At 41.0% G+C, this 144,179-nt stretch overlaps 1 protein-coding gene across 1 annotated transcript; it reads right to left on the bottom strand.

The window, feature by feature from the left end:
- Positions 1–62,273: 62,273 nt before the first annotated feature.
- Positions 62,274–117,859, bottom strand: SP3 (Sp3 transcription factor). Its single transcript, XM_087861519.1, has 7 exons — positions 117,214–117,859; positions 116,437–116,588; positions 115,805–115,927; positions 107,002–108,361; positions 72,555–72,747; positions 67,024–67,220; positions 62,274–64,023 (listed from the first exon to the last, which is right to left on the bottom strand). The coding sequence occupies exons 1-7, from the start codon at positions 117,218–117,220 to the stop codon at positions 63,707–63,709; spliced, it is 2,349 nt and encodes a 782-aa protein (XP_087717645.1). The 5' UTR covers positions 117,221–117,859; the 3' UTR covers positions 62,274–63,706.
- Positions 117,860–144,179: the final 26,320 nt, after the last annotated feature.

The following is a 144,179-nucleotide window of genomic DNA, read 5'->3' on the forward strand; positions in this document are numbered from 1 at the left end:
CTCATAGTGTCGAGACGCGACTGGCAATCCCAGAAGTGACCCCTGCCTAAATACACCTCAACTCTAAGGCGCCAAAGAAGGCTGGACACAACAATCACCACAGGCAAAATCCAGGGGAATTGTCACAATACCTCCTAGGAGGGGTTAGAGAAGGGAGGGCTGGAAAAAGCCCAGGCCAGGGTCAAACTCAGAACAGTGTTCAACTGCTATTTCTTGAGTCTGCATTCCTATCCCAATATTTGTTACTTGTGTCATCTCCATGGAGATACTAACTGTAAGGGATTCTTAAAAATGAAAAATGTTGTGCACTTATTTCAGTGAAAGCAAGGAAGTAGGATTGATGGAAAAGATGCAGCTGGCTCAGAAGACAGCTCCAGGAAAGGGAGAATTTGGAAATGAGATACAAGTGGGCCGAATCCCAAGGGTTTATAAGATGAAGAAAGGAAATATGTGGAAGTCGGTTAAAGGCTGCAGAGACGGACCCCGGGGTAGCTAGAAGGAAGGCTGTGTTCTCAGACTCTATGTAACCCAGCAGTGACCCCGCAAGGCCTGGAAGGGCCTGCAGCTAAAGCTTCACACCCCAAAGGGAAGAGCAGCCAAGAGCCACCGGCCAACCACAAGCACACCAGAGCCCAGGGCAGGGTCTGCACCCACGCTTTGTCTTTCCCAGCAAGTCACCTTGTAGTCTACACAGCAACAACCTCTGACGGGTCTCCATCCTTCCTCTGTCTCTATCCTTCTGAGGGAGTCGTGAAGGAAAGGGGAAGCATCTCCGGATCTCTTCAAGACCAAGACAGGTTGGAACTGGGAGCTGACCCCGGGAAAGCTACCCACAGAGGGAGCCCACAGAGGAAGGGTCCCCTGACCACCCTGCAGACAAGGCAAACACCACCCCCTCCGCACCCGAGCCCAAACCAGTTAATTCTCCTTCGGCATCCAGCGGGCATGCACTTGGTGAGCACGCAACCCACCACCTTCGTTGGGAGAGACTCAGAGTCCAAGACTCCATGCAAACCCATCAGCCTTCTCCACATAGACAACTTCCCCCAGTGCACCCCAGAGTACCTGTAGGCTAAAGAAGAGGTGGGTGACAAGATATCCCCACTGGGGGTAGATGGGACAAATCAGTTGAAGTCCTTTGAGGTGACAGTTAGAGGCCCCCCACCGATGCTGTCCGCACTCGGGACAAGCAGGCCTAGGACTGTCCTGATCTTCAGAGTAGAACAAGACAGCCTTCCTGTTGGTTCACATCAATCTCCTCTCACAGCTTGGCTGCACCTCCGATTATTAAAAGACTCTGCTCCCACCAGATGAGAAGGATCCCAAACAATAGAGAGAGAAAGAGAAAAGAAAAATGTGTCCTGCTACCTCTAGACCACGTGTGGAAGTCTAGACCACGTGTGGAAGTCTAGACCACGTGTGGAAGTCTAGACCACGTGTGGAAGTCAGCCTGTGTGCCTTCCGTTTACTTAGCAAAGGTCAAGAACAGTGTTTTACAAAGGCTGACAACTATACCAAAGGTATATATTTCAATTTCTAGAATGAGGTATAAAGAAAAAGACTAAATGAAATAAAATATAAATTATGTTTGTCTTGTTTAGCATCGAAAATGATCTTTTTTTGTAAAGTGGTCATTTAAAACTGTTTTATAGGTGGCCTTCTTTCAGTGCCTCAAACATTCAGAACTCATTGCTGCCTCTGAGCCCTCACACATGCTGTTCCCTCTACAAGAACTCCACACTTTGCGTGACTTCTCTCTTTCATCCTTCAGGCCTCAGTCCAAATACTCTCTCTTCAGTAAGGCCTTGGCAAACTAGCCCGTCTAAATTAGGAACTCTCCCCTTGTTGCCTTTCCTAGCACACTGTTTGCTTCAAGGGCTTATCAGACTTGTAATCATCTACCAGTCTTCTTTGATCTCTCCTACTGGAATAGAAGGATTAAGGCCCAGCACCCAGCACAGTGCAAAGCACCTCAGAGTGCTTCATGAAAACACAGTCAAATGAATGGAGGGAAGAGCAGAAGATAGGATTTGGGTTGGCAAAAATGTACAAGGGCATTCTAGGAAGGGTGGGCCTACAAGTGTGTGGGGGGTGGTGTCTGGAGCGGGGGAAGGCCGGGAACCTGGCCTCACCTCTGAGGCTGTTCCTAACACCCCCTCTCCCAGCCCAGCCCTGCCCCAGCCAATCAGCACCAAGGCCTACACCACCCTCCTCCACACACGGCCGGCACCCTCACCTGCTAGAGTCTCAGGCATGAAGAAGGTACCAGGTTCAGTTTCCTGCACCCGCTGGCTTCCCAGGGGGCAGCCCCCTCCACCAAACCTTTCCAAAGGCCAAAAGGGCACCCAGACGGCCGTTGGTGTGAGCTGAGGGTTAAGTACCGTTGCAATAGCAACGTGACAGAGGGCAACACTCTGTCCACAGGAGGCATTTTAAATTCATGCTCAAAATATCTTGCAATAGAATTGAACCTGTTCTTTGCATAGACTTTACCTTAGACCAGTTTCAGATTAACAGAAAATTGACACAAGTCTGGAGAGTATATACTCCCTAGAGAGGAAAACTAGATAGTTTTCCCGAATGTTAATAGCACACATTGATATGTACATTTGTCACAATGAATGAATCAGTGTGGACACATTATTTTTAACTGAAGTCCACATTTCACTAGATTTCCTTAGTTTTAACCTAATGTCTTTTTTCTGTCCCAGGATCCCATCCAGGACACCACATCACATTTCATCATTACGTCTCCTTAGGCTCCTCTGGGTTCTTGTTCTTGATGACTTGCACAGCTTTGAGAGGTTTGGGGAGTCGTTTGGTAGAAGGCCCTTCTACCGGGGTTACGGGGCTTTGGCGTGAAGACGTGCCCCTTCCGTCATGAGATCGAGAGTGCATATGACCAACATGACTTCTCACTGTTGATGCTGGCCTTGATTACCCGGCTGAGGCAGGCAGCATTTGTCAGTCTCCACTGTAAAGCTACTCTTTTCCCTCCATCCACGTTGTACTCTTGGGAAAGAAGCCACCGCCCACATTGAAGAGATGGGGAGTTAAGCACACCTCCTTGAGAGGGAGGCACCCACACAAATTATTTGGAATTCTTCTGCACAGGACACCTGTGTCTTCTCCTTCATTTATTTATTTACTCAATCATTTAAATCAGTATGGACTCTTGGATATTTATTCTATACTTTGGGGCTATAATCCAATACTACTTTATTTTGTCACGCAAATCCTTCCAACTGTGGCCATTGGGGGTTCTTTCAGTTGGTTCCCTTCTCCCTCTGACACGCCTCTAATCAAGTGGCATTTAGGTTTTTTTGTTCATTTGTTTTAAGCACTCTCCTACTTTTCAGAACTACAAGATGCAACTTGTTTCTTAAATCATGCCTGCAGCAGCCCCTGATTTAAGACAGCCCCAGAAGCAGGTCATTAAAAGGATGTCCCTGCTTTTTATCCATGGAAAAGGATATTTCTAGAGTGCATGGTTCCCTAATGTTCACTTTCACGGATCTTTTGTTTTGCCTCTCAGCCAGAGGTCATTTGTCAAGTGCCAGGGGGCACAGAAAGCCACAGGACAGGGAGGCGCTCAACCCCAGTAGGACGCCAATAGCAGAGTCTGAAAGACTGGATTAGCTGTGGCCTCCACACTAGCTGAGTCACCTTGGAGCAGGTCCCTCTGCATCTCTGAGCCCTGGTTTCCCCGTATGTTCCTTGCAGGACTTTGTGAAGTTGAAAGCTGATGCATGGGAACGCCTAGCACAGTGCTGGGCCCAAAGTTGTTGCTTAAAAAATGGTTAGACTCATAGAAGAAGGAATGAGCGAGCCAGTCCATTCTATAAGGATCTCAGGGCTGGAAGGAAGAACAACCCGCTAGCTCCGGCTTCTCCAGCCAGCTGGGGCTCCATCAGTTCAAAACCAAACAAATGACTCATGAATTCTAATCCATTCTTCCAGTCTCAGCTTCCCTCCTTCATGCTGGGAAGCCAAATTACAGTATTTTATTATTTTGCCTCTTTACTGTGTATTTTATTTATCTCTGTTGTGCTGCCTAGTTTTTTGGCGTTTTTTCAAAAGCTCTACTGTTCCTACTGCTATTTGTACTCTTGGTAAAACCACCGATCGCTATAACGTACCTCTCCCAACGGTCGGGAAGATTTCTATGCCGTATTCTTGCCACACCGCCAGCTTCATTAATCTGGAACTGAATGCTGGGATTCCATGAGATGTTTTGATTCATATGTTCTCTCGGTACGTTTGTCATTTTCCCGAATCAGACATTCTGCTCCTGGGGAAGTGACTACTCATGGTGTCCCCCACCAACTAACCACCAACGGAATAATAGAACAGGTGTCGACAGAATAGAGGTAGGACATACCAGACTTCTAAATCGACCTGAAATCAGAAAGGTCAACAGCACTGTAGTCAGATGTCCTGTGAGTACAGAGCTCCCAGTCACAGTGTGAGCTGGTGTCTGCCTTTCCTTCTCTGAGCTCCAAGAGGTCAGGACCACCTCTGTCTTGTTTATTGCTGTGTCCCCACAGTTTAGCACGATGCCCGACCCATAGCAGGTGCTCAGTGAATATTTCCTGAATGAATGAATGCGTTTTCCTGAGAAGTGCCCACTCCGGCTTTTCTTTCATTTCCAGGTAGATGCAGATGTGCTCTTCTCCTTAGTCCAAAGATTGGCTCCATTCGGTGCGGCCTGCCCTGTCGATGGTCTCCTAAATTGGAATCTGACTTAGAAACTGGGAGGCCCCTGGAAGGGAAAGGAGAGAACCCAGATGAATTTGAATGGGAATGTTGCTTTAGGGGCGCCTGGGTGGCTCAGTCAGTTAAGGGTCTGCTTTCGGCTCGGGGCATGATCCCGGGGTCCCTCTCCCTCTGCCTGCCGATCCCCCTGCTTGTGCTCTCTCTCTGACAAACAAATAAAATCTTTCTTTCTTTCTTTCTTTCTTTCTTTCTTTCTTTCTTTCTTTTCTTTCTTTTCTTTCTTTCTTTCTTAAGAATGTTGCTTTAGGGGTGCCTGGGTGGCACAGCGGTTAAGCGTCTGCCTTCGGCTCAGGGCGTGATCCCAGCGTTCTGGGATCGAGCCCCACATCAGGCTCCTCCGCTATGAGCCTGCTTCTTCCTCTCCCACTCCCCCTGCTTGTGTTCCCTCCCTTGCTGGCGGTCTCTATCTCTGTCAAATAAATAAATAAAATCTTTAAAAATAAATAAATAAAATAAAAATAAATTAAAAAAATAAAGAATGTTGCTTTAGACAAAAGGTTTGTGTCTTTTCAAAATTCATATGTCGAAACCCAGTCCCCAGTGTGAGGCTCTTTGGAGGTGAGACTGCGGGAGGTGATTAGGTCATAAGCATGGGGCGCCCATGGATGGGAACAGTGGCCTTAGAAAGAGGGCCCAGAGAGCTCTCGGCCCTTCCACCGTGGGCGGACACGGTGAGAAGACTGCGGTCTAATCGCGGAAGCACAGCCTCACGCGACGGCCGACCTGCGGCTTCTGCACCCGGACTGCCGCCCGCGCAGCCTGAGAAACCCGCTCGGTGACTCGTGAGCGCCGCCCCCGCGGGCTCTGTTACGGCGGCCCCCGCGGACCACGACAAAGGCCCTCTCACCTCCTTCCCGGCCGAACCTGTCCCCGGCCGCACCCCACTCACCTTCCAGGCCGGCCGCCCAGGAGCGAGGGGCCCCCCTCCACGACGCCTTCCCGAGCCCGCTGCCTCGGCGTAAGGACCCACGAGCCTCCGCCACGTGACAGACGTGACTTCCGTCTTCGCCTGTTCCCGAGCTTCCCAGCTCCGCTCTAACTCCTTGAGAGCAGAGACGGCCCCAGCTTTGTTACAGCTCTTTCGTCTCGCACCACCTCTGGTCCATGGAAAGTTCTTTCTGAAGCCACCCACCTCCAAGGCACGACCTTCCTCACTTCATCAAAAAGGAGGAGAAGCGAGGATGAAGAGAGAAGGGCGGAGGAAGGAGAGAGCGAGAGGGTGGGGCAAGGTCAAGAACAGGAGATAATCAGCATAAAAACAATGGCACCGAGACAGGCCTTGACAGGGGGTCAAGTTAAATTTCACCAAGTCTCCGAGCGGCTTCAAAAAACCGGGTACGGTGAGCCCACTGCTCAGTGCGCTCGCCGCCTTTCTCATGTGCGCGCCCCGCGAACAGCGGAGGCCCCTCCGCGCGCACTGCGTGTTGAATTAACACCGTTTGCCAGCGGCAGCCCCGGAACCAGCTGCAAGTCGCAGAACCATAGGTTTTCCCAGCCGGGAGAGACCCGTCCAGGTGGCCACTCTAAACCTAAGTGTTCCAGCGTCTCCTTCCAAGTAGCGATGACCCTCTGGAAACGCTATGAAAAATCTAGTGTAAGCCCTTGTAAGCGCTTCCCAAAGGAAGATTAATATAATTCGTCGGAGTCCTCAAGGGGTCAGGCTGCCAGAAAGTTACAGATCACTCCTCTGGGCCAAGTCCTTGATGTTCCAGACCCGAGAGCTCTGACCCGGAAAGGTCAGCAAACACACCCAAGGACATGGAGCCGGGTGGTAAAGGAGCCTGAATTCTGACCCAATTCTCCTGACTTCTAGCGGCCACTTTTCCTCCCGAATTTACTGTCCTCCTTTTTTTGTTATAAAGAGATTTCCTTTGCGACACCATTTGCTCTAACAGGATTTGACCTGTGGTGTTCTGGACGCTTTGCTCTGTTACATTTTAAGCACCTTCCCTTTGCCTGCTTTCCTTCACCCTAACGATGCCCGCAGAGATGTAATTTCCTCACTTCTCTGTTTCTATCATCACCTTAGCTGGCCTTTGCCTACTCTCTTTTCTGCTACACATGGCATGCCTCTGGGTGCCCTTTTGTCCTCCCATCCTGATTTTATGAGCAGTATTTATTTCCATGTTTTCTGTATTTGCCTGGATGTATTCTTACGGAGCTGATAGTAAGACTCTTCTGTCTCAGCAGGAAACGATTGCTCATGGCAATTACGCCCGCTGTCTTCCTTTTCATTTTCCTCCAGCTCTTGATGAAATTGTGTTTCCAGAAGCCCTATGAATTCTTTTTCAGACTCTTACATAACTCAGTATATTCAGCCATTTCTTTTTCATCTGTATTTTTGTTTGGTTGGTTGGTTGGGGAGTTTGGCTCATTTTCTCTCCAAATAATGTGGTGGCGGCTATTTTACCTTCGGTTTCTCTCACACCGTAGCTGGTCTGCTGCATCCAAGGGGACGGCTCAAGACCCAGGCACATTTGGGCGATGTTCGTATCACGAACTGCAGAAGTCTGTGACCCTGCCAGTTGCTGTGTTGTTTGAGTCCTTTGGACTGATTTGTTGCTGGGGGGAGGGGAAGTTGGTTGGTTGGTTTGTTTACTCTTTTGGGGGAAAGGGATGTTCATTTTGGATCCAGTCTTAGGGCTACAGTTTACAATGTGTTCTTTTGTTCCAAGTTTATATCCTTTGTATCTTTAAAGAGTTTGCCCTGTAGGTGAAACAGTGTGTGTGTGTTTGGGGCGGGGGGGGGGGGTAGTGGGGGCTGTCCTCTGGGAATGATTCTAGAGAATATTTCACTAGAGTTGAGATATGGGTTCCAACATCTCCAGAAATAGATCGACACTTGAAGATAATTTCTCAATTCCACTGCCCCCCTCCCACCCCTACCCAGCCCCAGTCCCTTGCCCTGCCCCACTCTCAAGGTGGGGGTTTCCGTTCTGGGAAGAACACCAGCAAAATTAAGGCAGAAATCCCTTACAGTCCCTTACACACCACTCTGGGGTTCAGAAGAAGCCAGTAGCTTTCTGGAAATGGGCTGGGATTGAGGCAGGAGGTAGTGCAAGAGGAGAGAATCCCAAAGCAACTCAGATACCTGGGGGTCCTTTCTTTAGCCCATGGGGTTGTTCCTAATGTATCTTAGGAACAAATAAGACTGACTGATTGTATCTGTTGAGACAAGGGAGGAGAAGATTCATCCCAAACCCCACCGAATAAGTAAGGGAGTGGAGGAGGGGTGACACTGAACCTGGGCTGTATCTCCTGGCTGGTTCAGGAGATAGAGCAGGACAGATTCCACAAGGAGTTCATGATGAGCCCTTGGAAAGGATTTGGGGGAGCAGAGGCAGTGAGGCAGGGCCTAACATCCCCAGGGCTTCCATTATGGCCACTGTTTGCATCCACGTCATTCCCCTCTGTGCATGGTACCCTGGTGAACTTCGAGCCCTGCCTGGGGTGCCAGCAAAGTTTAATTGATGTGTAAACGGTAGTTTTGCTGTAATAGAGAGAACATACTGGCAGTGTCTGCCAGATAAAATCTTGAGCTGAATGGGTCGCAGTATGCAGCCTGGGGTCTGGTACAAGTTCCCGCCAATGGAAGGAAACAGATATAGGACAATGTCAAGCCAGCCTGAAAAAGAGACCCCATATTCAGTGCAGCTCACTAGACCTTTCCGCTTATGAATTTACAAGGGTGTAGCCCAGCCAGTTAGCAAGTCTAGCACTTGGTGCTGAAAGAGTCAGCAAATAAATAATGTGAAGAGTATTGAAAACTTTTTTCAATGTTCTCATTTTTTTCCTTTGAAGAGGTGTTGACCTTCAAAGGTGCTGCCAGAAACTCCAAGTGTTCAGAAGGTTGCCATGAATTCAGAAAGAATTGGCAGAAAGGAAGATACAATTTTAGAAACCTAGAAATTAAAAAATAAAAATAAGTCATATGCACTCTCTTCCTTCCTCTGAAGATACCCAAAATGTCACCAACAGAAATTTAAGAGACAGCATAATGGAGCAAACATTGGCATCAGAAAAGGAAGGCTTTGACCCAAGTCTGCCTTTCCCGTGGCCCATATCCCTGGGCAAGTCGCTGAACTTCTCTGGTTCTTAGCTAGTTTTTCCATACAATGAAAAGGTTGAACTTCATGCTTAGTGAGGGCTAATTCAAGAAAAATAAATATGTGAATGGGCCAAATGTATCTCTTTGTTCACTCACCATACAAATTCCTTTATTGATCCCCAGGGCAAAAAAATAATATTATATCAATTACTCTATGAATAGAAGAATATGAATGATAATATAATCATGACTTTATTGAAAAGGTTGATATCTGGACATTTTTAAAGAAGAGACAATAAAGACATGATTTGCTAAACTTTTAATGCTTGCAGCTGTCTAAATTACATCTGAACATTCACACAATACATTCACAGCCATTATTTCATCTCTCCCTCCAAGACAATATGAGAGAAAAGTGTAATTATCACCCCCATTTTATACACGGGAAAACTGAGGCTAGAAATAACTTCCTGAGGACAGTGAATTAGAAGCAGAGTTGAAGCTAGAGTTAGTTCATTACATAAAATGCACAGCACAAATGTGATTTTTAAGACTGTGCAGTGAAATGTGTCAACGTGTAGGAGATCTACATAGCTCAGTGAACCATTATGTTCCAGATGAACACTGAATAACAGAAAATCACGCATGGGTAAGTGATCCATTCAAATACAAGCTAGGTCAATGGGTTATAACATAACAGAATATGAGAAGTTCATTGATCTGTTTTCAAATTTCATATTGTAATTAACCATCTAGGAACCACACTTGTTGAGTTCGAGAGTAGTAGCAACAATGAATTTCCATGACTATCTGAAAAAGCTAGTACAGTGCTGATTCCTTGTCCAACTACCTATCTGTGCGAAGCCAGATTAGTATATTTTTTTTGTATACTTGAACTTTAACCAAAACAACATATCCCAACAGATTAGATGCAGAATCAGATAGGAGAATCCAGTTGTCTTCTAATAAACCAGACATTAAGGAAGTTTACAAAAATATAAAGCAATGACACTCTTCTATTTTTTAGTTTCAGAAAACAGAACTTTAAAAGATTCTTAGAATGTTACTTGTATTAACACGTAATGAGCCTATTACTATTATTCTTTCCACAAATTATTAAATAAATACTTTAATCTTTTCTCAGTTTTTATTTCTAACATGGTGAATATGAACAGATATAACCCATACAAACCAAATCTCTCTGGGTTCTCAATAATTTTTAGGAAAATAAAGGGATCCTGAGACCAAAACTACCAAGGAGGCTACTATGTGATGATTAAAAATTCACTTCACCAGGAAGATACAGCAATCCTAAACTTGCATCCACTTAAAAAAAATATATGAACACTTTTCCAATGAAGACATACAAATGGCTAACAGACACATGAAAAAATGTTCAAAATCATTAGCCATCAGGGAAATTCAAATCAAAACCACACTGAGATACCACCTTACGCCAGTTAGAATGGCAAAAATTGACAAGGCAAGAAACAACAAATGTTGGAGAGGATGTGGAGAAAGGGGATCCCTCTTATACCGTTGGTGGGAATGCAAGTTGGTACAGCACTTTGGAAAACTGTGGAGTTCCCTCAAAAAGTTAAAAATTGAGCTACCCTATGATCCAGCAATTGCACTACTGGGTATTTACCCCAAAGATACAGACGTAGTGAAGAGAAGGGCCATATGCACCCCAATGTTCATAGCAGCATTGTCCACAATAGCTAAATTGTGGAAGGAGCCAAATGCCCTTCAACAGATGACTGGATTAAGATGTGGTCCATATATACAGTGGAATATTACTCAGCCCTCAGAAAGAATGATTACCCAATATTTGCAGCAACATGGATGGGACTGGAGGAGATTATGCTAAGTGAAATAAGTCAAGCAGAGAAAGACAATTATCATATGGTTTCACTCATTTATGGAACATAAGAAATAGGAAGATTGGTAGAAGGATGGGAAGAATGAAGGGGGGTAAACAGAAGGGGGAATGAACCATGAGAGACTGTGGACTCTGGGAAACAAACTGAGGGCTTCAGAGGGGAGGGGAGTGGGGGATTGGGATAGGCCAGTGACGGGTATTAAGGAGGGCACATATTGCATGGTGCACTGGGTGTTATACGCAAATAATGAATCATGGAACACTACATCAGAAACTAAGGCTATACTGTATGGTGACTAACATAACATAATAAAAATTATTATTAAAAAATAGCCTCAGATTATATAAGGCATAGAAATTGGCAAATCCACTATCATAAAGGAAGATCTAATCCCATCTCTCTCAATTTTGTTGGGTCAAGCAGGCAAAAATGAGTCCAGAGATTACATCAGTTGGGTCCCAGCGGCAAGATGATGCCACACTGATAAGAAGTGAAGAGAGTTTAAAGAGATATTCACAAGGTACGGGCCAGGTTAAGTTACCCCAATGGAAGATGGATGAAACAGCATGTGCAGGGCTAGCGACGGGGCAATGGGGGCTCAAGGGCCCAGAAGAGGACTTGGTCACCCACACCAGTGAGAGCTGTAGCTGAAGGTGATGGGGTCTGACAAGCTTGCCACTGCTGACAGAAGATTGTCGTCTTTGCCAAGATGGCCCCAGAGGAGGGAGCTGCTCCAGCTAGTGCTCTGACCTTTCTCTCAACCTCTTTCCACCCTCCTCCCCATAGCTCCACTGGCTGAGCCCAAAGAGGCCAGAGCTAGGAGCTCTCGATAGAGTTCACACGGGTCAGCCTCCTACAGCACACACCAGGGTAAGGAAATCTAGAACATAAACCTGAGGGGCCAAAGGAAAAGATTCAACACAGACATTGCTGATCTGAACGTCATTTACAGGCTAACATGCCAGACGAAAGTAAACTCTGGCCACAACCATTGGAGAATATCCGTTTTTCTGAAGAACACAACATGGGACATTGACAGAAACTGACCACAATTCTAGGCCGACAAGCAAGTCTCAGCAAATTTCAAAAAATCCAGGTCAACTGGATTAGAACCTATCCTATACCCATAAAACAATTCAGTTGTGAGGGATGAGACGTCAGTAACAAAAAGAAGAGGGGAAAATCATGTATTTGGACATTGTAAGAAGAAACTTTGAATCACTCAAAAAAATCATGGACATTTAGATATACTCGGAAACTCATGCTAGTGAAAATACCACACATCAAACCTTGTGGATGCAGCAAGATAGTACATAGAACTGTAAGTCCTTAAATGCATAGGTTAGACAATTTAGAAACTAAGAATTAATGAGCTAAGCAACTCAGGATATTAAAAGAAAAACCAAAAAAAAAGATGATGAAAATATAAATGCAGATATGAGTGAAATAGAAAACAAAAAAATACAGACAATCCACAAAACCCAGTATTGATTCTAGGATAAGATTAGAAAAAACAAAACAAAAAAACAAAAACAAAAACAAAACCTCTGAAAACCTTTGTAAAAAGATGGGCCAGCAAGAATACACAAAATTTCATCTCAGCTTCCCCCTCCCTGGCCTCGGAGCCCCCACCACTGACCTGCCTGCAGCCCTCAGGTCTGGTGCTCCCCGGGGGCTGGAAGGGTGTATTTGAAATTCGAGCCTCTAGGAGCCGAGAACACAAGTGGGTGGGCAGCCAGGAGAGCCCGTGGAGGTGGCACCTGTTCTGCCAGCTCGCGCTGGCTGGGCAGCCGCAGCCCTGGGCCCCGGGCTTCTGGTCCGGAGAGCACACCCCCCACCCCCCGCCAGCTATATGGGGATTTAAAAAAAAAGCAAATGGGATGCTGGCATCTGAAGGCGAGAAGAGGGGAAGTGAAGCTCCTGGGAGGAAAACAAAACAAAAAAATGGTGCAGACCCGGGAGGCAGAACAATCAAAGCCAAGCCAGAAGCACCTCAGTCTTTTATCCTCAGCCAGCTCTGCACCTGCTACGCGTTCGGTGCGGCGAATGAACCCCACCATGCAGGGGGACCTGGGGTGCTGAAGGGCTCTCGATGGCTACCGGAAATCTTCCGTCACACTGCTGGGGGGGAATTGCTTCTCAGTGTTTGTATTTTCCATTTTTCTTCTGCTGTCTCCTCGTGCCTTTCCTGCAGGCACCGCAGACCCCTCGCAGACTTCGGTCATCTGTATAATGCAGGCCCCTGTATGTGTGCCATCTCGAGATGTGTAGGCCAGAAATAAACCACTCCCCCAAATCATCCGAACCCCAAAGTTTTATATGCGCGGAAGGCCGTGAAAGGTAAAAAAGAATTGTGAGTGAGGTACACAGGGTCCTCTCCAGCTTCCCAGTCACTGAGGGGGAGCGGCATTTCTAAACCATAGGTGTGGAACGGAGCGGGGCTAGGTCGGGTGCGATCCCGCGGGTTGAATCATTGCCGGCTACACCATCCACTGGAAGTGAGCAATAGCAGCCCTCTGCCTTTGAAACCTATTGTTGTTACTGTATCTCAAACCACAGCCAAATAACTTAAAATGGTAAGACAGTAGTTCATTTCTCACATCAAAAGCCAGGTCCAGTCCTTTTGACTCTTGAAATGATCAGTCATTAATCTGTAAAAATACTCCGTGCAGTTGGAAAGAAAGCCCTGAAGTCCAATTTCTCGAAAATTCAATTCAGAGTTCAATTAAAAATATCAATATTCTTCATTCTGAGAAACATCCTCCAAATAACTCTTTTGTTTCCAATTTTAATTAACAGAACAGCCCTAAAAAATTGTGCGTTCTGTTGCTTTACACGCCCATTAAGACACAGAAATCGACTGCAAGCGATGGGTACCATCCTTTTGGTGATGACTTTAAAATTCTCATCCTGGTCCCTTATCAGCACCTGAAGGAAGTGAAATCTGCGTCTTTATCTAACCTCTAAGGAAAGAGACCTTGTTTATTACCCACTCATTTCTGCAACATAACAGAACTCAGACTTGAAAAAGAATTTTCTTCTGTTTCAATATCTGGGTATGATAAAATGTCCATGGACCATTGTAGTCTTTTCTCTAGTTTTTTATCTTTAATCTGGATTATTTCTGTACGTGCACAAAGTCACTTTCTATGTCTTTTAATTCTATGACATAGAAATCAGAAACAATCTTTACAATCTCCGGAAGTGCTCAGTGAATACACTCCATGATGATTTGACGGACTCCCCCAAGATCTGCATCACACCGGCAGATACTCCTACTATCTATCAAAGATAAGGTGATAAACCTCTAGCTAAAGCTTATTACACAAGACTGTAGCTCTTCTGAATTCTTCTTAAGAATTACCATATGCAAAATAGGAATGTTTTCTTAGTGCAGCTTATTTTTCCTCCTTTGAAACCTGAGCTTTGTTTTCATTAAAAATTGTCATGTAATCCATGATGTGTCTGATTGCAAATAGTTTAGAAATACACGCGCAGGCCTGCACTCCGGGTACAAGGGGCTCATCTTATTTAAATGAAAACATGGCTCCTGTGCGAGAGCAATACCGAATTTTCACCCCAAATTGCATAAGCCTAGCATGTAAATGATGTGTAAATGAAGTGCTCCCTGAACAGGCATTAAATGAGCGTTAAGAGGAAAGACCGTAACAGTCCATCATTTCGATGGTCCCAGCCCGAAGGTGCTTGAGTCGCTTTGACACAACAGAGTGTGACAGCTTCATAGGCATTGTTTCAGGCTGCTGAATCCAAACTCAGTGGAAAGGAGGGAATAAAAATAGGCCCGAAGAGTCACTGACTGCTGGACCCCGGCCCTCCTCCGCCCCAGCCAACACAGTCCATCAGTTTTCCCGATTGGGCTCCCCAACTTGATCCACCGGAGGGCGGATTTTATGTAGTTTTGCTTTCAGTAAATAATGAGCAGTTGATATGGAAATAAGCCAAACAGTTCACTTTTTGTTTGAATCCAAACCCCGCAGTGTTTGTGAGGTGCTCCCCAAAAGATTAAGAAGTGTTGCCTGGAAGAGCTCAGAGGGAACAGTCTCTCCAGAGTGGCTGCTCCACACTTTGCCTCAGAGGCCGAAGGTGTGCAGGCTGAAAGCCTCATGATCGTCTTTGGCTGTGAGTGTTCAGAATGAAAATGTGTTGCCTTTTGATGGCCAAGGATTAATATCTATACCCATTTCCCCTTTAAAAGATAGGGAAATCCCCGTACAACAGTCCAACTCCGGTAATAACCCATCATTCATACAGGAAAATAGATCCAACGCTCTCTTGGGATCACCACACATCCCATGTGAGCACGGCAGGTACTCAAAATTGTGTTCCTCGAGTCAACCTTGGGTTATTTCTTAATTATCAAGGATGAATATTTAGTCTTCATCCACAAACTTTTATCCAATCCCCTGGCCTGCATTTGTACCCTGTCTAGCTGGAGGTGGGAGTGAAATCTGTGTCACAGAACACAGTATCGTCACTCAGTTCGTAAGAAAATTACTTGTCATTTGTCCTCATTAATATCATTCTCCACTCCCATCAACAGCCCACTGAATATTCTATTTCTCAGCTACATTGTTGAAGGAGTATGTTTTCGGTCTAAGAAGGAAATGAAATATCTAAGTGTTGGCATCAAAGAATATAGTTCCAGAAAATAAATAAATATACATATGTATACACATATACAACATTCACATATATATTTTTTTCTACACTCAGCATAGTGACCTGACCCCATATATTATTTTCCAAATAATCTTTTCTTTTCAAGAGTAAATCTGAATTTTTGTCATTTTTATGACATTTCTTTTTAATATGTGACTACAATAATGTAATTTAACCTTTTCTTAATATTTAGCGTTGACTTTAGAAATGCAAGTTAACGTTCTCTCTTGTAACACAGTGGTGCTCTCGGGGCCTATTAATGTACATAGAACGCCCTTTTTTTGTTACACGAAAGACTTTGATTTGGGGGGAGGAGTGTCTGTTTGGGGTTACCTCTTCACCTGCAGGATTTCTGTCTCCTCAACCCAGAGAATGAGAGATGATCACTTCTCCCTGCTGTCAGGTGTCTGCCTCTAACACTCTTCTTCCCTCCTCACCCCAAACCCTTCCACTTTCTGCTTCTGAAATGCTTGTTAGAATGGCTCAAACACTCATTTTGTCATTCTACAAGCATTTAATGAGGCTCTACTATGTGCCAGGCACTCCTAGAGACAGCATAGAACCTGATTCTTGTAGGCCCCATAGCTGGTGGGTGCACAAAGACATCAGTCAAGGGATCACAGAAATAAATGCAACATCACCTCTTAGGAATGAGGGGGCTATGGTGCAAGAGACCCTAGAAGTATCAGGGAGGCCAGAGAAGCCTTCCCTGTGTAAGCGATGGTTGAGCTGATCTAATGCCCTTCCATGAGGAAGGGCAGGAAGAGCATTCCCAGCAGAGGGAAACACATGCAAAAGCCCTGTGGTCAAAGAGAATGAAGGGACTCCATGACATGGGATCCTCATGGCCGAGACCCAGGCCTTTTGGTATCCACTCCTAGAGCAAAGGAGGTATAAGTGGATGGGGGACAGGTGACAACAAATTTTGCATTTTGAAAGCACTACCTTGGCTGCCGAGTGGAGGACGGTTGGATGTGGGCAAGTGTGTGCGGTACAATAGCAGAACGTGGCACCATCCAGTGATTGTGGCTTGGACTGAGGCAGGAGTTCTCAGTGTGGGCTCTGCAGACATCTGTGAACTTGGGTGGGGAAACAAGCGCTTCTTTATTTCCACCAACTTCGGAATGAAATTTAGTATTTCCTTCCATGATAGATATAGGCAACACACCATAGCAGTATCAGCAGCACCTGGGACCGCAACCGAGAGGACTCTCAGGTCTTTGCAGATCACATCACAGTTGCTGCAGACATATCAAGATATCACTTATGCCCATCACTACTGGAAAATTACTGTAGTTGTCAGGCCTGCCACGAGATCGTGTTACGTCAGGTATTAATAAAGGAGCACATATATTATTATAACTCAATTTTTAAAATATTCTGATAACTGTATTTTTATATAATCAGTTTCCTTTGTAATCATATATATTTTATTTAATGAATTTAAGTCTTATTCTAAAAAGGGACCCATAGCTTTACCAGACTGCTAAAGGTTTCCATTGCACAAAATAAGTGAAGGACTCCTGTGGGTGAAGTGGGGTAGACAGTTTGAGAGCTATTTGGGAGGTCAGCGTGGCACGACCTGGAAGGGATGAGCTGGGATGATGGAAGACGCCTGATAGTTCCTAGGGGTCTGGTTCATGCAAGAGGGTGGACGGGGAAGCTCTAGTGTCTCACTCAAGACAGAAAATACTAGACGATCACAGGAACAACTATGGAAAAGGGCAAGGGATTTTGTTAATGGACTTGGGGGCATCACATTTAGCCACTTTTTTCTTACTTTTTGGGTCTCCACAAAGTTGTAGCTGAGAAATATTGGTAAATTAGGTGTCACCATAAACAGACATACACAAAAATATAAACAGAAATGCTTATCAAGAAAATTACAAGTTTCAGGGGCGCCTGGGTGGCACAGCGGTTAAGCGTCTGCCTTCGGCTCAGGGCGTGATCCCGGCGTTATGGGATCGAGCCCCACATCAGGCTCCTCTGCTATGAGCCTGTTTCTTCCTCTCCCACTCCCCCTGTTTGTGTTCCCTCTCTCTCTGGCTGTCTCTATCTCTGTCAAATAAATAAATAAAATCTTTAAAAAAAAAATTACAAGTTTCAGGGCTCCTGGGTGGTTCAGTCGGTTGGGTGGCTGCCTTCAGCTCAGGTCATGATCCTGGGGTCCCGGGATCAAGCCCTGCATTGGGCTCCCTGCTTAGTGGGGAGTCTGCTTCTCCTTCTCCCTCCCCTCTTGTGCTCTATTTCTCTCTCTCAAATAAATCAATAAAATCTTTTTAAAAATCACAAGTTTCTATTCACAAAACAGTTTCCAGCTACAAAGTATTTTTAATATTAACAGATGAAACAGTTATCCAAAAAACATCTGCCATTTCCTCTATATTCTAAGACTGTTTTTCAGAGGATCGAATTTCTTTTCCTGAAGGACAGTTTTTATTAAAACCTGTGGTTAAGCAATGGATGTCTTCCTTCTCTGGGTCCAGATCTCCATTCTATTAAGATCAAAAATTCTATTGCAGCTCCTTCAAAAAATCAGAAACAGCATCAACCCAAATACCGTCATTATTTCTATTTCTACACATGAACAACATATTGACTTTGCCAAAACAATTAAACAAACTTAAATCATGAGTCACTAGCCAGACAGTTCCCTGATGACTTCATCCAAGCCTCCTGCCAGCTATCCCATCAGGCATCTGTTGAATTCTGGGCAAGGGGAGGGTTGCAAACAGAGGAGTTTAGATTCGGCGTATGTCTCCATTCCTGTTTACCTTCAAAGTTGTATAAACCTTCTAAACATGAATGCATTCAGAATGAAGCTTTAAATGTGAAAGTCAGATGATCCAAGCATGGTTTGCCCTTGGCTCTGCAGAACTTGATAGAAATTTTCTCATTTTCTACCGTTTCCCTTTCGCCTGTGGAAAGAACACGTCAGACGAGAATCAATTCAAAAGGCAGTAGACAGTGGTGGAGAACAGTGGTTTTCCTTGCACCTGTCATTCTCAGGTGCACATGCACATTGTGCCAGCATTAGGACTCTTGTCATGATGTTTTTCTTTTCATTTTCTTTTTTTAGCCATGCACCAGGCTCCAGCCCTTTCCTGCAGAAAAATCTCAAAGAAATCAAAACCTTCCTTGTCAAGCAAACTATGATTTACCATACGCTGAATGAAATCCATTTCAGTTGTCCTGCCTTCAAATTTCCAGAACTTAATACAAAAGGTAAATGTTTTATTTGCCTAATGAACCTGTTCAATATTCTATTATTACAGCTGATCACGGGCTCAAGACAAAACAAAAATTTTTTCAAGAGTATTACCTGCTATCCTAGGCTGCTTCTTGGGAGAGTCAGTTCTCTGCAGGAGAAAGCATTTCAACAAAAAACTTTTGCATCAAACTGGTTAGTTTTCAAAGAAAATTCCAAATTAAAGTCTGCTTGGAAGACTGGGCTTCCTGGCAGTGGGATGAGCTTAGCCAGGTGGCTAGCCACCTTTCTCAAACATTCTTTTCTAATTTCCTATTATACAAGTGATACAGAGTAAAATGTTGAAGTAAGAAGTCAGAAAAAAATAATGTGGTCTGCTTGTAAATATCTGCCTCAGGCAGAGAATGTGATCTACATTCTAGGGTAGAGAAGGCATATTTGCTTAGCTTGTTTATCTAAGAAAGCCAAACAAAATGTGCATGTGTTAGAACTCTTTGAATGGTTGACTGCAAAGCCTCAAAACACAAACCAGCAAAAAAGAGAAAGTGTTTCTCGTTGTCTGATACCAGAGCCCAAGAAGAGAGGTGTCTCACAAATAACTGGACCAGGCCCCCCAACGCTGTCGAAGATCTCTTTCTCCTCCCTCTCTCCCCCCCCTTCTCTCTGCTTCTCTCTGATGGCTGACTTCATTCTCGCAAGTCACCCTTACCTACCTGGCTGGAACCAGAGCTACCTACAGTTTGTACATTTGCAAATTCCCAGCATCAAGGCAAGAGAGTAAAGAACATCTTCTTCCCTCCGACGGCTTCTGTTTTCATAAATACCATGGAAACACAAGATCAGTCTAGTTCAGGACACGTGCCCCCTTCTTAGACCAACCACCGTTTCCAGGGAATAGTGTCCTGTGATTGGCCCAGCTCCTGCCAGCTTGCTGTCCCGTGACAAGCACAATGCCAGGGAGGTGAGGCCAAATTTAAGAAGTGCAACCTCCTTTAAAATCATATATTAGGGGCACCTGGGTGGCTCGGCCATTAAGCATCTGCCTTTGGCTCAGTCATGATCCCCAGGTCCTGGGATCGAGCCCCGCATCAGGCTCCCTGCTCAATGGGAAGCCTGCTTCTCCCTCTCCCACTCCCCCTGCTTGTGTTCCCTCTCTTGCTGTCTCTCTCTCTGTTAAATAAATAAATAAAATCTTTAAAAAAAATAAAATAAAATAAAATCATATGTTAGACCAGGAACTTCCCGAAATACAGCCTCAGAAGGAAAGGAAAGTGCTACATAAACAAAATAATAAATGCTCGCTCCATTGCTGCAGCGATCGTGACTCTCCAGTCTTTACCAGGGGAGGTTTTGCCCCGGTGTGACACTTCAGATGCCAGAGATCAACAGAAGTTATTTTATATCAAAGGCCTTATTTCTGCAAAATAAAATTATAATCGTGTGAATCATTAATAATGATGCCACATGGAAAAGAATAATTCTAGAGGGTAGGGAAATGGGGAGATGTTGGTCAGAGAGTACAAAGTTTCGATTATGCATTTCCAACTATGAATAAGTCCTGGAAAACTCCTGTACAGCATAGTGACTAGTTAATAATACTGTACCATGTACTTGAAATTTACTAAGAGAGTAGATCTTAAATGTTCTAACCACACACACACAAAAGGCAATTACGTGAGGGGATGGATATGTTAATTAGCTTGATTGTGATGGTCGTTTTACAATATATGCATATATCAAAACATCGTGTTGTACACCTTGAATATATTCAGTTTTTATTTATCAATCATACCTCAAGAAATCTAGAAAAAATAAATTAATATAGTTCATTGTTAGGTTTTTACACACACACACACACACAAAGGAATAATTTTATAGTGACATTAAGTGAAGTTTTTTTTTAAATTTCTAGCATTCTCTGAAATTCAAGTAGGTCTTTCAAAAGGTAAAACAAAACATTTAAGGGTTCTTTTTCTCATCATTTATAATAGGCTACATTAATAATTTTAGAGAGCCATTAATAATCTTGCCACATAAAAATAAATGTTCCAAAATTGTTCTAATTCAGCAGTGTCAGCAGTGCCCAGGACACTAAATGAAAGTACCATAAACACATGTTATTAGTGGAAATGGCTATTTCCTTCATCACACAGACATAACAGGGCAATAGTAGCAGCCAGTATGAAGATGATTTTTCCGCTCAGTGTTGGGCACCGCAACCAGCCGACACACAGGACTCTGACCCGTTACCACAGGCCAGTGACTTCACCGCTCTGGCCCATCCTCTCCCTGGCCACAAAATGGATAGGACTGGAGGAGATACACTTGAAGATGCTTTCCAGGTCTAAATATTATAATTCTAACAAAATAAGTTAACATAAGTGGGATGTAAAAGAGCCATTTGTTTAATCACTTGGAAGAAAGCCCGTTGTCAGCCTCTCCTTTATGGAATGTTTCCCCGCCCCTTGCCACCCTCTGGGTTGGGTGCTACCCTCTGGGCTGTGCGTCACCCTCTGGGCCGTGCGCCACCCTCTGGGCTGGGCGTCAGGGGCGCTGGAAGAGTACATTGCAGTCCTTGCCCTCAAGGAGGACACGGGCTTGGGGTGCAGAGGGGAGCCCGGCGTGCAAACAGATCATTAGAACGCAATGTCCCAGGGCTCTGGGAGAGGAGCCGGGAGGAGCGGGGAGGAAGTGACTAACCACCCGGGAGACGCCTGACAGAGGAGGTGCTGTTCAGGATGAGCTTGGAAAGGTGAGTTCAATAGATCATCTGTGCAGATGGCCACGTCTGAGGGAAGAAAAGCTGGGCAGGGGAGAAAGCAAGTGCCAAAGGAGCCCAGAGTGTTCCGAGAAAGGAAGTCTGGAGAGTGGACGGTATGGGGACTTCCCTTGGTGGGAAGAGCCACTGAAGGGCTTCACACAAGAGTTAGGCAGGCTCAGATCCGCCCTGCAGAAATTCCCTGGGAGCAGTGTGGAGGGTAGGGTAAGGGAAAAGAGCCTGAGGGCGGGGACCCTGAGCCATCGGGAAGCTCCCCGCAGGAATAGCCGAGCCAGCGGAGAAGGTCTGGGTTAAGGTGGGGCCAAGGGAGAGACAGGGCAGGTGCTCCTGAACCATGAACTACATTATTTTTATCGTGTTGGGGACCTTCTTAATTTTAGTACCTAGGGGCCCCTGAATTGAACTGACAAAGGACAGATGAACAGGAAAAAAGTCACATGACTTTTGTTAATATTTACATGCACAGGAGAAAAGAACTGAAACTCAAAAGAGCAGTTAGACCCAGAGGCTCGTGTGCCATTTTATGAAGACAAAGGGCTTTGAGCTTCACAGGGGAATAAATCATGGGGAAGTAACCGGGAAATATATAGGGGGACTAATGGAAGACAAGATTTTCCTAAGGTCTGTTTACGCAGGCTTAATCCGGTGTCAGCTCCCTCTCCTACTCTTCCCTTCCTGGTGGGACGAGAGGGCGCCTCCAAAAAGGGAAATTCATGCCCCACTTTTAGGCAGATAAAGGGAGGGCAGAGAACTCCCCCTGCATCTGTGGATTCTCACGGCCTTCGGCTCAAAAGGCTCCTTACGCCAAATCTGCACACATTCGGGCAACATATGGGGTGGCTTGGAGTTTAACCTCACCGAGCCTCACCTTCCTCACCTCCAAAATGAGGATAAAATTTCACAGATTTGCAGCTAAAATAAAATGAACAATCCACTTAAGCCACTCAAGACAATGTTAAGTGCTCAGCACACGCAGCTCCCCGTCACTTTTGTCACCGCACACCGCTCTCCAGCTCTCCCCGAGGGCACAGGGCCGGGCTGGCTGGTGCACCCAGCCTTGCCGTGAGGCCGGTGCAGGCTGGAGCTCAGTGGGCAAGGGAACCCGGAGGAGTCAAAAGTAGAAAAAGCCAGAAAGTGAGGGCGTAAGTACCCTTTGGGTACCAAGGGTCAAAGCTACACAAGCTAGAATCTGTCACCTGCGTTAAGGCCCTAGTGGGGAGGCAGCATTGAGAATCAAAGGCAAGGAGGGCGAGAAGACGCGGAGACTGAGTAGGAAGCCAAAGGCAAGGTTTCAAGCAAGGAGAGAAGGTCCAGAACTGCTGCTGTGGACAGGGCTGAAGAGCCCAGGGTGTGGGTGGCCCCAATGAGTCACCTTGGTTTAAAAAACAGGATGGATGGGAGCAGTGACCTTGACTACCTCCCACTAGTGACCTTGAGAACACCTCCCAACAAAAGACTGAAGAACCTTCTTGTGAAGAATTCTCTCCACTCTCCAGAAAAACAACATTAAGCCTTCTCCCCTAACCTTCCAGGTAAAGGGACGACATTCAGTCCTCATTGTTCTTCCCATCCAACACTGAAGCTACAAGGGAAGAGATTATTGAACAAAATAAGAAGTTTTAACTGATTCCTTATTCTAAATGTTTTTCCTGTTTTAATCTCTTGCCCCACAACTCCATGAGGTAAACACTGTCATCATCCCCATTTGACAGATGAGCAAGAAGAGGCTTAGCGTTGGTGAGTAACCTGGGTGAGGTCATCTAGCCAGAAAGATCCTGGCTGTGTGAGGCAGGGGCGCCCCCTGAACCACCCGCTCTGCTGCCTCGGCTGGAGCAAGATGCCAGGTGGGGCAGAGGTGGGGGGCGTGAGGGAGACGTCGCTTCCTCTGAGACTGGAGGGACCATGAGCAAGGTTAAAGAACTTGGCGGGGGGAGCAGGGCAGTGGCGCTCGGGAAATTCATAGTCTATTTTCTCTGAAAAGCCAAGCTTGGTTTGTGTGAAAAAGTAAGAAGTGGGGCGATAGTGGGGAAACCTGAAGCCTCCCAGGAGGAGCCCAGGACCCTGAAAGCCTGGGAGAAGGGGTGGCAGTGGGCGCTGCCCTAATAAAGACTGAGCCTTCCCAGAACAGGGGCTGCTTCTAAAGTCAGGAAGCCCCGGAGGCCTTTCTTTAACAAGACCCAGCCCCAGAGCTCTGGTCTCCGCCAGTGCTGATTTGGGGCTCCAGTACAATATTCACGGGGCCCCGTTGTAATGCCTGCCCGTGGAGAAGGCACGTACTAGAACCTGGCTATTTATCACGTGGCCCCAATTCCGCAGCAGCAGCACCTAGGAGTGGACTCTGGCCCCCCCTCGATGCACTGAGTCCGAATCTGCACGTCAAGTGGACCCCAGGGGACTCGCGTGCACCCTTGAGGGTGACAGCACTGCTCCCGGAGGCAGAATAGCCAGCCCCAGCGCTGCAGTTTGAGCCCAAAGCCAAGGGTCTACTACTATCTCATTACCATAGTTCTCACCGAGACGCAGATCTCTGGAGAAAGAGAAGTGTTGGAGCCTGGGTCAGCAATGCCGGGCATGGTCTAGGTATCAAAGTCCAGAGAAAGGTGGAATGGGACAGCTCCCCAGGGCTCCCTGAAAGGAGCAGAAAGCAGAGCTGAGTGCGTTGCGTTTGTGCAGGAGAGTGGTCCTGTCACATATCCTGTGGCCTAGGGGGCAGTGTTCCCCAGCCACCACCCCACCACCACCACCACCATCCAGTCCTTACTGAGCGGCCACTGTGAGCCAGGTATTCTCCTAGCTGCTGGGAAAACCACAACAAACAGAACAGGCAAAAATCACCATGTCCAAGAAGCTTTCATTCTAATGAGGAAAGAAAATAAATCAATGAAGTGAAAATATACTAGATGCTGGATGTTTTAAGTACTATGGAGGAAGATTAAGTAGAAAGAGGTAGAGACACTCTCAGTGGTAGTCTGCACTTTCAGATAGTGGGGCCCGTGTAGACCTCTCTGAGAATGTAACATTAAGTCAAGACCAAAAGAAGGTGAGCATGCAAGCTAGACAGTTATCTGGGGGAAGAGCATAGCAGACAGAATAAACAGCCAGTGCAAGGGCCCTGGGGCAGGAGTGGGCTTGGCTTGCTTGAGAAACAAGGAGCCATCTATGGCTGGAGAGGAATAAACAAGAGGAGTAGGACAGTTGGTCAGAGACTCAGCACAGAAGCGGATCCTGTAAAGCCTTACAGAACACGGAATTTTTACTTTTACCATGAGTGAGCCGGGGCCTCGCAAGCAGGGGTGTGGTGTGGTCTGCCTCACGTTATAGCAGGACGGCTCCAGCTGCTCTGTCAAGGATAGGCAGGAGCAGGGAGCGCAGTTCGGAGGCTGCCGAGGGAGTCCAGCCGAGAGATGGTAGGGACCTGGAGCTGGGTGGCAGTGGCAGCAGTGGTGAGGAGAGGCTGGATTCTGGATAGCGAGTGAAGGTAGAGCCAAGAGGATTTCCTGTGGGAGGACTGCAGGGGTTTTGGCCTGAGTAACTGGAAAGATGGAGCTGCCACCATCGACAACGGGGAAGACCGCAGGCAGAGCAGGCCAAACAAAAGAATCTGGAGCCACAGTGCATGGTGCAAAGCGCTCAAGGAAAAACATGTGTCATGGTTTCATTTCATGTGTTCTGGGAGCGAGTGGTTTTTAGTTTTAGTTGGAAAAAGTAGTTAGGTGTTCCCTTCACCCCCACTTTAAAGGATAAACGAAAATATCAAATTACCGAGTCCTTGCCAAATGTCAACAGTGAGCTGGTACCAAATGCATCTGGGCTGGTCCATAGCCCTGAGCACAAACAGTGACGTTCCATCGCAATGGAAACCGGACTGGGCTTACCCACGGGCTCTGGTTAGTACTGTCGGTCACGCTTCCGGGCACTGGCCTGGCCTCCATCTTGATTCTCTCAGAAGGAACCTTTAGTTCATGCCACTTGGTGCTTGGCTTCTTCAGTCACCGCTGAGAAGTGCCTCAGAAGAAGGAGCAGCGATGGGGCCAGGAGAAGACCTGTCTAGGGCGCAATGTGGCCAGGCTTGACTGGCAGTTGGTGACCTCTCTTTTCCTTCTGGCTGTTGAGATCGAATTGACCTATCACCTCGTGTAAGTTTAAGGTGTACGAGGTTATAATTTGATAGATGTATCCATTGTGAAACATTTACCACAATAACACAAACTTCACCTCACATGGTTACCATTTTGTTGTTGTTGTCATTATGGTAAGAACAGTAAAGCTCTACTCTCATTGCAACTTCCAAGTCTGCAATACGGTATTGTCACCGTGCTACACATTACACATCCCTGGGGCTTAGTCATCTCATATCTGAAAGTTTGTACCCTTTGACCAACATCTCCCCATTTCCCCGACCCCCTGGGCCCTGGCAACATCATTCTACCCTTTCTATAGTTCGTCGTTTTTAGATTCCATGTGTAAATGAGGTCATATGACATTTGTCTTTCTCTGTCCGATTTATATCACTTGGCCTCAAGTTCCACCCATGTCATCACAAATGGCAGGATTTCCTTCTTTTCTATGGCTGAATAATATTCCATGGTGTACATATGCCTCACTTTCTTATCAGTTGACCATCGGTGGACCCTTGGGCTGTCTCATGTCTTTGCTCTTGTGAATAACGCTCAGTGAACAGGGGCTGCAGATATCTCTTCAGGATAGTGATTTCATCTCCTTTTATATACCCGGAAGTGGAACTGCTGGATCACAGGGTAGTCCTATTTTTAATTTTTTGAGGAAACTCCATACTGTTTTCCATAGGGGCTGTACCAGTTTGCATTCCCACCAACAGTGCATAAGGGTTCCTTGTCCTGTCCTCCACATCCTTGCCAGCACTTGCCAGCTCCTTTCTTTCTTTTCTTTTTTCTTTCTTTTTTTTTTTTTTTGATAATGGCCATTCTAGCAGGTGTGAGGTGACATCCCATTGTGATTTCGATTTGCATCGCACCGATAATGAGTGATGTTGAGCGCCTCTTCATGGGTCTGTTGGCCACCTGGATGTCTTCTTTGGAGAAATGTCTATTCAAGTCCTCTGCTCATTTTTAATTAAATGAGTTCTGTTTTGTTTTAATTTTGATTACGGGGGGGTTGCTACAGTATTGTATGAGTTCCTTATGTATTTTGGATATTAATCCCTTGTCAGATACAAGGTTTGCAAATATTTTATCCCATTCCCCATAGGTTGCCTTTTCATCCTTTTGATTATTTCTTTTGCTGTGCAGAAGCTTTTCAGTTTGGTGTAGTCCCACTTGTTGATTTTTGCTTTTGTACTTGTGCTTTCGGTGTCATCTCCAAAAAAAACCATTGCCAAGACTGATGTCCATGATCTTTTCCCTTACGTTCCTTCTAGGAGTTTTACAGTTTCCATTCTTATGGGTAAGTCCTTAATTCACTTTGAGTTAATTTTTGTGCATGGCGCCAGGAGGGGTCCAAATTTCATTCTTTTGCATGTAGATATCCAGTTTTTCCAACATTAGGAAAATTGAAGAGACTATCCCTTCCCCATCGCGTATTCTTGGCAGCTGGGGATCTCTTTATTAAACCTTTATGAAAATCAGCAAGGAATATGCCAAGACCACCCGACGTGTCGAATCTGGTTGTCCTCTTAAAAAAAAAAAATCAGTGACTTTATACACAGCCTTCTGAAGAACATTTGGCTATCATGCCGTTTCAGCACTGAGATCCTCAAAAATCGTCAATTTAATGATTTTAGAGAAGATAAAACGAGTGGACAGACGAGCTGGAGCTGCACAGCCCGAGGGGCTGAGCTGACACAGACTCCCACGCTCCTGAGTCCCATCACAGCCGAGCGAGCAGTGCCTCGTGGTGCAGGCCGCTGCAGGCCCGGAGTCCACTAGACCTTGTAAGAAAAACAATTTGAAGCTGTTTCTTATACCAAGAATTGAAATTATATTTGATAGGGATTGTGTAGCTTTCTCTGGAAACATCCTACATTCCTAATTATTATTTTGCCCCGTGAGATTATGGCATAGCTTCTACCCCCGGAGCACGATCTGGAGTGGCCATACTCGCAGCATCTTCTCCACTGGGCTGCTCAGATTCTGTGGGTTTGTGGGTTTTGTCAGTGCCACGATGCGAGAAGGGTTGAGAACTTTCCCATTATGTTTTATATCTTATTTTTTTTAACAACCTGAAAATATATCAATGTTGGTGACCCCTGCTTTCCAGCCCAGCAACCCTTTGACGATCTTTCATGTTTCTTGGAAAGTTTGACCGACGGTCATCTTAGAGCCAGCCTGCACGCCAACGGCAGAGGAAAGAGGCTCAGTGAGGCACGCTGTGAGAAGAAAGAGAGCGTCCCCTCATGGGCGTCAGCCTCACAGTGCTGTGAGCCTGAGAGGAATACTCAGGCTCTCTGTAGAAAGTAGCAACTTGACACCCTTTTGACCGTGATGCATTCCCTCACGGTGAATGTTTAAAGTTGCTCTGAAACTCTGAAATACCTGTATTCTTTCTCGAAGTCTTTCTTTCCTTGCCTCACGTCCACTTTTTAAAAGCTTCTATATACTATTTTTTTTAAATCTTAAGAATAAGGTGTGTGCAAGGCTGGCATGAAAGATGTACTCAATAAATATGTGAGGAAAGAATTATTATAGCTTAAGTCTATAAAGTTGTTTGGGACGCCTGGGTGGCTCAGTTAGGTAAGTGTCTGCCTTCGGCTCAGGTCCTGATCCCAGGATCCTGGGATCGAGTTCTGCGTCAGGCTCCCTACTTGGCAGAGAGCCTGCTTCTCCCTCTGCCTCTGCCTCTCCCCTGCTTGTGCTCTCTCTCTCTGTCAAATAAATAAATAAAATCTAAAAAAAAAAAAAGAAGCGATCACATTCATTATCAGCTTGAACTGAATGTTACAGAGGAATTTCCTTAGTAGAAAAAAAATAGTAAATGGGTTCATTCAGCAAAATGAAACAAGTATTTGCTAAATAGTTACCTTTAAAAAAGAATGGATTCACTGGCACTAAGTTCACCAGGTACCATCAATGCATTACCATTAACATAATATGATGAGATATATAGAATATTTGCTGAATAATCCACCAAACCACCCAAATGGTAGCCTGTCTCGATCACTGCTTTTTTTACCCAAGGATAACACAGACTACATTGAAATTACCATAGCATTTGGAAAATCGGCAAAACCTTCCAGCTAGACACGCGCAACCGGAAATTAGATGAACTTCCGCACCTCGTACTACTATGCACTCTCATGGGATTTCGATTGTACACAGAGCATTTGATTTCTTTGAAGAGTTACTTACTTGAAGATTTCATCTCGGCTCTTATATTTAAGTTTCTCCTCTACTTCTTTATTTTGGGGGGGAGCAGAAATGAGAGGGCCGCAGAGTGCCAGGTCACGTGGTTATGCAATCATCTTAACCCAAAATAACTTAAACAATGGAATCTTCATAAAAATAGGCCTTCGTCGCTCTTCATACTCTGAACAAGCATTCACACACACAACCGGAAAAGACAAATACTTTAGTGCCTTACAAATCAACTGTGTGGGTTTCCGGGAGTATCCACCAAAAACAATACCATAGGAATTATTCTAGCCTGGATTCCTGTCCTTTTAACACACAAACACACCATGAATTTATGCCACCTGCCAAACGGCCAGTCTGATGCCTGTCAGTGAGCCTCTGGGAATACTCTACTGTCTTTATAAGCGCACATTCCTACCGCTTACCCATCCCCCCATCTGTTCTGTATTGTCAGAGATTATGCTAAACTGTCCCTTAAGACGTCACACTTCCAGCACTGCCCAGAACCAAAGCTGCATGCCTTGTGAAGCCTCACTACTCTTTGACTGCGGTGCCCAGAACACCTCTCAAGTCTCAGGCCCCTTGCGGTTGGGCATGGCTACGTGACTGTCCTGGCTATGAGAAGAAGGGAGTGTCACTTCTGGGATCTTCCAGGGCACTGAGAAAGCACCGTATTCCAGATGGTGCAGCTACACGGCAGGGGGCCTCCGTTATCATGGGTTTTGAGTGTGTGGAGCAGAGCCCCCTGCCAATTTGCGGGGCGCATGTAACAAGCGCCAGAAATGACGGTGGCTGGGTTAAACCACTGAGCTCTGGCATCACGTGCTTCTACGGCGTCCTGATGGGTCTAATGACTTGAGCTGGCATTGCTTCTGAGCCATCTGGGCCAGCTATTCCCCTGTAAACGTTCTGCCCATTCTCCAGCCAGCCGTACTTTCCAACCCTGGGGAAGGACACCTAAATTCAGCTGCCAGGTCCCAGAACTCCTCCAGGAGGTGACTTCCACCTCCTGAAACACCCCTTCTTCTGGCCCCCGGGGCACACCTCCCAAGGCCTTCCCAGGCATATTCCTGGGCGTTCCGGGAAGGTAACTACCGCCAAGACGAGCTTGCAGGATCCTCTCCTGGGAAGCTCGGTGCGGCCTCCAGCTAGCCCCCTCAGGCGACTCTCCTGGTTTAGTGGCCTCCTGGCTCCTCTCCAACCCACTCCATGAATTCAATTCACAGCTCGTTTTTTCTTTCTAAAAAGCAGACCCAGAATCGCCTCAGGACTTGGAGAGGCTACTTGGAGAAATACACTGGTATTTCTGCATTCTCTCTCTCCTCTACGGTAGAAGGAATCAGCCACTGGGGACTGAGAGCCTGAGGCCGAGAGCCGAAGTGTGGCCCCGCGGTCACAAGGGTGGCCGCGTGCATCGCCCCGCCACCCCGGCTCGGTTCCGGGCAGACGCTGCAGCTGCGCTCGGGGCGCCCACTTCGCAGCCAGGGCTGCCCTGCCTGTCGAGCCTGCGCCCTCCTGTGACTTCTGGATTTGCTCTGACTCCGCACAAAGGGCCGGGGGCGGGGCGGGGGGGGACAGTATTTGTTTCTATTCAATTTCAAGCAGATGACAAAGACGACTCAGTCCTGGAAAACAAGAGGAGTCGCACTGTCGGGCTCCCACCCGCGCGCTCCCGCCGTCGCGCCGCTGAACCGAGCCCCGCGGGCCGACCGGGCTCCCGGGCTCCCCGCGCATCGGCGCTGTCTCAGCGGACGCCCGCGGGCCGCCCTCCAGAGCTGCTTCGCCCGTCCTCCTTTCCGCCGCCGCTCGCACGACGACTGCGGTTCGGAGCTGGGAGCTCCTAGGGCTACCTCCGTGTTCCCGGGGGAGCCCAGGGCCAAGGGGGGACTGAGAAGGCCCAGGCTCCCAGGTCTCTCCAGCCCACCTGTTGAATCCATGTTTCTCAGCCGTCGGCGGAGTCCAGAGAGACCGAGAGCTCCTTCAGGTGACACCCCCTCATATTCTGTCCCCTGCTTCTCAGGACGCTGCACCGGCAGACTGATGCTCACGGCGAGGCCCTGGGTTTTCACACGTTCTCCCAGGCACGCTTGCTGTTGTTTACCTCCTTTCCGACGACCTTTTCTCCTTCTGCCACCAAATGCAGCCTTGCGCATACTCGGTGAGCTTGGATATGTGTTTGCTTACCTGTTCGTTAACTCAAAGACAGTTTAATGCCGCATCTTCTTGTAAGACTTCATTTAGATTCAGTCTCAAAGTCACATTATTCAATGTGTTTACAGTTAAAATGTTCTATTACCGCATATAAGAACTCAGAAGTCCTGGGCTCCGCGCTCAGGTAACTTAACGTGGGGACAGAACGCAGCACTCGTTCGGGTCATAGCAGAGAATTTAGTTTTGCCTTGTCAAACGCTTGGCTTTCGTCCTTGTTTCCCAAAGAAGAAGGCCATGGCGTGGGAGTGCCCAGATGAAATCACTTACAGGTTATCCACGAGACTAAGCCTTGGAAGGCCTGATTAGGATAACTTCTAACCATGCCATGTGGCAGACAGAAAAGGCATGTGTTCTAGAATCTCTGTCTACCTCACTAGGAGAAGCAGAACTCTCGAATGTAAGAGACAGAAACCAAAGCTAGCTGCAGCAAAAAGGCAAACTTATTGGAAGGCCCACGTCCCCATCTGGGGAGAGCAGGAATGCCACTGGACATCAGAGACAGCTGGGACCAGGGACTCGCAACCCCCCAGCGTGCTCTCTTTCCTCTGCATCTCCCTCTGAGGCAGCGTGATTTCTCCCGCGCCGGCGTTGTCGCAGACAGGAAACCCTGAACTCTTCCTCAACCCAGTTTAACCATCAGGGGGAGATTAGCTCCCTTTCCCCAGTTCCAGTTGCAAATGCCCAAGGAATGATTTGGTTGCTCTTACAAGGGGCTTACTCCCATCCCTGGATATTGGGGGCTTTTCTCAGAAGAGGGGACATCATAGAGGGCTCTTTGGTCACCCTAATTCACATTTACCATGATGTGGGGCAATGGGCAAGTTTCTTAAATTCTCAGAGCCTTTGTTTCTTTGTTATAAAATGAAAAGTTCGGGGAGGGGACAAAAATTATACCTTGGTCAAAGAGCTGTTGATTTTACATAGGTAAGCGATGTTAATGGCTGGTGCAGGTCTGGAATATATGAAGCATCAATAAATGTTCATTTTTCTTTCAAGGTGAGTCTTAAAGTCAAGGAAGAAGTGAGCACATTAAAATAGAGAGGAAAATTTTTTGGAGCACAGGGAACCAAATGAGAAATGCTATACAATTCAAGTAAGAGGCACTATAGGAGTTGTTAAAAGAAGGGTAATTAAGCCTTAAATCATTCCCACCCATAAATCACCCACAAGATCCATGCTCTAGAAAAGGAGGGGGGCAGCATTAGCTATTGGGAACCTGGGATGTCAAGTTGGCCAATTAATCTGTAGCTCGTGAGACAGTCTTTGCTATCGAGGGGAAGATTATTTCAGTCAAGTAACATTTTAGGGCCAACATAAAAATAATTGTAAAAGATTCGGATTTTGATGAACTCTGAGGAGCAAAAGCTGCATTTGCTCATATTCCCTTTATAACTTTTTGGAGTCAGGCCAATGAACATACCCAGCTGTGCAGTAGGATAACTTGAATTTACTACTAGTTCTACAAAAATATTCCCTATGTTGTCTTCCCTCATACACTTCATCCTTAAGTTTTATGAGAGGAAAAATAGACTTCATATTACACATTTCTTCGGTAAGATTACCACACCAACGCAGCACTGAAATCAATAGATTGTAAAATTTCCAGTTTTCCCGAGGCTTTCCCAAAGAGTTTATTCATCCAACATTTGGCGTTTTTTGCATTTGAATCAATTTGACTCACACAAACATCTGTTCTTGATCAAATAATATGAAGCTTAATGTTTTCATGGTGGCACAGAATCAAGCTCCACCCCCTCTCCTTGTCCTCATCCCTCTCTTCCATAGTCCCCACGTCTTCTGCTCCCCCAGTTTGTAAATGACTGCAATGTCTTGATGACTCCCTAGAGTTCACCTGCCCCTGGTTTCCATTTCCCCAGACACACATGGGCCACTAAAGGTGGTGGCCGCATCTTCTCATCACCTGTGATTTGTGGTGTCTTGTACAGCTGAGTTTTAACACCTGTCAGGTCCATTCCACCCCCTTGAGCTTTGACTCAGCCCAGATCCTGGCTCTAAGACCCACTCCCTCCACGAAGGCTTCTCAACGCTTCCAGCACATGGGCGCGCTCGCCTCCAAGCTCTTACTTACAGTCTCAGTACTTGGCTCAGTACTTTCAGCAAAGGCTGCCCGGTACTGCAATTTAATGTGTACACGCCGATGTCTGGGACCTGCCTGTACACTTGCTCCCTGGTACCAAGCACAATGTTGATACACAGATGAGGCTCCATGGATTTGTGTATGAATGACTAAACGAGTGAAATGAGTTGATGGAATGCTTTTCTACATGGCGTGGCGTTTTTAGTCTTTGTCAGACTTCAGTCTAAAGACAGCAGATGTTGGCTCACCCCTGTCAGTCGCTCTTATCACAAATCACTTCATGGGTCCAGGAGACGCTAGGATCAGCACTCGGAGCTAGAAAGAAGCAGGGTACTGTTAGGGATGGCGTGGAGCTGTGGCCAAGCACAGAGGTGGGGCTGGGGACTGGAGACGGGCACTCATCCCGAATCCTGGTTCAGGAACCTAGTAACCTGCATTCCGTCCCGGCCAATCACTGAAAAGCGGGTTCTGTGATATTGGGCAATCATGAAATCCTCCCGAGCCCAAGGAAGTTCATAGACATGTACCAATGTGGTTACAGAGTGCCCCTCATCAGAGGTACAAATTACTGGAGGGTTCCAGAAGCATTCATTTGAAGGAGAGCAGGCCCAGCAAAGCAAAGAACTTTCTTCATTTGTCCACGACTTCAGAAGAAATGTTTAGGAGACAATCCTCTATGGGATAAAATGACTAGAAGCCGTTTCCCAGAAGTCACCCAACCATTGGAAACACACTCTAATCCTCTTGACTGTTCCTCAAGACTCAGAACAGAAAGGATGAAGGCCCCTTGACCCTTTCTGAACATAGCTGAGCACTACTAGCATTTTAATTAAACTGACCCCCTAACACTTGGTAAATTGCAGGCCTGGGTCCCTGGGTACTGAATGATGGTGACAATGATGGTGAGGAAGGGGAGACGGGGAGGGAAGGAAGGAAGAAGGGGAGGAGGAGAAGGAGAGCTGACCTCCTTGAGAGGTCCCCATATGCCAAGCTCAGGGCCCCAGTCATTTCTTTCCCTAACCTCCCACAGCACCTCTCAGTTGCAGTGGGCAGCCTGAGGCCAAGGGCAGTCTCGGAACTTGCCCACGGTCACATCCCCGAGTCAAAACACACAGGCTGCGAGGGCTCAAGGATGTCAGGGGACAGAAAAGGGCCTCTGAGAGGGCAGATGGAGGATGCTCGAGGCTTGCTGGGGCCACACCTGCATCTCGTAAGACTCTTCAAACATCAAGCTCACCCTCTGGTCTCATCCAGGTGTGACATTCTGCATCCGTGGGAAGGGTGGGGGCGAGGAGCGAGTTCCCGCGGGTCCAGAGCAGCTGGGGACGGCGAGAGCGCGGCGCAGACGCGTGGGGCAGGGGCGCTGTAGCAATGGCCACACAAGCATTTCCGCAAACAACCAGCGAGCACATCAGCGTGTTCCAGCAAGATGAGCCCTGGTTTAACCCTGGGCCGATACAGAGCGCACGGTTTTTTGCAGTGTAGGAGATTAAAATGCTGTAAAGGCCCTTTGGCATTCTCTTTAACCCGTGTTTAACGAGGTCCCAGATGTCTCGACTGGGCCCCAAGCGCCAGCACACCCAACTGCATCTGTGAGGACGTGAGGCTCCCCCGTCCCTCCACTGGAAGGCCGTCCTGGGAGCTCCTTCTGGAAGCTGAGGCAAATAACTGTTGCACATGAACCTGGTGGGTAGAGTGGTAGGGAGAGAGGAGGAGAGATTCCTAAAACATTGCCCAAATTTATCTCAACCTTCACATTTGTGCTGGGAAAAACACACCCAAAATATAACCAACGGGAGTAGCTCATTTCTTCAGTGTTCCAAGTTTTCAGTCTGCTAGGCGAGAGCATCACAGTTTGGGCAACTTCGAAGAAAATGTCCTCCCCCAGGGGAGGGGTGGTGGAAGGGAAGGGAGGAGGCGGGAGAGAGGAGAGAGGAAGGAGGGGGAGGCGGGAGGAGGCCCACAGGAAGGTCTGAGATTGCAACAGAGCTGGGAGTCTCAGGAGAACACTGTGAAAACACATCACAATTTTGCTGCCTCAGAGATGTTAACCAAATTACGGAATAAAAATTTGCTAAGAAAAATACGGACTGATATGTATATATAGTTTATGCAATACCCTGGCACAGATGTAAGGAAATCAGAGCCCAAAAAGAGGGGCATCCATTGCCTGGACCTGTGCCAGACAAAAGGGTTAGGGACCCTGGTTTGAATTTTAAGCCGAACATCAAACCATTAGTCAATAGTGACAGGGTAACAATGAAAACTGAGCTATATGAATGCAAAATTCACCTAAAAGTTAAATGTTAGAGCTGCATAGATCCCAGCATTCACAGTGGTAACACTTAGGGAGTGCTTACCATGGGCGGGCACCTGTCCTCGTGCTATTGGGTGTAACCATGCAGCAACCCCAAGGACAGGTGCCACAAAGGAGGAGCTAAGGGGACCACAGCAGCACGTGCAAGAGTCAAGGTTAGACTCCAGGCAGCCTGACTCCAGGGCCCACCGTTTCTTTATATTTAATGTCCGCTTTGCTTATAGTATTAAGCACTAACGTTTACTGGGCCCTTAGTATGTTCGAGGCACTGTCCTAAGCGGTTTACAGGTCCTGACTCATCTAATTCTCATTGTTATGGGATGGTCTTCTCATCCTTTGTTTGCTGGTTTATTTGTTTGTGAAATGAAAAACCTGAGGCACAGAGAAGAGATCTAACTCACCCCAGATCTCAGAGTATGTGCGAGAGCCAGGGTTCAGAATTATGAAGCCCAGTTCTGGGACTCCTGCTCCTGGCCGGCCGGTGACTGCCTAAGAAACACACACATCAGAGTTGAGGGAAAGCGTCCACTGAGATCTTAAAAGCATTCAAGAATCCTGCTGCCTGAAATCTGATCGAGGTCATGGGTGGGGAAAATTCCATCTGGCTGCCCACACAAGGGACACAAGAATCACGGGAACAGATGAAAAACATACCCATTGGTGTTTCTGCCATGCGAGCCAGGGCCCCAAACAAACATGGCTTTGCCCTTGGTACCACCCTCTTGCCCCAGGTAGGGTGGCTCTCCACCAGGTCAGCCCCCCCCCCCCCACGAACTCTGTTTTCTCAAAAAGATAGCCCTATCTCTGTAATTTCCCAAGTATGCTTATCCTCCCGCACGAGGCCCGCGCGTAACTGGCACTCCAGCCTTCATCAGGGAACCCGAGGTCAGCCTGACGGCCGGCCTACTCCATCCCAAAACCCCGCTGGAGGGAGTCACATTCGTGGAAAGATATACTCACACTAGGTTCAGTGCTCGCATTTGGACGGACCACCGGCAAGCCAGATAGCCCTGCTGTCACCCTCCTCCCTCACGGATTCTTCCACTGAGCTGCATTTAGATATTTTGCTAAATATTTTAGCAAAAATCTTTTGTCAAACAGTTAAATGAAACTCTTACAGCCTCTGCCGTAGGAAAAAATCTGATGATATTGGCCACTGTATCACCCAGCCCTCATAGGAAAAACCCCATAAAAAAACTTCCTTTTTTTTAAGCTCACAAAAGTTTTACTTATCTTGAGGAAATAGTATGTTTTGTCATTTCCGAGCATGCAACGTATGTCCTATCTGTCCATGTCTTTTTCTATCTCCCTCTCACTTTTTAAGGCTTCTAGGAAGCTCGGAGTCAAACTTGAAATTGAAGGTATGGGCCTTTTAGTCTATGTGAGGGGCTGTAAAACTTTTGTAATCTCACCATCTCCACAGGGAAAAATTTAAGGACAACCCCCTGGTAGATGTATATTTATTTCCTTATTTATAAATTATATGTGTGTACCTGATTGTATATTATTACCTGATTTTTTAAAAATGTTTCATGTCCCCTGATATTTTAAAGCACAATATACGCAGAGACCAAAGTTCACTGTTAATGCCCAAGGATATAAATCCATATTTCAAAGTGTCTTCTAATGATTTCAAAATTGTTTTAGCCTCTTCTTTCGGCCTTAACTAGATTGGACTGTCATTATATTTACGCTTAATAAGGCTGACAAAGAGCTTGCCCAGGCAGCATGGGAAGTGTCAGCTTGGCCATTTTCTTCTTTCCTTGAAGATGATACTAGCAGGACAGGCCAACCCAGCAGTCTCTTTGCAGGGATATTTTCAAGTTCCCATCCTCCTACGGTGAGGACCGACCTACACACGGGTAATATAAACCAGAATCCACATGATGATGCACCGCTCGATGCCACAGCCTTCCAGAAGCAACCCAGCCAGCGAGGAGGCTCTGTGGCCTCTGGGTGGGGGATGTGGGCCCAGAGTGTGCCTCGGGACACCTTCCAGAGTGCCGCGGGCCGGCCGAGGGACGCACGTGACCAGCGCACATTCGCTATTACTAAATCGTAACGCCTCTCATTTTAAGACAAAGAATGTCTCTGACTGAACGTACTAATGTGTGTTCTTCCAGACCCTCAATTGATCTGATGCGCACCCCTCTGGAACCCCGTCTATCTCTCCCCTCCATCTCGTTTGACCTCATCCTGGTCTTGACTTCCTACTCGTATGTTTTCTTTGAGGTCACTCTGTTTTTATTTCTACTAACCATTATTTCTGGCCTGGGTCCTCCTCAAGTCCCTTGAGCATGCGTTCCCACATGTCGTGAACAGGATGGCTCTAAGAAACTGTACGAGAACACTTTCTCAATGTCCATACTGTTACTTTAGCTAATCATGTATTTGGTGATCTTTGATTTTGGGAATAACCTTTGGAATATTCCATATACCTGTGTCTCCGAACATTTCAAGGCCGTGGTCAGAGGAATAAATGTCAGCTGGCATTGACGATCAACAGAAATGGAAATACTTAGTCTTTGACAAGACATTAAGTATCTACCAAATCAGAATTAGCTTTGGTGACAGAAACCCTCAAAAAACAGTGACTTTATTTTTTTTAAAGATGTTATTTATTTGAGAGCGAGACAGAACACAAGCAGAGGGAGTGGGAGAAGCAGGCTCCCCACTGAGCAGGGAGACCACTGCGGGACTCGATCCCAGGACCCTGGGAACATGGCCTGAGCTGAAGGCAGATGCTTCAGCCACCCAGGGGCCCTGGAAAACAGGGACTTTAAACAGTAGGTTTGATTCTTTCCTGTAAAAGAAGTCTAGAGGGAGGCTCTCTGGGGTTTGTCAGGCAGCTGCACGAAATTACCTGCAACTCAGCCACCTTCAGTCAGTGCCAGGAGCGGCCTTCGTCTCTGAGGGACAGCAGCAGCCCCGCGCCGTTCTCCAGGCCGACAGCACCGGAGGGCAGGACGGGTGGCGTCCCTTAGGCGCACACCGCGAAGGGCTGCACGCCACTCCTCCCTCACACCGCCTCGCCCAACAGAGTGAGCGGGTGGGCGGAAACGTAGGCATTAAAAGTCAGGGAGAAGCACAAGCAGCCTTTGCCGCATCCGCTTTAAAATTCGCGATTTTCCTTAGCAGAGCAGGATTCGGTGTTAGAATTGCATTAGGAGAATTCTCATTCTAGACCATCAACTTGTAACTAATTCTGATCTTTTTTTTTCCCATTCAAAGAAGCAGTATCAGTTACCACTCAGAGGTATTTAAAGTAAAATTCAGCCCAGGAATACACTGTCCTCTGTAGAAGCTCTGGAAAATATCTCCGTGAACGTGTAGTTAATACAGTCCTACCGAAAGGCAAACATTTTCTGTCTAATAGAAACCACAATGGGGAATCTTCCTAAGACACGGTTGTACATCAGATTTTGCAAACCCCATCCTCCTTCAAAAGCATTAGTGAAGTTAACCACGTAATGCAACTTGCAGTGAATTTGGATGGGGGAGACTTCCATCTTACAATGTGAATAATCTGCCTCCGGATTTGGAAGATTCCCTTATCCGACTTTCCTGAGTTAACGCAAGCTCGCTGGTGATGGTGGCAGACTACAACAGGCCTCTGAAACAAACCCCAGATGCAAATGTCATCACGGGCATCGGCTCCTTCCGGAAGTCTCAGCCACCACCATGTGACTCAGAGAGAGACGCTGGGGGAGGTGGGCACTGGGATTTTGCTGCTTTCCCATCCAGTTGACTCCCCCAGCCAGAGATACGGGCAGATGCTGAGTGATGTCTTCTGATGCTGAACACGAGGCAGGGACAGAATTCATTGTGCAACAGCACACATTTCTCAGCTTTCAGATGCCAAATGTTCAAAGTATAAAAATACCTCCATGGGTCACTCACCAGAATAACACAGGCAGTGTTCCATTCATGAGCTCACACTGTGTCAGTGACATCACACTCTAACCGGGAGGGCCCGTGCGCTGTATAACGAATCAACCAGAAACCCTAAAATAGACAGGTTCTCCTGGCCTGGGCCTCAGCTCCCACCAAACCTGGGCTGCTTGTTCGCTCGAGTTTATAGAAAAAGTCCAGGAATCTGGATAGTACCATGGAGCTGAAGGGTGAAACATGTTGGGGACGGGGGTTGAATTTAACTGTGTAGCGTATGAGTAATGAAATTACCACAGCAGAAGGTGTGGTTTCCAGAAAGCTGTGACACCACGTGAGCGCATTCCCTCCCCCACCAACATTACCTCCAAATGCAGGAGGTGGGAGAGGAGAAAACTCTTCCTCTGTTCTATATTTTTGTCCCTCTCTGAATTTTAAGTGAAAAAGGAAAAATAGAAACTCAGGAGCCTGCCCATCCCCTGAGACCTCTCAATTTAAGCTGGACCAAGCACTGCCCGTGTATCACAGGCCAACAATTTCACCCTGGCAGGGAAGTGGACTAAGAGACTTAATGGGTATTTTCCATCTCTAATTTCCATGATTAAAAGAAAGAGGTTGAGAGGGGTACATGTGGAGCCTATTGTGAGTTTGCCAATGAATCCTAATTTAGATCAAAGAGAGTCTATGTGACACTGAACCATAAACACCCTAGTGTGCGTTACTTCAAGGAAGTTGTTAGTGTGTCCCCGATGGCTATTATGTGATACAGTTGCACTCTAGAGCCCGCGCCCTTTAATTACTAATACAGAAGAAAATCCCATATGAGCGCGAGGAATGTAAATGAGACCTCTGCTCTTTTGAACATTTTATGCATTTGCCAAATTAAAATTTGCTGTGGACTTGGGTTTTCCCTGATCGCCGTTGGTAGTGATCATTTGGCTCATGGGATTAAATCCGAATTTCCAAAAACTATTTCTGATCAGTGTGCAGATTTCAGATCTTTGTGTATGCTTTGCACTGAGACATGGATCATCAGAACCAGATTGGGAACAATTTCTTTGAAGTTTTCAAAGGTAGGGAAGAAATCCTCTTTCGTTCTCATCTTTCCTCAAGCCGAGCGTTGCTCAGTGCGGGTGGAGGGGTACAACTGAGAGAGGGGCCTGTGGAGGTCAGAGTCTCAGGATCACCCCGCACCCGTGCACTACCCCGACATGGACCTGTAGCTCCCGCATAGAGGGGATCGTGCTTTAGGGACACGGTCTGATCGTCGCGCACGACCACCCTTGCTGACGCGGGGTTTGCTCACACCAAGATTTCAGGATGAGGACCAGCACATATGTGAACTTGAACAGCACGATTTTAATGGTATTTCCTTCTCTAGGAGTCTTCTACCCTTAGCCTCTGTGCACAAAAAGGGGATTGATAACAACTTTGCACTTAAATTAAGAGCTGAGTGTAGGACCAGGCCTTGCACAACAGCAAAGACACTCATTAGGCAGAATGACGACCGGAGATATTAACCATTCAGGAGATTCGCCATGCCCAACACTGCGTCTTGTTCAGTAAAGCAAACTCCTTCTTTGCCATCTGTCTCCTACTACAAAGAGATAATAATAATAAAATCATTGCTTAATGAGTAAACTAAGTAGAGGATAATTCTCTGGTGGATCATATCGGTGTTCTTCTCCGAAGGATGCCATATTCTCAATGAGGCAGAGAACGCAGGGGAGAGCGCGTGATCGTGCACAAACGGGATGCCTAAAATCAAAAACCAATGCAGCATATGTCAGTATTTAAAGCCCCATCAAAGAAACATCCAACTTTTCAGCTGTAACCCAAATACAAATTTTCCTTACCCTGTCAATTAGCAGATTACAAAACTTCTGTAGCAGGAAGACCATTCTGCCAGCAAAGCCGTAGAGCTTGGAATGGGTCCAGGTCAGACAGATGGCGTGGAAAAGGGGTGCAATGAAACGTTCCCGATCGGCAGAGTCAACGGTTCTTCCATGCAGCAAACGTAAACTTTGGAGGGCGGAGCCACAAGGTGAAGTGCGTCTCCCACAGCTGAGGAAGCGCACACGCAGCTGGAATCGCCCAGGTAGTCAGTTAGTCAGTGACAAGCACGGCAACGGGCTGGCTTAAGGGAAGCATTTGGAGAAGAAAAATATGCAAAATATTAAACAAATGGAAACCTTGTTCTCTGGCACCTAAAAAGTGCCCCCCCTCCAACTATAAGCCAATGGGCAGAAAAAGCAGAGCTGTATCTTCTCCAAGACACGATTGTTAAATTAGGACGATAGAGAGTTCTTGCTGTCTTTAGACTGCTGACTATAGTATAAACAATCAAATGATGTAACCAGGAGGGGAAGACAAAGGATATTTGCTCTATTGTTATTAAATGCCATCTGTACACATCACAGTCCCTCACAAACTGCCTTACAAACAGCACCTACCCAACTGCACAGAAAGGCTTGGTTCAGAAATTGATGACTAATGAAGTGATTATACATAGTAGTAACAGTAATAGCCCACGGAATTTCGGAAGTGAGTTCTAAAATGTAAACACGCATCGATGATCTTGTTTAGAAATATAAGAATTTAAACTCCATTTCACTAAGATCAAAGAAGCAAAGCTACTTCTTAACTGAAATATTTTTAGGCCAGTAAAAGGGTCTCTGTCACTCTCTCTTTAATAGCAACCAGTCATTGAAAGCACATCAGTGCCCCTAAGCCTCGAAACAACCCTGTGAAGTGGAATGATTCTCATCGTTTCAGAGGGTAAGAAATTCAAGATCCTTAAGAAAGGAACTTGCTCACCTCCTGGCAGGAGCTGGGGTCTGGTTCAAAAGCCTGTGTCTCTGCTCTTCCATGGTGCTCCCCAAGGAGGGAGTGAATTCTTGTCGCAAGCTCCAAGTCCACTTTTGTCTTCAAATGGAGAAGTACCAGGCGATGATGTGCAGATGAACTGGCCCAATGCAAAAGAGCCAGTTGGATTTATGCTCCTAATTTTGATTTCAACTCATTCTAGGGCTTCGCTAGAAATCACTTCCCCTTGAAGCAATTTGTGCCCAAACACAAGCTGGAGTCTTACTTTTAGGCAGTTCTTCTGTATGACCAGGAACCTGGTTCCACCCTGACACGGGTCTTCGGCCGGGAGACAGAGAGAGGCACCACATATAAGGTGGTCGTGGTACTTCTCATGCTCACAGTGCCCTCCCTCCACCAGATCCTGATTCTTTTCCTTCCGCTATTTTTGCCCACTCACTTACAGAGGCTCGGGTCTGTATGCTGCAATAGCGCAGACTGGACAACACGGAGGTCATCATACTGAGGATGCTGGGCTAACTTCATTTCAGCTGCATTAGCAAGAGCAGACTCTGTCTTCATACAGTGGCTGGGTTTTCTTTGACATGAACCTGTTGGAACAAAATGGGAGAAAACTCACATGTCATGCTCTGTCTGCAATGGCCCCTGATTAGAGGGGATAGAGACCTGGCAATGCACTGGGTGCTACAGAGATTTCAGACCCAAAGCAAGGTCGACCTGCCAAGCCTGGCGTGAAATTTTAGAACTAGCACCACTTCTCTACTTCAGAACAACTGTAGGAAAGATGACCCATGATTAAAACAACAAGCAACCTGGTCGTCAGTTTAAGTTTTCAACCCAGGTCCCTGCCCTATATCCGCACCGTGAAGAGAGGGGGAAGCACAAAGCCTCATAGAAGTAACAATTGCCTATTTTAATGTTGGCAATGTACAAATGACAATTATGCTGTTAATTGATAGTTATTTCAATGAGTTGTCATCCATGTAGATTGTTCAGATTAGCAATGTTGTTTTTGCATTGTGATTAAGCCACTGGGTAGCTGCATAAAAACTGCTGTATTCTACGGTAGACACATTCTAACAACTCACAAGAGAAAAAGGGCCAAGCCCCTTTAAAGAGACAGTTGACTTTTAGAGAGAGGCTGGGAGATATAAAGTCTTGTTAAAATGTGATTTTTAGCAGCATGCTACGTTAATGAAGTGTGACGTTTCATTAAAGAAGTTTCTATGCAAATGAAGTATTAATAAGACAAAAGGCAGTAAAAGAGGGAGCAGCCTGGTTACCAAGCACACCAAGGAAAATATTAGCGCTGTCTAGAACGAGGCTAACAGAGCCCCACATTTGTCCCTGGAATGCTCTCTCTCAAGCTCAGGACAGACACTGGTTTCTTTTCAGGGCTGGACACCAGAGCAAGCAAAACCCAAAGAGGCCTGGCCTGGAGGAAAGATTTAGAACAAATTCACAGCCCAAGATTAAAGAGCGATCGTTAACTCTGTATCTTTAAAAAAACAAAACAAAATAAACAAAAAACTCTCCATCTTACTTAAAAGTTTCCTGTGGCTTTCCAATTTTGCAAAGACAGATTGGATTTTGAAGTTTTTCTACTGTATAGAAGCTTGAAGTTACAGCTGTTGATCAGGAGCGTAAAAACGTCATCTCAAAATCTGCAGGCAGCGATTCAAGAGGGCTCGGCTGGCTCCTCCAATCTCACCGGGCGTCCTTGGGGCAGCCACTCACATCTTGGGTAGAGCAGCCCGTTGGAAGCAAGCAGACTCTCGAGGCCGCGTCATGGAATTTCTGCATGAAATTGGACAAAAAGTATCATGTTAATCAAGTTTCTCTTTATTTCTTCTTAAATCAGGTCAAGACAACAAACCTGGCAATAATTCTTATTAAATTGGAGCAATATTCCTGTTCCTATCAACTGTACATAATTAAAAAAAACAAAAAACCCTCCCCTTCGGCAGTCGTTCGCGTCTCTGCAGTCTACCTGCACTTTACTCCCCACCAGACGCCTCTCAGTATTGACATCGCTCCCCTCGGTGGAGCAGTGGACATCCGTGGTTTTAACCCGCGCACAACTATTTCCCCATCTTCCGATAACTGGGCTCGAATTTTCTGGGAACAACCCCTCATCTACACTCATCCTCGTGGTTTAGATGTGACGGTCACGCCCTCCCAGGCTCAGGAGAGGCCATGTATCTCAGGCCTGACTCGTCAGTTTGTTCCATTCCTCTGGCCACAGTAAATCGGTCGAGGATGAGCATAGAACCCAGCCTGGTAAGAACCCAGCTTGGAACTTTTTCTGGAACTCCTAGGAAAGAGAAAGAAGCACTTTGGTGACAACTTTACCTGTTTATGCCATGCTTGAGGAAATAGGTAAACATGCCGTAGATAATGAGAGCCAGGTGTCCCACTGTCAGAAAAAAATGAAAAGTAAGGAAAGAAGGGAGGCTAAATGAACGCCAAGATTTTGGATTGAAATTGGAGGTACTAGTAGAAATTTGTGGTTTTTAAATATGTACCCAAAGAGGTGGACAGATTTCTGATATACTCAGAAATAAATATATGTGTGCGGATGCATGGGTTATCCTAGCTCGGTCTTCTGAGACAACACCCCAGGGGTGACACGCACCCCTAGATACGCACCCAGGTCTTGGGCTCCAAATACCGTTCTCCAATAAAAGGACCTAGGGCCTGGAGATTGATTCCAGGACAATGATAGAGAAAACAAAATATGAGTCTGTAGCATCCCAAGGTGCCAGAAAGCAGGGAAGGACTCCAAAATAATGACGGAGGCACATCTAAGGACGTTGAAGAGCTTCCGACAGCCAGAGAGGAACAATTTGAATGACAAAATAAATAATGACGGTATTGGATTGTATTAAGTATCCGTGAGTCCATAATAATACCAATAAATAATTGAATGAATAAGTCAATGGAGGAGAGCAAACAGTTCTTTTTACAAAAAAATTCCAACCAATAAATATAGATGAAATGAAGCAACTAGGAAATTACTCTTAGAATAATATAGTAATAATCATTGCGCGCAAGATCAACCGAAGATTTCTAAAATTAGTGGGCAAAGGTTTGAGGGAAAATAAGGTATTTGTTTAGTCTCAAAGTATCTTCCCCAAGATTTTTATTAATTACAAAGGGAGCTATTGTGAATTTTTCATGACACCATGTTAGATTATCATTACCAGTATTACGACATCCTGACGTCATGTACCCCCAATATGATGGACGGAGAAGAGTCTATCATTTCTGAGATATTCTTAACACAAATGCATCATCTCAGTCTAATCATGAGAAAACATCACACAGACTCAGATGGAGTCGTGTTTTAAAAGATAACTGATTGGTACTCTTTAAAAGTATCAAGGTCATGAGAGAAAAAATGGTTGAGATGTCCCAGAATGGAGGAGACTAGGACACGGGACATCATCCACAGAAGATGTGAGATCCTTAATTGGATGCTGAAGTAGATTTTCTTGGAAAATCTTTATATTGTATCAGTGTTAAGTTCTTGGTTTTGATCACTGTACTTTTGTCACGTAAGAAGTTAGCATTAGTGGAAGCTGGATGACGGGTATTCAAGATCTTTCTGAACCATTTTTGAAACTCCTTCCAAATCGGGTTTTGTGCTCTTTCATATGGCATGAACACCATGTACAGCGTGGGGACGATAGTTAACGATACTGTATGGCACACTTGATTGTTGCTAAGAAGTAGATCTTAAAAGGTCTCATCAGGAGAAAAAACATGTGTAACTATAAATAGTGACAGAGGCTAACTAGACTTAAGGTGATGGTCATTGCACAATATATACAAATATCAAATCATTATGTTGTACCCCTGAAACGAATGTTGTATGTCAATTATACCTTAGTTAAATTTTTCAAAAATTAAAATAAATTTTTAAAAGTTTTAAACAGTTGTATTTTGGTTTTTTTTTTTTTTTTTTTTTTTAATATAGAGGGTAAATGTGAGGGGTCGTTGAAGATTACTGGGCAATGGGGCAGGAGGAGGGAGCAGCCAGGGCCTGGAGGTATGAGCTCCTGGACCAAACTATGACTGAAGCTAATTTACTCCAGGACTTTTTGGTTGTTCCTTGACAAGGTGAAAATAAATTTACTCTACCGAACAATAAATTTAAATAAGTATAGCAAATGTCCAGGCCATGGAGAAGAAAGAAGAAAAGCACAGACCAAGGAGAGCAGGTAACAGCTGCATTCTACTAAACATTAAAATAGCATCATTAGTATTTTTTTTAATGGAAATGTTTGTAAATATGCTTCTCCAGTTTGCCCCACACTTCTGAATACTACTTAAAGTTATCAGCTGAATTCATGTTTTGTCTAGGGATACTATCTACTAGTGTGCCTGAGAAAGGCAAGAAACTCAACCCTAAGACATCTTCCTATTGGCCATGCCATAGTTCATCACATTCACAGCACCCATCTCCTTCGGGGTGAAGGTCCTGAAGATCTCTACTAAAATGTAAGTCCTGTAGCCCAATCTGTAGAGACTCATGCCGGTTCTATCTGGAAGAGTCATTAGTAGCTTAGCATTGTTTTATGAACCAGATTGAGCTTGGCCCCCTCGGAGGGCCTCGGAGGAACGGGGCAGAGGATGCATAATTTGTAATGAAGGAACCAAGTGGGGGGAAGAATCTGAAGTGCAAGAGGGGGGACCTGGATACTGTGCTGAGACACTGGGGGCCCAGCTTGAAGGTCCCAGGTGGAGAGAAGAGAGAGGAGCACAGAGAAAAGGAACAGGAAAGAAGAACGGCGCAGTGCCAGGAATAAACCTGCCCAGGATTCCTGTCTGCAGCCACACCTGCAGTACTGACATACGCACTGATTAAGGGGTACGTTAGATTATGGCCGCCATGTACAGTTGTGCTGGTTGTTCCCAGACAAGGGCACAAGAGGGACTGAAATCCAGCCTAAGTGGCTCTTGCCAAGCCGTGAGTTGGGGAGGGGACTGCACCTGCCAAGAGGGACGCCTTTCTGCAATTGATAAAAATGTTTTGCAGTGGCAGCCTTGCGTCAAAATAATTTTCAAGCCTTTTTTATGGAGGGACAAGAGCGTGCTGAGACTTTCTGGTGCCACCATCTCCTCCCACTTTGGGGAACGGGACAAGCGAGCCTCTTGCCTTCCACATCAACGGGACTCACAGGCCACTGTCACCCGTTTTACCCTCCTAACGCTCAGGCTTGTTTGGGAGGTGACAGAAGGCAGAACTCTCTGGAAAGAATTTTGCGGCCATTATCAAATGATTTTCAGTGACGGAGCTACTGGAGCAAAGTCCATGTTGGAAACATTTTGTATACGATCTATCCTTTCGGGTGGTCAGAGGAGAAGGACAATGGTGGAAAGCTTCCCTTCTACTAGTATCCTCAACAAAAATCGAAAATTAAACATCTTTATCCTCTTTTTTTTTTTCCTGCCACATTATTTACTGCAAAAAATACTAGCCAAAGTCAGGGAAACCACTGTGCCCTGTGAGTTCTTTCTCCCTCTTGCTTTCAGGACAATGTTAATTTGCAGGGCTGCTTCTAATAATAGTTTGACAAGGAGAAAGTGGCAAATTAGCTCATTATCTCTTCAGAGCAGAGCAGAGAGGCTCAGAGAAAACCCCATCTGGCCTTAGAGTATCTTCTCTCTCTCTCTCTTTTTTTTTAAGACTTTCATTTATTTGAGAGAGAACGAGTGGGGGTGGGGAAGGGCAGACGGAGCGGGGGAGAGAATCTCAAGTAGACTCACGCTGAGCACAGAGCCCGACAGGGGACTCAATCTCATGACCCTGGGATCATGACCTGAGCCGAAAGGAAGAGTCAGATGCTTCACCGACTGAGCCACCCAGGCGCCCCCCGCCTTGGAGTATCTTAGCTGATGTGGATAACCAGCAAATGCTCGTTTTTGTTTTGCCCAAACTCTTTCTGCAGCTTTTTGTCTGGCCGGTGGTTGAAGCCGAGGCTCATCAGCGGTCCCATGAGGATCGCGGCTGCTTCTGTAGGGCTCCGCTCCCCCTTGGAGAGCTTAGATGAGAGCCCCGATTCCAGTCGAGGCGATCCTCAATAGCGTTCACTTCCTCGGTGTTTCCTTTCCATGTTCCTAACCAGTGACGTAAGGCAGATGCTGCAGGCAGAGGAGGCGGCCGTCTAAGAGCTCTTCCTCCGAGGCACCATCTGCCTGGAGGCTCTTCCTCCCCAGAGTCTGCGGCTGCCCAGACTATTTGCACAGGGCCAAGTCCTCACTACTCGCGTGCATGATGCTGTAGAGGGATGGCGCAGCGATCGCCCCTTCCGCAATCACACATCGACGTTTTCTGGGCTGCCTGTTACACTTCATTCAGCTCTTCTGCTGAGCCATGAGCGAACCGTGATGACCGAGGCGGACGCAGGGAGTGTCCCGCGCTATTCGCCCTTCTTACCTATGCAGCCCCTTTTCACCTCCAGCTTTTGTCACTCTGCCGGGAAGCCTTCCATGACCCTCTCCTGCTCTCCCATAGCATTCTGTGCACACCCCTATGGCACCTAACGCTCAAAGGGAGCTCCCAGTTCCCAGGATTTCAAATAGGGGCAAAGGTCAGTTTCCATCTCAAAATCTCCTTTCATTTTCATTTCAGTTGTAAAGGACCACATAAAATAACTCTTAAAACGTCGTCCCTAAGTGCTACTCAAAGAAGGGAAAAATTGATATTCATGGCACAAAATCTGGAAAAAATAAAGTCTATATTGCTCATAATGGCAAATGCGGTTGTGGGTCATGAATCTGGTCTAAATCACTAAAATCCATAAAAATAGTTACAACTTGTTCATAAAACACCTCTTGCGAGACTTTCCAGAGGAAACTTTAGAATGTAATGAAACATCAGGTAATGGGGAGTGCTGATGAACTCCGGCACAGCCCTGAGAGGCTCTGCTTTGTTATCTTCATTTGCTGCGCCGTGAACACCTGCTCCCATGGACAAGTGCCTTCTTCATCCAAGTTTCCAAGAATCAGCGGGCAAAGAGCCAGACCTCTTCCTGCCAGGAGACTTCTACCCTAGATTTTATTTTTGAGTTGAACAAGGTAACTTCTCTTGTTTCCTACACATTCCTGAGACATTAGAATGATTTTGGTAAATAGATCTTACAATTGAGAATTAAGACTGTTAAGGTCCCAGGTCTCACGTTCAAAATTTGAAATTGAAACCAGACCTTTAATTCATAGTGAAAGATGAAAAACCAAAGGAAAACTAGAGAAGAGAAAAAATCTCAAACAGGCTAAGAAAACGTTTTATGTCTAGCTGCTCTCATAAAATAGGGAGTCTTGGGGAAATTCACAGAATCTTGGATTCAGAAAGCCTTTTTACTCCTTTTCCTCTTTGCATTTTTTTTTTAAATCCATGATAGTCTTGGCCCATTTCCTCAGGTTTTCCAGACCCATTAGCCATTCTGTATTACCATGGTGTTTATTATAATCTTGAGCTCTTGACAAAAGTAGAGGCAATTTTCCGTCACGGTGAAACATTTGCTAAGTACTGACAAATACAATTTGCACATCTCCAAATGGAGCTAATTTTGACATGATAAAATAAGATTACTGAGTATCTAGGCTTCATGATGACCCATCTGACTTCACAAAATAATTCAAAGGGAAGTAGAGAGAATCCACCAATTACTAACTGTCAAAAACATATTAAGAGGCATCATGGCAAGTGTGAAGTTATTAGGTTAATCTATGGAAACTTCTGTACTCCCCCCAACCAATCTTCTGTTCGATATTGACTCTCTTGACAGTATCCTTTAATGGCTAAGAACTGCTTTAATAATCTTGAAACAGGAAAGAATAATTAGCATATATTTGTAACAAAAGGTGTATAGCCATTGATGCTGTAATTATATATCATAATAGAGGATATAATTCAATGTCCTAAAAGACGGCTTGCCTGAAAACATGTAGGAGATGATTTGGGGATGTGTACAGGGACGGAGCAATTTGGTAGTTGGAAAATAATTTAGGCAGCAAGCGATGTGGTCTGCTTACCCAAACCACAGAGCAGATGTAATTAAAAGGAGGAATGGAAAATATTGTGGGTTTGCCTAAAAAAATTGGGTAGGGACTTTTTCTGACTATAATCTTCTCTTGTTACAAATGTCAGCATAAGGAAGTACTGATGCGAAGAACACGAAACAATGGCAGATCTGTCCGGACTCTTCCTTTTAACCACCTGGTATGCAGACAAATAACAAGAAAGACAGAAATAAGTCTAGATGGGAAGGCTGGTAAATTTAGATACTTTATCTCCTTTGATTAAAACCCTGTGCTAGCCCCCTTTAGTCTTTAGCTGAATTAACATGCAAGAAAAAAGATGCAAAGAGAAGGGAAATAAAGAAACTTGAGGTTAACATAAAAAGAGAAAGACACGTTCAAACAAAACATGGCCATCCTCTCTCTTTTCTGTTACCACCAGGTTCCTGCAAAATTACCAGAGGGAATCTATGGTAGAGTATCAGGGAGAGCACCATTTTATTTTTACTTTACTCTTCTTGGAATTTCTTTCTTCAGAAAGTTCAAATTTTACTTGAGACTTTCCAATAGCACAATTGAAAACAGGAATTAGGTCGGAATAACTTGGTTGTATGTTACTATCTATAGTGACACCCCCAGTGCCATAGCCAAGACTAGAGGCATCAGTTATTTTCCTTTTGTTTAAGTCAGGCCCCCAAGGGGAGGCAGTGAGCTGGGGTGAGAACATGAGAACCAAGAGAACCCTGGTGCCAGGAGCCGGGGAGATGGGATAGGCTCCAGCTGAGGGAGCTGGAGAGTGAGTTGATTACACAGATGTGCAGAGCAGTTCTTCGCTTTGAGCACAGAAGGACTATTGCGATCAATCTATTTCTCCCTGGGATGGAAATTGAGAATAATCCACTCTCCATCTTACTCAGTGGGTCCCATCTCGTCTGCAAGGCACGCTAGTTCTTCCCAATGGACATCTTGTACCCTCCCATGGTGCAGCTAAAATGCAATAGAAGCATCTCAGATGGAAGGAATAGAAGGCAGGGTCCACTTAATCCTCGGGCACAGTAGGCACAGTGCCTAGACTCACAATACATTTAGGGGTCCATGCAAATGTTTTTAATTCGTTTTAAAATCAGGTGACTAATGAATCCAGTGATTATGCTCCTAAGTATATACCCCCCCCCAATTGAAACAGGCATTCAAATAAGTACTTACACATGACGCTTCATAGCAGTACTGCTCACAATAGCAAAACAGCTAAACCACCAGAAGCCCACCGGTGGGCGAATGGATAAGCAAGAGGTGGTAAATCGATACAATGCAATGTTATTCAGTTGTGAAAAGGAATGAAGTCCTGATGATGTTCCCTGGCGAACCTCCAAGACGTTGTGCTAAGTGAAAGAAGTCAGGCACAAGAGGCGACATGTCGTATATTCCGCTTCTCTGAAATATCCAGAAGAGATCAATCCATGGAGACAGAAAGCAGATTGGCGGTTCTCAAAGGACCGGGTGAAGGGGGTTATGGAGAGTGAGTGCTTCCTAGGTATAGGGTGACTTTTTCAGATAGTGTTTTGGAACTAGATAGAGGGGTGGTTGCACAGCACCATGACTATATTAAATGCTACTGAATTTTACATTTTTAAATGGTTAATTTATGTGAATTTTATCTCGATAGAAAAAAGAAATGAATCCAACCTGGATTATATTTATCTTTGTACCAATGTTATCATAAGATACAATTCTTTAGCAAATTTATGAAGGGGCCCATAAGGCGAAAGCGCCTAGAGCGCCCCAGAGCCGTCGTGCAGCCTTGATGGAATCCACAGGCCAGAGGCGAGCCCGAAGGAGCGCGAGCTCTCTGAGGAAGTGAGAGAAGGCACGGTGGCTGGAGCACAGCAAATGGGGGGCAGACTTGCTGAGGAGGCTGGTGAAGCTGGGGGGGGACCAACCATGGCAAAGACTCAAGATGCTATTTGAAGTGCCAATAAAGAGTTTTAGGGAGACTGGTATTTTTCAAAAAATCACCCTGGGCTGCTATTTTGGAGAGTGGACTAGTGAGGGGTCAAGAAGAGTGGCTATGAGGAGCCCAAATTAGAGGATATTGCTCTAATCTGGATTAAGGCAAAAAGCGATGGCTGCCGCTAGCAGAGGAGGTGTGGAGGGATGCATGGCTCTGAAACACTTGAAACAGCAACAGGCTCCATATGGGGGATGAGAAGGAGAGGGCAGTCAAGGCTAGCTCTCACTTCTCTGGCATGAGCATCTAGATGCATATGAAGATGCTATTTATTAAGATAGATACTGGCGGTCCACGACGGGGGCAGACATCTTGAAATGGAGTTTTGAACATACAAATTTTGAGGTTCCTGTGAAACTTCCAACAGAGAGGACAAATTCAAGCTGCAATTCAAATGAGGAGCAGAGTAGGGATAGACAACTTGCTATCCATGTCTGGAGTAAAAGGAGATCACCAGAATGAATGAGATCATCCAGTAAGAGTGCAAAATGAGGAGAGAATTCAGCTCAGGTCACACCTTAAAAAACCCAACATTTAAGTGTCAGGTAGAAGAAGAAACGCTAGCAAAGGAGAGGAGAAGTGGAAGGAGGTAGAAGGAAACTCAGGAGGGCCACGGACGTCAGGGAAAGAGACTGCTTCACGAAAGGGAGAATTGCCAACTGACCTCAACACTCTGGAGGTCAAGCAGGACGTGACTGTGTCCGCGTTATATGGTTATGAGGTGGAGGTCGATATCGACCTTTTCCAAAGCTTGTCAGTGGAGCGATGCGGCAGAAAGCGGACTAAACTGAGAAGAGGAGGTGGAGAAAACGCGGCCCCTCTTTCAGCTTCTTGAAAGCTGTGAAGGCGTGCAGCACGTGACCGTGAGACAAGCCACGCCCCGGCTTCACTCCCCCTCGCTGCCCGGCTGGTGAGAGGGACAGGAAGGCGGCGGAGACTTTGCCGAAAACAAGGGAGTTCGCAATATGGGGCTGCTCGTGTTTAGAGACCAGGGACGAGTAGGAGGAGGCCCTCCTGCAGCTGGAGGCCTCACTGTCCAGCAACTTGACAGGAGCCACACGGAGATCCTGCGGATTTTATGACAGTCTGCAAAGGGACAGTGCTCTCCGCCCGTGCAGAGCAAAACCCAAGAGACGCTTAGTTTGCAGCTTGCTTCCCAGCAGCTCTCAGGCTGCGGGGGAAAGCCTCGAGCACGCAGGAGGGATGATCGCAACGGGTCGGAGTCCGAAGTGCCGCCTTCGAATGAGCGGACTCTATACAAGCAGCAAGCCCTTGGCTCCCGTGAACAAGGGCGAGGACACCCAGCGCCAACGCTAAGGCTGAGCCCGCCCCGCTGTTCCCCTGCACACTCCTCTCCACTGCTCACCTCCTTCCTCCAAGCCTCTCCTCCCTATGTCCTCAGTTCAAATTCTGGAACTCAAGAAATACCAACTGTCCCTTTATCTTTCGCCAACCGAGAAAGGACCAGCACAGCAGAGAGGCCCAGATAATACAAGCCCCCTGGTTGTGGTGGCGTTTAGACCTACTGCTCCTTCCAGTGTATGTCAGTCAAATAACGATTTTATGGGCAGAATATTACTTTTTCCTTCCTCCAGAACTGTGATTAGGAAGTTGTTTCCATGAATATGTGGCTGCCCCATAGTTTCTAGTTCTTCTGTTTCACGGTTGACTGTCTCCAGTATTAGGGTAGACGTGAGGAGACTTGAGCCAGAGAGACCCCCTTAAGCAACTTTTCTGGGTTTTTCCCCTACCCTGAATTTGGCCTATCAAGCAAGCCCTAAGGTTAACACTAGAGCCCGAGCCGGTAAGCCCCTACGTTCTCTCTTTGAACGTCATAAAAGGTTTATTAGGTGCCCTCGCACATACAACCCCGTGCCAAGCAGACAGAGGGCCTACACTCAGGCTCTTGCATACTTGGGGTACGATGTTCCAGATGTCACATCTGTGGACACTTAGCAGGGTTATGCTGGAGCTCTCGGAGGATAATGTTTAAGGGGAAAAAGAAAAAAGAAGGAAAAAAAAGCTAGTTCTCTCCTAACTTTGAAATAAAGGGAATATGTTGTTATAATGGAAAAAGTACAGGAAACTAGATTAATGAGATAGAATTTTTTATAAGTCAGAAAGGCCATTGTAGTCTGAATGTCATCAGCCTATTATCCTTTAGGACAGAAACTATGAATTGATCATCTTTTTATCCCAAGTGCCAAGCATATAGCATAAGGATCAAATGAGGTTACATGTGGGAAAGAAAAGTAAATTGTAGAAACAGGGCAGAGATATGTTACCAACACTTCTAAAACACTGAGCTACCAATGCAATGCAGTATTTTTAAAAAGTAGAGGTATCAGAATTGGAAATGAAGAAACAAATCTTTTCTTATTTGAGGACAATATGACTATCCCCATAAAAAGTCTTACAGAATCCAGAGGCAAACTATTAGAACTAGCAAGAGAATTATGTAGGATTGTTAGAATCAGTTTATAAAATTCAATAGCATGTATTGACCAATTCCCATATTTAAATTAAAAAGAAAAAACCTATCCCCATAGCAACAATAACAAAACAGCTACAGAGAAAAAAATGTAAAAAGATGCTTAAGACCTTTCAAAGAGAAAATAGTTTATAAAAAGAGTATCAAAGTGAATATACAGACTATTCATGGATAGGAACATAACACTCTTCCTCCAAATTAATATATACACTCAACGTAATTCCAATAAAAATCCTAACATGATTTTTCAACAGTCCTTGACAATTTTAATCCTAAACTCACAGAAAAAGCTAAGGCTCAAGAATAGTCAAAACTATTTTGAGGGACAGGTTAGGGGGGAGCAGAGACTTGCCCTACCAGATATGGAGATGTGAAAGGCATGGTACTGATCGTATGGTCCTGGCACGGGAAAGACAGAAAGGACTGAAGGAATAGATCCACACACAAATGGAAACTTGATAAATGACAGAGTAGCATTACGATCAGTGGGGGGAAAGTTGGGCCATTCAATAATGTGCCAAGACATTCATAGGAAAATACGAGAGACTTCACACCATCATGAGAAATACCCTTAAATTGGATTAATAAGCTAAACTGAAAAACAAAATCCTAAAATTTTTAGATGAAAATATTTTTATGACACCAGAGAACTTCTTCAGAAAGAAAAGCTGCAACCCACAGATTAAAAAAAACTCTCACAAAACAACAACTTACACACGAAACACCATAAAGCTAAAATATAAGCCCCATATTGGGAAAAGATTGTACTAGCCCAAGTATCTCTAAAATAAAACGTATCTGGAATGTATTAAAAATGTACAAAAATCAATGCAAAAATATAAATAACCAAAAAGGCAAAAGGGTAAAGGATTCAAATAGGTAATTCCCTTCAGAGGAAACATGGATTGTAAACTCAGTGAAAATAGGCTCATCCTCACCAGAATACAGGGAAATGAGAATCAAAATCATGAGTTATTTCACCCATCATGTGGGAATATATGGCAAAACTGGGGGTCTACAAGAAAGGGTTTCCCCAATTTGAAGTTGGCTTATGCAGTTAACAGGCTAATCAATTAGGGGTACTTGATTCGGAGTGGGGGTAGGGATACGGGGGAAGAACTGGAGAGAACAGGGCAGACAAGAGGCCCCAGTGCAGTAATGGCCTATATTCCCAGCCCCTGGATGAAGTGAACACGATGGAAGACAGCTAGTTGGGCTGGAGCCTTCTTTACAACATTCCATCCGAGAGGGTGGTCTACTGTGTAGAGACCTCTATAGTGAGAGGCTGTGGGAAATAGCATACTAGGGCAGGGGCTGAATGAGAGTTTAAAAGGTGGAACCCGGGGGCGCCTGGGTGGCGCAGTCGTTAAGCGTCTGCCTTCAGCTCAGGGCATGATCCTGGCATTCTGGGATCGAGCCCCACATCAGGCTCCTCTGCTGGGAGCCTGCTTCTTCCTCTCCCACTCCCCCTGCTTGTGTTCCCTCTCTCGCTTGCTCTGTCAAATAAATAAAATCTTTGGGAAAAAAAAGAAGGTGGAACCCGTAAGAAAACCAGACATTGTTTCTGCTGCACTTGACAAATGTCTGCGTATGCCTACTGGTATTAATTTCTTTATATGTATGTGGCTTAGGTTTTCCAATTCCTTTTTAACTTCTTACACTTGTTTTTCTCCCAAAAATCATTTTGTCAAATTTCAAAACAAAATTGCATTGTTTTTCATTGGAAAAAATATGGGCCAAGGCCAACGATTAGAGAGGGTATGGGAAAATGTGAACTCCTATACACGGCCAGGAGAACTGTAATTTGGTATGTACACTGTACAGATCAATTTGGCGATACTGATAAACTTGAAGATAAGCATTTTCTATTGAACAGTGATTGAAGTTCATGATACATACCTCAAACACTCACACACATGCACAAGGAAACATGTCAAGTATTTCATTGCATTGTTTATAGTGAAAAACTTAAAATAACTAAAACTTCCATCAACAAGAAAATGGAGAAACTGTGATATACTTATTCAATGAACGATAGCATTTTAAATGAATACTTTAGAGAACAGGTGTTCGCATGGATACATCTCAACATTAGTGAAAAAACAAGTCTCATAAGGTTAATCTACAGTATGATACCATTTTATGTAAAGCTTCAAAAACATAAAGATAATCCTATATATGCATATATATATATGCATATAAAACCATTCGTGGTATCATTCTGATAAACATAAAAACTGACAGTAGCAGTTACCTCTGTGGGTAACGGGAAAGAAATGGAATGAGACAGGGCTGTATAGATTTCACTGCAGCTATAACTTTTTTAAAAGAAACAAACGTGTGTTAAATATTAAGACTGTAAAAGCTGGATGGTGGTTAGCACGGGTATTCATTTATATTGTTTTCCATATTTTTTTCTGTATGTCTGAAATGCTTCATAATAAAAAGGCACAATACAAATAATAGCAATTTTGTTAATGTTTGCTGACAGACAACTAACTAGATCAAAGTGGATACACACATTAATACAAGATGCAGATAATTATTTCCAAGTGTAGGAAGAGTATTGATTCCTCCAAGGCTTACATTTACTTAATACTTAGCTATGCATCAGGCACTGTGAGAAGTGGTTTACATGCGGTAACTTATTTCATCTCCTCCATCACCCTTATGAAGATAGTGCTACTATCATTTTACGATTAGAAAGCTGAGGCTGGAAATGGACTGATAGAGTCCAAGGTCACACAGCTAGTAAGCAGCAGAGCCAGGACATAAACCCAGGAATGTCTAAGTCCAAAATCTGTGCACCGTGTTACAATGTGAAGTTTCACCTTTATTAAATGATTCAAGATGAAAAAGCCACAGAAATTTACCAAGAGTAAAAATGGGAAAGATGCAACTAACTGAAGATTTTTAAGGGACCAGGGTGTAAGGAACACTCGGTAATTGGGTACACACAATTAAAAGTGAGGCCCAAACCGAACCTGAATCTGTATAATGAAAATATAAATGGAAGAACATATGGTGTGGGACATTAACGATAGAGCTGGCATCGGCAAGAAAACCAGTATTCCTTAACCCCAAATACACAGCCCTTTCATAAGAGTCCTCAGAGTGCAGACAGACTTTCAGGCCTTTTAATCAGTTCCCTTGGGTACATTTTACTGGCCCTTCAAGGTTCACCCTTTCTGACTCACTCAGGCTCCATACTAAGTTCTCCCTCATCTAAATCTGACTCATCTGGCACTACGATGATTTTTTGTGGTATTTTCTACAGGACCAAGTCATCAACTATTTCAGACCACCGTATCGTATGCAAGAAGGAATTGTATCGCAGATGTTTTAGTTGGCATTTGGTAGCAAGTAACAGTGTCGCAACTTAAGAACTAAAGGTGGAAGTGGGGGAGTCTCTGTACAGTTTTAAGGGTAGCTCATGGAACTCAGAAGCAGGCAATGCAGACAGGCACAAAACATTGGAACAAAAACTGCAATTATCAGCAATCAAGGCAGCTGTTCTCATCATCTTTTTCTTCCAGAGTTGTACAATCTCTCATCTTTGCTTTATCCTCTTTCTGCTTCACATCCATGCTCCAAATGCAGCCTCCCAGGACATCAGTTTTCCAACTCCAAATTCTCAGAACTCACCTATTTGACTCAAATTTGACCAGATGTCCACCCCTTGTCCAATCCTCTAAATAGCTCCTCTCTGAAGGTGGCAGAAGTAATCCTCAGAAAATGGCACAGAAGTTGGGCAGATATCCTTGAAGTTATCTACTGTAACATTTCCTTTAGTTCTGTTGTCTACTGGAGGCTTCGGCTTTTCTTGGAGAAATAAGCTGCATTTCTTAAGGTTGGAACCACTGAATGCTAAATTCAATCAAAATGAACCAAAGATTCTTTGGCTGGTTCCCAGAATGTTGAAAGAGGGATAGAATTCTACATCAGGGTGTAATTTCCTTAAGACGACTTTTCTGTGCTTCATTCTTTGCTTCTTAATTCCACCTTTCTGATGGGGCAGTCACTTGACACATTGTCCACCAACAATTTAGATTCTGTAGTTCTCTTTTCACATTTTTTTTTTATTTAAAAAAAACCCTTTCTGGAGGAAATCAATGCACGAACCATAGTCAAACAATGGAAACCCTCCAACATTGGCCCTCTTACTAAGAAAACGAAGTCTTCAGAGTTAATAACAGATGTAGAGGGAGAAAAAAATGAGTTGCTGCTATAAGCCAGAGACACTGTATTAAATGCTTACATTTTAATCCTCACAACAGTCCTATGAGGGATACCATTGTTAGTTAACCCTTTTATGGATGATAAAAATTAGGTTTTAAGATGGTAGGAAACCCATCTGTTTTCACACATCAATATGGATTTAGAAAAGAAGGGAGTTAAAAGTTGGGGAGTCGGGAAAGGCTGAAGGAAACAGAGACCTCCATTCAGCACTTTTAACACCAAAAAACTGCATTTAAATATACAGCAATGAAATGGTAAGAATACATGATGACATATACAGCTCTTTAAAATTTTCAACCCCAGCTTAGAGGTCACTTAAATTTTTACTCTTAATATTTATCAATATAAAAATGTACCACTTTTATGAGAAACTTGAACAATTTTCTTTCCTGACTCAGCATCTGCCCTTCTGCTCTTTACCACCAAATTTAACAGAATATGCTGTACTTGTCCCCAAAGCCTCTTCTCCTGTGCTCTCAATCAGTCTTTTACCCAAATACTCTCAACTGCTTACAAAGATCAGCAAGCAACTCCTTATTGCCAAAACCAATAGCCTTTTCTGGCTTTTCATCCAACTTAACCTCTCTACTGCATTTAATGTCCATCACCATCGTGACACTATGGTTTCTGATAGCCTCCTTGATGACTCCTCTTTCTCCCCCATTTCTGTAAGTATGACCGTGTTCCAAGGTTCAGACTTTAGTTCAAATAATCCCCATGCAGTGTGTGAACCACCTGGATTTGAATGAGAACTAATGTGCATTCTCTAAGACCTAGGGTTCCGAACACTGGTAAAGATTAAATTCTGACCTCCTCTGCAATTTGACCACCCTCCTCCAACTCTCACAAACTCCCCTAATCATCCACAACAAACTACACTGCACCTTTGCTGATGCCATTTCCTCTGACTTTCCCAGATTTCTTCATGCAGAATTTTCCCTCCTCCATATTTCTAGTAGGAGCACTTTGCATCTGCCGCTAGTATATATTTACCACAATCTATTTGATTATATACAAATCTGTCCAAAGGACCAAATCAGTATCTTTGTGTCTCCAACACTAGAGGAGGTGATCTCACTAAAATGCCAAATCTTGTTCCCAAGATATCAACCAAGTTGTTTTGTGCTCATTACCAGACAACAAAAAGACTTACTACTCATTTATGACAAAAAGTTTTAAACATACTATTTAGTGAAACAAATACTTCTTTTACATTGAAAACAATTCTTACCAACTTAAGAACCAAATTGTCTGATAGGATAGCACGACCAACATATCAACTTACATATTTTAAAGCCAAATGTTATTAGTAATAATAATCACAAACTTCAAACAAAATTGAATACAAGATTTTTAATAAAACAAAAACTTGGGGATGAGAGTAGTATTAGGATTTGAACTATTAAGATACTAAGATGCTTGCTCTATTTAAGTGATTCTAATCCAGGAGCATTTATCAGAGCCACTTAAGGAGTGATTACACATACATACATACATAGACACATACATATTCTCCATCCCCAGAAATGCAGGGTTAGTTGGTCAAGAATGCAGCAGGACCTGTGGACATTTTTAAATGCTCCCAGCATTTTCTGATGTAACAATACTGGCTAAGCACTATTTTTATGAAGTATGTTTGACATGCCTTCAACTTATGCGTACATGTATTTTTACTATTTAAGCATTTCACTACTTTGAAATATCTTAAGCATTTTCACTATTTTGCCCAGTCACTTACAAGGCACCTGACTTTTTGCAATAGGTGTATTCCTTTTTTTTTTTTTTTAAGATTTTTTTTATTTATTTGACAGAGATAGGGACAGCCAGTGAGAGAGGGAACACAAGCAGGGGAAGCGGGAGAGGAAGAAGCAGGCTCCCAGCAGAAGAGCCTGACGTGGGGCTCGATCCCAGAACACCGGGATCACACCCTGAGCTGAAGGCAGACGCTTAATGACTGAGCCACCCAGGCGCCCCTATGCAATAGGTGTATTCCTTTAAAGCTTTATGTGCTTTTTGGTTAACTGAATTACTTCTCAAAGTCATTAAGTCTCAAGATACAGAAAATAAAATTTTCTTAAGTGAGATTTTCTTTAAATTAAGGTATACAAAGTACAGACATCCTACTAGATGAGTATGTTCTGATAAACAGGAATTATCTGCATGTAAATACACTGGATATGCACTCTAGCCTTCATGAAAATAAAGCAATTGATGAAACACCTATTAAAGAGTATACTTGCACTAATATACTCAATACTAAGCTTCTATAACTAGAAAAAATCAATATATCATCAATATATTCAGCATTTTTAAATACAAAAATAGAAATATTTGAAATCACCTAGGCTGAGGGTGAAAACGGATTTTTTGGTGAGGCAAAGATTCAAAGCTCATGGACATATTCCTAGTGGGCACTCTTTAAGATCCAAAAATTTACTTATTTAAATAATTTTCAGGACTACTTACTTTCTTCATTGTATTCATGATCTAAGAACTGATAAAATATGCCTGGAAACTCATGGATCAAAAACACTCTATAAACTTACTGTAAAATTTCAATATTATTTAAAAACATCTCTACTATCACACTCTAAAAAGATTTTTAATCTCCTGACTTAATGGGTATTTTGCTCAAGTGAGCAACCCTCTCACATAATCCTCTTCACACATCCTCAAAATAATGAAAAAAATTCTAAAAATTATCTGAAGGAGTTTAAAGATTCAAATTCTAATCCTTGTAACTTCAAAATAATTGTACATTCCATTAGTTTCTATAATTCAAGCAATACTTCCTATTGCACATCACAAGCTTAAGTCTCATATTTAGGAAAACTTTGCCTGTGTTTTTATGTGTATCTACAGTTGTCCTATGCATTCAAAGATATTACTGATAGTGTCAGACTGGGCCTGGAAAACAGACAACGGAAATCTTAATCTTTACCCCCACTGTACACATATGGAAAGTAACTGGACTTTTAATTTTAAAATATCTAAAATATAGTCGTTAACTTCTTCCTTCCTCACTCTGCTTTTATCATTAGACATCCACAAACCCGAAACATAACTTTCAAATAACTCTTGCCATGGTTTACCAAAACATGTTACGGTTTTCAAGAATCTTCATGTAAATTCAAGTTTTTAATAAATCAAACTATTCTGCACTGCTTTAACAAGGGAAGCAAAAACCAAGGTTTGCAAAATAACATTATTACAATTAACATCAATCAATGTGGACTTAAGAGTTAAAAGATTTTCTTCAAAAGTCTTATTTAATAATTAGTTCATTCTCAGGTGAAAAATCAGCAACCTTCTAGTGCCTCTACCCTTCCAAGTAAACATACCTGCTCACAATTTCAGCGTCTGAAATCAAGAAACTGTGAACAAAAGGCTAAGATGAAGAAAATAAACCACACGGATTTTTCTTACCCCATACCACTGCAAATATTTTAAATGCATAGGAATACAACAAACTCAAAAGAAAAAAAATAGTGTTTTATTAACTACCACACTGTTATAATACACTTTAAACGTACAATAAGGTAGCCTTTAAATTTGAGGTGGTCTTAAGAATAACAAATGAACAGAATTCCAAATTTTTGAAATAGGTGAACTGCTGCAGTTATAGGTATACATTTAGGAAAATTGTATAGCTCTTACAAGACCAGCAATGAAACTTTATTTTGTACATTTTTTTAATAATTGAAAATATAAACAATAATTAAAAAATAAAAAGAAAATACAGCATAATAAAAAACATACATTTCTCAATTAAATGTACTGGATACATATAAATTTAAAGGGAAGAAGCAAAAAAGGAAAATGGTTGATATTTAAGTGCAGACTGACTACCTAGACAAAAAAAAAAAAAAAAAAAGACTTAAAAAAATATCATAAACCTCTAGTTTTCTATGACTAATATCCATATGGTTGGAGTATCGTCACTATGGAAGTGATTTTGTTATGTTTGCATATGTTATACTTTACTGGTAATTTACATGATGGCTTTTAAGGCCCTGGCAGACATATGGTTTTTGGAAACAAGATTGGATAAAAAAAATCACTGCTAAGACGCAATACACCTTATTTTTTTGGTCCTCCAATATTCAAGAAAAGGGATAATTCACTGTAACATTTTCTTACCACCCAAATGCCTCGACCTATACATTTTAAACTTTTTTTTTAAACATTGGTTATATTGCCCAACTTCGTTATTGAAAGAATATTAACAAGACATTATTTTGGCAAATTAAATCTTAAACATGGCTTTTCAACAGGATTTAAAAGGTGACTATCCCTAGAGTTCCATGTTAAAATGTAGTTTTCAAAATCTTACAAGAGTAATGCTTAAAATATTGTACATAGTTAACCTAATTAAAATAATTAGCTTCAAAATGACAAATTGATAAGCTAAGTAAAGCCTACACTATGTAACATTTGCTTGGAAACTTGATTTGTCAGTTATGCATAATAAAAATTCCAGTCATCAAGAAAATTACAAAAATTTTTTTTTATCATAACATGATTTCTTTCACCCACCAACTTTTTTTTATCTTACAATAGATAAATACCAACATGTTCTCATTTTTACACTAAACCACACAGGATTGATGCATTTGGTTAGACTACCATTCGCATTGTTAAATTCAATTTTCTCTTTATATAACTTGGTAAAATTTCATTTCTTCTAGATTCCAAAAGTACCTACAAAACCCATGCAATTTTACCATTTTTAATATACTATGGAATATCATACAAAGTAAGGCATTTCAGTGTCATGTATAACCAAGTTACTGTCAATCCAAAAATTTTTGCACATCAATAAAAAGATATCTAAGAACTTAGGAACAATATTCTTCTCACTACTGTATAAAAATAACCACAATGAATAAGTATTTGTGTAATATTTACTCCATTGTCTCATTTCCAGAAACTGTGACAAGCTGTAAAGGTATTTCAGTGTTGGTAAGGATATCTTGATTGCTGGTGGTGGAAGTATTAACAGTTCCTATCCCTGAAACAGAACCTTGTTGAATATTTGCAAGGATAAGTGTTGTTCCTCCTGCAGTAATCAAAGTATCATCTCGTGTAGCTTCCACAGATGCCAGCACTGTACTGCTAGAGTGAATACCTTTTTTATTCTGATGTGTTTTAATATGTTTGGCAAGGTGGTCACTTCTCATAAAGCGTTTTGAACATTCTGGACAAACAAATTTCTTCTCACCTGTTAAAAAAAAATTGTTACTCAATTTTTTAAACTCAACATTAATAGACTGATCATTTGCTGAGAAAGAAAGCCAACCTAACTGACAGTGAGGGACAGGAAGCAGAGTTCAACTAAAACTGTATTAGTTTCATGAGCTGCCCTTGCAAAATTTCTCTCCTAGAGTTATTTTTCCTCAAAATAAATCGGTCATCTTTACTTTTCAATGAAAAGCGATTTTCAAACATTCTAGACTGATACTAAGATGAGACTTTAACATTTCAACTATGCCAACAGTTTGTTTTGAAACATGTTACAAAATACCATGCAGCTAAAAAATGACCCTCTGTAACATACTTCTTTAAAGAGTATAGTTTTAAGCTATATTTAAGATATTATTAACATGTCATATCCATGATACTAAACCTTCAACTCTTAAATGTGAATTCAAGTAACTATGCAGAGTACTTCTAGATTAAAGCAAAAACACAAGCTTGAGGTCCATTAAGACTAAGTAATCCCAGGAGTAAAGAGATGGCTAGAGGGCTTGATTTTAGTTGGAATGTCAAGAGCAAGCCTCATATATCATGATACTAAACTTAAGATCCTGATGCCTAAATCTCCCAGCATGAATAAAATACGTTTTTTAAATACAAAAGACAGACTGAAAGTCTATTTAATGTCAAAGACCTACTATGTAACAGAATTACTGGAAGATAAAGCAAAAGGCCAATCTAAAGGGAATCCAGAGAGAAATCAATCAATAAACAGATCTTGTATTTTCTTAATTAATATCGTTCAAAATTCTCACCTATCTCATTCCAACACCTCCACCCCAAGCAGCACCTCACCAGACTTCATGCCTCATCTATGCTCTGATGAACCTTAGGTCATTCCCTCTCCAATCCAATAAATCGATGCCAGACAAATCTTCAAATACCAAAATGTATCACAGTGTAAAATTCCACCATTTTACTAAGTGGTATGGGAATGTAAGAGTAACTTGCAGATAACTAAATAGTTTAAATTCTCCACTGCCGAACTTAAAAGGACCTCTATGTGGCTCAATCCTACTTATTAACAGAAATGTACTATACAGATCTCATCTTCACTCATGGCAAATAGTCTCTCACCTTTTCTATTCACATACTGTTCTATTCTTCTGGGAAAGTATGTCCCAAAGTTTCTCATGGAATTAATCCTGAGAGATGCTCCACGGAAAACGGCACAACAATAAGAGGAGGCTGGGAAATGCCACACATACTACATCTCCCCACTGAGAGATGAAGTCTTGTTAATGTTCAATTAAAGGCCCTAAGAGGTACCTTGTGCCTTGAAGGTACTTGTAGTGACCCTTGGTCACTGCTGGTTAAACAAACCAAGTGTTTCCCACATTTATTTGATCAGACCTTTTTTTCCTTTTACATTATTCCTTTTTATATCCTGCTGATCAAATTCCACAGAGGAAAATTCTGTTATCAGGCCATCTTAAAGTCTACTATCCCAGCCCACTGCTCAACAATGCCTTACTATCTACTACCCCAAGCGACAATGATCTCTCCCTCTGAGCGTACTTTATCTACTTTCTTACATTGTTTGTTGTAGGTTCAAACAGTTTAATAAGCTCATCTACCTACCTAACAAGTGAGACAAAAAATAAAACAAGCAGAATATGTAATATGTATACTACTACACACCTCACAGGTTATTTTATATATTTAAAGACAACGTAGAAGGTGTGAAAGCAGAGTCAGAGACAGCTTATTTGCCTAATCTAACAGAGAACCTGGATTTGAATCCAGATCGAGGAGACTTCAAAACCAACACTGTCTTTCATTTCACCACCCTTCTTCCTTCTAAGCCCTCTAGTGACTACTGTAGATACATATTTTTAAATTCTTCAGTGTTGAGCACAGACTGATGAACACCTTGGCCATTAAATGGTAGCAGGAGAAAGCTATCTCTAAAATATATTAAGTTAGATTTAGTTTGGGTCATTCCTAGGCTCATTCCATAGAATCACACAATACCTTGTAAAAACAATTAAATCAAAGAGAGTCTTTCCATCAATAACACCTTGGTTATTCCTCAATGCAAAGTTTTTTGCTTACCTCACAGATATTAAAGTGAGAAAAGGTGAAATGCTTGAATTCATCAGAAAAAAAGGAATTATTCTTTATTGTAGTATTGAGGAAGAATAAGAAGAAAGGTCAAGAGTAAAAGGAGACAACTAATTTAAAGTGTTAACATGGGGGCGCCTGCGTGGTGCAGCCAGTTATGTGGCCAACTCTTGGTTTTGGCTCAGGTCATGATTTCAGGTCGTGAGATCGCCCCGCATCTGGCTCTACGCTGAGCCCACGTCTGGCTCCGTGCTCAGTGAGGAGTCTGCTTAAGATGCTCTCCCCCGTCTCCCTCTGCCCCTCCCCCCCATATTCTCTCTCTAAAATACATAAAATAAATCTTTAAAATGTTAACATAATAAACAAGAATAGCATAAATGTGGCTTAAGACATTCAACAATGTTAAAATAAAACAAAAAAGGTAACTAAAAAAGGGGGGGAAAAAAGCTAACCAAAGTCCGCATAAAATAAAATGTTATTTTACAAGGCAAGCCATATTTGGCTTATTTGGAATTACTGTTTCTTTTTCTTTTCTTTCTTCTTCTTCTTTTTTTAAAGATTTTATTTATTTATAATAAAGAACAAGAAGGAGAAGGCAGAACAAGAAGGAGAAGCAGCCTCCCTGCTGAGCAGGGAGCCCAATACAGGGCTTGATCCCAGGACTCTGGGATCATGACCTGAACGGAAGGCAGATGCTTAACAAATGAGCCACCTCACCCAGGGGCCCGGAATTACGGTTTTTAAATTGGTGTTGCTGAAGATAAAAACTGGATGGAACTGGTCATACTTTAAAAGATCCAGATCAGTAAGGTATGCTTAAAAAAACAACAACAACAAAAACTTCAAGGTAGTATGTAGCCCTATAATTCACTTTTGTCCGTTAAAAGTAAATGTTAGTAACCTGTATGTGTTCTTCTGTGCCTCTGTAATTCATCACTTCGAGTAAATCTTTTACCACAGAACATCCAGTTACAAACAAAAGGGCGCTCCCCAGAATGCCAACGCAGATGAGCTCTCAGATGTGAGGTCTTCCCATAGACTTTACCACATCCCGGTATATGACAAATGTGTTGCTTCTTTTTCCCAAGATTGGTACCTCTAAAAAACACACAAAGAATAATATATACTTATATGAAAATATTCAAATAAACATTGCCATTTATATCATATATTCCCGTGTTGAATTTCAAATAGAAGACATTATCGCCATGAGATCAGAAATCAAGGCCATTTAAAATCAATTTAAATAAAAATTTATATGTCTCAAACATATAAGTATTACATATTAATTTTACTTCAGAATTAATGTGATTGCTGTCCAAATGTAAATATGCTCAAGAATTACATAATTTAAAAGGACATTTCATAAAGAATGTATAAATAAAACTATTTATTATTCTGTCAGAACCATTCACAAATTTGATGCATAGGCATTAAGTTAGCTGTATAAGAAACTAACTGGTCTATTCAAAGTCATGATGTTAGCTAATCTAAAAATTAAATAAAAACCAAGAAATGACTGCACAACTAATTACAGGTACAATTAAAAAAACAGATAAAGCACCTTAGGCAGACTTTAACCTGACTTAAGCATATTTATTCATATATTTGTATAGCCACAACCTGAGTATACACTGACTTGAAGAAAAATCAAAGGAAAAAATCTAGACAAAGCTATTGTCTCAGCTCCCTTAGCACTATATGAAATAAATATCAATCAAAATTATCTTTACAATTAAAAGTTCCCTTCATATTAACCATGCAAAGATACCCCAAATTATACATCAGTGATATAATAAAAATACAGTTCTCCACAGTACAAAATTTGACGTTTGTTATATTTTAGTATTTGATACCAAAAATAAAGTTTGGGGGATATGTACTTATTACATGAATGAACACAAGTATTTCGGCCTAAGCAAGAAGAAAACTTTTTTGATTCCAGAACTGATATTCAAGTAAGTATTAAACACTATAGAAAATGTTATTACCCAACCTCTTAAAAATAAGGCTAGTTACTGAATAAAAATAAATGAGTTTATAAAAAACATGACATTTTAGACTCACTATCAAAATCATATAAACTTTGCAATGTTTCTCTGAGATTAAAAAAAAAAGGTACATTTAAGACCCCCAACTTCCCCTCCTCCCCCAATCTCACAGTCTAGGCATAGCCTATAAACCTTCCATAAGCCTGCAAATCCTCCTTTATATATTATACCTATCATTTTTCAAATTTTACTGGAAAAATGCATATTTCCCCACATTTATATTTTAATGTACTCACACTCAGTAGCATGTGAAATTGCCATAGGACAAACAGTGCTAAACGGTGCAGTGCTGGCTGTTAGATGCCATAGGTGTTCTGAACAGGGAGACATCAATGTGGGCTCCAGTAGTAAGAGAAGGCTTCGTGGAAGAGGTGGGTAGGATTTAGATAGAAAGGAGGGAAGGCATTCCAGGCAGAGGAATAGCATAAGTAAAGACAAGGAGGAGTCATGCTGTTGTCTTAAGGGCAAGGACGTCATAATCTAACACAATTCTAGTTTCTGCTCCAGTCCACCCCCAATTTCTACAACTCTTTTCCAAGAGCTGAGTTGAGTGAAACAGGTTTTTCTGGCTCACCTGTAATGCCAAAGTATTAACCAAAGCCAATATTTCCATTTAATTTAGCTTTTAAAATTTATTTTATTCTTAAACAGCCCTAAGAAAAAGAGCAATGTTTGTGATTATTGGTGTACAAACAAATTTTATATATTGTGTTCACCATAGCAATTTCACAGAGAACCCAAATCAGTTCACTCTTGTACTTATGACTTCTTGCCTCTATACTAAGCATACCACGCGAGTGAATTGATGTGCTTTTAAAAACTCAAAAGTGCTATTTTACTAACTTAGCAAAATTTACCTTGAGAGCACTAACAAAGCACAAGATTTTAACAAATTACAGTAATGAATCTGGGTTCTTGAAGAACCAAAATGCCCGGGAAAGATATTTTCAATTGAATTATAAGAAAACAAGAAATACTATTTGAAAATGGAATAGGCATCTAAGAAAAAAAGGGGGGGGGCAGGGATGCACACATATATATGTCATGTAAGGGAAAGGCCTAATACCCGGGTCCAAGTTTCTATTTAAAAAGGAAATTTTATTGAAGATAAAATCTAGATATGCTAGATATGGATTTATGGTATGTGATATGAAGGAAGAGGACTGACTTTCTCAACAAATAGAAAGTTAATAAAAGATTTGGCCATAAGTTTTCTTCTTGATTTACATAATCAGACCACTAATACTTATTATACAACCCAGAAAAAGCAAACAGTTTTACGTTTCTATTCCTGACTGCCTAAACTTGTTCTCGATAATTTAACAACGCCAAGACAGAGTGACACAGAATAAAGCTAATTCTCAGTATGGGAATTAGGAAAAGTTAAGTACCTCAAGTACTTTCTTTTACTTGGGATGGGAGAAATGAGACACCAAGTGAAATGCTGACAGAGAAGAAAATTTTTTAAATATGGGGAGATGTTTAATCCACACAAAACCCACATGACAATAATGCCTTCAGAATTTACTTTACTCTATTAAAATTATTTGTCTCTCCCACTAGAGTAAAAAGTTTCTGAAGCTGGTTCTGCTTAATAAATATTGGTTAAATGCCCAGATGAATACAATTTTTAAGTATTTAATTATACTTTATATATTTTTATACTATAAATATAAAATATATTTTACACCTTGCTCAAGGTAATCCAATTTTGTTCTCTAAAGATGCCACTTTATACATGCATATATATATACACATGTATACAAAAATCTATACATATATATGTATATATATAGAATATATATATATATAGAATATGGCTGAGGACAAAAGGCCAATATTCTAAAATTTTTAAAGTACTGCTTATTTCACCTTTGCAGAACACTTTGGAATGTTCTGGATTTACTATATGCTATGCTTTTATTACTTAGATGCAGCAACTGTCAATAATACAATTGTGCCTATCATGCATGTTAGGTGAAGTTTGTTCAAATGAGCTCTAAGAAACACAGTTTTTTCTTAAGAACTTCAATTGTGATTGCTTAGAATAAGTAAGTTAAAAAAAAAAAACTCACAGAAGTTCTAGAAAAAAATAAAAGTCTCCTTATAAGGTTATTTCATAAAGACTGACCAACTAAAAATTTTGTGCATAAAACAAAGTTTGCAAACTTTTAAGTGATGGAACTCTTACTTGTGTTCACAATGCATTATGCAAACCACTGACGAAAGACAATTTAAAACTAGGAAAAAATATCTGCATATATGACAGTTAAACACACAAACTGTTAACAGATTCACAAGACAAATAATTCACAAATTTTAAAATGGTGAAATAACAAACCAAAAAATGAATCTCACAATGTAACAAAAAATACTAAATGAAACAATAATGAGGAATTATTTTTCATCTGTCAGACTTTAAAAGGTATTAAAAAAAAGTGAAATCCACTGTTGGCAAGGGTGTAGGAAAGCAGATACTTTCATACACCACTGGTAGGAGTATAACTTGATACAGACAGAAAAGCAGACAATTCCCTTTGATCCAACAATTTCATTTCCGCCACCTTACACTGATGAAGTAATCAGGCAAATGTGCAAAAATATATGTGTAAGGATTGGAATGACAATAATAAACTCACAAAAAAGATGTTAAATTCTTATGCACCCATACAGTAACAGAACAGCCATTAAAAAATTGATGTAGACTCTATATAAACTTGGAAATATGGTCACAAAAATTTTCAAAATAAGAGCAGACACATAAAACAGTAAGAATAAGATGATTTCACTTCAAAAGATATGTAAAGTGTGGAAGAATATATACAAAAATGTTATAATGGTTATCTTGATGTGGTATAAAAGTTTGGTATTCTTTTAATATTATTCTGCATTTCTGATTTTTATGAGCATGTTTTAGTTTAATAAAAACCGATCTGAAGGATTTTCATTTTCAAGAAAATGAATAAGTAAAACATAGACCAGACTCTGACCCTCAATTAGATTTGACTTTCATGAACAATTTATCTTGAAAGTTATCCTAAAAATGAGAGTAAATTTCAGAAAAGTTATTGCCTAACCAAAACTCCACATTTATTTATTTAAACTGATCAAAACATTTCAAAGAGTAAATAATATTTCAAACAATTAAAATAATTACCAGTAAACACAAACACCTAAGGATCAGATGCAGAAGCAAATTCACTTGTGAGGCGGTAAAGTACAGTACAGTGGTTAGGCTCTGGAGTAAGATGCTGGGTCCAAATCCCAAAGTCATTCAACCTCTCTGTGCCTCACTTATGAGACTGTCTAAAACTCTCAACGTTAGCAGTTATTAGTCATTATTACCATCACTGCGAATGGACTGGTCAATATGCAAATCAACTAATAGCGCCAACTCAAAGGCAGATAGAAAGGCTACTTCAAGTTCATTAACTGAATTAATAGGATATTTAGTCTATTTAAACTGTTTCTGAGAGAGATGTGTTAAGGCTTTTCGCTACAACTGGGGATTTGATCTCTGTCTCTATAGCATTCTTTCAGTTTCTGCTCTATGTATTTCAAAGTTATGGTGAAATTTTTCTATTATTAGGAAACTTACCCCTTTTTATCCATTTGATGATTCTCACCTTAATCCTTCATTGCCTAATAGTAACACTGCTATCCAAGTTTTCTTGTTAACATTTGCCTGATATATCTTTTTCCATCCCTTTATCTTCAACATTCCTGTGCCAATTTATTTGAGAAGTCCCTTATAGTCAACATAAGGCTGGATTTTGTTTTTTAAATATGATCTGAGTTTTAAGTTCTTAATTATTAAGCTTAATCCATCCACATTTAATATAATCAGTGATCTGTTTTTAGTTTTTCCTGTCATGCTATTCTGTCTAAACTTTTATTTTTTTTAAAGCACTGAACTGAAATACTACAGTTCCACTTTTTAAAAAAATTCCATCATTAGGCTTATTATTCATTTCTGTTGAAAACAGAAAATGTTTAGAAAATGTTTATGCTTATCAACTATTTCTGAACTTATTTTTATATAACTGCTATTCTCAAGCTAAAAATCAACTTTATCTGTATTTAGGCAAATCTCATTGCTGATTTACAAATAGGCCTATTAAATGGCATCTGCTATATTTTTTTTAAGGCAAATCAAGTAACTTTAGTTTTAAAAAAGGCGTTTAGATGTGAAAATTCTATCTTATATTATTTTGTTCTCTAACTTTTTCTGCCACACTCATACAGACATACACACAAAATGATCATGTAATGAATAATTTCCCATAATTGATACAGCATGCAGTATTTCAAATATTAGGGTGATGATATTAGCACCTTAAAAAAAAAAGAGAGAGAGAGAGAATGTTTCATGTGTGCATACCTCCCACCACCTTCTTTACAGTTGGGACAGGTGCAAGCTACCCTCCGAAGTCTTTTTCCTTCTTGATGTTGTTGGTCCCCTTCTTCATCTACCACCTGTACTCTTAAGTGTGTTAGATCATTGGTATTCAATGTAGAATCGCCACTGAGCTGCCACTCTTCAGGATCAGGTTCCTCTTCCTTGATCCTAATATCTAAAGAAAAAAGCAAATACAGGTGAGAAGCAGTCCACTGGCCCAAAAAGCATGAGATCTGAGCCTCTTAAAGTGAATACTATGTAAAAGTCAAAACTCATGTTTGTAGAATATAACCATTGGTCCTTATTGTGACTTATCTTTTAAAACTATTTCTATTTTATTCTAAATATCAAAGAATTCAGCCAAAAAATAAAGCCAGCATGAGAGCTTGCTTTTTAAAAGATTAAGAAAAACAAGTAATTCTTTTGAGCAAGCTGAATCAATTCTGAAACTTCAATTATATATTGTTCAACTAGTCAATAAATTCAACAGTCGATTCAGATTAGAACAAAATCTAATGCTCTTTTTCATAGGTATCAATTAATCATCCCTATCTCTAGGTACCATGTAAATGCAAAAGAAGGGGTCATTCACTTGAATCTGTTACTCACAAATTTAAGCTTTTAATTAAGTCAAACATTACTAAAATACCTATAATGACCATAACATCACTGTGGAAGAAGGTACAGAAATATGAGACAGTTTCTATTTTCAAGTTTTATTACAAACCAGACTAGGTAACAAAATGGGGATGCAATGGTAAGGAAGAGCGGACACTGGCAGCAAGTTAGGTCATTTTCTCAGCAGAGCCAATCATTTTTATTTATACTGATAATGTTACAGTATCATTTTCTATACAAAATGGGGATGCAATGGTAAGGAAGAGCGGACACTGGCAGCAAGTTAGGTCATTTTCTCAGCAGAGCCAATCATTTTTATTTATACTGATAATGTTACAGTATCATTTTCTATCTGAAACTAAGAGGTTTTTTCATCTCAGGAAACTTTTTTAAAGAAACAATACAGGATTTGGAACAAAACTGAATATAACCATCTTTGGTAAAAACAAATTCTTGCAGATTTTTGATTTATGTAAACTAAAAATCTTAACAGAAACTTATTGTTTTAGATCTGTATAAGTCACTAATAATTAGGGCAAAAATAGCCTTTAAAAATCAAATGTGCCAAGTAACTCCTGAATTTTAACTAATGAAAACTAGAATATATAGCCAACAATCAAGAAAAATGACTCAAACAGTTTAAAACGAGTTTATTTGATCAGAATAACCACAACTAAGAATCAAGGAGAAAAGTAGGAAGAAAGGGGAGTATAGCCTGGGCAACAGGGTATTAGTGGTACCATTCACTAGGACAGGAATACTGGAGAAGGTCCAAGTATAGGTAAAGAAGGACAATTAATGAGTTCAAGGTACAAGACGATGGAGTCTGAACTGTTCATGAGACATAAAAGTAAAGAAGCTGGACCTACAGCTCTGGAGCTCAAAAAAAGAGGCAAGTTATAGCAATACAGAAATTACCAGCATAGGGGCGGTGGGTGGCTCAGTCAGTTGAGCATCTAACTCTTGGTTTTGGCACAGGTCATGATCTCAGGGTTGTGAAACAGAGTCCTGCATCAGGCTCCACGCTCAGCAGGGGTCTGCTTGAGATTCTCTTTCCCTCTCTCCCTCTGCTGCTCCCCCCGCTTGTGCACACACACTCTAAAATAAATATACAAATCTTAAAAAAAAAAAATTCTCAGTATATATACAGTGATGGAGTCCATCCAAAGAATTAGGTGAGATTACACCACAACTATAAATAGGATTAGAAAAGAAAGTAGCCTATGAGGAATATAAACATTTAAGGAATAGGCAGAAGAGGAGAAACCTGCAAAGAAAATTAGTATCCAGGAAAATGTGCTACATCAAAGAAAGGAAAGAATGTATTTCAAGAAAGAAAGAAGTAGTTGACATCAAATATTGCAGATAAATGAAGAAACTAAACTAAGAACATGGGCAAGAAGTGAAAAAGTGTTTAACAATATGTACAGATAAGTTTTTCAAGAAGTCTGGTTTGAGAGACAAAAACATGGCAGTAGCTTAAGGGGACCAAAGAGGAGAATTAAGGGGAGGAGTGTTTTGTTTTTAAAGACAGGAAAAACCTGAACATATTTAAATACTTATGAGAAATATCCATTACAGATAGGTTGAAAACACAGGACTGAAATCCCTAAAATGTGAGGAGGGGATGAGACACAGCACTTACAGGTTTAACTGATGGAGCACCACCACAATTTCCTCTATTACAGGAGGTAAGAAAAGATACAAGCACATTCATTCATCCAGTAAATAATTAGCTACTAGGTGCCATGAACTGTGCTAGACTCCATACCCAGAGAATCTGATGGCTAGAAATTAAGGGAAAATTGGTTTCTCTTTCCTCAGTGAAAGAATGAAGAATTAGACTATGTATAAAATTCCTCCAAATACACAACATAAATGAGTACTGACCTCTGTTCCTTTATAATCAGGTGTCTGTCTGCATCACTATGACAAAATACTTAAGTACTTGCACAAATATTGCATAGTGTACTAGCTTTATGAGTTAAATAAAATACAAAATATATGGATATCACATATCCAGAGTTGGGTAAGTTTGAAGGCCATAAAATGAGGAATTTTATCAGATGTTTTTAAAGCTGATTATCTTACATTATTGTGGCAAGACAGCAGGTAAAAAGGAGGACAAAATACTAATATCAAGAGTCTAAAGAGAAGAAAAGATTTACAGACATAAAGAGTAACAAAAAAAGCAACTGATGAGAGGGCAAGAATGAAACGTAACTTGACTGAGGGGGTGAGCATATTATAGCATATTCCTGCTCCTACAAAATATGTTTAAACAATGTGTCATGGACACGAATATTCAGTTTAGTTTTCTTTCTTACTGCATCTGAATATAACACAGGCACATAAAACTTAATATATAAATTGAACACATCTTATCCACCTACCAAACTTTCTCCTTTCATCCCCCTTAGTTTACAGCATTACAAGCCACCTAATTGCTCAAACTATCAACTCTAGGTGACTCCTGTCAGTCCATTCCCATCCTCTCATCTCCCTCTTTTGCCATCTTCTCCACAGCTTCTAGAATTTTCTTCCTAAATAAAAATCTAATGGCATCACTTTCCTGATAAACACACTTATACTAATTCTCTATTTTCTACAGTATAAAGACCAAACTCATTAACTTGGTATTCAAGAATGTTCTCAATCTGGCCCCAACCTCCTCTTCCAACTTCAGTATTAAAAACACTAAAATTCTCATCATTTTCAAAATATATGCCCTTTCTCAATGTCACTCTCGTGTGTGTCTTGCCTAGATTGTTTTCTAGTTCTTTCCGTTTTTATCTAACTAACCTCCATTTATTCTTCAAGGCTAGTTCAAAATGTCATCTCCTTTATATATGCTTATGGCAGAGTTATATTTATTGGCTCATTACATCCCTTTAGATAATGAATGCTTCACTCCAAGGTGCTCAGAAAATACAATCTAACTAAATGAACAAACCTTCCCTAAGGAGGAATTTCCAATATAGGTAATAATCTACCTGGAAAGACTCTGCCCTCTACTTCTCTATGCTCCTTCTATCTGCAAATAATAAAGATTTTTTTATAAGATTAAGAGTCATTTCATGGGGACAGGACCACGAAGTGCTCACTAAAAATAATAGATTAGTTGCCCAACAAGTGGTATACCAATTTTAATCACTTCACTTGCTCATACACAATATGGGGTATTTTAGACTCTTAATGATAAAATTAATTAATCCAATAAATCCAAAATAATTCCCCTTTGCTAACTGCATACCAATTTAATTACAGACACCTTAAAAATAAGTCTCCAGTACTAGGCGGTCAAGGTTACATCTTCCTCAATATCTTAGTGTAGATGACAGGTAAATATTTTTTACTGTGCTCTATTAATGTCCTACATGTGGTTCCTACCTATTCTTAGAAATCTATGATTTATAAGGCTCAGAAGAAGGGGAAATAATAATCCATTAAAATGGTCCACACAAGTACAAAATGGTACCCATTATCATCAGGTATCAGGAAAATAAAAATTAATATCACAATGATATCCTACATACCACCAAACGGTTAAAATTCAAAACAGACCAGGCCAACTGCTGGCAAAGTAGTGGAACTGAAACTTTCCCACACTACTGGTGGGTGTGTAAATTGGTATAACTTTGGAAAATCTTTTGACTGCATCTTCTAAAACTAAACCTATATATACCCTATATCTCAAGCAATTTTACTACAACAGAAATGCATACACATGACACCAAAAGTATAAAAATTCACCTTAAAATGAAACAATTCCGATATCCACTAGTATTGGAATGGAAAATAAATCATGATATATTCATTCATACAATGAAATATGTTAAAACAATGAAAATTAACCGCCTATATGCAACAGAAATGGATGTCGCAATTTTAAAAAGGCTCACGTGCACATGCTTTTTTTCTTTCTCTCTCTCTCTCCCTCGAAATTCCATTTATATAAAGCTCAAAACAACAGGTAAAACTACTGAATGGTGACTGCCTACCTTTAAGAGGGGTAATGACTGGGTATAGGGAGATTGCTCAGTTGTTGGTAATATCTTATTCTCTTGATCTGGGTGGTAATTTTTCCTAGGTGTTCATTTTATGGAAATTCATCAAATTATACACATATGATTTTACATTTTTCTGAATGTATATTCAATATACTTATACTCAATATACTTTTAGTCAATTACACTTTGATATAAGTATTATTCCAAATTAATTTTTTTTTTTTTTTTTTTTAGTAATCTACAGAAGATTACTTAGGAATGCTATGTCAGTCAACTTCTTTTGTTGTGGCTTCATCTCTAGTTCCTATATAATCAATTTTAACACCTTCCCCCAATATAGGAATTTAAAACAAAACAAAACCCTTAAGATGAGTGTGCTCTAAAAAGTAAATCCATAAACTGAAGTTTAAAATATGTTATTCACTCAGTAAGTATGTGAGTGACAATGTGCCAGTCACTGTTGTAGGTTCTAAGGATAAAACAGTTAACAAGAATTAAGTTCATACCTTTATCAAGTTTCCTTTTTAGTTGGAAGAAGACAGAACAAATAAGTACATACACAGTATTCTAGGTGATAAAGTGGTATGGAAAAAATGGTAAAGAGAGGCAGGAAGTAAAAGGAGTGAGGTACTGGGCGTTTTAGAGTGGTCAGAGAAAACTGCCTAGAGGCAAAGGATCAGGTAAGGTGGAGGAAAGTATTCTGGGCAGAAAGAAAAGAAAGTTGGATGTATGCTTGGTGTATTCAGGGAAAAGCAAGGGGGCCTGTGTGGCTAGAATGAAATGACTTCGGATAAAGTATAGTAAGTGATAAGATCACAAAGGTAAAAATATGCGGAAGATAACATTATATATGATGTTACACATTGTGTAACCACTATAAGGACTTTACATTTCATTCAGAGTGAGGGAAGCCACCAAGGGATTAAGAGTAGAGGGGTGATATAATTTAAATTACATTTTTATTAAAATAGATTCAAGATCACTCTAGTTATTGCACTTAAGAGACTGTTGGGAGGCAAAGGCAGAAGTAGGGAGACTAATTAAATTAGGAAACTACTATATAATTACCAAAGCAAAAAATGATCGTGGCCTAAAACTAAGGTGTTAATGAGGAAATAGTAAGGATTGGTCAGTATTTTGTAGGTAGAGTCAAAGACATTGCTAACAGGTTTAATAACAGGGTTTTTTGTGACGTGTGAAAACAAGAAAGGAGTTAAAGACAATTCTAAGGGTTTTTTCCTGTGCCATTAACTTAGACAGGGTAGACTAGAAGTAGAAAAGATTGTGGGAGAGGGGTGCCAATCAGGGGCCCATTTTTGGATATGAAAGTTTTGAGTTATAAATTTGGACATCATCAGCATATAGAGTTGGTTACTGAGAGTGCCCTGGAATAGAGTACAGATAGGAGGAAACTCTGGGGCACTTCAAAGTTAACAAATATGAGATTAAAAAGAACCAGCCAGTGAAGACAGGAGGAAACTAGTGTTCAGAAAGCAAGTGAAGCAATCATTTCAAGAAGAACATAATCAGAAGTGTCAATGCTTGATAAGTCAACTAAAATGAAGACTAAGAAATGACTTTTGGATGTAAAAATGTGGTAATCACAGGTGACCTTGACAAAAGCTGCTCCAGTAAAGAAGTTAGGACACAGCCCTGCCGAGAGTAGATTCAAAAGAATGGAAGATGAATTGGAAACAAGTATATACAACACTTCCCAAGAGTTATGCTGGGAAAGCAAGCATTATAAAAATGTCACTGAAATTCCTAAGCTAGCCAACAAAGGCAGATTTACATGTCTAGTAGCAATACATGTATAACATACACTAGCAATACAAAAAATGAATATGCTCATTTAAACATGACTTTGGGTACGTAAGGAAAAACAAGTTTAAATGCAAAAAGAATTTAAGCAATGCAAACAGATTTGCATACACATTTAAGAACTTTATAAACAGTACTATTTTTTTAAATTATATTTACTCTCAACCTCAAAATGTTTAAATTTCCTTTTCATCTGGCCTGATATATGACAGTACTATCTCATGATTATGGTTGTTTTCAAGGCCTACCCTAATAAAACAAAGGGATACAGAAATGAAAAAAATTACGTATCTGGGCAAGACTTGAAGGAAAAGAGAGAAAACAGGGACTTTAAATGATGAAATACACACGACAGACACACACACATGCAATAGGGTTATACAGACTAATTTTCTTGTATAGCCTATGGACAAACACGAAATTGAGAGAATGATACAGTTGAACATGTTATTAATACACTTTAAGTACAGAAATACCAAAAAAGGAGAAAGAATGTGATAGAAGCAAAATCTCCTGGGGTACAGGAGTGTGGTGAGAGTTAAACTAACTTCGCATAGCCACCACTAAATAGCACTGCTGACTTTAAAGAGTTTGGCTGCTTTTGTGTATTAGGAAGATAAAGCCAGCCAGCGGTCTCCAAATCTTTCTGACTGTACGGCACTATTAGTAAAGCTGTGAATATAACACCCCATAAATATTATACACTCTGATTATAAAATATTGTGAAACACTCAAATACATATAGAAGATAAACAATTTTAATTGTATTGTTAATTACGATAGCTCAATATTAGGTAATATGTCACAACAAAATATTTAGGACAAGATTCAATGTTATCAATAGTAGATAGAAAGTGACTACTCTGCCATTGTCTTGTTGTTCAGTGAAACTTTCATTTTCCTTTCTAGTCAATCCATGGTTTCTTTACATGGATATTAAAGCCACTTGTTCACTCTGAAGGTTATTCAGTTAAAACCAGAAAATATAAATCTATTTAATTCAAGTATATATAAACAGCAATATGCAGCAGCATGCTAAAAGCATATAAAAAGTGAGGGAGTGAGCAGGCATAGCAAAAGTAACACAAACACAGCTGACATGGAATTAATGAAGGCACCAACGGTAATCTGTATAATCAATATTAGTTAAGCATTAATAACTCAGGGCAGGCCTAGATTTCTATTAAAAATATTACCAGAAAATGCTAAATGCTTCCTCCTAAGACTAACTGGCTAATTATTTATCAATAGAGCTAATAGAATATTTAAGATACATTCTTAACTGGTTTATCAAGTCTGGAATATGCATATTTAATTTAAATAACTAACACTGAATAAATAGGAATTACAGTACTGTTGATAAAATGAGATATTCTCCTTTATCAATAGCAAATCATTAGGATTTTGTTGGTCTTATCAAAGGCTTTCATATTCTCTGCCTTCAATTTTTTAAGCCCTGATGAAATTACTTCATTTGATTCTAAAGTTTATTTTACATTTTCCCTTTAATCAGTTTCACCTGCCATAAAAAAAAAAAAAATCACCTAAACAGAATTATAGGATAATCCTACAAGATCGCATGTATTATTTTAATTAGATTTTCACATTCATAACTATTCAGATTCCTAAGGACATGTCAGAGCTACCAAGTCTTTTTTTTCCAATTTTTCTTTCAAGGAGATAGTTTTCAACTACAGACACGGATTCTTATAAATACAACTTTGCTAGCTTAATCAAAAGTTAACACTTGAGGGGATAGTTATAAAACCAAATTTTATTCCTTTACCTATTATAAACAATATATATGTACATGAGCAGTCTCTTTCCCACAAACCCTATCTCCCCAGATCTGGATTGCTATTCTATCACTGCTCCCTTCTCCCCATTTAAAATTAATCCTTAATTTCATCTCAACTAACCTTTTTTAAATACTCCCTTCTGTTTTTTTATAGCAGTTTTCCAAATTATCTTCAAAGCTTTTCTACCCAATTGGAGATTATACAATAGGATTATTCATCCTAGCAAATCTAGACAATACAACCTTTTACAGGATATACATACACAGATGTAAACACAATTAGAAATAACTGATTTTCTAACATGCCTTATAGAAGACCTCATTTTATAGCCACATCACAAATATATAAGAAAAATGCCATGTTACTTACAATTAATACACTGTAAATAGTAAAACATTACCTTCACTTTATTTAATCTGAAGTACTAGATAAGTCTCTGTTAAGGGAACAGTGTTCTATCAGATGATGATGATGATAATAACTAGCACTTAAGATATACTTGTCAGACACCATTAAGTTCTTAATATATATTCCCCTACTTTCTACCTAAGAAAATAAGGTTAGTTTGAAGTAGTTAGAAGGCACATAACTGAAAATAGATAGAGCCAGGACATTAAGACAAAGAATTATGTGAAACATACTGCAAGTATTGCTAAGAATCAGTTCTCTACCAGGGTTAGTTCCCGGAAATAGCAGCTTAAGTAAGCTTCCCAACATATGAATATGTAACTTTAACTGTAGTTTGATCAAGTCAAATTAATGTGACTTAAAATCTAGGGAGGACAAAGAAAATGTTGTGTATACATACAATGCAATATTGTGCAGCCTTAAAAAAGAAAGAAATCCTGTTACATGCTACGACATGGATGAACCTTGAGAACATATATGCTAAGTGAAATAAGCCATTCACAAAATAACAAGTGCTATAGGATTCTTCTAATATGAAGTATCTAAAGTAGTCAAAATCACAGAAACAAAGTAGAAAGGTGGTAGGGCTAGGGAGTGGGAAGGGGGAAATGGATACAGAGTTTTAGTTTTGTAAGATGAAAAGTTCTATAGATCTGTAGCATAACAGTGTGAGTATATTTAACACTACACAACTGTACACTTAAATATGTCAAGATGGTAAATTTAATGTTATGTGCTTTTTACCATAATAAAAAAAATCTGGAAAAATCTCCCTTGTTGCTTCCCACCATAGAGGACTTCATTTTAGGAACCTCACAGATAAAATCTTCAACGTCACAGATAAGTAGTTCAGAATAACTATGAAGGAACATATCAATATATTACTGTAGAGAGTATTGCTTCCCAAGGCTCCTCGCTCCCCCCATAAGTTTTAGAGACTAGTTTTCCTCTCTCCTTCAGATAAGAAAAGACTACTTTAAAGTTACTCTGAAGTTTAAAAAAAAAAAAAAAAGATAAAGTTGTTCTCCACCACTTCTCCAGGTTAAAATACCAAAAAGGATGATAGTTCCCAATAATCCTTGACTGATAAGAAACAACAAGAAAGTGATTTGTTACAAGCAGCTGTCACAACTCTGACTATTCAGATCTTAATAGTACTAAAATATCCATCCTAAAAGTAGATTCAATTTTTGGATACAACTAAAAACAAACTGAAATCACATATTATGAATAATATTAAATAATTCAACTGGGAGATATAACATTGCTCTTTATTCAAAACCAACTGTGACCATAAAATAAACTGGATCCGATAGAAGTTTACCTCCTTACCACCTAATCTTCTAAAAATATCCTATCCCCGGCATAAGCCAACACCTTCCTAGTCTAAGTAAGTTGAGGACAAAATTACACTTTAAAAACATATTTTTCTGGGCATCCAGGTGGCTCAATCAGTTAAGCATCCAACTTGTGATTTCAGCTCAGGTCATCATGTCATCAAGCCCGCCACGGAGCTCTGTGCCCAGCAGGGAGCCTGCTTGAGATTCTCCCCCTCTGCTCCTCCTCCACTCATGCTCCCACTCTCTCTCAAATAAATAATCTTTTTTAAAAAAATCTTTTTCTTCAGTTTAGTAAAAGGGAGACATACAAAAGCAGCAAACAATATATATATATATATATATATATATATATATATATATATATATATATGGTTTTTTAACCTTACCTGGCAAATCCTATTCTCAGTTTTCATGCCACCTACCCAATAAATGTATCTTCCTCCATGTTTATATATATATACACATATACATATATATATACACACACATATACACACATATACATATATATATATATATATATATATATATATATATATATACATTACTCATCAAGAATGCAAAAAAATAGGGACACCAGGGTGGCTCAGATGGTTAATCTGCCTTGGGCTCAGGTCACGATCCCAGGGTCCTGGGATAGAGCCCCACATCAAGCTCTCTGCTCAGCAGGGAGCCTGCTTCTCCCTTCCCTCTACCTGCTGCTCCCCCTGCTTGTGCATGCTCTCTCTCTCACTCTGTCAAATAAATAAAATCTTAAAAAAAAAAAGAATGCAAAAAATAGTTCTACACTGATTTTATTACTAATCCAATCTCATTTCACATTCCAAGAAAACTCTCTTCCAAATTACATGGTTTGCAATCATCTCTTAAAATAGTCCTTTAAAAAAAAAAAAAAGAAAAGCCATTACAGGGGCATCAGTCAGTTACCTGTCGGACTTTTGATTTCAGCTCAGGTCATAATCTCAAGATGGTGACATTGAGCCCTGAGTCTGCTTAAGATTCTCTCTCTCCTGCTCCCTCTGCCCCCCCCTTCTCAAAAACCAAAACAAACAAACAAAAAAGCCATCACAGATTTCAGTTATGCTTTTTAGATATTATACATTATCACCATAACTTCTTGAAATACAATGGCAATGGCATATGGCGTAATATAAGTTCATTTTCTCAAATTTAAATACCCTGGGGCTCTTTTCATTAAGTTTTAATTATAAAAACGTTTTTTTAAAAAAATTAAGCATTAGAAGAGTATTATTACTACTTCAATGTTTAATTATGTGTATACCACTTTAAAAATACATCAAAAACTTCTAAAATTCAAAACCTTCAGGGCATGAGCTGTTTAGGATGGTAGTTTACAAGATAACTACAGGTTACCTACCATATTTTGAATGGAAATCTCTCCAAAATTAATTACACACTTACCTACTTTCTTTAGCAGGAACCTGAAAATATTTAATCTTTGTTTAATGACTCCAATTCATTATTAAAAATAATTTATAGTATTAAGACAAGCCCTGAAACACTACACTAAAGTAAGTCCAGAATTCCAATTTTTATTTTTTTTGTATTTGTTTTTTTTGCCTCTTCCCAACTCTAGTGGTATCAACTCTCTCCATCTCCCAAGCCACATACCCTTCATCCTTTCTAACGTCTATCTTCTCAGCCAGTTTGAAACTTGGAAATTAGCCAGGATTGTTAAAAGTTGTATATGAATACTTGAAAAATTAAGCCTGAAGAATCTGAGGCTTCTCCTAAGAAACCCAAACCTCAAAAAATACACCACAGTGCCTATACCTGCTCCAGCCTAGGGGTTTTCAAACTGTCCTTAAAGGACACTATAAACTAAATGGGTAGAAAAACTAATGGTTTGGGGTTTTCCCCTGCTCCCTCATTAAAAAACAAACAAATAAAAAAAAAACACATTTAAACAAAAGATTCCCTTTCTTCAACTGTTTTAGAAATGCCTGTTTTGGGGCACCTGGGTGGTTCAGTTGGTTTCAGCTTAGATCATGATCTCATGGGTCATGGGATTGAGCCCCATGCGGAGCCCATGGACTCCATGCTCAGCAAGGAGTCTGCTTGGGGATTCTCTCCCTCCGCCCCACCCTCCCCCGACTCACATTCATTCTCTTGCTCTGTCTCTAAAAATAAATAAATCTTTGAGAAAAAAAAAAAAAGCCAATTCTTTCCCCTAAGGATTATTCAAAACACTTTCTGTGTATTTTCAACAATCTTAATTTGAGTCACTATCATCAGAAATAGGAAACCATACCACGTATGTATAACTTTAAACAGTTATTTTTAGTTGTATATTATAAGTTTCATTGTTTTCAAATTTTCCCTTTGTCTTCTACCTACATAATCTCTTTGCCATATCACCTATGTCAGAGGGCACTTAGTCACTGTGTGGGCTTGGCTATTTATTACAAGAAATATAAACCAAAAAGCTGCATCTCAGCAGTTTTAGAATCTGTACATTTTCCTTTGCCCTCAAATTCCAGTGTCTTCAATTCAAACATTTAATGAGCACCTACTGTGACTAAAATCATAACCTAACACATCAAGCAGGACTAGTAAGGTTATGCTATAGTAACAAACAATCCCAAAATCTCAATGGCTTGACACAAAAAAATTATTTATTTCTCACTAATTTTACATGTCCAATTCAGGTTGGCAGAAGGGGATCTGCTTATCAGTCCCTCAGAAACCTAAACTCTACTTGATACATGCTTCCAAGACTGCCTTGACAAGGAAGTGTAAAAGGGAACGTGGTAAATCACATCCTGCTTTAAACGTCCCTTCGCATTTTACTGGCCATAATAAATCACATGGCCACGACTGACTTCAAAAGGACAGAAAAAACCGAGAACAGAATTGGACTATTTATGAAGAATCCTGACTCCCAAGATCCCTTGCTGGTCAAACATTCAATTTATTCTCCTTCCTACAAGTGGAATACACCTGTACCCTCCCTGCAGAAGATAAACTGAAACTCCCATCTAGTTACAGCATCAAGCTCAAAGACCAGATCTATGGATGATATGGAAATAACCTCTCTATCATGTCCAGATGTGGCCCCTCTTTACAGAAACCCATTTACTAAAACAAGTTATCTAGCTCCACCCACACACAAAATACACAATGATATATATAAACATACTCATGAGGTAAGGATAACTATAAAAATGAGGTAAGAACGAAGTAAGTATAACCATTAAAAAACACTCCTATTCAGAAGAAGAGGAAAAGAAGATAAAACAGTCAGTGGTTCATGGTAATTCATAAACCCCGCTGAACAGACGGAGGGCCAGGTAGGCTCTGCCTCATCACTGGGAGGAACTTCTCAGTACGGTGTTCTCTGTGCTTCTTTCTTAGCTCTGCCCTCCAGGATGTCTTTCCTTGTCCGTTAACCCTCCTCACCGCAAGTAAAGTAGACACAGAGTGTGCCTGCTCAGCTAAGCAGAATTCTCAGCCTGCTAATAGAAGGCTAGGGGGCAGGGACCAAGAACATTAAATCTCAGTTGCAATTTTTTTTTCACACTTTTTTCATGCTTGTGGTTTCTTTGGCTACACAACTCCCTGAAAAACTTAGAAGGTTCTTATCTATTTGATTCTAGCTATTTCCAAGTGCCAACATATAGACCACAGCCTTTTTTTCTAGACACAGCTTTTAGACTGACTAGATTTCTTTGCTTTCCTGTCACATGAGACTGTGTCTACTTCTCTCTACGTAACTGCGAGTACCTTGGGCTTACCTTTACCTGGGGTTAGTAGGGAATCCATACCTTTAGTCTCTTTACCCTACCCAAAATGAATTAGTACACCATCACTCTGAGTCACCTTAATCCATTCAGATATTTTAACAACAAATGACGGTCATAACCTTGTTTGGATCCCTGCCATTAGACAGTTTTAATTATCTTCTCAAAAGACTTCTCAGTTCACCTCTGACTGAAGCTGAAAAGCAGTTGCTTCTTCCAATCCTACAAATCCCCCATTTCTGTCCTCTGTATAGATTCTCATTTCTATTTGCAAACCAGCCAATCATTTTCTAGCTCATTTCCTCCACGTATCTTGTCAAATGGAGCCAACGGCAGTTAAAATACAATTGTTGTCCAACTTCATCCCATAAAGCTAAAAATGCAAGTTACTACAGGCAAGTTTTACCAGATGGCTTCTCCGCACTGCATCTTCCTAGTCTCTAATATCAGTTTCCTTGCTGCCTGATCCCAAACCAAGGTAGCCATATTTGAGGATTTTTTTGTTAGGGCACCCTACTGCATACCCTACTATATCAATTTTGATTTTAGTCAGGATAGGCTACATAGATGCTGCCCAACAGGAACATAATACAAATCACATATATAATTTTAAGTTTTCTAGAAGCCACATAAAAAAACTTAAAAACAGTAGAGTTTTAGTAATATTTCAATATACCCAAAATAATTACATTTCAACCTGTAAGCACTATAGAAATTGAGATATTTTACATTCTTATTTTTCTTCAATACTAAATCTTCAAATCCAGTTTGTATTTTACACTTAGTCACATCTGAATTCAGTCTAGCCACAATTTAAGTGCTTAGCTGCATCAGGGAGCGAGCAGCTGAGCTAGTAGCTACCATATTAGACATGCAGGGCAAAATTAAGTAGCAGTAGCAAGCAAGCCCTGAAATCTCAGTGTTCATCTTTTTACTCATGTCCATCACACGTCAGCTGAGGGTATTCTGCATGCTTTCCTCACTCAGGGTTTAAGGCTAGTAGTCACTCTGGTATATTTCATTGGCCAAAGCAAACCAAATGGCTACACCCAAACTTGGGTGTACCCAGAAACAAAAGCTGAAGTATTAGGTAGATAGCACTAATGACTACTATATCCATTTTTTAAATCATATTTTAACACTTTCAAATTACGTCTTAAGGAATTAGAATTTTAATTTTTTCTTTTTTGCCAATATATACCTACTTCAAATGCAAAACAATAAAGGAGTAAGCTACTTCTACTACTAGCTAGTTAAAACTCGAACTCTAGAATACATATAGTTTCTTTACTATGGAACATAATTTTTTCTTCAACAAGGTTTCTGAAGATCTGGTAAGAGCAATTGAAAAAACATGACTAGAGCTCATATACTATTCCTTTTACTTCACTTTGGCAAACAAGTACTTCAAATCTTCTTTAACTTCTTGTACAAAGCCTAAGTAGTTGATTACAGCTGCTGAAACAAGTACAGGCTGAAAAAAAAAAAAAAACTAAATGGGAGAGGAAACGCCAAATTCCTCAAAAGTGTGGTGAAAAAAAAATTAGGAGACAAATAATAGTATTTGAAACTAAGGATATTTTTACCATTTTTCAAAAAGATTTCCTTATCATCTTTATAAGTTAACTTGCTGCCATTTAACACTGTAACAAAAAAATTAATTGTCTATTTATTTAACCAAAATATAAGGTATTACTTCAAGCCTAACGCTTTATTTTCACAGGTTTAAGGCTGAAACCCTTTTCATCCAACAGATAAATGCTTATTAAATTCTATTCTACCTTCACATAAGTATCCAAATAAAGAATTTTAGCATATTTGAGGACCCAAGATAATGGCTGGGTTAGATGAAATGCTGGGAATTAAAACGAGTATCACAGTGAGTTATATGTAGTAGGCAATAAAAAAGCATCACAAGGAGGGGCTTATGTAAATAAGATAGCAAATGTTGCTTAGGTAATAAATGAACCAGTATGTATGTGGACTGGTTTCATAGAGCATTTAACTCCTCTTTATAAAATCTTTGTTTTGAAGTCTAGTGTTCTAACTTATTAATTCAGAGTTTAGAATAAAATAAGCTCTTTTAAATAAAGCAAAGGTGGTAACAGAACTGATAAGCAATCCATGTGGATGCTTTTCTGAGATAAAATAATCAGGCAAAGCCAAATCCCAACCAACAAAACATCCGAAACCAAATCCATGGAGTCCAAACTAAATTTTCTGATGCCAGAAATCAGGAGACAGATAAATACCTGTCTTTCTGCTACCCAAAGAAGTTATCACTCCCTAAAACTTTATTTTTTAAAAAATTTTTCTATTTATTTGAGAGAGAAAGCACAAGTAAGGGAGAGTGGCAGAGGGGGAGGGACGCTGCTGAGCAGGGAGCCTGAGGTGGGGCTCGATCCCCGCACCTGGAGATCATAACCTGAGCCCAACGCAGACACTTAACCGACTTCCAGCCACCCAGGCGCCCCTCACCCCCTAAAACTTTATAATCCTACAAAAATATCCTAGAAATGGTAGAAAATATACATGTTTTTCTGCATGTTCTATTGATGCTAACAATCAGCTAATTTATATTCCCCATCCCTAAAAATCTCCCCAAACACCTTCCTTTTTATAACTCTCTTGTTCAGTTTTGTCTACCCTCGTGACTTCATGTCCATCACCTCTACAGAATTTCAGTCCTTTATCTCTACTACCGACAGTCATTTCAACCTAGAACTACAAATCCAATCCATTAAAACTGCTTTCCCGGGACGCCTGGGTGCCTGGGTGGGTTAAGCGTCTGCCTTTGGCTCAGGTCACGCATGATCCTGGAGTCCTGGGATGAAGCCCCTCATAGGGGCTGCCTGCTCAGCTCAGAGTCTGCTTCTCCCCTCTCCCCTTTCCCTCTCTCTCTCTCAAATAAATAAATAAAATCTTCAAAACAAAACAAAACAAAAACTGCTTTCCCTTTGCTTCCCCCAGATCAGTTTCCCTTCCCAACTCTGCCAATGATATGACCTTTTTTAAAACAAAGGACTAATCTTTTATTCCAATAGCTAATCAACAAATCCTGTGGATTTGTTTTTTTGAAATGTCTAGCATTCTTACTTCCTTACTTTATTCCTGTATAACTGAAATAGTGTGACACTTATGAGACAACTAAGTATTTCTCACACCCTGTCTAAGCCGTTATTTTGAACAAGGTTCAGTAACCCAAAATCATGGGAATTTTGACACGAAAATTAAGTCCAGTCTTATATATTAATTTCTTTTTTAGAAACTTTGCAATCCAAAAACAAACAAACCACCAAAAAACAACTTAGCCATCCAAAATATCCCCTAATCGAAAACAGGAGAGAACAAGACCTACATTTCCAAAAACTTTTTAGTAAAGAAACCTCAAATATATACAAAATTGAACAATATAATAAACCCCAATGTACCCATCACCCAACTTCAACAATCAACTCTGGGACAATTCTGTTTCTCTATATCTACACTGCCTCCATATTATTTTGAAACAAATCCCAGATACAACATTTCATCCACAAATACTTCAGTATGCACTGCTGAAGATACAGAACTTGTATTTTTAAAATCTTTAATCATGTTATTCTTAGAATACACAAAACCTACAGTGTTAAAAAAAAAAAAGACTTCAGGCAAAGTCATTTAATTCTTCTAAACTCCCTCACACTCAGGCACGACTAAATCTAAAATTCCTTTTGCTTCTCTTGGCTTTCCCCCCCACAGGTTTATAGGCTGATTTCTGAAACATAATTCTAAATGTCGAGTCTTTGAAAAGCTACAAATTTAACAAAATTACACAACTCAGAGTGGTATAAAATAAACAGGTACCATGCATCCCAAAGATCTGAACAAAATTAATTATTTCAGAAGCAAACAGGTAAAATTTACCTTATATACTACCACACAAATCTACATTTACTCTGTATCTACTACTGATATTTCTTCATTTATTCATTCTCAATAAAAGCAGAGGTAGAAATGAATAAGAAATGAGTAAGAATTCAAATTTAAAAAAATAAAGATACATTCTACACTAGGGGGAAAAAAAAAGAAATGAGTAAGAAATGACTGATGAATTCCAAAAGAAGATAAAACATGTTAACTATAATACAAAACGATGGAAATAGATGCTATTAAACAAGCAGTAATTTAAAGGAGGCAGGAGTCACAAAAGCCTATGGGACAAGGTAGCACCTAAATTAAACCTTTAAAGATGTCAACCATAAGGTTACTACTCCTCTCTGCTCCTAAAGTACTGTAGTTCAATGTTAGTATACCATTACTATGTTATATTACAATCTTCTACGTGTCTGCTAACCCAAATGGTTCTACAGGAGAGGAACGCCTGGGGGGCTCAGTGGGTTAAGCGTCTGCCTTCAGCTCAGGTCATAATCCCAGGGTTTTGGGATGAGTCCCACATAGGGCTCCTTGCTCAGAGGGGAGCCTGCTTCTCCCTCTGCCTACTCTGCCTGCCGCTCCCCCTGCCTGTGCTCTCTCTCTCTGATAAGTTAATAAAATCTTTTAAAAATATAAAAAAAAATTTTTTTTTAATTACAAATAAAATGCACTGGAGATCCCGACAATGAACTTTAAAAAATTACAAAATAAATGCACAGGAGACCCCGACAACAATCAATCATCAGGCCCAAAATATCAATGATGTGGATACTGAGAAACCCTGGTCTAACCTGTTAGATTATGAACAACTTTAGTGCATCTTGGTATCCCCAAAATCTGGCACAGCAGGAACTCTCTAAATATCTGTGAACTCAACAGACTTCAATTTAAAGGCAATAGAACACAATTTTACATATCAGTTATACCTAAATACAGTTGAAATAAATAATAAATAAAGGCAATAGAGAAGTCAGTGAAGATTTTAAGGAAAGCAACAGCGCGACTTGTTTTTAGGGAAGAGAACTTATGTAAATAATATATTGGAACAATTTTCAGTATTTTCCAAAATTTAAAATCCATATACTGTAATCTCTAACCCAGGAATTTTGCATCTAGATATGTATATATATACTTTCTCTAAGGGAAAAAAGAATACATGTATATAAGGATATTCATAGCAATATTATTTAAGTATGACTGAAAATAAATACCCATCAATAACGATCTTATTAAATAAATGACAAAGTATCCGTTCAATAGAATACTGTTACTGCCACTGCTAAGAACGTGAGAGATTTATAGTATTAAGAGATCCACCATAAAAATTTCAAATGCAGAATGGGTATATAAAATTCTAAGAATGGCAGAGAACATATAGGTATGTTAATGTTTGTAAAAGTATCCTTCCACTAGAGATAGTCCACATGCTGAAAAAAAAAAAAAAAGATGGCATCTATACTTCAGTAACAAACTTAAACAAACAAACAAAAAAACAACCCTGGTAATGATGGCTACTTCTAGGGTAGGGAATTGAGGGATTAAAATAAGGAGGGAAGAAAACTAACTTTTTTATAATTATCCTTTTATACTTTCTGAATTTGTGCCTTGTGCAGTTATTGCTTATTCAAGAAATAATTTTTTTAAAAGAATTTTAAATGCACTGGGGAAGACTGAGGCATGAAAAAAGATTAAATGCTATAAACGATAACCTAAAACAGTAAAACCCAGACTAACAATATGAGAATGGAGAAGAATAGGTCACAAAAACATGGCAGAGATAAAACCAAAAGGACTTACAACTTTCTACAAGGAAACAGAGAAGAGTTAACTCTGCATCAGCATCCAAGCTGCTAAGAGTACTGGAGGAGAAAAAAAAAAAAACACGATTGTGCTAATTACTCAAGTGGGGACCCAGTAAACCCTGCAATTCTACATTTCATCAGTAATTTTACTTTCCAATTCTCTCAGATGACATTTCATATCTTCTTCCTTCTTAAATTTCTATCACCTGACCTCCTCTTCCATCTCAGCTTGTTTCTTATTACAAAAGGAAATTAGAAGCAATATAACAAGAATTACCTCATCTTCCAACCACCACATCTGCATCTGCAAAGCTCTATCTTATGCCCTTTGTGTTAAAACATAATTATCCCTACTTTTATCAGTGGCCAACCCTTATACTTGTGAACTGTATTTCATCTTGCTTTCCCTCTTAAAAATTTTCCTCTATTATACCTTCTTTCTGCATCATCAATTTCTCATTCTTTATTGAGACATTCACAAGAATGTCTCGACCTCAAGTCCACCTCCAGCTACCATCTCTTATTTCAAAATTCCTCTTAACAGAAAAAACCCTTAAAATATTAGTCTGTAATTACTATCGCTACTTCCTCTTCCCTTAATCTCCTTTTCAGTCATTCTATTCAGGCCTTCCTCACCAGCACTCCATTGAAACCACTTGTCACCAATAACCAGAATCTCATTTCTCTATCATCTTAAACACCCTCTCACAGTATCTGAAAAGTTACGAACTCTCTCCTCCATTCTTAATATTCACTTGGCTTCCTGGATATCACTCTCTCCTGGAAGTTACTTCTATTTCCTTTGCTGACACCCCCTCTAATTCTCACTCCCTAAATGCTAAAACGTATGGGATTCAGCTCCAAGGATTTCCCTCAATTTTGGCTGTTTTAAGTTTCAGTTACTAAATTTCTATTTGGTTCTTTTACAAATCTGCTATGTCATTTTTGTTATAGTCTCTAACTCTGTTAAACAAAGTGCTCAAGATTGGCTTTTATCTCCTAGACCATAGTAAACAGTTTGTGTTGGTCTGTGTTTGAGAATTCTAGTATCTAGAGTTCCAACAAATCTTATTGTCTGCCAGTTCTCACTCATGCTGTTTAACCTCCTCATATGCACTGTTACCTTTGATTTGTGTTCAACAGTACATTTAAAAAATCTAGAAAAATAACTGTAAGCTCAGAATGACACTATACTCTCTTCTCTACATTCTGTCTCTACTATATTATTAATTTCCAAGCCAGCTGCACCTCAAAATCACCTGGGGACTTTTAAAATAGATCTTTCCTAAACTTCATGCAGGGCAATTAAATTAGAATTGGGAAAAGGGTGAACACAAGTTGTTGGCATTTTTTTAAAGTTCCCTGTCAAGCTTATCATGCAGCCAAATAAGATTTCATCCGGTCACATCTATCTACATTAATGACTCCCAAAATTTTATCTCTAGCCCAAACAAGAGTATCCAACTGTTTACCGGAACCATCCACCTGAATATCTAATAAGCATTTCATATTTAACAAAGCCAAAACAGAAGTCCTAATTCTCCCTTTACTCCACACTTCCCCAGACTTTCCTTATTACTAGCCTAGCCAAATTCAGTATCCTCTTTTGCCTAGATTATTACACTAGCCTTGCGCTGACTTCTGCCATCCCAACGCCCACCCACCCCACCCCATCCCCATCTGTCACAAGGATCTGCCAGAGGGATCTTTTGAAAACATAAATAAAATGGTGTCATTTCCATACTCAAAATCCTCTGGTATTTTCCTATTATTAAAAAGATAAATAGGAGTGCCTGGCTGGCTCAGTTGGTAGAGCATTGGACTCTTGATCTTGAAGTGGTGAATTTGAGCTCCACGATGAGATTACTTAAAAATGAAACCTTTAAGGGGCGCCTGGGTGGCGGAGTCGGGGTTGAGCATCTGACTCTTGGTTTTGGCTCAGGCTGTGATCTCAGGGTCATGAGTCAAGCCCCACATCTGTGGGCTCCGTGCTCAGCGTGGAGTCGGCTTGGGACTCTCTCTCCCTCCACCCCTCCCCACAGCGCTGTCTCTCTGGAATAAATAAATAATCTTAAATAAATAAATAAATAAAATCTTAAAAAAAAAAGATAAATAAAAATCCAAATAGCGGGGCACCTGGGTGGCACAGCGGTTAAGCGTCTGCCTTCGGCTCAGGGTGTGATCCCGGCATTATGGGATCGAGCCCCACATCGGGCTCCTCTGCTATGAGCCTGCTTCTTCCTCTCCCACTCCTCCTGCTTGTGTTCCCTCTCTCGCTGGCTGTCTCTATCTCTGTCAAATAAATAAATAAAATCTTAAAAAAAAAAAAAAAATCCAAATAGCTTACCATGGCCTGTATCATCTGGCCCCAGCCTACTTCCAATCTCATCTTCCAACACCTCTCATTCACTAAGCTCCAGCTATCTTAGTTCATTCCCTCTTCCAGGAATACTCTTTCCTCTAGATCTCAATAACAGGTGTCTTTCTTAATGTTCAGATCTGTACTTTAATTCCATTTCCTTATAAGGAGGTATTTCCCAAATATCCTACCTAAAATAACCACCATCCTCCATAGTTTTTCCATGTTCCCTACTATTCCATAACCCTACTCTATTTTCTTCATAACACTATCTAAAATTACTCTATTTGTCTTCATCCACTAAAACACAAAATTCATGAGTGAGAATTCTGTCTCTTTACTATTTCAAGAACCTAAAAAACATTACCTGGAACACTTTAGCATACCCTCAAACATCTGTTGACTGAATGAATGATGACAGATTGCTCTCATCTAGGTTGCTGGGGGATTATGTTACTATTTATCAGGAGAATTTATGAGATTTATGAAAAGCATCACACATCAAATGCCCTCATAAAGTAAAGTTGAATACAAAAACTATCCCAAGAACCACTAAAATGACCAAGTACTTCAGAGACTAGCTTTAATAAAGTTATTCTCTTAGATTAAAATATGACACTGTATCAGTGAAAGCATACTAACAAAAATCACACATTAGGTGATTTCCATTCTGTTGTGTATATCCAGAATTCTAATTTGCATTATTATTACTGGCTATGTTATGGAATAAATTTGGTTAATAACAGACTGAATATACTATTTAAAAAAAATAAAAAAATATTTAAAAATAGACATGAGCAGCCATTTGTTAAAGATGCATCTAATGAGGAACGTCTGGGTGGCTCAGTCAGTTAAGCCTCTAACTCTTGATTTTGGCTCGGGTCACTGGGTCATGAAATCAAGCCCCACACCCAGTTCCACCCTGAGTGTGAAACCTCCTGAGATTCTCTCCCTCTCCTTCTGCCTCTGCCTCTGCATGCATATGCATGTGTGTGCTCTTTCTCTCAAAAAAAACAAAACAAAACAAAAAAAACACATGTATCTAATGAGTTGAATTAGTTGACCTCTACAATATTCCATGATTTAAACTGCATAGTTACATCAGAACAATACTGCTATTATATTTACCAATGTTAAATAGATATGAGACTGCTTTGAGTATCATCTTCAAAGAATTACTCATGGATGTGTGAGTGCTATATTTCCATAGAATACTAAGAAAATAACAAGGGTTACCAAAAACGTACATTAAAAGTGATTTTATTTTGAAAGGCATGTAATATACTCTAGGTATTTTTCTAGATATAAGATTTATAAATCGAAATTCCCAATGTGTAAGAACTCTTGAATTATATCAGATGACCGTAAATCAATACAAACTAAACTGAAAAACTATGCTTCAAGGTTTCTAAATTATTTTGCTCAAAAAAAATCTAGTAGGGACGCCTGGATGGCTCAGTTAGCTAAGCATCTGGCTCTTGGTTTCAGCTCAGGTCATGATCTCAGGGTCATGAGATCAAGCCTGTGTTGGGCTCTGCGATCAGTGGGGAATCTGCTTGAGATTCTCTCTCTACCTATGCCCCTCCCTCACTCGAGCTTCTTTGCTCTCTCTCAAATAAATAAATCTTTAAAAAAAAGTGGTAACGACGGGGCGCCTGGGTGGCACAGCGGTTAAGCGTCTGCCTTTGGCTCAGGGCGTGATCCCGGCGTTATAGGATCGAGCCCCACATCGGGCTCCTCCGCTATGAGCCTGCTTCTTCCTTCCCACTCCCCCTGCTTGTGTTCCCTCTCTCGCTGGCTGTCTCTAACACCGTTGAATAAATAAATAAAATCTTAAAAAAAAAAAAAAGTGGTAATGAAGGATTAACGTCCTTAACATATAAAGATGTCTTATAAAAAAGAAATGTTAAAAATTAGTGGATATGAAACTTGAAAAAAAAAAAAAGAGCAACTGACCAAACATTAACAGCCAATAAACAGGCAAAAATGTTCAAGTTCCCCAATAAATGAATGCATAAGATTCTATTTATACCCTCTAAAATTTTGCCCATTTGATAAAATGATATTCCAGGATGAACAAAGTATGGAAAAGCTAATACTCATACAACGCTGGTGTAAGAGCATTTATGCAATATACAGAAAAGCCTTAGTTAACATTCTTTCACCTAAAAATTCCACTTCTAGTACTTCCGCATAAGGAAGTAATTAGAAATGTGAGCAAAGATTTCTATGTAACAAGAAAAAAATGAGAAATAACCTAAACACCTGACAACAGAAGATTAGTTAAATCATGGAACATCCATAAAAAAATTCTTAGTAATGAAACCAAACAATCATGTTGAAAACTACTGTGGGAAAATACACACAATACATTGTTTGAAAAAAGTTACAAAGCTTTTATGTATATAACCTCAATTTTATCAAGACACTTAATAGTATATAATATACACAGAAAAAAAGACTGGAAGATTATATAACAGAATATAGTATTTTTTTTCCTGTTTCCTTTTCAGAGCTGTCCTGAATTTCTTTATCTATGACTCTTTTCCTTTGCTACATTTCTTCTCCTTTTCTATTTTCTGTTGGACTGGTAATTTTCTATCTCCTGCCCCAATTTATAAGTTAAAAATTGCATTTTTATTCTCTTGATACTTACATCAAAATTTAAATTTCTGCAAAAAAGCTAAAACTATTCTCTACAAAGATTATCCTAAAAATGACAACGACCTTCACCCACACCTGGATTCCTTTGTTTTCATGTTTAGCATTCCATTTCTTTTTCAACAATATAAACATTAACTACCAAGAATAACTGCTACAGACTAAAACACAACTGATAAAATGAGTTCATAATGATATTCCAAAAAAATAAGGAGAATCTCTGATAGAAACTAGGACACCAATTCATTCCAAAACCAGATAAATAAAAGGAATGAATCTAATAGTTTATCCTGCCTTTCTTGTACAAACTACTTTTGGGTAACCAAATAGCTAATGAGGGAAAGTTTTTTATGGAAGATTCAAAGCTGTAACACAAAAGGATTCAGAAAATTAGAAAAATCACCATTTTACAAACCTTAATGAAATAATGAATCCAAATGACAATGAAAAGCTGGTAAAACATTAGCTGAGAAACAGAGTTGGAGGCACATCAACCAATAAAATACACAGTCCCTGTTTGAATCCTTTTGAACAAAGTAATTCTAAAAAGGCCTTTAAAGTTTTTTAAAATTTATTACTGAACTATAATTAACATAGTGTTATATTAGTTTCAGATGTACAACATATTGATTTGACAATTCTATACATTACTCAGTGCTCATCACAGTAAGTGTAGCACCATCTGACACCATATGTTATCACAATATTACTATTTTATACTCCCTATGCTGTACCTTCATCTCTATGGCTTATTTATTTTATAACTGCAAGTCTGTACCTCTTAATCCCCTTCGACTATTAAAAAGACTTTTTTTAATCAGCTGGGAAAAACTAAACATTGCAAGGATATTAGGTAATATTAAAAGATTACTAGAAATTTAGGGCATAGTAAATAATGGTACTGTGCTTATATTTTTAAGAATCCTTATTCATCAGAGCAGGTCTCAAACATTTAATTCTTCTAAACTCATGATCACTTTAACTCTTAAAAATTGCTGAGATGTCAAGGAACTTTTGTTGTGTGAATTACACCTATCTGGCAGAGGACAGGGTGAGGGAGAATGGTTAACTATGAAGTGGCACATGGGAACTGGTATGAGTGATGAAATGATACTATATCTTGAGTACAGTGGTGATTACATAACTGCATGCGGTTGTCAAAATGTGCAGAATTATGCGTGAAAAAGGATGAATGTAAATTATGTCTTTATAAAAAATGGGAAAACTTGTTTAAATATTTCAGGACCTCAAAGGGACTTTGTTTACGTAAGTATATATATCCATTTTACCATATTAGGAATCAAAGTTGGGAAAATTTTAAAGCTGTATTTATTAATTTTAAAGTAACAAACTCATTAAATGTTAATATAAGTAACATTTTAATGGAAAACAGATTTTCGAAAAAGTAAAAACAGGAAGTTTTTGCAAATCTCTTTAATATCTAGCTTATTAGAAACAACTAGATCTTCATATCCACTTCTGTGTTCAATCGGCTGTGTTATCACATATTGTGTAGACTCAGGAAAACTCCACTGTATACTATATATGAGGTGAGAGTAAAAGAGGCAAATAATGTCTTAGTAGTATTATGAGAATAGATATGACCTCACAAACCCCCATGAAAAAGGTACCAGGGGCTCCCAGACCACACATTGAGCATTCCATCAGTATTTTTGGGTAAAATTATACAATTCCTAAATTCTACTTTAAAATACTCCAGCAAGAGGGACACCTGTGTGGCCCAGCTGGTTGATCTCGGGGTCATGGGATTGAATCCCATGGAGGGCCGTGCTGGGCAAGGAGTCTGCTTGAGATTCTTTCCCTTTCCCTCTCCCTACCCCTCTACCCTGCCTCCCCTCTCCATACATGCACACACCCTCTCTCTAATAAATACAATCTTTAAAAAGAATAAATAAATAAAATACTCCAGCAGGAATAGAATTTTAAATGGCAGAAATACAGGAAACAAGACTGACAGAATACTGATAAATGTTGAAGCTGAGAGGTGGTTACATTAAGGTTCATTATACATTTTTCTGCTTTTATGTATTTTTGAAATTTCCTATAACTTTTAAAATTAAAAGTGTTTTATTGTCAGTTAAACTGTTAATTTTGGGTGCCTGGGTGGCTCAGTTAAGTATCTTGCCTTCAGCTCAGGTCATCATCTCAGGGTCCTGGGATCGAGTTCCACATAAGGCTCCCTGCTCAGTGGGGAGTCTGTTTCTCCCTCTTCCTCTGCCCTTCCCCACTGCTCATGCTAATAAAAAAAAATAAAATCTTTTTAAAATATTAAAAAATGCACTTAGTTTTTTAGCCACTTCTGTGATCACTATTATTTCCTCATTTCCCATTCATTTCCTCTGGAAACATTTTTCCACTTAATCCTTCAGTAGTTAGTTCAATAAGGATCTTTGAATAGTAAACTCTCAGGCCTTGAACTAAAATGTCTTCATTACATCCTAACTCTTGAGTATAAGTTTAATTGCATATAGAATTCTTGAAGGCTGGTTATTTTCTGTTGGTACTATGAAGATATTACTAAACCATCTTTTGGGATCTATGTGGCTGATGACAAATATGCAGGTCTATAATTTCTTTGTAAATAATCTGTCTTTTCTTTCTGCTAAATTTAAGATTACCTTGCTCCATAATTTCAGGGATGAGCTTATTTCTGTTTATCTTACTTAATACCTGGAAGTAAGATTTTCATCTGCAGACTATATTTCTTCAACACAAGAAAATTCTCATCCATTACCTTAACAAATACTGCTTCTCCTGCCATCCACTCTATTCTCTTTTTCTAAAATTCCTACATTTGTGGCTCTCAATCTGTATTACAAGTGTCTTGACTACTCGTTCATTATTTCTACACTTTATTTTGAGCAAATTCCTTAGTATATTACTATTGACTCACTCTTTTTCTACGTCTAGCCTAAAAGTTGTCCTGTTTCCTCCCTTCCCCAGCCCCTCCACAAATTTCTCTATTTTATCTAAGACAATGTTGACAAGACACAACCACCACCAGTAAAAAAGAAAAGGCACTGTCAATTAAACATTGACACAGCATGAATTTTAAGACGTACTCCGATTTCAGACATACTAAAATGTTCAACAATGTGTTTTAGAAGCAAGTGTTCCTCATTTCTAGGATTTCTGATTGTTTCTTTTACATATCTACCCTTGTTTTACAACTTCTTTTCTAAAAATGCTACAGCTTTCTTTATCTCATTGGCAATTATAAACACACTGATTAAATTCTTCAATAGGTTGTTCTTTCTTTAATATGACATGAATTCATTTCCAAACTATTGATTTTATTGGCTATCTTTCATAGATTTTATGTTTATCATATATTTTGAAATTTTGGTTTTCAGGCTTGAGTAAAATTCTTCTATTACAGCTCCATCTCTGGAATTTTTACAAGTGCTTCCACCAAGTCTCTTTGGCCCCAGTGGAGACCCATGTCTTATACTGGCTTTAGAGAAAATACTGGAGATATCACAAATCCAGACACTGAGCTAACAGTTCAATGGTTCAGACTGGTTCAGATGCTGATCACAGATTGTGTTCCTGTCCTCCTATTTCTTTGTGTCCTCTTCTCATTTCTGTTAAGTATAAGCCTCATTTAAGCCACATCTTGGAGTAACAGAGAGCAGCACCATTTTTTTAAGCTCTCCTTTAACACAAGGAAGCCCTACTCCAGTTTGGTTTTAAGTAGTGAAACTGATCCTTGGCTCTTCCTCATGTGCGGTTACTTTTATCTATATTAATAGGTAATTAAATAGGCTATAATTCCTGACCTAAATACTTAACAGGTATAGTCATCCTTATTTAAAAAAAAAAAGTAACTAAAAATTGAGCAAAATTGAGGAAAATCTGAATAGGAATGATTTTCCCAAGCTCTGAAATAAAAATTTAAGAAATTTTTAGAAAAAACATTTTTTTAATTTAGTGAAAGACCATGGCACGCATATACAGTGTACAGATTCCCCCATGAAGAACTCAGAACAAAGCAGAGTATACTATACAATACCTAACTAAAAGGTCCTCAGGTTATGTTTAATAATAAAACTTTAAGGTCTACATAAAACAATAGCTAGATTGGTCTCCTATTTGTGTAAGAGGGCTAAAAGATCTATCAACCACTTTAAAATCATCATGGATCACAGTTATTCACATTTTTTCCCGTGCTTTCTTTAGCTCTAAAAAGACTGCATTTCCACCATACACTCCGTTTTTCAAACAGGTTTGGCCTTTTAGCAATATCTGTACATTTCTATAATCAGCCAGTTTTGACATGATTCCTTAGACAAAACCAAAAACCATTACATTTATTTTGTTAGAATCGCCAATAAAAATGTTCCAGAAGACATTCCCTCCACCTACCATGAAAAAAAAATACATAAGGCTAGTATCTTTCTCCAAAAAATGAAAAAAAAAAAAAACATATTGGTGTAAATTAAATAGCACAACATCAAATCAGTGTAGTATAGAAAAACAACAAGGACAACCAAAAAAACCAAAAACAAACAAACAAAAAAACCCAAGGGCTGTTGTGAAAGCCTTGGGTCAGTTTGATCCCTTAGAGATTCCCTACCCAAATGTTAGAATAGTAACAAGATTACTGCAAGGAAGAATTACATTAGAGAATATATCTAAAAACACCTAAGTAGCTGGCACATCTCTCTCTCCTTTTTGCCCTTCAATACTTAAATTAACTATAAAAGTTTTAAAAACCCAACTTTTTGTAACGCTTCCATTCACTATTAATTTTTTAAAAGCACAGCTCCCAATTAGTCCACAACTATGCAGTTTTCCAAGGGTAATGGGATATTCCAAACATGAGGTTTTTGCTCTAAAGAAGTAATGATTTCCATAAATCTTTCTTCCTACCTCAACACCTGACTTTTAAATATGCCCAGTCTTAAAGGATAAATCTGTACTTTTATATAAAACAAAATCTGGTAAAGGACTAAAATCTGAGAGACCGAGTAAGTCTTGGTTTGAACTTTGGGGAAATTTTCTGACTAGAAAAAACTTTGGAAAGCCAGATAAATCCCCCATACTGTCTCTTCCCACCCATTTTCGAATACACAGCAATGGTAGACAAAGTAAAACATTAAAAACAGAAGTTCTCTAAATCAATACGCATTTTCTCAGTGAAAAAGAAACAAATAAATATCAACAGTGAGTGGGGTTGCAGCTTGGGCCATGATGAGCTGCTCTACATTCCAAGGAAAATGGGGATCTGGTTTCTAAGGGGTAAGAGGCACTAAACATACCCATCACGAGGAGGGGTCCAGAGTCAGACTCACTGCCTTAAACAGGCTGAAGCAGAGGTCATTTTTGTTAAAGGGGAGCTTAAGAAAAACAAAAAGTCAAAGAAATTACAGAGTCCCAGTAAAAAAATCTGTGTCTTCTCATTTATTGTGAAAATTATTACATTATTTCCATACTTACCAAATATAAAAATCCAAACCAATGATGTAAAAGTTTTAAGCATTTCCTCTAAGCATACTATGCTCTAACACAGACAAAAAATTTGTATTCTTATTTTCAGGTAAGACACATCCTAAAGTAATTTATCTTGCTTCTTGCCAATTAAAAAGACAGTATACCACGGGGCAGTTTTCCTATTACCAATTCTTCCCAAAATTAAAATTTCCTGGGTTTCATTACTAAATATGCTGTTGTGTACTATGCAGCATTTATTCTCATTCTCTTTAACTTTTATTTTCTCAAATTTTTTCCCTATTCCTTTAAAATTGGGACAAAATTCACATTTAATGGCCTTCTGCATTGCTTCCTTATTTTACCTTTCCTTGTCACCATTCAATAAACTAAATTACCACTTTAAAAAGTGCATTTTAGGGGCGCCTGGGTGGCTCAGTCACTTAAGCGGCAGACTCTTGATTTCAACTCAGGTCATGATCTCAGGGTCATGAGATCGAGCCTCACCTTGGCTCTGCACTGATGTGGAGCCTGCTTAAGATTTTCTCTGTCTCTCCCTCTGCCCCACCCCCACTCTCTCCCTCTTTTTAAACACAAAACTAAGTTTGTAAAGTAAAATTAAAAAAATAAATAAAAAGTCTATTTTGTATCCAATTCATACAAAGCTGCTATTTTGATAGTATTTTAGAAAGAAATCACTGTACTGAAGTATTTGGTGCTTTGTAACAATCTAATTCATAAATCCACAAAATCACAAATAAATCTCCTAGGATTTTTTAACATGTATAGATCTCCACGACCTTAATTTTGTTTAAGCTTTAAAAACTGATTCTTAAAAACTATCAGCTGTATCTTCAGAAAGTCTATCATTCGGGGCGCCTGGGTGGCGCAGTCGTTAAGCATCTGCCTTCAGCTCAGGGTGTGATCCCAGCATTCTGGGATCGAGCCCAACATCAGGCTTCTCCGCTAGGAGCCTGCTTCTTCCTCTCCCATTCCCCCTGCTTGTGTTCCCTCTCTCGCTGGCTGTCTCTGTCAAATAAATAAATAAAATCTTAAAAAAAAAAGAAAGTCTATCCCTCTACCAGTATTCTCAAACTTTGGTCTCAGAACTCCTTCTAAACTCTTAAATATTACTGAGGTCTCCAAACGCTTTTGTTCATGTAGATTATATATTTTAATATCTACCATATTAAAAATTATAAGAGAAACTATAATTTTGTTTTAAGAATAATAAATCCATTACATGCTAGCACAAATTAACATTTTACGAAAAACTATTTTCCAAAAATTTAAACAAAAGCTTAATGAGAAGAAAGACCATGTTTTACATTTTTGCAAAATTCTTAAAAAATGTTTGGTTAAAAGAAAACAACTAGAGTCTCATATTTTGCCTCTACATTCTGTTTGCAGCACGTGGTTTGGGGTGAAGCACAGAAAGAGTATCTAGTCTTACAAAGATACATGGCTGGAAAAGGAGTAATGTGATTGCTTTTCAGCATTCTTTGATACTATATACCAAACTTGGCAAATGGCAGTTTCTTATACATCAGTTGCAGTATAAAACCTGAAACCATATTGATAAACTTTCCACACACTTGTTATTGGTCTATCTCAAACTCTGAATGGATTTTTTTTTTTTTTTACCCCTGCATGATTTTGTAACATGAATTGATATTTGACAACTACTGGTTCACTGAATTATCATATAGATTTTCCAAATGCTGGCACATTTCTTTATAATACAGTACCCCCCCAAAATCCCATTTATTAATATAACTATCCATTTCATCAGAAGAGTATTTTATTAGTAAAAGCTATCAAATTCATAGTATAGTTTCGAGTTTTCCAAAATTCTAATTTTCACTGGAAAATCTGTATTTTACCATTGGTAGCAAATACTGTCAGGCTTTTTTCCTTTAAGTAACTGGCTCACTTAATTCATTTTTTTTTTTGAGAAAATATTTGCTCTTAAATACATGAATCTCTCAATAACCATAGTTTGTCAGTTGTTCTTTCAAGTAAAAACAGTCTTTCACGAAAGTAGCATATAATTCACCTTGCAACTCCTACAACTGCACAATCAAAAAAAATTTTTTAAGACATCTTATTTTGGTATACAACAGAAATGCTTTGTTGAAGCATACTTCCCATTTTATCACAAAGAATATTACAAAGACAAGCGGCAAGAACAGCAAATCAAAAATACAATGCGATACCACTTCACACCCATTAGGATGGCTACAATCAAAAAGAAAGACAATTATAAATGTTGGTAGGAATGTAGAGAAATTGGAATACTCAATGGTGTAATCCCTTTAGAAAGTTTGGCAGTCCCTCAAAACGTAAACTGTTACCATACAACCCAGCAATTCTACTACTTAGTCTATACTCAAAACAAATAAAAACATGCCCACACAAAAACTGTCCACATATGTTCACAGCGGCATTATTCATAATAGCCAAAAAGTAGAAACACTGTCCTTCAACCAGATATATACTGCATTTTATTCATTTACCTTACTGTGGAGTATTGTTCAGCCACAAAAAACGAATGAAATACTGACACAGACTATAATACAGATGAACCTTAAAAATATACTAAATCAAAGAAGTCAGACACAAAAAGCCATAAAATGTATTATTCCACTGATATGAAATAATAGGCAAACCCAGAATAGGCAAATCCAAAGAGACAGAAAGTAGATTAGTGGTAGCCAGGGGTTAAGGAAAGGGAGGAAATGAGGAGTGACTGCTGATGTGCATAGGTTTTTTTGTGAAAACACTCTAAAATTAGTGGTGATGCTTGTACAAGATTGTGACTACAGAAAAAAAACCACTGAATTATATAAAGAGTGAATTTTATGGTATGTGAATTGTATTTCAGTAAAGCTATTTTTTTCAAAAAGGAAATGCAGCACTCAAGGGTTGAGATTTAGTAAAAATAACTTTTCTTTTTCAAGATTTTTTTTAAATTTATTTATTTGACAGAGAGAGAGACAGCCAGCAAGAGAGGGAACACAAGCAGGGGGAGTGGGAGAGGAAGAAGCAGGCTCCCAGCAGAGCAGGGAGCCCAACGCGGGACTCGATCCCAGGACCTTGGGATCATGCCCTGAGCCGAAGGCAGACGCTTAACTGAGCCACCCAGGCGCCCCTAAAAATAACTATTTTGACTGGCTCATCAAGGTCATTCATTCTTTGGTGAAAATGGCATTTTTCTTTAACTGCAAGTACATGATCATGAAGAATACAACAACTAGTAGTACAGTTTGGTGCCACTAATTTCATTTTTGCTAAGACACAAGCCATCTTAGCCACCATCAGTGAAAATGTCAACACAATGAAAAAGGCAAATAACTTTAGTATTAAGAAAAGGAATCTGACATCAAGGACCTCTGAAAGGGTGTCAGGGATCCCCCAGGGGTCCACAGACCATGCTTTGATAATGGGTGCTCTAAACGACTGCTTCGGAAGGCTCAAATGCAATTAAAGGCTTGCCAAGTACAGATCTGGTAAGGCTTTAGAACAACTCCAATTTTCTAAATACAGATGACAAAATTCTCTAAAGAAAAAACGTAATCTCTATTGTGATAGGAATTATTTCAATAAATCAAATTCAAGTGTCCTAATGTAAGAGTTTGGAATCTTTGACTTAGTGGAAGGTTATAATAGTAGTACAATCACAAGAACCCAAATACAAAGGAGAAGTGTAAAGGTACTAAGGATTTAGTGCACAACAAAACATTCAATAACATACTATCTAAATCAACGACATTAAGGTAATGATGATACCATCTCTTTTAAACTGTATTATTCAATTTCTGCCAACATTCAAAGAGTAGACTTCTGAAATTTCTACCCATACTATCAATAACAATGTATCTAGCACAGTTCAATTTAATGTAAACTACACACTTGGAAGAATAAACTATCACAGAATCAAAGAATTTTAGGTCTGGAAGGTATCCTAGGATATAGTTACCTAGTTCAATAACCATTTTATAAAATGAGAAAACCGAGTCTGCAAGAGAAAACGTAATATGGCCACAATCACACAGCTAGCTAGTGGGTGACACAACATAAATAGTTTTGGCTCCCTGTGTCATGTTCTCGCCATGCCAACCTGACTCCCCACCCAAATATAATGCAAAAATATTTAATTTACATCACAAGAAGCACAACCAAGACACCTCACCTGCCAAATAAAAATTCTGTAATGCTTGACAGTACCAATCAGATATGAAAACATATATAACATTAAGGAAAAAATACAAATGTAATTTATGGCATAATGGAGAAATAAATTCTTGACTTCAAAACTTTCAGGAACAATCTGGAAGACACCTTGATGTCTACTTTTCAAACAAACGTAGGGAAATGTATCATCACCTTTGAGACAGCCAGATATTGAAAACACCTTAAAGCAAAAAATATCCCTACACGTTAACAAATCACTTATCTATGGCATGACATGACTTAAGACTCACCTGCAGGACTGTCAGCATTCTCTCCTGGGTGTAGCTGTATACCAGTAGAATCTATAGAGTTTACTGTAACTGTCTGTAGATTTGGCAACTGACCAGTGCTTAGACTAACTGGAGTTGAAGTCAAGGCTCCACCTGCTGCAACTTGACCAAGCGTGAGTGTCTGAACAGGCGTCAAAGTTATTTGTTGGGCAGCAGTATTCTGTATTTGCAAATTCTGCAAGTTCTGGACCCCTTGTACTTGAAATGTTTGCCAAGTTATCTGTCCAGAAGGGGTCACTGTCTGTGCCTGAATTAAAAAGGTTCCAGGATTCAGCTGCAACTGAAGATTTTGCAAAGCCTGTTGTGATATATTCTGACCACTGGCTTGCACACCGTGGATTGTCTGTGGTGTAATACCTTGCACAATTTGGGCTTGACTGGTTGGCTGCTGAGACTCTGGAAGTTGTAGATGTTGTACAACAGGCTGTGCTGTAGAAACCTGAATATTCTGAGCCTGTGTCTCTTCAGAAACAGGCGACTGGATATAATTTCCCTGAAGATCTGAAGAATGGACTTGCCCACTAGAAGTAGTCAAGCTATTTGTGTTTTGTTGTAATATACCTGTACTATCTATAGTAACAGGCAACTGTGATGAAGATGATGTTGGCACAAATAAATCTGTATCAGTATTAGTTTCATTAATATCAGGAGAAACCCGCTCACCAGTCCTTTCTGAATTGTCTGAACTATCCATAGCTTGTCCTGTGTTTATCAAATGTCCATCGGCATTAATGCCTGCAGTCATTGTCTGAGAACTGCCCGAGAGTCCCAAAGAATCTAGATCGACACTATTGATTGGTACAAAGGTAATATTTCCTGGCAGACCAAGAGGCACATTAGCAACTACTTGGGTTTGGCCAGGAAAAGATGAACCACCAATTGCAACTCCCTGAACCTGGACTTGACCAGTCTGTGGTATGAGATTCTGGATATTAGCAGGAGGTGTTCCAGAAGCAAGCAAGGTTTGATTAGAGCCAGGAATGATCTGAATTTGGCCACTTTCTTGATTTATACCCCCATTATCTGAAGAGCCTGTGAAACCAATCTGAACCTGCTGACCATCTGTTGACTGAATCTGTGGTATTACTTGATATTGAACATTGGACACTGTACCATTTGATGAATCTGATCCTGGCGCAACTGAAAATATTTGTTGATTCTGCAAATTCTGAAGGGGAAGGACATACTGCCCACTCGAAGTAGCAGCACTTGGAATCTGTACTAGATTACCAGCTTCATCTTTTATAGTTGTAGGTGTGGCTGACAAAACCTCCCATCGGTTTGGTGCTCCTCCTAACTGTGCAGAAGTCAAATCACCTGTCTGGATAAAGAAAACAAAAAATGTTATGTGATATATATTTGTGGCATATTTAAACCAGTCCTCAAAAAAAAAATCTAAGAACTGACGGAAATTCTACTACCCGAAATTAAAAATTCTCTTAATAACACAGCAGACTTCAAATACTGAAGCAGTACTATATAAACTATAATAATCATTACTTCCAATTTTGTTAGTTACTGCAAAGATAACCCATGTTATTTGAGCAGGAAAAAATTTTCAGAGTAATCTTTGTTTTATGAACTGGTCTTCTAATTCCTCACCTATGACCTCTAATCCATACAGTTAAATCAATAAAAGTATAAATGGCTAGAAAAGATTATGGACAGCTCAAACCAAATATCTCAAACACTGAAGAGTTAAAAAAAAATGATAACCTACTAAAATATGTATCACTAATTAGGTACATTATATTTGTATACAAAAAAGAAACATAACTAGTACAGTGTTATCAAGTCATCTGAGTTAGAAAAGTTAAGTTTTGTGTATTATTGCTGTAAACCTTAAGTCAAACTATTTAAGCTACTCTTGCACGGCATGCATTAATGTCCTCCAGAGTAAACTCTTGGCTAAGGCTATTCAATTAGCAAGCCATCAAATTCTTTACTTTTCCCATGAACTACCAAAACAAAAACAAAAACAAAAAATGAGACCTTAAAATTTTTTAACGAGGAAAGATTATTGCCCAGGGCAAAGTCACTCCATCTGAAAGGTTTTTCTAGAATCTAAAAGCTGGAGAATACAGACTATGGTTTTACCTACTACTCTATTTATGTTTGCAGTAAGATGATAGACATATACACTGTGCATTCTGTGACGTGATAGAATTCTCAGTTATCATCCTCGTACTTTATGGATTAGACAACACTGGAAAAATACCAACACAGGAAAGCAGAAAGCAATAAAATCTTACACATCAATGTCAAAGAGTAAAAATTCTTTAAGGGAATAAAGTAATGCCTCACACTGGAGCCATTCGTTTAATGCCAAGTACTATGATAGTGATTTATAAGATTATATGATCTACTCCTTACAACAATCCTGTAAGGTAGGTGTTATCACTATCCTCATTTCGCAAATGAAATAACTGAGAAACAAAATCACACAGGTCTCAAACGGCCAAGACAGGATTTAAAACTAGGCCAAGTCTAACTCCAGAAGTCAGGCCTTTAATTCTACACCAAGCTTGTCTCCCACTAAGAGTAAAGATATGAGGAATGAGATCCTGTATGAATCACCCTCAAAATAAAGCCATTGCTATGCCACTTCCTTCTAAATCTATATGCAATTTCCTGTGGCTCTGTGTATCACCAGACAATGAAAACATAAGCATATCTAGCCCAGAATTCTCAACATAAAACCCACATCTGGGTTTCAAGAAATCTCTGAATCCTCTAAATGAACATAGCAACTTTTTGAGAAAGTGCAATTGGGGGACAGAGGGATATCTAGGGTTTCATCATATTCTCAAAGGAGGTGTACGACCACACAAAAAGGTTAAGACATACGCTGTTCTCTCAGTATGAACCATTCCACAAAATTTAATACAAATATTATAGAACCAGAAGATTTTAAGAGTTTCTTAAACTACATAATTTTCGTGCAGATGCGTAGTTGAAAAGCATGTATTTCAATGGATGAACCACAATTTTTTTTTTTTAAAGATTTTATTTATTTGACCGAGAGAGACACAGCGAGAAAGGGAGCAAAAGCAGGGGGAGCGGGAGAGGGAGAAGCAGGCTTCCTGCTGAGCAGGGAGCCCGACGTGGGGCTCGATCCCAGGACCCTGGGATCATGACCTGAGCCGAAGGCAGACGCTTAATGACTGAGCCACCCAGGTGCCCCTGCATGAACCACAATTTAATGATTCAAGAGATTTGAGCATATCTGCCAAGCTGAAATAAGCATATGAGTAAGCTCATGAAATAAACAATCTCTATTTCAAATGGTTCCCAATTTATCCAAGCAGACATACACATACATGCTACTACTATGTGAATAGTGGTGTGCACTAGCCATATGATCAAAACGCTTTTTGGAAACACAGAAGATGGAAGGGAAAAAAAAAGATTTCACACAAGAGATATTTAAATTAATCTCAGAATAAAATTTGTGACTTCACCGTAGGCAGCTAGGAAAGATAGAGGCATTAATAAAGGTATAAGAACAAGAGCCACAGACAAAAGGAAACTCTAAAAAAATGTACAGTTTGGAGTTCAAGAGAGGATCCAGAAAAGGCTCATATTCATAGAGAAAAGTAATGGGGAACAAGACTAGACATTTTTATCAAGGCCTGTAGTTAATGGCTTTGTAGATCCTGCTAAGGAGTTTGGACTTCATCCTACAGATAGTAAATGAAAGCTATAAAAGGTTTTTAAGCAAGTGAGTGGTGCAATCAGGCCTGTGTTTTATAAAGATAAACGAAGGCCCAATGAAGGAGACTGAAAGAAAGGCGGAAGACACTAAAGTATAGAGATAAACTGTGGAACCCGGTACAAATGTGTAGGCTTGAACTAAAATAATCGTCTTTTAAATACAAACATTTAAACTTATCAAACTTAAATTACTAAAATAAAGACCAGTCATCGAAATTCCATGTCATTCTTCAACTTCTATCTGATACAGGAATTATAAGCCTAGGTCATCTTTCCCAATATCAGAGCAATAGTTCATGTTTCATTTCAGTCTCTTGCCATTTTAAATAAAGATATTTACAACTATACTTTATACTGAAATCTACACTAAAGTATAATGTCTAAAATCCAATCTTTATTTTCTTAAGGTTGTTGTTTACCTTGGAGAACTGACTGTTGAATTTTTTTTTTGAGCACTAAATTTACAATTATTCAACTTATACCAAAGAATACAGTATCTCAGGTAGATCATTTTACAATACTGGCATTTTGTCCTTTTTCATCCTTAAAAAAAAGTCAAATTTGTGGCATCTCAAGTATTACTTTTTTACAAAATTGTAGTAAGGGCAGATATTCAACCATCAGTGAACTGTTTTTTAGTCAAGAAATTCAGTGAAAATAAATACAGCTACTCAAATGACAAATCTGAGTAAGTACTACCCAAGGACCCCTCTCCAGAAGTTAAATAAAAATAAACTGTGGTACCACTTTTCCCAACAATGCAGGCCATTAATTGAAGGGAAATCCCCAAACCTAAGATAGCATGATGTATCTCAACTTTTTTGAATAAATCAAGGTGAAAAGCATATATAAGAAATATTTATGAAGCACTAACCCAGAGAGAGGAAAAACAGCAACAAATAATTTAAGCAAAAAAGACAGGCAATAAAAACGATCTTTTAAATGAAATAAATTTACTGTTTTAAAAAATTTACTAAGTATTAAATTTTTTAATGGAATTGGAGAGAAAACACCAAGTCAGAAAACTATTAGACTTTCATGATTTTTAAGCTACCATTATGCTTGGGGGAGGGGAGTACATTACACTAGAAAGGAAAGAACTCAGAACTGACTTCTAGTCCTAGCTAGAACCATGGAATTGTATGTGATTTAGAGCAGGACTCAATTTTATGTTAAAAATGGGGAAATTATTACCTTGAGGGCTCATAAGAACCAAAAGAAAGTGTTATGCTTTACAAACTATAAAGCACTATACAATCCTAAGGTAATACTATGATTAGTAAGATTATGAGGACAGAGGATGATCTGAATGCCTAGTACAATTTCTGGCATAGAGATCAGTAAATATTTATTGAATGAATAGTTAAAAGTATTTAGTTTAAGATCATTGCAAAGAAAATGATAGAAGTGATCAACAAAACTGACCTTGAGATAATTAGTCTTCTATGAAAAACTCTACACCAATTTTAAGCCTATTTATTTCCAAAATTCCACAATAAGCCCCCCAAATTTCCAAACTACAGAACCTTTACTAAGCCCATTCATTTGTAAGAGAAATTTTATCAGCAGCACACCACTAAAAGAGATGAATTAGAAAATCATCTGAGACCAAAGAACAGTTGTAAAAATGTTTGATGTTAGGCTATTGGAAACACTGCAGAAACAAAAGGAGAGAGACATAAAAACACATAACCCAGGCAAGAACTAGTATTTGGTTCAGGTTCAAGATAACCCTCAAGAAAAATCTACCACGGTTTCTCTCAGTAATTCTAATATTCTTATTAGACAACTAACAAAACACCATCTGACATGGAAGTTGGTATTACTGTAAAAAGTTGTAACTGAAGGTACTCTTAAGTCTCCCACTTGTACATAAACACATAATCACACAGGAAAAAGGACCAAAACCAAGAGTAGCCCTGGAACGTTGCTATAGCAATTCATTACAAGGGCATTCTCCAGTGCAACCAGGCATAAAAATGGAGGGGGGGAGGGGTAGTTGAACGGGGAAAAAAAAAAAGTCTATCTTCTCAGATAATACCTGTGTTTCCAAAGGAAAAAAGAAATATTCATACCACTTATTGCATAGCATTCGGAAAGGATTATTAACTTCTCAGTTCCCATAAATGGCTTTTTGAAAGCAAGAAACGGGCAAGGACAGTGTTACTGGAAACAAAAACAAGTGTGAGGCTAAGGTGGAAACAAACTAAGAACCACTCTCAGGCAAATACTCAAGTTTCTTAAAATCTTCAAGGAACCCTGAAGAACTCAAAGCCAATTTCAAGTAAAAACAATTACCCAATTAACTGATTACAATTTAAAGTACAAATGACATAAGCAAATTAATAATCCAGAAATTCATATCAATATGGATTGGACAAACTAATATTACATGAAGGTCTGCATCTTACATTTCCTGATTTATTATTAAAATTAACTATACAACTTATAATAAAGTACAAAAAAGAGCCTTGCCATGAAACCAACTTTGGCAGTCCATGCTGTGGGACATTATAGACCTATTCGGCACTATACTGGGAATAACCATTCTTGGCCGGGATCCAGAAAGAACCCATACCATATTATAACAAATTCTAAACTCAAACACTTAAAACAAATCTCCAGTGCAGCTGACTGGCTTTTCAATGCCCTTTTAATCTTAAAATACCAAAGTAAACTAGCACAAAGTTGAATTTTATGTGTATATTTCTACTTGATTTTGAACACAACAACACTATATGCAATGCGGTAGGTACCCTGGATTAGATCCTGGAACAGAAAATGGGAATTAGTGGGGAAGAAAAGCCAAATGAGAAAAAAGTCTGTAGTTTAGTTAATAACACTGTACTACTGTTTCCTAGTTTTGACAAATGCACTATGGTTATACTAACATTAGGGGAAGCTGGGTGAAGGGTATGAGGTAACTCTCAGTTCTATCTTTCCAACTTTTCTATAAATATAAAATTATTGCAAAATAAAATTTTAAAAAATCACAGCTACAAAAAAGCTCTCTACAGACCTCTCATGATTCTCAGTAATTTTGAGTGATTACAGGAAGATTATCTAAGCACATTTTTAAATAGAAAAAAAATGCCCATAAAAATCACTTAAATTCTTTCATTTTCTGAGATGTACATGTCTGAAATTCAGTTTTAAACTGGAAAACTAAATTTTCCCACTTGCTAAGGCAAACATATTCAAGACAGTCTTAATAATTTTACTCAGTGAAAAATTTTATGCATGTGTACCAAACATACAAAGAAAAAGTGCTCCTACTGATTCTAGTTCATGTTCATCTGGCGGGAAGTGTGATGTCAGTAGAGATTTGGTAGCTGAGAAGAGTTGAAGAGGCATGGAAACAACCTCCCTACAAGTATATGACCACAGTAGGTAAGACCAGAGACAGTGTTCTATTCCCAGGGCTGAGATTCACAGATACAAGTACATATACATATTTTTTCACCCATAACTTCCTCCTTCACTTCTCCCCTCCCCCATCAGAGAGCTATATAAACTTGGTAAGTTGCAGTTACAGAAGTTTTTCGTTCTAATTGAAAATATTATAAAAGACAAGTACAAGCAATCTGCTTTGCAATTTTACTTGTGCAGTGGTTTTTTAAGATAAACAAGTCAATTTGTTTTGGTACTGTGGGGCTAGACGGATAATTCATAAAAAAGGCTTACCAATTCATAAGTTTGTTTGGAAGTTAACAATGCCTCTCACAAACATAATTTTATGCTTTTACATTTTAATCAGCTTACAAAAGCACAAAACCTAGAATACTTTTAAGACATTAAAACTATTCACATCCCTCTACAGTATAATTTGAAGCACTAGAATTACAAATACAATATTTAACAATGCAGCTTAACATTAGCTTCACTTTTAGTGCTAAGACATACTAAGATTTCCTGCAGACCATGCCAAATATCGTACTTTTTTATGTATAGTGACCAATGAAAATACCACTACACAAATCAATTCCTATAATCCACCTCAAAAGAAACCACAAATGACTGGGAGAGCTTTTTAGTATTTTAATAAGTGAACACATCTACATGTTTAACACAACAGCGACGATTCAAACAGATAAAAATCACAATTAACAGTCTTAAAAATTGTGCCTAGCTAATTTGTATTAAGCCCTCATACAACACACTGACCAGCTCCTCCCCCCTGCCCCCAAACTAAAAACACTACAAACAGAATCCCACCCCTTATCAGACCAGTAATCGTAATAAAATGAAAATAACAGTTTTGCCAACCAAATTCAACTGTAAGTACAGTATATGTTAGCATGCATGTAAATAGAATTTCTCACATGTACTTTTGTTCCTAACACTGGTATTTCATATTCAATTTCAAAAGCCAAAGTATCATCTAAGTACTTCGTCCATTTCAACGGTCGCTAACTGAATGTTTCACTTACTCTACTTACGAAAAATTCCTGCAAATTTAAGTGGTCTGCAAAAACTAAAATTCAACGATTTAGAATGGCCACTAAAAAAGCACTCACAAAGTGTTCACTGCTGCATACAAAACGGTAGTTCAAAGAGTAAACCTTCATTCCTTTTTTGGTTTCTTTTTAGCTATTTACGATTTAAATCAGTAAGACCTAGTAAGTTCCAGCAAAAAAAAGCTCCAGGTTCAAAAATACTAGAAACTAAAGACACTGCTTCTGTAGTTGATACTATCTATGGCCGATAGGCTGTGCTTGAAAATTTTGTAGTGTTCAGCGAAGGAGTTTTCAGCACTGATATGAATTGCTCAAACATCCATTTTGGAGTCCTCTACCCCCGCCCTCTCTGACTTCATTTTGTAGTGAATTTGGATCCAGGCGCCGCAGTGACAATTTAGAGAAAGCCTGGGCTGGCCTCTGATCCACACAGGCATGCGAAAGAGCCCGAAAGGGCGCCCCGGCTGCACGATCCGTCCGTATCGCGGAAGGCGCGGGTGCCGGGGAGGCCTTTCGGGTTGGCGGGCGCGCCGCAGGCCCGGGATGGCGGGCGCAGGGCCTTGGCGGGGGCGGGCCGCGCGCGCGAGACTTACCGCTCCGGCGGCGGCGGGGGCCCCAGCTGCGGCAGCCGCCTCCTCCTCGTCGTCGCCCGGCGATGGCGGCCCTATCTTGCTGCAGGTAGCGGCCAGCAGGGCGAGCGGTGACGGCTGAGTGTCCTACCCCCGATGGGCGGGTTCAGAGAGGGAGACAGGGGGAGGGGGTGGCGGTTAGGGCCGGGTCGCCGCTCGCACAGGAAGTGCGCCTCGGTCCTCGCAGGCTGAGCCCGGGCGAGCGCCAGCCCGCGCTCTCCTCCTCCTCCTCCTCCTCCTCCTCCTCCTCCTCGACTCCGGCTCGCGTCCTCCCGCTCGCACGCACACCAACTCCAGCGTCCGCGGGAAGGCGGGCGGCGGGCTGCGCACCGGGCCTCCACCTTCCGCCCGGAACCCACCCCCGGGAGGGCGCACACGCTCACACGCTCTTTCACACACACACTCACACACACACACACACTCACAAAAAGGCGGCGGGAGGGGGGAGCGCGGGCGGGGTCGGAGCGTTGGCGCCTCGGGCGGGCAGCTCCCGGGGCGGGGGGAGGGGAGGGGAGAGGCGCGGAGGGAGGGGAGAGGCGAGGGGAGGAGAAAGCGGCGCTAGGGGGGAGCCGGGCCGGGGCTCAGCCGCTTCTCACCTGGGCCGCCGCCGCCGCCACCGCGCCGTTTCCGTGCTGCTGCTGCTGCTGCTGCAGATACTCGCCGTGGCCGCCGCCGCTGCCGCCGCCGCCGCCGCCACTGTCCACGTCCAAGGCAGCCATTTCCTCTTGTTTCACGGGCTTTTCGGGAGCTGCAGGCACAGCGCGGGGGGGTGGGGGTGGGGAGGAAGGCGGGTGGAGGAGAGGGAGGGGGCCCGCGGGCCGAGGCGAAATTACTCCGAAAGCCCGGACCGAGTCCCCTTCCCCTCCCCCACCCGCCCCCCGGCGGCGGCGGCGGCGGATCCCTCCTCCCCTCCTGCTGCTGCCCCCGCCCGCCGCTGCCTGTAACCCTCCTCCTCCTCCTCTTTCCCTCCTCCTCCTCCTCCTCCCCGCGCTGCCCCTGCCCCCTCTCCTCTCCTCTCCTCCCCTTTCCCTTCGCGCCGCTCGCTCTCACTCGCGCTCGCTCCTCTCGCACCGTCAGTCACTCACACACGCCCGCCCGCCGCCCGCGCCCGCACACGGGGGGATGCGCTCCCGGCGGACCGGGCCGCCCGTCCCAGGGCCCGGCAGGGACACGGCGTTGCTGGGGCTTAAGGGGTGGACGGTGGCTGGCCAGGAGGGGAGGGAGGCGGAGGGGAGTGCGGCTTTCTGCCTCTCACAGACACTCGGTCGCACCACGGGGCCGGGAGCCGGCGGCGGCGGCCCCGGGCTGGCTGTGGTCGGCGGCGGCGGCAGCGGCGGCGGCAGCAAGGGTTGCTCTCTCTCGGCTTTACGTACCGGTCATAGTGTGTTTAGGGCACCTCAGGCGGGGCTCCCCGCCGCCCTACACATGGTGAGGAGCGAAGGCGGCGGCGGCGGGAGAGGATGCGGGAAGCGGCGGCGGACACGGCCGGAGCGGTCCGGGGATTTTTTTTTCCTATTTTGATTGACTGTGCGGGAAACACAAAAGGTGGAGCCTCCAGCCCAAAAGGGGGGAAGAGGGTGACAGCCCGCCCGGAAGTCCCGCCTCTCTTCTCCGTGCTCATTCGCCACCGCGCTCTCGGTCGCCAGTGCTTATTGGCTCGGATAGCCGTCCGTCGCTCGGCCAGCCGGCGCGCTTCCTGTTTGCCCCCGGGTGGAAGGGGAGAGACAATAAGCGGCCGTGGCGGCGTAGGTTCCCGAGAGCGGTTACGGCTCCACTGTTACCCCGCTGTGCCCGCCTCGGTCGCCGGCTGCCGCTGTCAGGCCCGAGACGCAGGCCTCTTCTACCTCGCAGGTGCTTGGAGCAGGCCCAGCCACGCTGTAGGGAGCTGGGCTGGGGAGGAAATCCATCCCCGGCGGCTCCGGTTCCAGTCGACGCTTCCTCCATCCCGACAGCAGCCTCCGCCGGATCTCCCCAGGGCCTCACGCTCTCGGAGCCGCCGCTTCCTTGCGCTGCCAGGAGGCCGCCGCCGCTCAGCCCCGGGGCTGCTGCTACGGCCGCTGCAGCTACTGAGCAAACCAGACCCGCCCCACGAGCCCGGGGGGAGGGAGCTGGTATTGGGGGAGACACCCCCTCCGAGGCTGGAGGAGGATTTTCTCTCACATTCAGCTCTTAGATTCACAGTCGGAGCCATCTCGTTCCCATCCCCCTTAGCCCCAGGTCTCCCACTTGTACGTACTCTGGAGGCAAGCATTTAAAACAAAAATCTCAGTTCACCTCACTAACTGGAGAAGAGCTTTCCTTTCGGCCAGTGGCACCAAAGCGGGCACTTATATTTCCTTTAGTACGTGGCGAGTATATATACAGGGACAGAATTTTTTTTTAATCCACTCAATCATTTTGCTGCTCAAACATATATTATTCCCTGCTTCTTGATCGTCTTGGTAACAAGTCAACATCTGAAAAAGCCCATCAACAATTGCCAACATATTTTAAATAGTGATTCTCAGCGAAGTTATTTTTTCTTGTCCTTGATATCTTGCTTTATCTGGGAGGAAAGCTCAGGCTTTGTGTGTGTGTGTTGCCAACTAATAGACATACCTGCCTATTACCTATAGATCTAATTGCCAAGAAAGGTTAAACTCAAGAGGTGAAAACATTGTCCACGATAACCCTGTTTATTAGAAAGCTGACCCAAACAAGAATTAGCATTCAATTGTTGTATTTTGTGTAATAAAGTTGTGCTGAGGGATTGGGTTGTAAAGTCCAAGCAACTGAACTAGATTTTGTGTGTGCTAAAAAGAAATCTTAGCCCATTTGTGAGACACTAAATAAATTTGCATCTCAGCTCTTGTGATCTATGCTCATAGGATCAAAAACATTGTGTGGTTACTTGGCATTTAATTGTACAAAAGACAGAACTTCCCAGAGAAATGACCTAAAAGCCATAAACATGCAAAAAAACAAGGCTTGAAATTATGGATCCAGGAATGGGGTTTATCTTGCCTAATATTAAGAACTTCGATCTCATATTTAAATAGAAGAATAATTTTAAAAGGTAAGTAGTATAAATGCTGTACTATTTTACACTTAAATTTTAAAGGAAAGTTAAAGCATCATAGAATAAGCTGATGGGGGGGTGAGGAATGGGAGGCTTGAAGAGGACACAAGTGAAAAGGAGTGGGAGAGAAAGGGAAGGCACAGTATTGTCACTTTTTTGGCATGGATATGTTGGATAGAGGATCGCTCTGTCCATAGAAGAGAGATTTCAGGATTTTCAGCTGTTTTTTCAGGAGTGGTGATGTGTTTTATGGGTCTTAAAATACTATTTCCATGCCTCTTTTACAAAGTCCTAGTCCAGCCGCCTATGGAGAGCAAGGTATTTGGCCACAGGAATTTATTTCCTCACTGATACCACCTAACAAAATTTTCAAACTTCTTTGGTCCATAGACCATTCTGACAAGATGCAAAAACACTTCATCTAATCTTTCTGAAAAGAAAATCACCTACCAGAGCTAACTATTCTGCTTTTAATGCAATACTTTTAAAATATACATATACCTAAAGTATTACTACTACAGAATCATATTCAGAGGACCCTCTCAGACCACACTTAAAAGAGTGATTGTCATGCAATATTAGGCTGAAAATGAAGATAGTCTCTGGACAGAACACCTTTCCTTAGTTATTTCAGTACTGTAGTCAAATCTTGAAGTACAGCTTGTGTTAATTAAAAGATACCTGTTTTCTCAGTCAAAGGCAGACTCAATGGCAACTACTGCCACATTACATAAGAGTACAGAACTGCAGTCGCCTCTCAGGAAGGGAAGCACCATGCTGGATACCATTTATACTTTCTCCTTTCCAAAGATGATTTCAGGAAGGAAGCTCTGCTAGCCACTGTTTACATCACAGTAGGAGATCCAGGTGTTAACTGTATTTTCCCTTATCCTCAGTTTCCTCACTTATTTTTTATATCTTCGATGTGTTTTTGTAAAGTTTTCTTAAATCCTTTGGAGACATGAATTCCAAAGGACCTAAAAGACTTCTACACCCAATGGCATGAATTTTCACCCTTCTTCAACCCCCTTTTTCTCTACAAAGAGAAGAGGCTACTAAATAATGCTTGATTCACATCTGCAAAAGCCTAGCCATTCTGTATTAAAAATAGCGACAGCCCTGGTTAACGGCACGCTGCCCTTTCTGCTTTTCTTGCCTCCTGAGTATCTTAAGTGGACCGTATGAAACTGTCAGTACTCAACCATTTTCATCTGAAAAGGTGACGATTTTTTATAGTTAAACCTAAATCAATGTCTCTTTGACATAACCTTTGTTGCTATGATTGTGACCCTCCTCTTACGCACCCCCCGGATCTCTTTAACCTGTTCACATTGGATTTCAAAGATCTTCAAGTTTGTCCTACTTACATAATCACTATCATATTTCAGAAACATTCTGGTTGACATTGAGATTAGGTATATTTAACCCCCTTCATACTTCATCTTCCTACTTTTTAAAAAATATACCACAAAAACCATATTTCTTATTTTTTCTTAATCTACCAAAAGAGAGAACATTTTGGGGCTTTTGCTGTGTACCACCTACTTCACGTTTTTAATCCTTACAGCCTTAGGAGATAAATATCATAGGTTTATCACTTTATAGATGAGGACTCTGAGGTTCAGCAAGATTATGGAACTAGCTCAGGGTTATTTTTCAAATAAGTAGCAGAGTCAGGATTCAAACTCACATGTTGGCAGTTTCACCAATCAACATACCAAGTTTTCTTAAATGACCAGTTTGAGAGATTCACATAACCTATTACAGAAAAAAGAGAAGATAAAAACACAATAGGGGCACCTGGTTGGTTCAGTTGGTAGAGCATGCTGACTCTTCAAGGTGGTGAGTTTGAGCCCCACGTTGGGTGCAGTGATTACTTAAACACACACACACAATAAAGTAGATAAACGAGGTCCATATGTATAAGGAAGATCATTTTTAAAGCGAGTCTTAGGATGTGAGCTCCTTGTGTTAGGGATCATATTTTGAACGCTCTCACCAATACCTAACACATTGTGAATGGTTAATATTAAGCAGAATGTCAAAATTATTATCTTGTGGGAAAATGAATGATGAATAAAAAACTACAATTAACCAATAAATACTGTATGATAAAATTTCTTCAACCTTCTAATAGTTCACCTCTTTCAAGATCACATTTCCCAAATGAGTTAGACCCTCATTTTCATTCAAGCTCCACACCAGTGATACCATCATGATACAAAGGACTTATCTTTTCATAATTCAAGGAATCCCATTCTTTCGGTCTAGGTTATTGACATCCCTGGGTATTCTACATTTTCTAATTACCCATGACACTTATGAAACCATCTTCATGTCAGTCCAGGAAGCTTAGTGCACTGACAGATTTCTGAGTCATTGACATTTTCTGAAAAAAGACAGTTTATGTATTTCTACCTTGTTAATCTATCTTCGAAGAATACTGAATGCTAGAAAGTATCTTCTTAACTACCTTTCTTAGAATAATGTAGAATACTAGAAATTCTCTTGGTTGTAAATTAGCAAACTTATGAGGTAGCTTTACTTAACAAATGATACTAATCACCTGATTCCATTAAGGTGTGGTGTCATTAAACGATGAGCAACAGCCTTCAGCATGAAGTATATTCGTACATTATTTCATGATTCACTATCTTATAATGGAATTTTTTTTCTATCCTTTAATCCTGTAATCCAGACAACTACAGCTGACCCTTGAACAACACAGGTTTGAACTACATGGGTCCCCTTTACTACGTAGATTTTTTTTTCAGTAAATACAGTATAGTACTGTAAATGTTTTTTCCCTTCCTTGTGATTTTCTCAGTATCATTTCTTTTTTCTGGCTTACTTTATTGTAAGGATACTGTATAAAATACCTATACAAAACATGAATTAATCGACTGTTTATGTTATCGGCAAGGCTCCCAGTCAACAGCAGACTATTAGTAGTTGTGGGGGATTCATAGTTATCCGCAGATTTTCAACTGTGTGAGGGGTCAGCACCTTAACCCCGTGTTGTTCAAGGGTGAACTCAATTCCCAAAAGAGCCAACTATACTGAAGGCCTAGTTAGAGAAAGTAAGAGAAAGGGGAAAAAATAAACAATCAGGAGGCAGGGAAAAAGTTCGATAGAACTGCATAAAATATTGAAAATAGTTTTTACCTGCCTTGAAGGAATAGAATTTTTCTGAATACCACTAAAATACTTGAAATCCTGCACCATGTATGTCATCATACCATTTCAATCCAAGAAGTGGAGTAAAAAATAAATGCAATTATACATACACATACATATATATGCATTATATACATGCAATATATATAGTATAATCCACAATGATTAATAAGTTAGTGTATTCATTAAGCAACATTTAAAATAAATGAAAAAAGATGATTCATCATGGATAAATCTCAATAACGAGTGAAAAAAGCTAGTCACAGCAGGATAAACAGTATTATACCACTTACATAAAGCCTAAAAACATACCAACTTGTATTCGGGAAGGGGAGTACAACTATAACATCTTGCATGGCAATGATAAATACTACATTTTAAATGGTGATAACCCTTGGTGTGGAGGGGAGAATGAGATTCGAACGGGTTTCTCTAGGGGCTTTGTTTGTATTTGCAAGTTTTACTTAAGTTATACTGAGTACGTTGTTATTGTGATGCTGTCCTCTATTACTACTGTTTGCCTGAAATACTTCATAACCATTATTTTAACAAGGAGAATAAATTAATACATCAGTCTACGGCAGAGCTAGTAAAATAAGCATGCCCAGGCAACTGACTGACTGAAGGAGTGGAGGGGAAGGAGAGAATGATTAACATATGACTAAGTTTTCCTGCTTTAGTAAGTGGAAAGATGAGCCAGAATCAGGGATATAAAAAATGGGACTGGGAATGGGATGGACAATCAGGAGTTTAGTTTTAGATGTGTTGAGCTGGAGGTGCTAGGAAGATATCCATGAGATATCCAAGAGACTCTTGTAAATTTGAACCCAGAGCTAAAAAGAGAAGCAAGTGCAAGCTGTGGATTTGGAAGCCTATGAAATAACAGAAAATATACACATTGATCTCTGCCCCTTGCTCCTGGCCCAGAGGCTCCTAAAACTCTCGTAATTTCCTAAGTGGTAAGAGCAGTAGGTGCATCTTGTGTTCAAATATTTGGTCTTTGACCCTGGATCTTAGCACTGCACTCCTAAATCCCTTGGAATGTCCTAAATGATAGGAGCATCTTTTGTTCTAATGAGCGGACTTGGGGGGGCTTCTGGATGGGGGCTTGTCACTAGAAAGACCAAGTCATGATTAGAGGCTTAGAACTTTCAGCGCCACCCCCGTCCCCCAGAAAGGTACTAGAAAATGAGTTAATAATTAGACATGCCTATGAGATGAAGGCTCCATTAAAATCCTTTAAATACAGAGTTTGAAAGCTTCCAGGTTGCTGAACTCATGAAGGTGCTAGAAAGGCGGCATGCCCAGAGTGGGTACAGAAGATCCACACCCCATTTCCCCTACCTTGCCCTATGTGTTTCTTCATCTACCTGTTTATATTCTTTGTGGTAAACCGGTAACGGTAAGCAAGTTTTTCCCCGCGTTTTGTGAGACATTCCAATGAATTATCGAGCCCTAGGAGGGAGTTGTGGGAACCCCGATTTATAGCCTGTTGGTCAGAAATACCTGCAGCTGGTGTCTAAAGTGGGACCAGTTTTGTGGGATTGAGCTCTTGACCTATGAGATCTGATGCGAAATCCAGGTAGATGGTGCCAGAACGGAATTGAATTGCAGGACACTTGGCTGGTGTTGGTCGGTGTGGGAGTAAACATACATATTTGGTGACGGGAAGGGAAGTATTCTGACTATTGTGAATGTGAAAATAAAAAGAGAAACAGAGTTTTTCCTAGATGGAGCCCTTACCATCTTCATAGGCCTTCATAACTTCAAACATCAACAGTCTCCCCATCCTTAAAAAGCCTCCTTGTGACTCTGAAGTTCTCTCTAATTATTGTCTTCTTTCTTCCTTTCCTTTCCTTGTCCAAGGTCTCAGTAGCTTGCTCTCTACCTCCTGCCTTCCTAATTTAATGCTATGCTCAATTTCTGTGCCTCCCATGCGACTTGAAATTGCTGTCTGAAAGGTTGCGATGACTTCCTTATGGCAAAACCATGGATTCCCCCTCCCCTGCCAATTTTCATTCTTTTTCAGCATTTGACACTGTAAACATTTAACCCTTAAAACTCTCTCTTCCCTTGAAAGGTCATCTGCTCTCTGGTTTTCTCTCAAATGAGTATTTCTCTATATCTTTTCAATGCTGTCCAATAATGTTATCTGTGATGACGGAAGCAATCTGTTTGTACTGCCCATTACAGGAGCCACTAACCACATGTGGCTAACTGAGCACTTGAAATGTGGCTAGTCTGACCAAAGAATGGAATTTGTCATTGTATTTCATATTCATTAATTGAAATTTAAATGGCCGTGTGTGGCTAGTGATTACCATATTGGACAGTGCAGTTGTAGGGTTTCTTTTCCTCCTTCCAATTTCTAAATACAAACATTATTTCAGACTCAGTTTTTGATTCCCTGAACTTATCTTTACAAGTTCATCCCCTGGAAGGGGCACCATTCCTGGAACTTCAACCATGTCTCTAAATTCAATCCCAAATCTTATCTTTGTCTCCTGTCACCTGAGTTCCTCAAGCACTAAAAATGCTCTTAATTCCTCAAAATTTACCTCAAACTCAGAATGTTCAAAGCTGAACCCATCACTCCGTCTACAGAACCAGCCCCCCATCCCTTACGACATTCCTATCTCTGACAGCGATGTCCTCAACGTTCTCTCAGATACCCATATGTGAAATTACCTTTGACACATCTCTTTCTTCTCCCACTGGCAGCTGACTACCAGGCACTAACAAGCTTTTCTGCAGAATCTCTCTCAGCTATCTATCTATTCATTGAATCCACAAAATTAATTGAACACTACCCTTCCAGATACTGCATGATCCCTGCCCTCAAGAAGCAGATAATCCAATTAAGAGACAAGATATACACACACACAAATTCAGATAATATAGCACAGAAATAACAAAGATGCATTGCCAAAGGAGGGCTCTGAATTCAGAAATCACTGAGGGGAGGTCAGCTCCTTCGGAAAGAGATCCAAGCATGCTTGGCTCCGGCTGGACTTCTGCAGCTCTAGACAGTGCTCCAGACTTTCCTGCTCCTTTCTGTTCTGTATCTGCCACCAAATTATTCCTCTACCTTGCTTTAATTAGTGATTCCCAAGATGTAATGCACACGGGGTCGCTCTCAAAACCCCTTGCTGCCCTATATTTAATCACCCTTAGTACCAGGACTGTCCTTCTCTCTCCCCTGTTCTCATGCAAATTCTAACATGTCTTTAAGCTTCCATTCAAGTCTTAACCACTTCCAAAAAGCTGTTGCTTCCAGCAATTAGTAATTCCCTCCCTTTCAACTTTCCATTACACTTGGAGGATGTACTCCTCACTTAGGACTGTGTTGCCACCACTGTTTAAATCATATGCATTCTGTGTGCAAGCATGAGGTTTCACCTTCCCCAGCTCCTACGCAATGATTATTCAAGGAAGGAGAGAGGTATAAACAGCTCTTCATTTGTACCACTGGGCCATTTTTTTTTAAAGCTATGACATTAACTTATTTGAATTTCAAATATTAAAGAAAAATGTTCGATTTGTATGCTTTATCAAAAGAGATATCTTGTTAATAAAGGAGATCAAGAAACACATCTATAGTGGTAAGCAAATAGAAGATAACCAACAAAATCTGTTGAATTCATTGATTTCAATAAACCACAAATTTGGATTCTGTTAGGATTAAAGTTTCAGACTTATTTTAATGGAGAAACTGCTAATAACCTGCTGATTATAAAGGGGCCACAAAACTAATATTCACCAGTTGAACTAATCATCGAAAACTTGTAAGGAAATCTTCAAACATTTTTGTGATCTACTATTTGACACATATATAAATGAAATATATGAAATACGTGCAATGTACATGTAAATTATAAATCATAATAAATAATAAATTAGGTGACCCTGTCAACTAATTTGTTTCTGGTATTGACAGACCACCCATAATTTAAGGGTTCTATCATACTTGACAGCAAGTGTCATTATTTTTGCTCTAATTATATATATTCCAGTGAGCTATTTTCTTAGTCTAGTATATTTAAAATATACTTAATATTTTTATTTAAAATATTAACATTTACATGAATATTGAAATTCTGTAGTCAATATTCCTATCTCACTCAGAGCATTTGAATGATTTTCATTTAGTTCTAGCATGCTTATTTACACATCTCAAGAGTTTTTACTTTTTTTACTCTATTTTGAACATTGTGATTTCACATTACTGTGAAATCTACTTCATATTTCCTCCACACTGAATTGAATAAGCCACTTATCTGCTTATGTTCCTAGTCTAGTCAACTTATTCCATTCCTTCTTTGTATTGACTATCCCTCCCTCCGGTTTTGTACAACAAGCTTACTGCATGTTCCCTCTTCTAAGTCACTGACATATAAAATGAATAAAATTGGTCCTAATATTGATCCCTGAAGCTTTGCAATCCATCTGTTCCAAACTCTTCCACACGTTGGTGTCAAAGTCAATGTTTAATCTACTTAAGTACTTCATCCCTATACCATACTTCTCTAACTTCTAGATTAGCTGTTTGTATAGTATTCTTTTCATGGTGCTTTATCCCAAGTAATTGGTTCATGGCGTCCCTCAGCTGATACTGGCATTAGACCCAGAGGTTATTTCACATCACTCAGGCAGATGAGATGTGAATCCGTGCTGACTCTTTAAATTAAATCTTAACTTTCTGATACTTCCAGCCATTGATTTTCTACAAAGTTTACCAAGATCTTATGCTCCATGTAAATTATACTTAATGATTCTGAATTTTGGGGAGCCTGGCTGGCTCAGTTGGTAGAGCATGAGACTCTTGATCTCGGGGTTGTGGGTTCAAGCCCGACACTGGATGTAGAGATTACCTAAAAAATAAATAAAACATTTATTAAAATTTTTTTAAAAGTCTGCATTTTATATTCAGGAGAAAAGGGATATTTAGGGAATGATCAATAATTGATGAGGGTTTTATTTATTATAACTGATATAGACATATATAAGTATTTCAAGTCACCTTTATAGATGAATTCAAGAAACTATTAAGAATCAAGAAGAAAGGGGGTGCCTGGGTGGCACAGCAGTTAAGGGTCTGCCTTCGGCTCAGGGCGTGATCCTGGCGTTGTGGGATGTGATCCCGGCGTTGTGGGATCGAGCCCCACATCAGGCTCCTCCGCTGTGAGCCTGCTTCTTCCTCTCCCACTCCCCCTGCTTGTGTTCCCTCTCTCGCTGGCTGTCTCTATCTCTGTCGAATAAATAAATTAAATCTTTAAAAAAAAAAAGAATCAAGAAGAAAAGACTTGAGTTACAATAGTCAAAATCTAGTAGTCAAAAATTCATAGATTTATGCCCAAAATAGGTGAGTTTCAGTGAATATAAATTACATATTAATTTTTTAATGTGAAAAAAGGAAACAGAGAAAATCTTCACTTTAAAAAATCTGGTAGAATGCTGAAAGTAAAAGCCTGTCAGAAGAGCATAGAGACCTATTCCTGTACATAGGGGGGTTTAACTCATCATGGAAACTATTTTATTTCATTTATTTGGGAGAGAGAGCTTGAGGAAGAAAGCATGAGGGGGGAGGAGGGAGGGGCAGAGGAAGAGGGAAAAGCGGGCTCGATCCCAGGATTTTGGAATCCCAGGATTCTGGAATCATAACCTGAGCTAAAGGCAGACACTTAACCAACTGAGCCACCCAGGCACCCCCGTCATGGAAACTTTTTTGAGGAGGAGATGAGAACATACGAATAAAGGTCAAGCAATGAATATTCTGAAAGTGGATAAAGACCATGGATGAAGCAATGGAATGGAAAGTACAAACCATTTAAAGCTTATTTAATGTATACTAAAATTAAATGCATAAAAAGGCAAATGAATAAACCCACAGAGTCCCCCACAAACACAGATCTCTGAACACATCAAGATAGTAAAAGAAGAGCAGTATATATTTGGATATATCTGCTTTGTCCCCTTGAAAGCAGGGACCAGCAGAAAACTTAGCACAGAGTAGGACTTCAATGCATTTATTGAATAGATGGATATTTAACTTCTTTAGCCTATTACCCCATTATTAGTCAGTTGTCCCTAGTTCGTTTATTTTTTGTTTTTAACTTGTTTTATTCTTTTTTAACAACCTTTTTATTTTTGAATACTTTCAGACTTACAAAAAAAGTTACAAAGATAATAGAGCATTCCCATCTACCCAGTTGCCCCTAATGGGGATTGGGACTGAACAATCATTCCAGTTTTCTTGGGACTGCGCTGGTGTCAGCACCAAAAGTCCAATATCCCGAGAAATTGCTTTCCCAAGCAAACAAGGATTGTTCGTCACCCTACTACGTCAACATCTTATTTCACCATGGTATATCCATCGACACTAAGAAACCACCTGCGGAGTGACCACCAACCGGAACTCCAGACTTTATTTGGATTTCACCAGTTTTCCACTAATGTCCTTCTTTCCTGTTCCAGGATCTGATTCGGGATACCACACTGTGTTTAGTTGTCGTGTCTTGGTGTCCTCTGGCCTGTGACAGTTTCTCTTTCCTCATTTCTCATGACCTCGACTCTTTTGACGAGTAGTTGTAAAGTATTTTATAGGATGTCAATTAGATTTGTCTGATGTTTTTCTCATGTTTACACTGGTGTCAGGAGCTTTGGGGCCCTAATTTATTTTTAAATTCTGCAAATGTCAGTGCTTATTTTCTTGGTTACATTAGCCATGGTGGACTTTAAATTCCTTAGAACATCACTTTAATTTTTAAAAGAAGATAAAATCACTTGTCCAAGAGTTAGAGTGAATTTTTTCTTCTAGATACGTTTCTCGTGTTACTGTTCTACAAGGGGCAAAGTCAAATTGCTTCAAATTCAAAAAATTCTTATTTAAACTTTGAAAATGACAAGAGAAGTCAGGCTCATTACTCAAGTTACCTTTGAAGTTATGAGGCTTCTCCATCAATTCTGTCCTCGGAGGGTAAAAAATATACCACCATTTGGCTAAACAAAGCTAGGAAGGTGTTTTTTTTTTTTTTTTTTTTTAGTTATGAAAAGAAAATATATCTTTGCAGAAAATTTAGAAAAGAGAAAAAATGAAAAGGAAGAAAATCAAATCACCTATAATCCCACTGCCCTAGGAAAACCACTGGTTACAACTATTAGCTTTTTTGTATATGCTGTTAGTCTTTTTTCTATCCATTGCATCTTCTTTTACAAAAATTGGATTATACCATTATATGCTCATTTTAATTAACTTAAAATCTGATATATCATGAATACCCTTTTACATAACTAAACACCTATGACATCATTTTTAATACCTGCAAAATACAGTATAGGTGTATTACTTAAGATCCTTGCGGCTAAATATTCATACAGAGCCATAATCATTTCCTAAGATCAAATTCATTTAAGTAGACTCTCTGTACCAAAGGGTATATGCAATTTGAAGGCTTCTGATATGCACCGCCAAACTGCCCTCCAGAATGATTTTACCGACTGATGCACACACTAGCAACTTATCTAATTAAGTACCCACTTCTCCACATACTCACCAACTCAGGTTTTTTTAAAAGTAAACTCTACCCCCAACGTGAGGCTCAAACTCATGACCTCAAGATCAAGAGTTACATACCCTACTGACTGAGCCACCCAGGTGCCCCCTCACCAACTCAGTTTTCTTTTTAAGATTTTATTTATTTATTTGAGAAAGAGAGGGAGAGGGAGAAGCAGACTCCCTGCTGAGCAGGGAGCCCAACACAGGGCTTGATCCCAGGACCCCAAGAGCATGACCTGAGCCGAAGGCAGACACTTCACTGGCTCTGCCACCCAGGTGCCCCTCGCCAACTCAGTTTTTATTTTTATTTTTCATCTTTGCCAATTCGATAATCAAAAGGATGGCATTTTTTAAAGCTACATTTCTGGGATTACAAGTGAGGTTGACCATTTTCTTATATTATTACTGAAGTGTAGTTGACAGTCCATGTTACATTAGTTTCAGGCGTGCACTATAATGATTCACCATCTCTATTAGAAGTTATGTTATGCTCACCTCCAGAGCCACCACCATCTGTCACCACACAACGCCATCACAGCACTGTTGACTATATTCCTTATGCTGTGCCTCTCATCCCCATGACTTATTCACCTCGTAACTGGAATCCTGTACCTCCCCCTCCCCTTTGCCCACTTTGCCCAACTCCCCCCTTCCCTCTGGCAACCACCAGTTTGTTCTCTGTGGTTCTAGGTCTGTTTCTGCTAGGGTGAACATTTTATATGGCTAGTGCCATTTGTGTATTTTATACAGTATAATACTTGTTTGTATCCTTTAAAATCCAACTTCCTCTCAAGGCATTCATCATTTTCTTATTGATTTAAAAGTGTGCAGTAATGACATTAAACTTCTCTCCTACAAGTTTCGAATACTTATTTTTCCCTGTTTTTCATTTGCCTTTTAATGATGTTTTGATTTTCAGAGGTATGAAGTGTTCTCATTTGTCTCCTGCCTATGGCAGGTGTTTCGGGTTCTTTGTTTGTTTGGGTTTGTTTTTATGTTTTATGTTCTTCTGAGCTCAGTCCTGCCTCCTGGTTGTTCCTGTTCGGGGCGCTCCTGTGAGTCTAGGAATCCTGCAGCACCGCAATTCCAGCACAGGCTGATACGCTCCCTTTCCTAATGAGGCAATAACCTGAGTCCTCACAGGACCAAGCTTTAGGAGAGAAAAAAGAAATAAAACAAATTCAAAAGCCCACTGCCCTGAATGCCGCCAAATTTGGGCTGCCATTGGCTTCCAAAGAAATAAATTCCAAAGATAGTAAAAACTCAGTTTAAAAAAGAAAAAAGACAGTTCATCTCCCAAACGTCAAAAATCGTATGTTTTAATAGCTTTAGGGCTGTACACAGTGGGGATCCCCAGCCCACCACCTATGAGTACCCCTGCCTCCAAGTCCTTCCCTAGGGCTCCCAGCTCCCTCTGAACAGGAAGGAGAGCCTGGCTCAGGACGGCCAGGAGTTCTCTTCCTAGTTCCCCTTCTCCTTGCCTCCATTTTAGGACATCTAAAGTCACGACAATTTTAGGGCAAATGCCGGGACTGAAAGTTATTAAAAAGAACCAGAAAGATTTAAAAGCCTTCTTCCTCTTTTTTTTTTTTTTAATGAAAACATGTAAGATGGCTCAAGTTTTACATTAAACTTAAGCCAAGGAAAAAATAAATAAATAAATAAATAAATAAATAAATAAATAAATAAATAAATAAGAAAAACTTAAGGCAAGAAGAAGGCCTGGTTCACAGACAGTAAACATTGTCACTTTTGTGTCGCGAATCCAAGGCCCTCAGGAAGGCCTCCTCCTCACACATTCCCCAGAATGTCTCCCTGCCACAAACTCACCATAAATGGTACCTTTCTGAAGTGCCTGATCCAATACCCAGATAGAGTGGGTATTTGTGAGTAACTGTGAGAAATGTGCTCCTTCTCGGGAAGTGCTGGGGTCTATGAAGAAGATATTTGTCCTCAAGTCTTTAGAGATGCAGACTGCCCTCCACAAATAAAGGGGTGCTTATGGTTCTGCCTGATTTGCCCTTTCCGGTTGAGAAGGGGCCCTTGATGGAGACAAGAGCCCTTATTGCCTTGATTAAGGTGGGAGCAGGAACTGGGAGGAGAGTGCTTTAAGCACATGCTTACTCTGTCCACCAGGTCATCCGATCTGAGGGAGATACCACATTGATGTAAAATGGTATAAAAAAACAGGAAATGGGGTATGGTTTTCACCCCAACATACTCACTACTCCCAGAAGCTGGTCTGATTCTGAAGCTGTACATCAGAACAACTCAGCATTCAGTCAGCAACCCCAGGTCGCATCCCTGGTTCTAAGAGGCTCCAGCCCAGCTGCTGCTCAATGAAGCTGTGCTACAGAAATATTTTCTTGGGGCGCCTGGCTCAGTCGGTTAAGCATCTGCCTTCAGCTCAGGTCATGATCTCAGGGTCCTGGGATTGAGCCCTGAGTCAGGCTCCCTGCTCAGTGGGGAGTCTGTTTCTCCTGCTCTCTGTCCCTCCCTCCCCACCGCCACCCCTCCTCTCTCTCACTCACCCTCTCTCCCTCTCTCTCAAATAAATAAATAAAATCTTAAAAAAAAAAAAAAAGAAATATTTTAAGACTTATAAACTGCCTGCTTTCTAGAGTTTTCTTGTTGGTGACCTTATTTTGCCATCCAGTTTCAGTATTAATTCAGCATGGAAGGGGAGTGGAGGGATGTCCCAGCCTGAGCCCAAGCTGGGCTCAGAGCCAGGATTCAGATTCGTCTGGGCATGTCTGATGGGCTTGCCAGGAGTCTCTCAGCATGAGGGTTGGAGGAAGCTCATAGGAAACAACATCCTAAGGCAGTGGGTATGGGGGATACATCACAGGTATCAGACTCACCAGGGAAACTTAAAAATATGTATACCCTGCACAAATGCATTGCTCATTGTGGTTGTGTATGTGTGGGTATGTGTGGGGGTGTGGGGGTGTTTGTCTATCCATGTACACAAATGGATGCACACTAGCAAGGAGCACTGCTTTGGCACCAAAATTGGCCCTGAGATTTACAGAGATCAGACTGCACCAGGGGCACTGAGGACTCCAGAGAACACAGGGTGGCTTCTGTATATGTGAGTTCCCAGAGCTCTGAACACGCATGGCTTCTAGCACTTCAGGGACCACCTGCATCCAGCATTCTTACACTGTAGACCATGGCTGCCTAGGAATCCAAGAATAGGCTATGGCGGGGGGGGGGGTCCCATAAACTTCTGAAAATTGCACGCGACTTACTGGGCATATATGTTTTTCTGGTAAAGGTTCGATAAGTTTCTCAGATTTTGGAAAGAGGACAGGATCCTCAAAAGGCTAAGAACTGGCAACTGCCAAGAAAACATTAATCAAGCAGATTTTATAAGATTTTGAGAATGCCATCATGGCAGACATGGGCAAAGCCAGAAAAACACTTTTTTCAGTTCATGTGACTTATTTTTACCTTGAGGCATCTGTGACTTGGCGAAACTCTGGTTACATGGAAACATGAAATCTCACCTATGCTTCAAGCGGACCTCAAAGGCCTCCACCTCCTCTGCAGCCAGAAATCACTGCTCCCTTGCCTACGCCTTGTGTGTGTACCTCTTGTGACACTTAACGCTTTTTACCTTGTTTTAGATCTGTGGGCACGGATGACGTCTCTTCTACAAACCATAACGTTTGAGAGTAAGAATCACGTCTTACCATTTTCTCTCTCTTACGGTGTCCAACAGAGCATATTGACTTGGTTACCACTGGATGAGGGAAAGAACACATTTGCAAATCCACCCTTTCTGCCAGAACTTTTTATTCTCTTTACGAAAAGCAACTAGCCCTATTTCCTTGTAAATTATGCATTTCAAATGTATTCCTTGTATTTTATATTGCCAGCCCACTGATTTACTTCTTTATGCATCATGGATGAATTACCTGCCTTATCTGTTTGGTCGGTTGTAAACTGCTTGGAGGGCAACGGTCGCCTATAACCCAAACTACACAAACCCACAGGCCTCTGGGGAGGAACACCCGGGGCTAACCCCGTGTGTTCAATGTCCCGAACAGCTCACTCTTGAGAACATCTTTCTTGAGAAGACACAGGCCTGGATAGAACAGAGTTTGGTAGAACAGCAAAAAAGCAACTGGTAGTAGGGACAAAGCAAAAAAGCAAACCCAGCAGGCTATGGAACTGAATTCTGAAGAGGAGAGAAACCAGAGAGAGCGCAGCCGGAACCTGCGTGGAGGAGAGCCCGCCCCGCCTCCGAGGCGGCGTGGCTGGACCACAGTTCAGAGCTCCGGCATTGGCTCCGCCCGGTTCTGCAAGGGCTGCCAGGTTTTTTCTAGCCCTGTTACCCTATTTGGTTTGTTTCCTATTTGTGTCAGGCTTTTCTTGTGTTCCAAGAACCCTGTCTGCCATCACGACATGTAAAATGATGTCAATGAATCATTTTAGGTGGTAAGTCTGTTTTCAGAGTAGAGCAGCCGCAGAGTATTTTCAGACGGATCTGAGCACATCCCTGATTATCAGGGAGGGGGACACGCAGAAACATGGCAACATTCTCTTTTTCTCCTTTTCTTCTTAGTTACATATCTACTTACTTACATATCCGCCCACACATTAACACACCCTCAGCTCTCTACAATCAACGTCTCTAGAAGACTGCATGATCTTGCTGACCATTTTAGCTTCGTGACTGAACTGTTACAGTAAGATTATTCTGGGGATGTTTACTAACTCATGGTGGACGACGGAGTCATAAATGTCAGACCAACCATTCCACCGGCAAGAGTCAAAAAAGTGCAAGTAGTAGTAGGAAAGGCCAGGACAGTTAGTGGCCCCGTGGACCGCAGCTTAGCTAGTGATTCTAAATCAACCACTACTGCTCAGATAACAGCCCTAGGACACAGGGGTAATTTTAGGGTGAATTTAGTTAGATAAAGTAGATAATCTCCCATTGCGCATTTAGTCTATCGCAAGTTTCAAGTATTTACCATTCACCAGTGTGCATGCGTGCCTGTGTGTGGGATCCAGCATTAACCAGAACAGAAATCCCTGCATCATCTGTCCGTCCTTGTGACAGTTCCGCATCTTCTCTAGATCTTAACTCTTAGAGGTCATTATCTTGCTTGTCTCTATTATTTGCATCTCTGAGCCCCAAATGAGTTTGTTTTCAGCTAAGTCCTCAGAGGAGCAGGGTCTTTGTGTGTCATTAAATTCGAATTTTAAAAATCTGTGTTACATAAACTAATCCATGTATATGTTTTTATAATTGTTTTCTCAGTTTACTAGGATGAGCCAATTTTGAAAGGGGCCAGTGTTGTCACAGCTGGGCTAGACTACGCTACCAGGAAAGAGAATTTTTCTAGATCTCATTCAGTATCAGAATTAGGAACAACAACTACCTAAGCCAACCAGGCTGAGGAATATGGGACAGAGAGAGTTCAAACCCTGGGGAGCATGAGCTTGCTTACCATTTGAGATTTGCTCTTAAAGAACCCTAACAAAATGTAAAACTTAGTAAGAAGCCATATAATCCAAGACATATGTACATAATTATTTAGCTTCTAAGTCCTTACCAACTAATTAATTAGCAGTTAGGTAAAGCATGGATTTGGAATCAGAAGACTTACATTCTTCAGGTACCAGCATTTTTTTTAAAGATTTATTTATTTATTTGAGAGAGAGAACACACTTGAGGGAGGAGGGGAGGGAGAGGGAGGGGGAGGGGGAGAAAAATCACGAGCAGACCTCCCCCCCGCGCTTAGCATGGAGCCCAAGGTGACCCTGCGCTCAATCCCAGGACCCTGAGATCATGATCTGAGCCCAAATCAAGAGCTGGAAACTTAACCAAATGAGCCACCCAGGCACCCGCTTCCTGTACCAGTTTCGTGACTTGGGGAAAGATCCTTAACTTTTCTGAGCCTTGGCCTCCCCATCCATAAAGTAGAGATAATAAAACCTGCCTCATCTTCCTCTCCACGTTGTGAAAGTTAAGTGAGCAAGCATGTGAACGCTTTTTATAAACTGGGAAGAAGTGTAAAATTTTAACTATCATTACCAATTAACAATTCAACTTGAAGACCTTCTTAATTAAACTCAATCTTAAATTTAGTAACAATATGAACTTAAAACTCTGCTTTGGGGCAGTTTACATGTGTATTTTAAAATTCAAAGAAATGAAACAAATTCCTACAGGTATAATCCTGTGAATAAAAATATTTTTTCCTCTTTCTTTCTTTAAATAAAAAAATACAATTTCTTTCCCTTATTGAGGAAAAATTAGAGAAAAAAAAGCCCCTGGGGTTAGTTTTTTAATACCCACCTTATGGAGCAGGTATTGTTTGCTCACTGGCTGAGGGCCGGAGCAGAATGAGGGTCAGTACTAGCTGCCCGTCCTTCCCAAGGGCTCCCATGTTTGACTGCTAAGAAAATCTTGTTCTCCCAGATCCGTCACTTTCATTTTCCACCATGGACATAGATGTTGGTTACTTGGTCCCAAAATGCATAAAGCCCTTTTTGCTGAGATAAGCAAAGCTCTGGCACTTTCGGTACCCTTGATCCCAAAATGATTCTACAGATTTGGCTGCCCGGACAAGCTGACTGATGGTCAGACATTTATGAGTAGGCACATAACTGAGGGATACCCTTATAATGCAATAATTCTTAAGTCCACATCTGCCAACCTCCGGGGCATAATTAACATTATTTTATTTTATTTTTAAAATTGCACCCTGTACAACACAGCCCTCCGGTGCTTCCAGAGAAAATGAGCACATTATAACAAATAAAATATTATAGAACAACAACTAATAGCTTAAGCGAATTAAAAATAAGAACCCATAAAATATCTTATTGCCAGGCCACAGGGGAGGAACAAAGTCCTTTAACCACTAAGACTGTTGGACGCTTTAAGACTTTTCCTTCTTTCACGCAAGAGAAGCAGGAGTTGGTGGAGGGAAGGAGGACTGGAAGAGGAAAACCACGAGCTTCATTCAGAGCGCATTATTTCCCAGCAGGACCACGAAAGACCCCTGAGTTGTGGTAAAGGGCCGACGATGCCCTGATGCCCATCGATAGGTAGGGTCATGTTTGGTTTCTTGAGATGCATGGTCCAACTTGAAATAACTAACCGAAGCCTTTGGTGCTTCACTTTTCTGCCAGACTTAGATCTGATGTCATTTTCTTCATTTTCCCAAATAGGCAAAGTTCCATATTATTTTAAAACTTACATAGGCCTTATCTATTCCATACATACAAATCATAACACTATCAATATATAGCTCGGGGTACACATGCACACACACGTGTACACACATACACTCCCACACCTGCAACTGAACTTACAGGCCCTTCTGCAGTTGACAACAGAGGATGACAGAACGCATCTACTAGCCAAAATACAAAGCCAGTCCACTAGGCATTTTTAAAATAAGAGTGTACTCTAATTTTTCCTTAAGCCTCCACAAAGTTTTGCATTGCTATCAAAATATTTTTGGAAATTCTGTAATGTTTCTCCTTTTCCCTTGGCTTCTTATTTCTGGCAAGGACTAAACCCCAAAATATCTTTCCTCTGGGACACTGAAATAACTGTCCCAAAGCAGCTGCCAGAGCCATAGCTATTCAGAGATTTGGGACAGATTTCCAAGGAAGGCCACTTGCAATTTTAATTGTTTGAGTCAAAAGCTCCACCTTCTGAGATTCTCAAAGAACAGGTGTGCGAGGCAGGGCGGGGGTGCTGTCTCCTGGATTCTCTCATTTTCGTTCATGACTCGGTCTGCTGTTTCACTTCCCTTTCTTCCCTCCTCTTGTCTGCCGCCCACCCTCCTCTGGGTTTTATTTTAGATGTAAAGAAAAAAATCAACTCATCTCTCCCCCTCCCTGCCACCCCCCACCCCCGCCCCAGTGCTCTGAGGTTCTCTCTCTCCTCTACTGGTTTCCCTTACTAGAATGGTGCCATTATTGGGTTCTTCTTACCCAGGGCCACCTCCCTCAAGTTTTAGAACTCCATAGAGGCCGTATCTGGTAGATTAAGAGATGAAGAAAGAGGTCTCCACCACCCCGCACAGCTGCCTGACCGGCCCAGACTTGGGGGTTTCCTGCAGACAAAAAAGGTTTGGACTTGTTATGTAGCACACAGGGACCTTTACCAGTGTTCTCAACCCTAGTCACATCTCTGAAGCGCCTGGGAATTGCTCCCAAAAATACCTTTGTCAAAAAAAACCCCTTTGTCCAGGCTTGTTGAACTGAATCTCTGGCCTGGGCCTGGGCGTTGCAATTTTTTAACAGCTCCCAGATGATTCTATTGTGCAGCAGGATTAAAAACCACTGATTTAGATTCCGCTTGTGGAAGTTATCCAACCCTGAGCTTACTCCCTTCCTTCCAAATACACCCCAGGAGATTCCTCTGCCTGCTCTCACACCAGAGATTTCTGGGAGCCAGGAAATCGAGTACAGCGGCCTAGGGAATGCAGTTTAGTTTTAGAAAAGAAGAGGGCTGAAGAGAGGGTGGTGCCCAGGCATGAAGGAGGCTGGTCCTGCTGGTCCCCCTGGCCTCCCGCTGTGGCAGCACACAGCTGGCATCCATGAGGCCACCTCCTCTCCTGGGGCCTGATCCTCTTAGAACTTGGCAGATGATACACTTGAAGCATCGTGATGCTCCGTTTCTTTCTTGCCTGCGTGGGAGAGGGGAAAACTAAGTCGTGGAAGACACTGGAGACTCAGAAACTATGATGCAGAGACTCGGGGTAGGAACACATCCCAGTCAGCAGAAGGACAACTTAAAAATTAAGTCACATCTGTCCTGAAAGGGTTAGGATGCAGGAACGAGTATGATTTTACATGCAGACTGTAGCCGGAGAGACAGACCCACAGCTGCTGCCGTGACACGGTCCACTCCTAGTCACACAAAGGCCAGGGACTCCACTGGCCAGGGAGAAAGTGGTTCCTGAAGCCCCAAAGCACCACGGTCCCTTCAGACTCCCCAGCTGCTAACCACACAGTTAGGAAAGGATAAGGAGTCCCTCCCTTGAAGTCCAGAGTTCTAAGGAACTCCAGGGGGTTCCAACCTCCCACCTTCCCACCCTCCACCCCCCCACCCCCGTTGCTGAGGCAACTGGCGGGCACCATCCACCTCTTCTAGGCCAGTGACTCTGCTGGGCAAGGGGCCTGCCCTGTGCTTAGCTTTTGCTCAGAGCTTCTTGGCTCTCGGCCTGCCTTCCTCTGGCACACTGAGGCTGCTGTTGCACTCTTGGCTTAGTCTGTGCAGAGAAGGTCTCCCTGCCTCCACCCATCTTTCTTCCAATCTCTCTCTCTCCCCAGATGTCTCAGAGTTTATGTGGGAAAGCATGTTCTTACAGCCTATTAAAGAGACTTTCAAAGTCATGCCTTCCCCGGCAGCCTTTGGCGTCCACTGTGTCCACTGTACCCAGGCAGTGGGTCAGGTGGACTGAATGAGAGGGGTGGCTATTTTGCATGCTCTGGGGAGAGCTCCGAAATGTTCCTGGGTTTCCCCTGGCATCGTTCTGATTCGTGAGCATCCAGAACCCAGGTCCTTACCCTCAGAAACAGCCGTGAACAGCACGGGCAGAGACTGAATGCAGACATGCAATGTGGATGAGTTCCAGCTACCAGGGAGCAAGGCTTTTACGTTTTCTGGTCCAGTTAAAGCCCTCCCCCATTCACACAGCCTCGGTGCTTCCAACATAATGAAGTTCCATTACTTGGAATTTGGGGTGTGTTTCTTCCCTCCCTCTCCCTCCTCCCACCCAAAGAAAATTCAAGCAAAAACCAAAAGAGAGTGAATGATCTCTCTTGCAGATTATGAACTGCCAGAGTCCTGGCCCCTGCTGAACAGCACCCCACGACCAAACCAGCAAATGTCCGCCGGTGCTGGTCACCGCAGCTCCTTCCCGGAGCCTCGTCATCCAGCCTGACTCCTCTGGGGCTAGGGCGTGGCCCTTCCTAAAGCTTCAGCATAAATTAGCAAACATGTGTGGCTCCCAACTTTAAGAAATGTTTTTTGTTTTTGTTTTTTAATGAAATGAAACCATGTAACCTACTGCATTTTTACTCTAAGCCAATAGTTAGATCTGGACACTGAATGTGATATATCTTTAAAACTTGTCAGAGGAATCACATGCCAAGATTGGGGACATGGAATGCCTTAAGGCAGACCCTCCTGCAGGAGGAGCCTGGCAGGGAACACCCTGCCTGGAACTAATGCTCCCTGCTGCAGGGGTTTCTTGCGCCTTGTTTCATTTTTAGAAACCAGAAAAACATGAAAAGGCTCCAGTGCTAAGCATCCCACTCAGGCCTAGCCCCAAGCAAAACTAGGAACCAAGCCAGGAGGGCCAGGCCAGGCTTCCAGCCCCTACCTGCCCCCATGAAAGTCAAGGACCTAGTCAAGGACCCTGTACTCCCCAGCCCAGGGTAGACAGAAGCAGCTCAGGGGCAATCTCTGAGTACAGGACAGAGGAGAAGAAAAAGCAGAGAAGTATGTCAGAAAGTCAATATAATAATCATGATGATGATGATGATAATAATAATAATAATAAACATAATGGCCACTAGGACTCTTATCCTGGCTCTCCTACTTAGAGGCTTGGTGACCTTGAGCATTTAACCTCTCTCTTTCTCCACCTGTAACATGATGACAGTTATCTACCCAGAACCTTGTCCCAAGGGTTGTCATAAGAACCAGATGAGATCATGTAAAAACAAATTTTTTGAAGATGACAAGGTTGGTTTGTAACCTGTTCAAAATACTCATTCTTTTAACACTATTTAACATCAATATGCAAAACCAGATACCACACCTAAATATTATGCCAAGTAAATGAAATCTTAGCCATATATTGATGGTTAAATAAGCATATTGTATTTCTCTTATACTAAATTACTATTACTGGGAAATATGTAAATAGCCCCAATGCATAAAGCCAGTTACGGTGTTTGCTGAAGTGGGTTTCTACCTCTTGGGGTGGTATAGTTTCAGGGGTCCCCAAGGCGTGCTCTGTACAACTCTGAGGGGGTGGTGCAAGTCTTTAGCCAGACCACATAAAAATTATATCTATTCTCAGCGAACGCCGCTATCTCTATGATTTGTGAGTAGGCTGTTCAATGAGTTCAGAAAAACATTTCCTTCTAGCTCCAGCTGGCAAGATGTCAAGATTGAAAAACACATTTCCTGCTTCTCTTTCTTGCCCCAATTGGGATGGATGACCCTAATTCTCACCACCCCATTTCCTGAAGCCATTAGCAGTGATTGAATCTCTGCCCATCCCAATGAGCCTCACACAGACCATTTTAATGCACAGCAGCACCCGTAATAGAGAGAACTATGTTGTGAAACTTCAAATTTTCTTTTAATTCCATCTTTGACAGACCAAATTGAAGCCATGGGTTATACTTTGTTATGGCCGCTTAACACTAGTTGGAAATTCAGGCATCCTCTGGTTTGTAAAAGTTTCCCTCTCCCATTAGCCTCGATCAAATAAGATACCTCCATCTCTCTCTTGATGGCTTTCAGTTCACAGAAGAGTCCGTCATGATGGCGGGAGGTCGTATAGAAAGACAGCCAGAAGCCAGTGTTCCTGAGGAATTGGGGATCCAGTAGCAGAGACGAGACAGCCAAGCGTCCTCTGACTGTCCACACATTCACACACCCTTGTTACGTGCTGCTGAGCGAGGAAGGAGCTTTGTGAGACACACAAAAGCATGGCCAGCAATAGTCACTCGTTCTCAAGTAACCGGGCACCACTTGCCCACTGAAGCCTGAGAGAAGAGAAAGATAATAAGGGCAACACCACCACGGACTGCTCCTTCTCTTCACTCGCTCAACAAGCCCACGATGAACTATGATCCGCACTTGATAGACGAGGCTCTAGAAGGCTTAGAAAGGTTGCACACCGGCACGCCTGGGTGGCTCAGTTGGTTAAGTGTCTGCCTTAGGCTGGGGTCATGATCCCAGAATCCCAGGATCGAGCCAGCCTCGGGCTCCCTGCTTGGTGAGGAGTCTACTTCTCCCTCCAACCCTCCCCCTTCTTGTGCTCTCTCTCAAATAAATAAATAAAATCTTAAAAAAAAAAAAAAAAGGTTGCATCCCTTGCCTAGTATGCCATAGATGCCTGCTGCAGAGTGGAAATTCCAACCCAGATTTATCTGATCCCCAAGCTTCCGCTCCTAGCCATTATACTCAGGGGGCTTCATGGTCTGCAGGAGTCAGCCCGGAGAACTTTGGGATGCTGAGGCTTGAATTGGCTCTTGAGGGCACTGTGTGCGTTGGACGAGGGAAAAGAGGAGATGGTGTCATCCAAATTGCTGAGTGTGTATCCCCAGGGCCCAAAACACTGCCCAGTATACGGCAGAAGCTCAATGTCTACTTAATGAATGAATAGACGAGAAAACGAGAACCGGTACAAACAAAGGCAAGGAGATCAGTATAAGGATAGAGAGCCGAGGTGGGGAAAGGGAAAAGGAGAAAGTGGAAGGGGAAAGAAGAACAAAGGCAAGGAGATCAGTATAAGGATAGAGAGCCGAGGTGGGGAAAGGGAAAAGGAGAAAGTGGAAGGGGAAAGAAGAGCAGAGACCAGACGGGAGCAGCGCTCACTGTAGCAGGACATAGGCGCTGAGATCATCCACGGGGGGCCAGCGAGCTGAGGAAGGCTGCAAATTCTAGCATGAGGAGCTTGCATTCAGTTCTGTGCATGGTTGTTAAATAAATTCCTAAAGAGGGGCCTGATAAGGTAGAAGCCATCATTGTTGTGTGGGAGGGGCTGAAGGTGGAGGGACCAGAGACAGTGAGACCAGCAGGTGACTGAGGAACTCGCTAGGGATGACCCGGGGGCTCTGACTGTTGACCTAGAGAGTTGAGCACAAAAAACCAAAACCAAACAAGCAAACAAAAGCAAAACAAAACAAAAAAACAAAAAGAGTTGAGCACCGACTTGTGTCTCATTTGAACACACAAGAGAGTTGGGCACTGTTTGCGGCAAGCAGAGGACAGCGGGGACGCGTGCAAGCTCTCGTCATCACAAGCCAGCTAGGAGATGGAGATACTGTGACAATAAGCAGCTCAGCCTCACGACGCAAGGAATTACTTTGAAAAATCTTTGGTCACCAGGTCAAAGGAATTGGCTACAGGTCTGAGCAAGTGGTTGCAAGTGCTTTTAATAATCTTCATTGGCCTGAGATTTTTTTTTTTTAAAGCCCTCAAATTGGAGCAGTTCCTTTGCCAAATTTAGATGGATCATCTTGCTAATAAGAGTCGTGAACCACAGGTAGCCATTACTATAAAAACTCCCCCCAGCCAGATGGCAAACATGTTGAGAACAAGGGCAGAACCCTCTCCTTTTGGGGGCACCTCACAGTGGGTTCGGCTCGGAGTACACAGAAATGAGGGCCTCGCAAATATTTACAACACTTGTGTTTTAACAACAAAAGCCAACAGAAAACTTAATTTTCGGAGGTAGAATGTGCTAAAATAACACCCCAAAATCCTTTCTGTGTAACAAAGCTCCCCTGTGAAAACTCTGGGCCTACCTGGCAGGGCCGTTCTCCATCAGTACCGTTCTTCTTCCGAGAACTACAATCACAACTGCTCTTTTCTCAGGACAAAAAACAGATACCAAGTTTTTGTAGCGGATAATTAATAGCCGACAGCAAGTCTTTGCGTTAATTCAGTGGCCCATGAACGAGTTGTGAAAATTCCCTTCGCCAGAGAAACAATCGGCTATTTTACCACTCACCCAGCAGCCTTTATTTCCCACTTGGTACTATATTTATGGTTTTTATGGAGATAAAAGAGGCTAGGAACTCTGTGTTGGATAAATTTGGTATTTGTCCAACCAATGATAACAATTCACATGTAAGTGCATATTGTTAAAATCGTAATCTCTGTCCCAGGCTCTAAGCTATTTTGTAATACGGGTATTTTCAAGACTTTCAGATGCCAAATGGCTCCCCGATCTAGAAAATTATCTTGCTGTTCATCCAGTCAGGGGTTTGGTCTTGCACAGAGCCAGTTTCGACAAAGTTCCTGAAACACAACGTGTTCTGAGAAATTAGAAAGTATGCAGCATGTGTTTCTGTTACGTGATTATAACTCAGTTCCAAGGGGTGCTCATGCTGAGTGGTTTTGCTCCAAGATTTACCCTCAACACCACCTCCACGCGACCACCTCCTGCCCGCTTTCCTCTGATCGCTCATAGATCTTCTCTTCTGACTTTGCACGACACAGATCAGGCCTTCCCCAATTCGGAGCTGCCAAGACCAGAGTATGTGGCTGAAACACTCGAATACTCATCTGAAAGGAACTCAACTTCTGCTTTTGGGTCATTTAGTAACAGTTGCTCTATTTCCTTTTCTTCTATTAAGCAATTCTACTCGCACAGAAAAAAATATAACCAACAAATGATTCTTTTTTTTGTTTACCAAGTACTAAAAAAAGTGATAATGAACTAATCCACGCCGGACATGTACATAACCTACTCTATGCTCAGATGGCAATGTCACATGTGGCTGCGTGATGTAAGCCTTTCCGAGGAGAAATAAATAAGAACTTA

The sequence above is a fragment of the Ursus americanus genome, chromosome 1, assembly GCF_024610735.1.
Source record: "Ursus americanus isolate L20-20 chromosome 1, mUrsAme1.1.p, whole genome shotgun sequence".
NCBI classification, from domain to species: domain Eukaryota; kingdom Metazoa; phylum Chordata; class Mammalia; order Carnivora; family Ursidae; genus Ursus; species Ursus americanus.

Bases quoted from the DNA above. Each gene is read 5' to 3' on its own strand.
- SP3 (XM_087861519.1), bottom strand. The intron at 115,928-116,436 runs GTGAGAAGCGGC...CATCGGGGGTAG, and splicing joins TGGCGGCGGCGGCGGCCCAG to GACACTCAGCCGTCACCGCT. The intron at 72,748-107,001 runs GTGAGTCTTAAG...TTTTTTCTTTAG, and splicing joins GAATGCTGACAGTCCTGCAG to ATATTAGGATCAAGGAAGAG.